The 144,179-nt window shown below is 38.0% G+C and overlaps 1 long non-coding RNA gene across 1 annotated transcript; it reads right to left on the bottom strand.

The window, feature by feature from the left end:
* Positions 1–86,346: 86,346 nt before the first annotated feature.
* LOC134509039 (uncharacterized) lies at positions 86,347–133,088 on the bottom strand. The gene is made up of 3 exons (XR_010069227.1): positions 132,856–133,088; positions 86,951–87,037; positions 86,347–86,538 (listed from the first exon to the last, which is right to left on the bottom strand). It is a non-coding gene; the product is annotated as an uncharacterized LOC134509039 (long non-coding RNA).
* Positions 133,089–144,179: the final 11,091 nt, after the last annotated feature.

Here is a 144,179-nt window from a genome sequence, read left to right as displayed (position 1 = left end):
AGCAAGCTGAAGAAAGACAACCATTTCAGCACAGAATGGAGACACGTTGTTCAGAAATCAGTATGAGAGTCAGTCAGTGCATTCTACTGCATATTATTGCACAGTAAATTAAGTCTGTTTCTATGCTGATGTTCTTGCCTTACGGAAAATCACATGCTTTCCATTTTTTTAAGTCCCTAACAGATGACAGCACCAGTAAGTACCAAAACCACTCAACTCAGCCCATGAAAAGGAACTTTTTTTTTTCTTAATAAGGAGGCATCACTTCACACCATCTGTTAAGGTACAATAATTTTTTGTAACACATTTTTTAAAACACGTAAAAAGACATCACAGGTGCCTCTCCTCTTTTATAAGGAAAAGCTTCACTGAAGTGTCCTGCTTGTTGTGAAATGGAAAATTGTGTAACTTATTCTCTACATCTCTTTAACGTTTAAAATATGGTTCCAATCTAGTTTTCAATAGATTCTTTTTGTATGTCAAAAGCTAGTAAAATAGTAAAACACGCAAAGAATTTACAAAAGACACAGTGAGAGACACATACATGTTACAGAAATGTCTGTAATGTCCCAACAATTAGTTGGTAAACAGTTAACAACTTACTACTGCAATCAAACATGTTTAGATACATGCTACCCTCAAGTCTCTTTTTATTCTAGTTATTACACTGTGAAAAAAGAAATTAACCTAATTAGAAGAAGAGAAATCACCAAATCCTTTTATTAAAAACGGATTGCCCATAAAGCCAAAATTTGCATCACAATTTAGCCAAGCCCTTTCATTCGGGACAGTCAAGGTCTTCCAATGCCATTCTGCAGCATCCTGATTTGACTTCTACATTCTTGTTTTAAATTAACATTACAGCACTGTTCAGCACCAGCAGGGTTTGAAGTTGCAACACCATCTGTGGCAGTTGCACTTTCTCATGGATGAAGTTAAAGTATCACAATATATTCTCAGCATTCACACTTGTTTCTCAGTCGCTTAAAAAGGTTGCAGCTGCACTGAAAATTAATTCTGCACAGCACACTAGGAGGGCAACTGAACTACTTGTAAAATTAGTCAAAGCATAGTGAAAACTTCCTGATATTAGTATGTGTGGGAGCCTTTACATGTGGCTACAGCTTTGTCTGACTTTTAATGAGACCACCTCATCGAGAGAGAAACTCGCCCTGCTAGTCTAGTATTTATTATACTAGACTTTAGTGATGAAAGAATGACACAAATAAGTTGTCCAAGACAAAAGAAGTGAACACTAATGAAAAACAGTAGCTCAGCTAAAATGAGATGGAACTAGAACTGTTGGTTCTGCCTAATCTCTTGATTACAAATCTAAGAGCTGGATCTTGTCAATGTGCCCACTGATTTCATGGCAGTAGAATCAGGCCTCACTTTCCCAAGATCTCGGATTTGCACACTAGCAGAATTTTACAGGGCATGTTGCCCTGTGGAGGTATTGTTCAAAAACCAGAAGAGAAGACTGTATGAGCTGAAGCTGATTGGATGCATACAATGCACTGGAATGAGGAAAATGGGATTTTCTTCACAGACAGCAGTCCCTATAGGCATCATCACCACTCAAAGAGAGTTACAGCATATAGAGTACTCTTGTAAAGGATTGGTTCCGTATTCTTTCCACGTACTCTGCTAGCCTCTCTTCCCATACCTCCAGAAATAAATGTGTAATCTCACGGTTTTCAGCGTACTTACAAGGGACACTTGTGAAGTATTATTTCAGTGTCAGAAGAGAACTGATTTTCACTGATGAGATACTGTCTTCTTAAGGCAGTGAAGTCTGGAAAAAATATACTAAATGTTTCTGTTGCCCACAGCTTGTGCAATGGCTTTTCTTCAGTGTTTTTCACCTAGCTTGGAAATCTCCGTCTGTGTTCACACAGGATCTTTGAACTTATCTCAGATTTTCAGAGTGAAAACTGGAAGTTCAAGCTGGCACTTGGTAAAGGCTACATGTAGGTACGTATTTATTTCCCTGTTCCAACAGATCTCAAATGGAGTGTTTACACAGAATGTTTAAAATGTGTACAACTGCCCAAAGCCTGCACAAAAAGACATTTAATGCTTTTGAAAGAAAATTTCATCCCAGCAGGTTTATAATGAGTGCAAACATACTGATCCTGTGAATAGGCCATCTCAGATGGCTCTTGCAACACTGGCTTCATTGTTACTGTAATTATGACTACAGAACAGGATTCAGGGAGATAAGCTGCATATTGATTTTTTACTAATGGCTTGATAACATTTTGGCCACTGTGTGATCTTGGAGAAAGTCAGAGGTGGAAAATTACAGCTTCTATTAAAAAATCACTGCTAGCGGTTGAGACCAAAGCATTTTGGAAAGAGACCAAGTCACAATGAACCAGGAGACCCAGTGCATTCAGTTTTTTTCTCACTATCTACATAGCTGTTGCCTGCATGACCGTGAACATTCATTCATAAGGGCTCCTTCATTAAACTCAGTGTAACGTTGTCCAGGTGTTAGAGAGGCAGTAGTAAATGGTATATAAAGCTGTAGTGGCCATAAGTTGTTTGAACCCCCCATTGTGAACCACAGTGCAGCGCAAGTATAACCACAAAACCACACTGTAGTTACAGCAACTGCTGTGATAATCTTCTGAGAGGTGGAATGAATGTGGTGCTATTTTGCTGTTCTCTCCAAGGTCTCCCTCAATGATAATGGTTTGATTTTGCTTGGTTTGGCTGGTGTGGCTGTTAGACTCATGCTGGCAAAGTCAGTTTGACTCTGTGAGACTTGCAATTCCTAAGTCTCTGCACTCCCTTGGTCCTAGTAACACTGCCATCATTCAGTATTCATTCACACTACATATTCACAGCTTAAAAACAACAAAAAAACAGAAACACCTTGATAATTTTTAACTCATTGTTTAATTAATGTGTTCTCCGAGATCAACAGTAAAATAATTAAAATACTTTTAGTAAAATTTGCTCCCCAAACAATATGAATAATAAGTTGTTAGCTTGTCTTAAATATAATTAATACATCATTTAGATTAAACTAGATATTGCACATTAATTAAGTTGAAGTTAATTATTCAAACAGATTTATGGAGCATTAGCAGATATCTACATATATCACATCTCTCAAAAACATTTTTATCTTTACTAAATACATTGTAAATATATCACTTAGAAGCACCTTCTAGCTTTTCTGTTCAACTGAATTCCCTTCCACCTAGGAAGAAGCAGCCAAAAATATCTTATTTTTATAGGTCATTTTATTTAATGTGGTCGAACAGACAAAATAACGGACTCTGTGTCTTCCCCTACTTGGTTTCCTTGATTTACTTGCCTTCACTTGCTTTTTACTTGCCCCTTGGTTTCCTCATCTGTGAAATGGAGGTCATAATTCTCTATGTAAAATACTCTGAGGCTAAAGATAACAAAATGTTAAATAAAAATTAAGCATTATTTTTACCATGCACACAGAAGAAGCGATATTATAGTACTATCAGTACCAACTGTCATCAGCACAATTGTGTTCAGTTTGCTGTACGTATACTACAGTACAGATCATATCATATGAGAGAAAGGAATAGGGTCATCCTCTTTTTACACCTGGGGCTAAAGTTTCAAGAAAATATTCAGAGCAAGGCCTATCTCATGCTTGGCCAAAAAAACCCAACAGCAGCCAGCTTTTTCTCCTAAAACATAGGGAGGGGTGATGGCACCATTTCTTTGATCATGGCTAGACCAGGCCTCATGATTAGACCAGTTGCCCCAGGGGCAGACAGTTGTCTCCTTTGATTCTCAGGGGACATTACCTTGTACTATCTGGAAAGCCACAGACTGTCTCAATGGTGGTGTTCATCCTACCAGTTGAAACTATCCCAATGTGTGCAAACTCCAGAGACACTTAGGCTGAGTTATCACCAAAGTCAACTGACTCTAGCATGGAGGAAGTGGCACATAGCTTGCAGAGGGGAAGCCTTGAGTTTCAGCATTTCCCTCAGGGTTCTTGCAAACACGTCAATTTTTTGGTCATTGTTAACTGGAAATCTTTCCCATGTAGTTCATCAGATGGTGTCATTACTAACCAGTGGCGTTTGAAATGAGAGAAGACAAAAATAGTCTGTGTGCTGTTACTGCTCTTTGAAGCCAGATTATGTCTAATCTTTCTGAAAGCAGTAGTAACTCTCTAAAATCCGTGTTCATAAGAAAATAATATTTAATTACTGCAAAATAGCTGTCCCTTCTGTTTTCACCTTTTTCTTTTCTGAATTGTAATACATTTACAGAATCAAAACAAAACTATTAATTTCAAACGTTAATATATTGGCTTTCTTAGGCAAAAACATAATAAGCAGAGGAGTCTCCTAGACCACCAATTAGAGTCCTGAAAATGGTACAAGTAAATCAATCAGTCACTTCCAAAAGCTATAATTTGAAATAAGTAAAAAATATCCTGCCAGGTTTTCTCATGATCCTTTCCAGTCATCAGAAAAGAGCGCTGCATGTTTGGTGGCTACTTCCTTCGTGCAGATAGAGGAAAGACAAATCTGCATTAAAACGTATCAAATCTTTTGCTGTCATTCTGTCAACTGCTCTCCATGCTTGACATCCTCATGAGACTACATCTATAGGCCTTACACCAATGTCATTTTAAAAAATACATTACTTTCCAGTATTGTCTGTTATTTCAGCTGTTTTCATAATGATCAGTTTAGTTTCTCATGTAATATTTCCTGTCAACTTTCTTTCCATCTCCAGAGAGGTGTAGGTGGTAAGATTTCTCTTGCCTTTTCTTAGGTTTTTCTCTCTTTTGCTGAAGCAGATTAATATTCATTACAAAAAATAAAGTACCTAAAATGAGCTGGCAGAAACTGTGGATTTGTGTATGGTAGGAACACTCAGAACTACAACAAGTGATTCCTTCAGAGAAATATTAAGAAAAGAACTCACAGAAATAAAACTATTTTGCTTTCAATTTCCCCAAATGCAGGGGAAGAGAGCACCCAGCCAGCTCCCTCTGATCCCCTGAGCTGCCCCATTCCCACAGCACCCAGTGAGTTTTGCCTGGGGAGCAAGGAAGTAGCATTTGGCAAGGCGCAAGAGAAATCCTTCCTTCCTCTACATGCTTTCTTCCCCTTTCATCATGGAACAGGCATCTTGCAGACTGGTTGCTTTTAGCTGCAGATGAAGTAGCCTACACACCGCCTTAGCAGTCCTGCAGGGCTCAGGTCTTCCAGGGCACCTTTGGGTTCTACAGCCTGAACGGCTTGAGAGCGTTGTCTTAGGGCTGTGGTAAAATAAGATGGGTAAAAAGTTGGCTGAAGGGTCAGGATCAAAGAGTTGTAGTAAATGGGGTAACATCTGGTAACACATTCATGGTGTTCCCCAGGGTTCCATTTTAGGGCCAGTTCTCTTCAATGTTTTTGTCACTGACTGGGACACAGGAGTGCACACAAAGTAAGTTTACTGACAATACTGAATTAGGAGCCGTTCATTCTAGAGAGGCCTTACAGAGAGATCTTGATAGATTAGAGTACTGGGCAGTCACCAACCATGTGAAATTTAACAAGGACAAATGCTGGATTCTGTACCTGGAACAGTGTAATCCTGGATGTTTGTATAGACTGGAGACAAGAGGCTGGAGTGCAGCCCCACATAAAAGGATCTAAGGGCTTTGGTTAATGGTAACCTCAATACTGCTGGTATCCTCTCTGTTGTTTGGTGATAGCGCACAGGGGAATGGCTTAAAGCTGCATCGGGGAAGTTCAGATTGGATACTAAGAACGGGCTTTTCACTGAGAGGGTCGTCAAGCCCTGGACCACTTCCCTGCGGAAGTGGTCATGGCCCCAAGCCTGTCGGTGTTCAAGAAGTGCTTGGATAACGCTCTTGGATACATGGTTTAACTCCCCTTAGCAGAGTCAGGAGTTGGACTTGATGATCCACGTGGGTCTCCTCCAACTCCGGGAATTGTATGGTTCTGTGACTTTGTGATACCAGCAGGAGAAATCCTGTCATTTGGCAGGATGTAAACTGAGGTTCCAGCAGGATCTTGTTCTGTTAGTGCAGTGAAATTGGAGAGATGTTCTCTTAAAATGTTTGATGCTGATAAAACCTCAAGTTAGTCATCACTGCAAGGCACTGGAATTTCCCCAGCAACATGACGAGATGCATCCACTTTCAGTCTTTCACTCCAGTGCCTGGTGTAAGTAGTTTTTGTACTAGCATCATCACAGGAAGATATGTATATACACATACATACATATATGTGTGTGTGTATGTATTCACTATATTAAATTAGATTTTTTATTCCTAGAACCAATATCAGCTTGTTCATTCACTCCCTTATATGGGAAAAGGTATGCAGGGATAAAACACCACCAAGCAGCAGTTATAGGTGGAGGGGCAGCATGGCTTTGTGCGTCACATTTTCCCCAAGAAAAAGAGAACTTAGATGCTGATACATTTGGGGTTTTTTCCCTTCTGATACTGCTGCTCTGCTTATCTGCACAATATGAAGCTTTCTCTTTACTTTTTTCTTTTTTCCTAGTCAAGTTTGTAGCCCTTGTCATTGAACTCCTTTATTGACTCTTACAGGTTTCAAGTTGTGTCTCTGAACTATATGAGTCCCAACTGTAAATAAAAACATAGTTCATTTGTTTTCTATGAGGCTCATTGAAGCTGATGGGACTCTTTACAGCGAGTTCAGTGGGAGCTGGAATAGGCCCCATTTGTACTGAGTTAGTTTTCCCTGTAGTCCAGTTTCTAAGTAACATTTGTGAAAAAATACTTCATGGAAAAAGTGATGGCATAATAATACAATTTGCCACACATTTATTATATCCAATAGAACAACCACGTAGTTGCAACATTATTACCGTGAAATGCTTTTATTTCATAGTAACTATAAAGTTACCTTATGTTCCCTGTACAACCCCTTTCTCTTTTATGCAGACTCATATGGTAGCATAACTGAAATCTTATTTTCAGACTTGTTCTTTCCCTCCTCCTTTGCAGACTGGAGTTGCAGAATGCCCAATAAAGAATATCTTTTTTTTTTTTTTTTTCATGTGAAAGAGGTCATATTTTACAAACACTTTCTTTCTCTGACCAAATTACCTGGACAGGACATTTTTGCCATCCCTTAGTCAGAGTTCCATTCAATCTCTTTTCTTTCTGTAGATATATTAAGGGCCCATTATTTCCTTTTACATGTCACTTCTGCAATTACAAAAGGATCAGAATTCTTAAGGAAAATTATGTCCTTCATCTCATAATTTCCTATGTTTCTTTCTGGTTTAAAAGACTATAGAAGGTAATAGCAGTAAGAGTCAAGTGGACTGAAAATGCTGTATTAGAGAATGATAACGTTTCTGTATAGCCTTCAACATTCTATAGAATTTTAAAAGGAATATCTTGCCTTTAGAAGTCTAGTTTAGGCAGGAAGGACTTTACCACTACTTACATCTATATGATTTTCTTAGAATAGCTATGGATCACAAGCAATCCCATCTGCATATTACATTTTGTATTGTAATAATGCTAAATTTCCCCATTTATGTTAGCTTCCTCTAGGAATATTATACATATTATAAACACATTTCTCATGTACATCAAAGTCTATGTTGAAACTTACTTCCTTGTCACCATTGTACATAATACTTTATGTATCATAATTATTCTTATTCTGTTCTTGGGAGCATGATTTTTTTTATTCATTTTTGCTACTTTGCAATAGAAACACACTCCACTAGGTAAGTATTTATACTCTTTACCTTTAAGACCTTGGATATTTATTTTTGAAACCTTTATATTGTCATTGTTCTATAGCATCCGCAACTTATGAGGAAAATAAAAATAAGACATTATTTTAGTATTTTACAATAACCCACTTATTTGGTATTTTATTTCCCTACGAGGGGAGGACTGGGGAGTGGAATATACCTCCGGTTCCAACCTCGGCCGTAGCTTTCTGGTTTGATCACTTTTCCAGGGTATGCAAATGTTGATTTGAGCCCCTGGAAAAGTGGAGGTGGGAGAGGCTCCGCATCAGTGTTATAATCGTTCATTAATTAATCAAAACATGTGAATCTACTCTAGTAATTCCTTCTTTTCCTTCAACAGACTCATTTTAAAGTAGCCACAACTACATATAGTGAAAGTATAGGAGAGCTGCGGCTCTGCTACTGAGGCTTATCTTGGAGCACGAGACAAGACAGCTGCAGAAGCAGGACTTCAGACACAGAAAGATCAGACAACGAGGCAGTGCTGCATTTAGGGTGTTCCAAAGTTAGGCCACCACAGAATGACAGTTTTTCACACAGCAGTTTTCAGCTTGAGTTACAGAATTTGGATTAAGCTGGCCTTCTGATTTACACATCTAGATAATATTTTTTGAGCTTGCCCAAATTCAGTTGTTAAAAAAGAGTCCTTAAAAATCATTTTTCAGACGATAAGCAAAACTTAAGAAAGAATACATATTGCTGAATCCCCTGACCAACAGCTCTAACTTCTTAGCATACATGAAAGTATATAAGCTTCTCAGGACATGCCATTGCCAAGGCACAATGTATTAAAATTTCCAAGGCCTCATTCAGACCCTTCCATGTCTGTGCCTTGACCTTTTTAATGCTATGTAACCATGACAACACCTGTCCACCTTTCAAAAAGCTGAAGGTTTGCTATTTCATTCTCCACTGTGGTGAACCTCTCCACATGTCTTGTGAAGATGAAGGAGATCTGTCAACAGCTCTCTGCATCAGCAGAACCCATAGAGGGACATAAACCAGAAGGGAAAGAGGAACACCAAAGGGGATAATGGGACAATAGTGTGGCTAGAGATACACAAGACCATTTTGACAGCATTTTTTCATAAAGACATGGACCCACAGGGACAGCTAAGGTGACAAGGGAGAGCTCAAGAAGATCAAAAAACCTGGAGAGAGAGCTGCAAACAGCAACACGCAGTGATTTGGAAAGTATTTGTCCGTTTTAGCACTGAAAAAATTATGCACATGGATCGATGTAATTGGGAGGCACTGGTGGAGTACAATGAAGTGTTCTAATATTTACCTTAAATCTACCTTTCAAAGTCAGTATGTATCTGTTGGCATTAACTACTAAGTAAACGACCCTTTATTCACAAGGCTGCAACTCCACTGAAGACTTGACTTTCAAAAACCGTCCTGGAAATCCAAATGCTAATTGACTTTTTAAAGGTGCACTGAAAAGGCAAAGAAAATTTAAGACACTGAAAAGACACGCTGAAAGCCGCGTTATTTAGTTTGCAGCTTGATAGAAAGAGCTCTGCAAGAGACAGGCACAAAAAACCAAAGCAGATGCTAACGGCAGTGCAGGGGCAAGGTGGGAACTAGGACTCAGCCCAGGTACTTTACAGGCAGCAGGTTAGCTGGTTTCTCACATCTACTATTTGATGCTAGAAGTTTTTCTGATTGCGTTGTTTTAAAGATGCTTTGGAAGGGCACACGCAGTAGATGGTAAAACAGCACTTTCAGAGGATGTTACACCAATGTAAACTCAAATGAGAGAAAGCCCAAATATCAGGTATAATGAAATACTATAAATTATATATTCAATAAGTTTTAACCTAAGAGGAAGCACAGCTCTTTGCTCCAGTCTTGATGAAATGCCTTTGCCTTCCTGAAGTGTGTGACTGTTAAATTAAAGGATTAAAACGAATGCATCCTAGTTTTGGTATTTACTTACAACTGAATAAACTAAATAAATAACATGCTTGTTATGTCTGCAAACAAAATGAATTAAGTGAAACAAGGCAGGCTGAATGGACATGCTGATGTTTCTGTTTTCAACTGAGCCTCATTCTGGGAATAGTAACATACTAAGATAAATAACAAAAGTTTCTTGTTATGTTTAGCTATTTATTTGATGAGCTATGACTTGTGATCCACGGGGTTGCATAACAAATGATGCCCAAATAGCTCTACTCTGATTAACATATTCTCTGTGCCGTACACACCGTCTGCATCCAATGCCCTAGATAAGAAAATGAAATTAAATCTATTAGAGGAGGGAGGAAGACTTAAACTAGTGACTTTATTTGTATTTTGCTCTCTAGTAATTGTTCGTTCTTCTTGTCTAAGTAAGCTTTTGCAGTTAGATCCTTTCTAAAAGGGTGCTTTCAACGAGCCATTATCACTACCCATAATTAAGCCAGGACCATATTGTTGCCTTTTTCTTCCTGAAGAGCTGTGAGCAGCAAGGCACTCAGACAGTTAAGCCACCCACAATCACACCACAAATATTTGTTTATTGAGAAGGAAAAGATGGTCAGACCTACAAAACTGGCATATGTATTATTAACATCAGCTTTGAAAGTGTTGTGGTGAAGCTATGGTAAATATCACTGGTAGCACAATATTGAAGAGTTTGGGAAGTTATCTACCAGTGCTTTAGATGTGAAACACATGACATAACCACAAGCTGCACTTTATGAAATCTGAAACTGTAACATGAGGAGTGACCTAATTTAATTCATGTGGTTCCATGTGTTTGAAGTTAATAGACCCTTTCTTACTGGGGGGAAATAAAGCCTTTAATAAAATACCAGCCCTACCCTGCCAAGTCGTTTATCCTTGGGGATTAATTCTTTTCATATTATGATTGATAATTCATGGATTCCACAGGGGTTTCCTGTACCTTTTACACATTCTATTTGAAGGGGTAATTAACTGCAAGTTTAAAATGCCTTCCTATCTGCAGGTGTAATGAGGGGGGTGGAGTCAGATTGCTCACATATGGTGTACCAGTTCCTCAGCCAGAGGCAAAAAGAGGATGCTGGAGATGGAGGCACAGCCTCACTTCCTAATGCTTACAGGCAACATTCATCTGACATTGTTCAAAGGCTTGTTCTTGTAAAAGTATTTTATAAACTCTCTTTAATTGGTTTGCTTTTTATGCAGATTTAATTTTTTTTTTCTGTTCTGTGTGTTTCCCCCCAGAGAATTAAATGCCTCAAAAGCACCACCAGATGATTGGATTACGACCATTAGTTTTTAAAACATTTCTTCAGGCTTCCCAACCTGGTATTATAGGCCTTTTAATGCAGCTAGCAACAAAAATTAGTACCAACTCCGTCTCCTAGTTCCTTCACAGTTGTGATTTGCTATCCATCAGCCCTTCCCTGGTGTCATGTAGTTTCTCTTGGTCTCAAGAAAACATTTGAATTTGTTTTAAATCATAATGAAAGTTCAAGCATTTCATTTCAAGGTTTGAGATCAAACCAGAATGTTTTGACATTCCAAACTCAGAATGTTTTATTGTAATAACTTTAACATGTTTCCAAACTGCTTTGGGGTGTCATGGGAGTTTTATTTCCAGTTTCTTGTGGCTTCTACTTCCCTGTGGGCTTGTCAGAACAGGTTACGTGTTGTACGTTTTGGGCAAAAAGAAATTCACCTTGATTTTCCCCATGAAAATTTTTTATTATTATTAAAATGCAATTTTTCCAGTAGACAATTTTCATTTGGGGAACACTTTTTTCCTACCTGTTTTAGTTGTTTCTGAGCTGTGATTTCACAGCGTCAAGGCCTTTTCTGCTTCTCAGACTGCCTGACAGTGAACAGGCTGAGGGTGCACAAGAAGCTGGGAGAGGACACAGCTGGGACAGCTGACCCCAACTGACCAAAGGGATATCCCATACCATATGACATCACACTTAGCAATAAAAGCTGGGGGAAGAGAAAGGAATGGATGATGGTTGGAGTTATGGTATTTGTCTTCCCAACTAAGCAATACATAGGATGGAGCCCTGCTTTCCTGGAGATGTCTGAACACCTGCCTGAATATGGGAAGCATCGAAGGAATTCCTTATTTTGCTTTGCTTGCGTGCGCAGCTTTTGCTTTACCTAGTAAAATGTCCTTACCCCAACCCATGAATTTTCTCACTTTTGCACTTCCAGTTCTCTTCCCCATCCCATGGGGGAGCGGTGAGCAAGGTGCTGTGGTGCTTAGTTGCCAGCTGGGGTTAAACCACAACAGTGTCTCAAAAGACTTGAATTACAGCCAAAACTTCTATCTTTAGGTTTTTCATCAAAAAGACAATTTTTTTAATCAGTTTTCTAGACCCTGATAGAAAATGCAATCAAGGATGGAGGAAAAACCCTGAGCTGGAATAGCCCTCCCCTAATTTCTTGTGGCCTCCTAGAACCATGAAAAAGTCAAAGTGGCAACTAGATATCTGACCAAAAAGTCTTTGCATTTTATGCCCACTTTAGGTCACTAGAAGGTATTTAAGTGTGGGTTAATTTTCTCCCTGAAGCATCTGAAAGACTCAGCAGTGAAAACAAAACTAGAAGCCAAAAAAAAAAACCAAAAACAAAAAAAGAGAGAAAATACAGAAGAGAAATGAAAGAAAACACAGAAGAGAAGAGGCAAAGAAATCACCTCTGAGGTAAGGTTGTCTCCTAGGACCTAGTAAAAGATATTATTAGAGTAAACATGAAGATATGACTGTGTAGCAATTCAAGGACGGTTTCTCTACGGGAGCTATATCATACTTTAGGCTGCACTGGCTTAGGGATGATGAGAAATCATAGAATCATAGAATTGTTAGGGTTGGAAGGGACCTTAAAGATCACCTAATTCCAACCTCCCTGCCATGGGCAGGGACATCTCCCACTAGACCAGGTTGCTCAAAGCCTCATCCAGCCTGGCCTTGAACACTTCCAGGGATGGGGCTTCCACCACCTATTCCAGGGCAACCTGTTCCAGTGTCTCACCACCCTCATGGTGAAGAACTTCTTCCTAACGTCCAGTCTGAATTGTCCCATCTCTAGTTTTAATCCATTCCCTCTAGTCCTACCATTACCCGACATCCTAAAAAGTCCCTCACCAGCTTCAATCAATTTCTGACCGTGTGAGGATGAGTCCAACATGCTGAGCATGATATGAAAGGATTGTCCAGGACATGGAGCCTCCAGCTGCTCCCAACAGGACACTTGGAGAACTCTTATCACCTCATCCTTCTCTCACCTGTTCTTGGAGCTTCCTTTTCCTTTGAGCTACATCTTCCAACTCTCAGGCATATGGAGATTGCAGTACATGCCCCACAGGATAAAGAACATTGACAGAGCCTTACAAAGTTTTTATAAATATTAACTTGCCAAACTACTTTTCTTTCCTTCCTCTCCAATAATCACCAGTCCAATGAAAATATTTGTATTTTACATAACGATGTAATGCCTAAGTAACTAGGCAAGCAGGACTTTCAAAAGCCAACTTGTTAGAATGAGAATAAGGAACATAACATACAAGAGGTTTGTTCCTGAAAAGGGCTTTAAAGGTAGGAGAAAATTATGTGAAAAATGATGTCACAGGAAATCAAAATAACTTAGTAATTTTTGAGAAAACTACAACCTTATGACACAAATCTTCGCAACATTGCAACATGGGTCAGCCTGGTCGGAACCATGCCACAGATCTCTCAGCAGTGGTTTTATAAAATTATTTTCTCATTATGCATAAAGAGAAGCTCAGTAGTTTTACATGTGCCATATATCACTCTTTGGAATGAAGTACATACAAATTACTTTTAATAATTTAAGACAAGATCAGTCTTCTAGTAAGGAGATATTACTCTTGCTAATCCAAGTTAACTATTTCCAACAAGCGACTGATACATTACAAACTGTAAACATAGCTTCTGCCAATTTCCTTTTACTTCCCAGGTTAATAAGATATTTTAACTGGCATTTTTCTTCCTCTTCAGCACAAAAAATTCAGCTTCTCACCCTAGGTCTTGCTATTCTTGAATAAGGTTTCAATTAGTACACACGAAGAAACATACAATCCTTTGCCAACATTTCCTGATACTTTACTGATTACACCTCATAGTTCAAAGCACACAGCAGAATACCTGGTACTCCCGGCACAGGTCACAGTGGATTTATGTGTGTGTGTGCATGCATGTGTGTATATATATATATTTACACACACTCATATACACATGTGTACATATACAGTCATATATATATATATGCCAATCAAGTGGAGATCCAGAATCCTTGCAATCACTAAGAGCCTTCCTCTGCACTGTTCAGGTGAGAACAGAGCATAGTTCACTGTGTCCTGCATGTAGGATCAAACATTTGCTGAAGGCCTAAATCCCCTCACAGAGTGGATATTCTTGGCATCCAACACAGAGGATACAGCAAAGGACTCCTATTAGAAGGTGAATGCTCCTCGGAAGAAATAATAGAAAATATTTTCCTTTGAACAGTAAATGAGTACTTTGTTTAGTATTATTCATAAGCTATGAAGACAGTATTTTCAGACCTCTCCAAAGTCCATTCAACAAGCACAGATTGATGTATGACAAAGCAGAGTATGCACATTCTACAATGATTACTCTGATCAAAAGCCTTGAGATAGCATCACTTCAGGGCAAAACACTATCACGTCCTTTCCACATAGTTCCTTAAAAAGCTATTATCTTAAATTCTAACTGGAAGATCCAAAGTTTAGTTTCTCCCACTCATGCTTTCTCTAAGCTATATAATTTTTTTCCTTTTGTGCATTATACAGGTAGTTGATACTAGCAAAAGATGACAGATTAGCAGTCTCTGAAAGACGAAAGACCTCTGTCTGGGCACATAATGGGCCACATCCTGATTTCTATTCCACAGTCCTGAATTCATGTTCATGTGCTTGAAGACCAAGCTGCAGGGGTAGTCAGTAACCTGAAAGACTAATTAACCTCTACAGCCATTTTTTTCAGCCTGTCTTCAGAGGCTATCAACAAGATTTTTATAAGCATTTCGAGTGGTCATGGTTTTATGATTTATCTGATAAAAATAAGAACCAGTCAAAACACCTTTGATGGAACAGTTTTACATCAGAAGATGAAGCTTCATCAAATTGATTTTTTTTTCTAGTGTAACATGCCAATTTCTATTAAGTTTTATATGGAGATATGTCAAAATGAATAATTTCAAGTTTGTTATTTGATTTTGATGAAGTAAAATGTTTTAGTTTGACTTTATTATTTTGGGGGAACCATAAAAGACAGGACTGGAAAGATCTAGTCCCTTAAACATGTTCAGCTACATCAGTGTCACTTTCTACAATGCCACAGTCAGAAAAATCCTTCCATTTGACTGTGAACAATGGCAAATTCTCTCTGAGTAACAGTTATTTCCCATCTTTGCACCATTTTATAATGCATCAACAGAACAGTACTTCCCAATTTAGCTTATCAGTTGATCACATGATTCTGTATCTAATTATTGTTAGCTTCATTTTTTGATATTATGGGATACCTTAGTATCCAACTATTATAACCTTTCCCATTTATAAGTACTGTTACCATCTTGCAGGAATGATTTGACTCCTGATTTGTTTGTTTGAATTTGTTTCTGATCAATATATCAAATGTCTGGGTCTCTAAGTCACCTCCAGGTTATTTTTCAGATGCTTATTAACAGTTTGATTATTTGTTCCAAGTTACACTGGTCTGGTTCTTGCCTAGAACTTCATTTTAAGAACATTCTTTCTTCAGTCTCCTTTGAAAGTCATATTCTTAAAAAGGGGAGGGGAAGGGAAGGGAAGGGGAGGGAAGGGAAGGGAAGGGTTGGGTTCTACTCTGGTTCTTTTAAATTTTTCTTTCTTATCCTCCAGTTCAGAGTTAAGAGTCAGGAGACTTCTTTTGAAGATGGGTAAGAATCAGCCAGCTCACCATGAATTCAATTATTTCTGTAGGATTAAGGTCAATTAATAATCAGAATGGAGAAAAGGAGCATAGACTAGTGAGAAGAAATTACAGCATTGCTTTCTTGTTTATTTTTAAAAAACACCTGAAAACAGAAATCAGAGCATCATTTATATTTTTTTTCATTCTGTTTTGCTATTGTTTTGTTTCCTTAACAATAAACCTCATTTGGTTTAGCTGCGCAGACTTCCAGACCTTTGTTCCAGATCAGGTTGCTGTCACATGAAATGGGGAACATTTTCTATTATTGTGTCCATAAAAGAACTATTTCTGGGTCTGCTATATAGACAGTTATTTTTAAACTTTCAGTACTATAAAGACATAACTGGAAAGCTACAGAAGAACAGCAAAATAAAAAATGTTGATATTGTTGGGAAAGAACCCAGTATTACTGTTTTGTTTTTTTTAATCCCAGGTACTCTGCTTAGAAATCTGCCCCAGGCATAAAAGGCCATTCCTCCTAACAAAGACATTGGGAAGCATCTCTGATGAAGTCCAAATTATAGAATAATAAGTGCAAGATCAACTCAATGTATAATACACTAATTTTGGCAATGCCATTTAAAAAAGAAAATAACAAGAGACACCCGTTAACAATGAGCTCAAAGGGTCTCATTTTCAAAGCACTGAAGCACAAGGCCACTTGCAAAAATATATGCCCAATTACATGCTTAATCTGCATGCACAATTACTGTGACTTCATGTGACGCTCAGGTATTGAAACTCAACTGACCATTTTCATGCACACAACCTGATTTGCATTTGCAATCACAGTAAATGTACATTCAGATTAAGTGTGTAATTATGCATGCATTTTTGCACATGGCCCTGAGCTTCTAATATTTGGAAAAATCAGACCCTGAAGGCTGCATTCCTCTCTTGAATGCACAGAACTCCCACTGAATACACAGGACTCCCACTGTCCCATTAAAAGGGTAACCAAGAGCGGAATGTGCTTCCATATGTTCTCACAGCACCCACCTTTTATAATTAATTTTTTCTTATATTGAAAATCCAGCCCAAACCCAGAAGTTTGTCTTTAAATAATGAAATCCTTTTACTGCATCACTTATACAACCTGCATTGAAATAGACAAGCTATTTATCAACTCCTTGAAGTGGAGTTTACAAATTGAAATGCCAAGACATACTTAACTAATGCTGAGAACTCAGCACCACAATACAATGAACGATAAAACACTCTTGTATTCCAAGGGTCCTTTCTTGGTCTGTGCTTCATATTCATCCATAGGAACAAACGGAGGAGGATAACAAGAATCTGAAAAAAAAAACCTAGAAGGTAAAGATAAAAACGAGAAAAAGCACAGGATCAATTAAGGGGTGAAGGGGAGTGATACTCAAATAATAGAGCAAATAACCTTTGATGGTCTAGTACGGAGCATAAAAGAAGACAGGAAATCGGAAGAAAAGTCTGCAGAGGAAGACTGGACTTTTATATTCAGGACACAGCTGAACAGATTAAGAAAGTCAAACCATGGAAGGTAAAAGATGGCTAAACTCAGTGGGGTTTAACTATATATGATAATAGTATTAATATAGGAGCCACTTATGGAGTGCTTTTCAGCCACAGGCCTCAGAATTCTTTACATAAATGGATATTATTGCTACCACTCTACAGAAAGAAGACACAAGGCACGGAGAGGTTATAGCACATGCTAAGCACCAATCATAAGTAGAGAAGTAGAATGTAGGTTGCTTACCTTTCTCTCCAGTTTTACTAAAAACCCTAAAAGAAGGAACTACAATGAGAGCCTAGTCCTTTGTGCACAAGATTTAGACTACAGCAAAATAGTGAGTTTCTCCACAGGGGAAATTTGTGTGATCACATGGGATACAAAAGGATTTTTTAAAACAGAAAATTCTAAGCTGTTATCTCAGACAAGTTGTCAAGGAGTTTCACAGACAGTGCTAATGTCCAACTGTTCAGCTGTTCTGTAAAGAAGTAGCTTCAAATTGTGGTGCCTTAAAATAATTAAAATTTTGTGTGTATAAATATATATCTGTTATCAGTATTTATGTAAACCCAGTATAGAATTTGTGCAATTTAAATGGTCATCTTTAACAACAAGCATATAAAGAGAATTGGTCCTTTCTTATTAAGAAATGTTTCTTAAATCCTAGTATTTGTGTAATAAAGAATTGCACTGTCTTGTTAAATTACTGTTTATATAAACCCGTAATAAATACCAATTTGTGCTTGTGCAAAGTATTTATTAATGGAAGTGCATTTTACTTATGTTTAAGTATAAAGAATCTCTTCCCCAGTTTTTAAATGCAAATCTCAAATGACTGTATTGCTGTGCATTTAAGTTGTTACCCTTGGTCAATAATTCCTATGAATGAGGAATTGCTATGAATTCCTAAGAATGGGGCGAAGTCCAGGTGACCACTTTGAAAAAGGGCATAATGTTGCCTTTGCATCCGCTCTACATGCCTTCTAGGACCAGTCCTTACCCAACGTGTAAAAAGGTCTGCAGGGAGGACATGGGCATGCCATGTGTAGAGAAGTAGTATTTGGGCATACGTATTCTTTCACGCTCTCTGATCCTTACAAGGGTACCATCATCTCTTCCCCAGCACCTTCACCTGCAAGAACCCTTGGCATGACAGCAATGCATTAAGATAACAAAAGGAACCTGTGGGTATTCAGAGCTGTGCTACCAAGGAAGATGAGAAACCAGAGATTGCCAGAGCAGGACACGTAAAAGATACAGCTGCCATTTCCTTCAGAGTCCAGTGAACAACTAGATTCATTCAGTGGTCTCAGTAATGTCTTCCTTTTTAGAGAAGCTCCAAGTCACAATCTTCAGTCAGTGATGTGCAGGGATGTTCTTAAACCCTCTGTCTCCTCCTGTAGAGTAACTGTGTCTTAAAACACATGAATCTTCACAAAGAGTAGCAACATCAGAATTTGCAATCAGGAGTGGCCCTGTAGTGATAGAGGCAAAAAGAAGCATTTTAGACCTCTTGCATCAGTGAGGGGAGTCCCATGGGCATAGGAATGCCACATCTTTTGCTCCAAGAATCCATATCCTAAGTCCTGAAACTCTTTGAGAATTCATTATGGGGATGGGGGAGAAGTGTACAGTATCACGTCAATTTTGATAATTGTCGGTTGCGTTAGATAGAACGGATGAAGAGGTTCTCTTCATTGACTCTTAATTTATATTTCTATTATTTATATTTATACTATTTATTTATATGTATATTAACAGTTCTGAAGATGAGAGTCACCTGTTGGTTCTGCATTTAAGCTGTATATAGTACCAATAGGAGTTTCTGCAATACAAATGGAATGCTGACAGTAACTGTCAGGTTTTCAGTAGTCAGCAATAGATATTTTTAGCAGCCTAAAAAGACGTCTTCTGGGGAGTGGGGGAATTTGCATTATTTCTGCAGTTTTGACCCTCCAGCAGAATGTGAAAACTGTCATAACTCTTGGATCAAAATTCTGCTGCTCTGTAAATGTCAACTCTTATTCACCAAAATTTGCATGTACTGCTTTTAGAGGCCTGACCTGGAGAACTGATAACAAACACCTGGTGCTGATCATGTCCACAGAAAAGTCAGAATCAGCTCTGCTTACTACTAATATACTTTATTTGGGTAGAAGTTGCCTCAACAACAGTGCAGGTGTGAGGTGATGTAATTGATTACATCTTTCCCTTTTCCTGCTTCTACTGGGTGTAGTCCTTCCTGAAGATGGCCTTAAAAAAAGCACTGGTATCACTCATGTCCATAGTCTTGTTGTTCTGCTCTGTGGTGGCACAATATGTTTCAGAATGGCAGCTGGTAAGGCAACATCGGCAACAGAGCTGTGATGTGATGAGCTCTTCTAAATGAAGTAGGTCCTTCCCATGTTGTGTTACACTGAACACAACACAGAAATAAATATAAAAAACAAATGAAAATGCGGTACTCATGTTTTACATTGGCTCATATTTGTTAGAGTGTTGAACAGAATTAGGATCTGAACAGCAAGGATATCAGGAAAGAAACTCCTTTACTAAAGGAACCTTCCACAGTCTCATCTATTGCATGGAAAAAAATAACTAGGAACCAAAAGGATTTTCACAGGAAAATAAGAAAAATCTACTGCATTTTTGAGGACCTTTTAACAAAGGCTCTTTTAGCTTCCAGTGTGAATTTTCTTAACCCTTGTTTTTATGGGAGCAAGTTAGACTGTGACTAGTATTTAAATACAATTTTTCACATAATATCGAAGCCTGCTTTCAAAACTTAAGTAGCAATTTAGTTACCTGGACTTTATTGTATATTTCTGCTTCAAATCTCACCTGTGATTTGAACATGTTTTGTCTTTCATTTCAATCCAGTTTCTATGACTCAAAACCCCATGCTAGACTAAAATATGGTAATAGAAGCAATTATGTCATTGAGTATGCAGCACTACTCTCAGGTTAAGGTTTCACACCTGGGTGTCATTATTCTCTCCCATATCAATTTATTATTTAAGGACTTATTATTTGAAAGCTCTTACAGTGCTCTGGCAATTAGAGTGGCAGAGATTCTGTCTGCACTAAGTGTATTTATTTTGCTCTCCTAGCTTTTTGTGACAGAATAATTAAAGCTGTTTATAATTCAGTAGTGGCAGACTCTTCTGAAACTGCCAATATTGCCCAGCCCCTCTTTAATCATCTGTAAGAAAAAAAATATTAGGTGGGGATCTGTATTGTACATATACACACAGAACTAGGAAACAGAAGCGTGATAAAACCCCATCTAAATATTTCAATTTTATTCATTTTTGTAGATCAAATTATTTTTGCACTGGAAATACAACAGTTAGGAACATTACATAGTAGCTTACCAAGGAAATAAAATTCCTCAGTTTAAAGGCAGGAACAAAATTCATGTTACTTCACTAATATTAAATATGTGGTATCTATGTTGTGGCATTGACATTATGTTCTTATTAAAGCTAGGCCTGCGCATCACAGCTCACTGGAAACCTAAAGTTTTGGAGGCAATCAGCTCTGGAAGCTTTTTCTTTCAATGCAATTAGCACAAGTAACATATTATTTGCCCTCTTAAAGCCACAAAAAGCAGAACAATGTTTCTGTTTTCTCAAGGTTTTACTTTTATTTGTTAGTGTAAACCAAGCTTCTCCTCTTTTGTTAATGGAATGGCTGCTTAACACAGCGAGCAAGAGAAAGAGAGAACAAACACATACACCTAGACGTACATACTTCCATGAAAATATGTGCACGTCTCTGCACATGCATATGCAGCAGTACACCTTTATGTGTATTTGCATCTTTATGCTCAAAATGTTGATAGAGCTTTGCTATTTAAGTGAACACAGGAGAGCCTCAGAGAAATGTGGCCAAGCTTACAGATCATCTGCAAAGTAATATAAATTAGTATTTGAAAAGGTGTTCAAATGTTCCTAGTTTATACATGGAATTGCAATGATTAGTGGACTGTAACAGGAAAAGGACCACAGACACTTTCTGTATCCTAACATTCGTTGTCTGATGGATCACTTGTTCCATCTCTTATGTGGTTACCTCACCATAACTTATATGCACTTATTCATGTATGATTTTCAGTACCTTATATATCTAGCCTTAGAAATAGAAGCTGAGTAAGTTTATTTCTATTGCTGTAAAGTTGCTTGGGTAGGTCCATATCTATATAATTACAAACATGCTTGTCTATCTCCTTTACTACTCCTTGGATTTTATGTGCTTGTTTTAAAAAAGCCAGTAAAAATAGTGTGTAAATATTAAAACAGGGAAAGAGGGATAAAGTCAAAGGCAGACTGGGTTTGCAGTAACATGTCAGCCTGTCTTCATCCAGGAAAATAAAAATAGAAATCTGAAAATTTGTGACATTTACCTTGGAGATACTCTCTTACCCTAGAATGCTCTCAAATCCCCTTTCACCTGACCTTGTACTCCAGAAGTAGTAGAGATGGAAGGAAAGAAGAGAAAGCCAAGCACATCGTTTGCACAATGAAGAATGTTTCCCTTGGATAGCAACACAAATCGCAAATATAAAAATGGCTCCTTGCAGAATATTTACAAAGGACAAGTGAACACTAGAGTGTATAATTCAAGTTCATTTGGGATAAATAATGCCTAGAATGGAAGGCGCTATTATGAAAATACGACACAGAGAAATATCAAGAAATACTAGGAGGCAGTTTTCTGTTGCCAAACAGTGAATTGATTTTGTGCAATGTCTAAACTTGGAAATGGCAAGTACAGCAACCTTCATATCATGTCTTAAAAAATGACAGTTTTAGTACACAAAGTCCTTTGTCTTACAGGTCACATCCACCACATGTTTAATTCACCTCCTCACAGGTGATGCTGGTCAAGGCCATGATAATTTACTACATGCATATTCTGTCATGCCTGAGTGACATCTATCTGGTTCAGTTTTAGGGCACCTGTCACTGTGGTATCTGAGCAGAAGCATGATATGCAGTAACAGGAACAGCTCAGTTACATGTTAATTTCCTTTAAGCATTTCAGTGATTTTTGAGTCTTTTTATACACTCTTCAGAAAGGGCAGCATTAAAACTAATAGTCTTAAATTTTCTTCTGGGAATTATGTGGCTAACTGACATTTAGAAATGGACTTTCAGCAGTTTTATTTGAGCAACCCACAAGACCACAACGGCGTAAAATGATTAACAGAAGTGAAAGAGGGCACTGGAATAAAGCAACATGTGACCCAAACCTTCAATAAAAACTCAAGAAAAATCTTAGTGAAGGTCAAAAAGATTTGAAAATTCCATTCCCCACCATTTCTCATGTATTAATCTGTGTGAAAAATAGATGTTAAAATTAAATATATCCATGGCATAAGTGAAGATTATCTAGGAGACTTTTGAAGATAAACAAATAGCAGTTCACCAAGCTTTCACAAGGACAAGAAGAGCTGGACATATTATTTTTATTTGACTCCTCTTTCATGAATAGTTCCATAACTATGAGGGCCACGTTAAAGTATCTACCTAGAAAAGAAAAGAGCAGACTGGATATTTGCTTGAGTCACTGGCATTCAGAGGACTTTTATATCTTGAATTTCCTAATTTTAGCCATTAAAGTGTTTTTGTAATCAGCAGAGAGAAAAAAGCAGACCAATTCATGATCCTGTTCACCAAAGCAAAATGTTAAATATGAAGGAGGAAGAACACAGTGCTTATCTACCCATTCCTCAAGTAATGCTGGGAATATAGGGAAAAGGACTGAATTCATGAGTGAAATAATACCCTTATATCACACTTTTGTCAAACCATTTAAAGATCAAATTAAAGTGGGGACACCCAATGAGCCTTCATATATTTCAGATTTTGCTTTGCTCTGGTTTTGATGCAATTCAAAAATAATTCTCTTCCCACAGTGGTGCTGACCAGACTTACATTGGGTGCAAATAACAACTAAAAGGTGAATGAAAAATTATTGCATTTCTGTACAAAATTAAAGAATCAGGGATTTATGGAAATGGAAACATAAGAGAAATATCTTGTCTCTAAGGTTATCCAGCCTGGGAGGCAAAGTCAGAATGAGACTTTTAGCATGGTAGGTCAAGATTCCCTAGAATAAAAATTTTAAATATACTATCCCCAAATTAAAAAGGGAAGCAATAATACTGAGCCACATTAATCCTTTCTAGATTTTGCTGCTTTATAAAATGACAATCTGAAAGATTATTGCTTGTCAAGCTGGCTGCTGCATATAATCATTCCTTGCACTGTCAGCCAGCATTGAGCAGAATATAGGAAATGAGATTCATAACTTCTGAACAGAAGTTCGTAAAAATTGTTCTCTAGCTTATACACCAATTGTGTAACCAAAAATCTGTAGAACTTACTTTCTCTGTTTACAGTTACGACTAAGTGATTACCAGTAAAAGGTATTTTTAAGCCTGGATTCCTGGAATAAATGTAGAGTTGAGGTTCCTCTTGGGTGGGGAGACTTCTGAGGCTGTATACCAGGAGGTAGTCAGCTCACGAGATAAAGACTAAAGTCAGATCAGACATTTGAAAAACCTTTTCTTTCAGAAAAAATAGTCTTTTGGCAGAATAAGACCAAGTAGTTTAATACAGTCTGAGGCAAGAACATATCTCTTCACAAAAAGACAGCTAGGAAATGATCCTTAGTTCTTGATAAAAGTGATAAAGATTTACTACCCTTATTCAGATTGCCTTGCATTTAATTATTTTTGAAGTGTTTATGTTATGGCAATTGCTCTTGAACACCTGGTTCATTTTTGCTATGTGTAAATACTTAGCCCACAATTTCTTAAACTTTGAATTAATTAATTTCCAAGAGAACTACTGATTTTATATCCAAAGCAATTAATAGAGCAGTCTAACTTGACAGCCACCCAAATGAGCTACTAAGTATAAAGGTTGTGCTCCTTTCCCCACTGCTGTTCCTGGGAGTGACTTCAGTGATTCCTGGATTTGCTATGGCATCTGTTCCAAGTGTCAAATTCTAAAGCTAAAATATACACTTAGATTAGGCAGGAATTGAGGAAATAAACCAGTAACTTCTTGGACTGTTACATGACAAAGCTATGAGTTACTCTGTGGCAATCATTTTATTCAGCCCAATCTTTTGGAATAATTACCTCACTTCATCTGACTGGCCAATAAGTAGACACTGGATACCAGGGTGGTAGAATGACAGTCTTCTTCCAAGCAACACTCTCTCCTGATGAAGGACAACATAATTTAAAAAATAGGAAGCTGGCATATTATCCCTGAAACAAAATGAGTAAGTAGAGAGTAGGTTTTTCTTTCGTTTCCATATTGTTTCAATCAAATGAAAATGGTGTGTGATGCCATCCCCATCAAGCTGGCAAGATGCAAGAAGAGTAGTTTGGAAGCACCAAGTTCCTAGACCTCTGCTACGCTTCAGCCATATCATTCCTGTTAAATTCAGAGATGAAGCAATCAACTGCAAAGGAACTACCACCATTTTTACTTAACTGTTGGATATCCAGGCACTTGTGAAAAGAAGCCAATATTGATAAATTCTCAAGAGCCAAAGACTCTTATTTAGTAAGAAAGCCATTTGCATTTACACTGTTGTTTTTAACATACAAGCCCTCAGAGTGTCCATGATGATCTGACAAAATGGTAATGTTATGGAAAGAGTAAGAGCCAGGATGGCAAGATTTTCAGTAGAATCACAGAATTGAAAAACTTCTGTTCCCACACACCTTGCATTTCATCTAATTCAATTTCTCTTTTAAGTCAGGCAGCTTTATATATGCTTCATAGTTCCATGTGTACTCCTGCTTCACTGTTGAAATGTAGTACCTAGAGAATTAAGTCAGTAACAAAAATAAGAAGCAATTAAATAAAACTGGAAAAATATTTTTCCTGCGTACCAAAATCCATAGAGTATATTAACAATCTGAATTTTTATTTTAGAGTAAATACATGCTAATAGCAAATAACAAGAATTTCGTGGTTTTTTATTCTCTAGGTACCTTCTACACTTTAAGTTTCTGTCTTATGCACACAAAGATTGAATTAGATACTCTGCTGTGTCATTCAGCTAAACAAGTTTCATGACCTTAAGTTTCCTGTAGTTCTCATCCATTTTCAACCTCAGAGTCAATTTTAATGTGCTTTAAATATGTTTTTTTTCCCAGTATTAGGTCTTTCAAAAATCCTACTCTGACGTTTAGAAAACATCATTGCCGATGAAAGCTATTAAAATCTAAAGAGATCAGATTAATATTTATTTAGAAGCTACACATTCTCCAGTGTAAATATGTTTCTCTTGGGGTTTTTTTTGTTTTTTTTTTTTTTCATCGTCACTGCCAGATTGTATACTTGGATGTGCCTGTAAGTCCTTTCTGTGTCTAAACTGCCTAAACCTTTGTCCTAAATGCCATATACAGCAAACAGTTCCACGAAGCTAAGTGTATGTTAAATAATTATCACATTTAAATTTGCTATTTTTTCCCCATTTCATTCTCGTGCTTTCCTGTCCCTGCATGATCCTGAACTTCCTCTCGCCAGTTCTTCATGTCCCTTTCCCAGGTCCTGCCTCCTCCATTACCGCCCTATTCTATTCTTTCTCATTTGTGTTTGCTTTTTCCCCCTCTTCCTTTCTCTCTCTCTCTCTCCCTGTTCATTTCATCTTTCTCTTCAACTCTCTCCCTGTTGCCAACACTATTTTCAAGTCATTGTCCTAAATGCCAAATGCAGCAAACAGTTCCACGAAGCTAAGCATATGTTAAATAATTATCACATTTAAATTTGCTATTTTTAACCCATTTCATTCTCATGCTTTAATGTTGGTTATCTAAAAGTCCTGATTTATCATTCATTATGCCTTTCCTCTTCCTATATTCAAACACTCCTGATGTTTCCTTCCTCTTTACAGGCTAAGTTTTTCTATGGCACTAATCAATTGACACTGACACTGGCTATTTCAAATCTCCTTAGTTCAAAAGGACAAGTACTATAATGACTGAAAATTGTTTTATGCAAAACAAGGAAAGTTTCAAAGTCGATGACAAGATTGGTATGTTCAAGAAAGAATCATTAAAACTCATTGCTAGAAATAGAACACAGCAGCAGGAGAGAAATAAGTATCGGTGGTCCAAAATTAAAATGACCTCTAAGCTCATAAATTTCCTCCCCGTGAAAATTTTCAGGAAAAATAATAGTGTCAGGAAAAAAATGTTTTTCCACCAGGAAGTGGGGGGAACGTGAGACACGGGCAGATAGACAGAGAAAGTACACATTTTTTAACCATATCTTTCTTCTGATTGCTCCAGCTCATACCTACCTTTTTAAGAGAACATTAGAAAGCAGACAATAGGGCTCAAAACTATTGAATATTGCATATTTTCATGGCAACATCATTATGGAATTATGGGCTTGTTCTTGGAAGTTTCAGGTTTCCTATTAGAAAATTATAACTTTATATATTTTAAATATATACTTTATATAGTTTATATTTAACTTTATAAAGGTATTTTACTGCCCCATTTTAGAAAAATACTCTGTATGGGTTACTTGAAATGAAAGTTACTGTACATGGAATGAAGCATTCTTTCCACACTGGAGTCCTGATCAGTAAGAGGCAGGAAAAAATGCTTTCATGACTAATTCCTTCGTGCAAGTAGAATATTAGTTCCTAAATTGCCAGTGTCTTAGAAAGGAAGAGTACCACTGCTCATTTGCTCTATTTACCTGAGAAGGGTCACTATGGATGCTCACTGATGGTCATTTGCAAATTGACAGTTATTCCTGTAGGAATATATAGTAGTGTTATTTTCATAGGAAAAGTCATACCATTAACTGTTCTGTTGTTACTGTCAGGAATAAAAGCAGGCATCAAAAAGTTGTGCAATTGGCTGTGATGGTCATCTCTTTTCAGTATGATGAGACAGTGACATTTAGAAGATGCCGGTGCGTTTCCCTGATCCTCCAACTTAACCAGGAAAAAGTAAATCCAAAGACAGGAACATCCTTTTCTAGCTCTCAGAAGGGCAACTACTCTGAAGCAACCAGAAGTCAAGTACAGTTTAGCTCCACATATTTTGCATTGACCTACAAAATACTGGCAAATCAGAGGGGTGTGGCTAGTGTCTGGACCATTATCACTATCGTCATAATTTATTCTTTTAGAGAGGTTTCCTATTAATTACCTTGTAATTTCTCAGCTGTGATTTTGAAGCAGGGATTCAGAATCTGTGTAGAAAGATTTCCCCTAGTTGAAAATCCAGCAAGTAAAACAAGCTCAGAAGACAATAGATAAAATTCACTGCAGCTACCTGGAAAGACCTAAACTATCAGACCCTGTAGCAGCATGGTCCTCCTGAGCTCCTCCCACTGGAACACAGGCCAGGTAATATCTCGTGCTCGCTGATGGTATTTTTTTTTGGCCCACAGCAGCTTTGTAAGGGCATAAAGATTCCAGAATGTTTTCCTGGGACATTGAGCACATCTCAAAAATAAAATGCTTTTTGATAGCCGTAGTCCAGAATGTCAATGAGCTTACTCGAAAATGTCCAATTTTTATACTGGGTCTATGGGAAGAGGGAGAAAAAGAAAGGAGTTGCAGGCTACCAATATTTGAAATCTAAGTACCTGTAGAAATGCCAGAGCCTGCCTCCCATGAACATATAAGACAGGTTCTGTTAACTTCAGTTACCAGTCGAAAACACAATGTACTTTCAGGTGAAATACCAATACCTCTTTAGTTATACGTCTCCATTTCATACTACTATGTTCTGAGTTCTCCCTGAAACCTACAGAAAAACCTAAGGGAGTTCCTTTGGGAGATACTTTTACTACATAAGATTTTTGTTGCTCTTGAGGCTTTCAGAAATCACTCCAAGTAAAATGAAACATATTTAAATGGTATGTGACTCAATAAATATTTACACTCAGACTGAGTACTAATTCTCATTTTTAAACACATATTTTATACAAATAGCAGTGTTTAGTTCAGGTTTTACAAGCAATGTTAAGGAAAGTGTTAGACTAGTGTAACATAATATAAATAAGTCCTCAGACCCTAGATAAACAAATAAGAAGGGTAACAGCAGATATTGCCACTCACAGGAAGCTAGGGCATTTTAATACGTAAACTCGAAGTTTAAGACAACATACAGCTTCTCAATGACTCCTATTCTCAAAGAAGGTCTTACATAATGAGAATAAATAAATAATCCTTCATGGAAAAAAACAATCCTTTTGAAAAGGAAACTGAATCTAAAACCAAAGTTTTTTAATTCCAGCTATTGGCCATTGTGTCATTTAGGTTGTTTTTTCCTAACAGTCTAGTGCCACTGTCAACCAGTTCATAGTCAGTGACATTATCCATGGTCACAATTTGGTTGATAATAAATAAATGGTTAAGGAAACAGCTTTTCAACAAAGAAGTCAATTTCTCCCGATTTTTGTATGGCCTTGCAACAGAGATGGAAACCCTTAGCTTGACATTGTACTTCAGGAAATAAATGCTGTAACTTACTGAAGCAGTTCTCATAGTGTATGTCCTCCTGTCCTTTCCTGTCCCTGCATGACCCTAAACTTCCTCTCGCCAGTTCTTCATGTCCCTTTCCTAGGTCCTGCCTCCTCCATTTCTGCCCTATTCTATTCTTCTTTCTCATTTGTGTTTGCTTTTTCACCCTCTTTCTTTCTCTCTTTCTCTCTCCCTATTAATTTCTTCTTTCTCTTCAACTCTCTCTCTGTTGCCAACACTATTTTCAAGCCATGGAAGAGACTTTCCTCTTTCTCTTTCACACTACCTGAACACCAGTATGGGAGCAATGAAGTACAAGAAAAATAGCCCTTCTAATCCATTTTTGTGCCTGGCAACAGAACACCCTGGAGCAGTAACTGCACAGAAGATCTCACTGAGTCTTCAAGTCCCATCAAGGAGACCATCACTGGTACATGCACCACCAGCCATCATGAAAGACCTCTGAGGAGGAAGAGCATACTCACTTTGTAGCCAGAGATTCTAGAGAATTTAGCTGGCAAATTTTGATATAACTCTATCAAGCACATGAAAACTAGAGACGTGTGTCTCATCTAAATTTCAGCAACATTCCATAAGAACAGCAAAAGGACATACCTGAAACAAAACATCTCCACAAAAATTCATGTACTACATGCATAGAGTACTAAGTGTAGACAGAGTGCTGTCACCAAAGTGCTTGCAAAAAATATTGAAACATGATATACTGTAATTTAACTTTAGCTGATTCTCAGAAATAACTGGAACATTTTAGCTGAAAGAGTCTCAAAACTTTTATATTTTGTTTAAATCTGTTTAGAAAGACACTTAGAATCAAAAATTTCAGTTGCAGCTGGCAAAACTGTCAAATTAACAAGTAACTGAAAGAAGACCCTACAATGAAAAATCAGTATGAAATCTCAGTTGCTGCCATCTCTGCTTGTATTGCCTGTAATCTTAATTACTTCTTAGAATCAGCATTTTGGTCTCACTCTGTCTCTGAGATTGCCCTCCCACCATTTAGCTCCAATGCTTCAGTTTATATGACCTACTTGTCGTAAGGAATACAAATGAATGATCAAACAAATAATTTAAAACATACCAAATAAAATTGTCACAAAAGTTTGGAGGTGTTATTTTGCTTTATCTTATGCAAATACTAGACTGTCTGACAAAACACCTATACCCTTACTAAGAGGTTATCTTATGTAAAGACCCATAGTTATTATGACTTTTAAAAGACTGGTCACATTTAAATTTCTTTACCTGAACGGGGATTCAGCCCATGGCATAATGAGGTCTCAGTAACAATACTCCAGGCTTTCATGACAAACACCACCAGTGGTAAGACAGCAGCAGTGTACGGCTTTAAAAACAGGCTTTCACCCTCCTCTCTCCAGGGAGCACTGGAAAATGTCACCACCAGAGAAGCAATCATACTTAGGAGGCATGGGGTGGGAGGGTGCAAGTGTGGTGCTAGTAAGTAAGTAAGAACAGCAAAAAAAAAGTGAATGTATACATCAGTTACAGAAAAAAAAACCCAAACAACCAAAGATAGTCCTGTCACATATGCCTGTTACTAAATATGATGAGTTTAATGAAGCTTTAGATGAAAATAAGAAAGAAAACCAGCCAATATCTTCAACACTTCAGTACCAGAGAATCCTCAGCAACAGAGTAAAGAAATAAGTGGAAAGTCTTTTATTTTCTATTTATTGTGATACCCACCCAAAATATTTTATATGAGAAAGGATTATGGGCAAAGAATACCTATCCAAACAGATCGTATGATTGGTTGTACTAGACGGACTCATTTATCTCCATTGAAGGAGGACAAGACCTTTATAATTCACTTGTGGCTTCATTGCTTGTGAATTATGAGTCTTGCCCCCTTACTAGTGGGCAACAATCTGTTATCCCAGCAGACTGCTGTTGCTGTTATGCAACTTTTTTTCTGCTTTATTGATATGTGCCAGAAGATCTCTGTTCTTTCTTATCTGTACCTCACAAACACAAGCAAATGTGCTTTCCTCTGACATAAAACAAGGGTAGATGGTAATATAAAGTATATCCAGCTGAAGTCCTTTGAGTATCCTCTGTAACTCTTTTTATCCTTTAGAATTCAAGTACTAAATCATTTCTTAGAGCTGCAAAACCTCTCAATCATAAGAAAAAAATATTTAATCTATGAAAAAGTACAAAATTTGCATTAGTGAGTATGCAATCAACAGACTTACTATATCTGCTCAAAAGTGTTAGTATATGTTCAGAAATAATCCCATAAAAATAAATATACAAATATTTATTGACAAAAAGGTACTAATGCAAGCACCAGAAAACTGTGAGGCATGCAGAAGCAGAGGGCTACTTTTTACTACCTTTATGCTATAGTTATCAGTATCACCTAGTGCATAAGATTATCACTCCCAACAGGAGACATGCACTCAGATGTGGGCTCTGTTGAAAGTCTGGAAGCCAGTTAAAGTTGCTTATGAAATACACATGGTTAATCCTAATTTGTCAAATTTGGTTTTAAAAATAGTAACTGGGCTACTATATTTAAACTTAAAAGTTTTCAGTTCCATTTTTGAATTTCATGGCTGTTTGGTGACATTTGATCTCCCGGTGGAATTGCTGTGGAAGTTTAAAAAGGTACAACAACCATAATCCAGTATTTGTAATGTTCAGTTCATAATACTATCTGGCCTTATACACTGGAAGAGGGCAGTGATAAGTCTAGTTCAAGAACCATAATTATTTATTTTATATTTGCAAACTAGTGCTCTTTTTCAATAAACCTTTATTAAGCCAGTCACTGCACAATCTGTTTAGAAGAAATATGTCTTGCCCATTTGAAGCTACAGGGGACATTTTGGTTAGGATAAATTTAGTTGCATGAACTAAAGCCTGGACTAGGCGTAGTCTGGGATACATAACATGTTCGTTACATTTCTCCTGTTGAGGTGAATATTGTATAACATCAGTTAATGTCTTCTCTAGCTTCTCTTCTCCCCTGTCTATCCAGATCCCCTTACCTAAAATATCATTTATTCTAGTTAGCTCTACCTGCCCACCTGCAAGAAATAATTGAACCCATGGGGCAGAAGACAATAAAAACTTGCCTGAAAACATGAAGTAAAAACAGAATGCAAAAAAGAATTATTTAAAAAAAAGAGAAACAACATATGAAAATCAGGGGTTTCTTTTTGCCTATTATTGTTGGAGGGGTTAAGTTCATGGCAGATACCTGGGCTATGCACCTTCATGCAACTTCATCCAACTAGAGTTTCAGACATATCATATTTTCTTGCAATTATAGGCGAGTTATTTAGAAGTATGGAGTTGTTCTCCTCAGAGGTAAATGAAAAAAAACATACCACTTAGTTTCCTTTCCATGACAGAATTGTTTCCTACTGCATTGTTTAGTATTTGAAAAGAAAAAAAATAATCTAAAGTAGATGTGATGTGTTAACAACTAAGATAAGGGAAAATACCTTTGAAACTAGTTAATCCTCTCTGGTTAATGAAGTCCTCTGGCATGTCAGAGGATATAGTTCAACACGGCTTGTTCAGTTCTTTTGCTAATCACTTAATAACAGCTCAGGGCAAACGCCTTGTAAATAATGTTACTTCTGTAAAATTGAGAAATTGAACACTAAGCTAGTAAAAGAGAGAGAGAAAGAAGGGAAAAGAGCAGACTCCCAGCTATTAATATGACATTGGACAGGGGCAGTAAATAATTGACAGTTGTCATCTAGCAGTTTCTTGGTTATTCATGGGCTTAGAGTTAGTCCTTTATATCAGTGCCATCTAATCTTGTTACATCACTTGCACTCCTCAACTCAAACATTAATATGTCTGCTAGTGACATGTGATACACACTGGCTTTTCAGAGATATCACAGACTGCTGATCTGCACCAGTCAAGAGCAATGTAATTGACATTGGCAGACAGAAATATTACTGCCAGACTGAACAGTGTAAATAATAAAAAAAATTTCCTCCAACACTGCACAGAGAAATCTCCATAATTAGAGATAGATCTCTTCAATCACACCCACTGAGCATCACTCCTGAATTAGAAAAGCAATAGACTAAATGGAAGGGTTCAATTCAATCATACTGAGCACCTGCACTCTTTTGATTATATATCATGTAGCTACAAAGCAGGTGTGTGGGTTACAGTGAAGAGAAAGGGAAGATTACAAGTAGTTCAGATTTTGCTTCTGTTTCTAGTAGGGGAGGCCCAGCAATTTAGCTGAAGATACAGATATTTAGTAATAAAGCAAGACGAAAACCACTTAAATTGTTGCTTCTAGTTGCATGACAATAATATGAAGATACAGTGAGTGGTCCGTGAAACTCATGTAGGAGGAGAGCTGGAAATAAGAGTGGGGTTAAAACAAAATGTCCACTTTGTGTGTCAGTGAAGTTTGCAGAAAACTTAGCTAACACATGGGAAATAATTACAAGTCAAAGTCAATTTAATGTCATACATCCTGCACACCTCCGTACCACTAGTACAAGTAGGTATGCATCAGCGTGTAGAGAGCCTTAACCTAAATTCTGACCAAGAAGGTGTGTCAGGTTTGCTCCTAACTTGAGACAGTGCTGCTTCACTTTACCATGAAAAAGGGGCAAGAGGGGAAAAATGAGAGAGACACTGATTTATTCATCACTGACGAGGAAAAGCAGATATCAAAATTATGTAAGAACCCATCATCAGCTCAGGGAGACACTCAGACCAATCCATCTCCCAGGTGAAGAAGGATCATAGTTGGAGAGAATGAGTTAAAGATAAGAAAGTGCAATGAATTGTGAGGGCACAGAAAAAAGTGGAGGAAAGGAAATGCAAGATGGGAGAGAATTAAAACATCTTTCTAGGAAAGGAAATAGCATACTATATCATTCCTGGATTGCTTAGGACTGAGGAAGTATTTCTGTTCCAATAATTTCCATCTCTACTACAGAAACCAAACCATGATTTCCCCTTAATTTTAGACAGTGAAATTTGCTCTTCTCTCTCTCAGCTGGGATAGACTGAGTACTACCCCTAGAATCCCTAACCTAAAAATGTTCTTTATACTTCAAGTTCAACGTTTGTTACAATATTCTACTACGCATTACTAAAACCCAAGGTCAGTAAATAGACAGATACAGTTTGGTGGGAGGCTGAGCAGGTACAGCTGTATAACGTGGTGAGAGAGCTCTATGCTTCTGATGCAACAGGGAAAATGAGGGAAAGAAACATACTATCCCCCAGATTTGTCTTGCTATAAATAAACTTGACACACTGCCAAATGTAGTACACAAATGCTTGTGTACAAAGATTAATTACATGTTTTATAATAATCAGTAACTCTTACATATCAGTTTTGAAGCCAGGACATGAAGATTTAACAAAGATAATAAGACTGAATCTCTATATAATTTTAGGTAAGTGTTCCTTTAATATCTTTATGTGTTTACTTGGCCTTTACCCTATTTCTTTTTTTCTTTGATTAAATAAGTTTGTATCTGCAAAAGTTTTTGTTGTTGTTGTTTGATTTTTTTTATTTCTTCTGAATTATCACAACTACTCACCCCATAAATCTAATTTTAAGGCTCTAGAGCTTCTTGTGTGATGATATGCTGTATTGATACAGTCCATGATAACACCACGTAGACAAGTGCCATGCTACCTATATTCTATGATCTGCAAAGATATCTAAAGTGTAAAGCAGTTATGCTAAAAGCAGTTCCCATATTAAAATAAACATTGGAATTTGTGTTTAATCCTAAAAAACCAGGAGATTCTGAATTCACGTTTCCCTATTATACATAAGCATTGCCCATATCACTAAAAGTTGACTGCTTTTCTCTTTTCCCCAAAAAAAACATTAATGGTTTGGCTTTTGCTGCCTCTATATTGCTACTGTTTGGTATGAAAATCATGAAAACTTTATAAGATCCACCGTTAGACAAAGTGACATAATAAACAAAGTATGATAGCCTTCAGTTTCCAATTATATCCTGAGGTAAATACAAATTTAGATTTGCACTATTCTAGGAAGATTGGGAGTACATAAACATGAAGTGCTTTTCTTTTGTCCCATAACCAGCAAAACCTGAACACAATAGAGCAGGGTGCATAAGACCAAATCCTTCAAATATCAACTAAATTCCATTAAATTCCTGCCAGTGACAGTTTTTTTTATATTTTAGGGCACAGAGTAACACATTGTAAGGTGTATCTTTGCTCGTTTGCACTAAGCATATTAGCAATCTGTGAACAACAATATCACTAAGCAGGGATGGCTCTGGCATCATACCTTTTTCCTTCAATCATGTGGTAGTTCTATGTCTCTTCCTCCAAGACTCGGCTTTTCTACAGGACACAGAGCGTTTCCTAACCATGGGTCTCTTCAAGAGGAAACTCTACAGAATAAATGGACAAAATATAAGCATGGCTTGCAACAGATACTATTAAATAGCTTGTGTTCTGTATGTTTATCTTTCTGAATTAATTCTGTAGGCCTTAAACAAAAATAATTATCTTCGTAGAAGACTTTCTTTGTATTAATATTCCTTTTGTTGACACCACCGACAGTGATAGGTGAATGCAATGTCTTTAAAAAAAACCACAAAAATAAAAACGAAGCATAAAAATGTGGTGTATCCTGTTTAAGTCTAAAGGAATTTACAATAATTGCCAGACAATTCAACTGCAGTCATCCTATCCCAATCCCTTCTTACTGTACTTTTACGTCTAACAGGCACCTCTCCTATGATATTAATTTTGAGGATTTGCCATGAGTTTTGCACATTGACATATAACCCTTACATTTAATTAATGTGTTTAAATAAATAAATAAATTCACACAAACCTGCAAATCTAAAAAAACAAAGCCCAAACATGACAATTCTTCATACAATTATTCCAGTCACATCCAATCAGAAATCGATTTGGATTTACATTTGTAGGGGCAGAAAGGGGCCTAGGGAGGCAGTAGCCCTTTCAGATCTGCACTCCAGTGTGGTGTCAGGTGAGGTGTCTATAGGTGACAGAGGTCCTTATGCCTCCCCAATGGGAGTCACATTCAACAGACACTTTTAAATTGTTCATTGCAATTCAAGGAGGGATTGCTGTTTCCTAGGTGTAACTTTGGGAATGCTTCAGGGACCAGCAAGTGGCCACTATGTTGTTAAAGTGAATCCTTTATATGTTTTACCATCATCTGCTTAAGAATATCACCACAAAGCTGAGACTTGCCCTTGCAATAAAGATGAATGCCACTCTTTAGTGCATGTTTCAAAATAAATGGATTATATTAACTGATGTACAATTCCCCTCTCTCTCTGATTACTTTTAATTTGTACATTCATAAAGCCATGGATTACTAATAACAGCTATCAATCATTTTCCCTGAAACAGTTTGACACTAAGTACTAGAGATCACAGAGACTTATAATGAAAATGCTGCTTGCAGAGAGCATACAAACACAATTGCATTTCCCCCTCAAGGATTTAATAAAGAATACTACCAGCTTACACACTATCTCGATTCCCCAAAATGGAGTGAAACAGCCTTTGAGCAGACAGACGAGCCCACTGGTGTTCCCCGATGAATTCCTGCAAGCTGTATGCACCACTGCCTCCCATCAGTCCACTTATGCCCGTATGCTTGCCTGACATCCCATGTCACACACAATGAAAGAAAATAATTCCAAGGACCAACATATACCGTGTTTCAATTCCAACAGAAAGGCCACTGATGTTTTTATATTACTAATTGCAATATATCTGAAAGAAAGGAAAGTTCGATACTATGACCATGCCAACAAACTCAGTCCAAAGGGTAGATTCCACCAAAAAGCAAAGCCTAAATGAAATGCCGTACAAGTCTGAAGTGCAAATTCATGGCCTAGACTTTCAGATGATGCAGCCAGTTCAGTTCCACTTCCCCAGGAACAAGTCTGGGATATCTGGATTTTCATAGCCCCATTTTCTTTCATAGACTGAAAGACAGACAGACAGGGCAGACTCTTCCCCTCCCCCTATATACTCCCTTCAGTGGCCTAGCACAGACTACATGAGAAACAGAATATCCTTTCTTAAGGAAAACACTGGAAAAGCAACAGCAAAGTAGGACGTCTCAGTCTCTTACTTCACTCAAAAAAAATAATAGTTCATTAGTTAGCAATTATGTATTCTCAGTGGTGGAGTAACGATGCGAGTGAGCTAACAGGCTACAGCACAGTTTAAAACTAATAACAGCTGGAATATTTATTGGGTTAATCAGGTCAAAGCAGCCTGCCACCCAGAACTTCATTAAATGTCATCTTTGCCATTAAAAACAAATCCTAACTTGACTGGAGGGAGTGAGGGGATGTCTCCAGCACGGGCAGAAGCAGCAACCTACTTTGTGTGTTGACTTTCTGTGTGTGAGATATATAGTCAGCATTTCTAATGAATCTGCTTGGAGCGGCTGGAATATTATGATTTATAGCACCTTCCCACTCTCTATCATAGCATTTTATTAGATGGATGGGAAGCCAGTAGTAATGAGGTTAGGAATGAGAAAACATCCATCAAGCTTGGCTACATCTTCTCAGGAAAGACAACACACTATCTCGTATGTCACAGGCAGTGATCTAGGTCACGATGGTATAAAATGCGTGATTAAAACCAAGCATTTGACACTAGATAATAGGCATCTAGTTAAAAAATAGCTCTAGTGTTCCTGACTTTTAATTAAACCCAACTCATAAATATGCACTGTGGTAAATATACTGCAGAACGGGTCTTGTTTATATTCAACCACATAACAATTACCTCCAGAACGAACCCTTTATTTCACTACATGCTGTTATTAGGCAAGAGACAGTCTAAAATACAAATGTTAAGCCAGCGATGTTAGGCAGGCACACAATGATCCCATCCACTTCAATTGCTCGCTCTCCTTCTCACGCTTGCTACTGCAGTTATCAATCTAAAATAAAGCACCCTTAATCATTTTTAGCAATCTTTCAAGGCACCTTTGATTGCCTCAGTAATAACAGAGCGGGGGGGGGCTCTTCAATATGGAATGGTAGTGCTCTGTAAATCTGTCCCTTTAACGGGTTTATTCTTTTCTGTGTGGCTCATTTATGGAAGATTTTTTTTACGTGGCTTTGAATAATGTAAGGCTGACAAATTTGTGTACAGAAGCCACAGACAGTATGTAGGCACTTGTTCAGCAAGATATTTAACTGTGTGCCTGACTTAAGCGCATGAGTCATCTCACGGAGGTTAACAGTCAATTACCCATTGATTGCTAACTCAACAATTGATCAATAAAGGAGTAATCCAGTTCCCTCATGGCTTCAAGAGGCAACATCCTCATGCTGAAGCTAAAGGCATTAGGGTCAAGTTCTGTGTGTCGGGGAATTCTTGCTGCAATGAAGGCAATGGGAGGTTTTCTGTGCCAAGGGAGACAGGGAAGAAGGATATGGAGCTAGCTGCAGCATTTCAGGGTTTCATCCAGTGAGCTGCCTGGTCAAGCAGGGCCCTCTCTTCTCTGTTTTATGTCCAAGTGGAGGTTAAAGATCCAAGGGCATTCATTTCTACTTACGAGGGGAAATAGCAAAAGGTAAGCGTTTCTGTCTTTAAGGAGATTATTCTCATCCAGTAAAAGAGGTACATCAATATCTGCTTAGTTGTGAGCAGGAAGCAATCGTGGGCCTGATAGATGTGCTGCAGTGGGTAAGTACTTTGACTTAATCTCTTCACTGTTTTCCATTGTAAATGAAATTATGTTTATCATATCAGATCCATAGAGTTATCAAAAATATTTACATGGATGTTGAGACAAAAGGGCATGCATAGGAGGGGGAAAAACTCACACAAAATATCACTTGAGCTTTTTTACAGCTCTTCAGGAACACACTCAATATTCTGTTTTTAAAACTTCACAGGCAGAAAAAATGACATTTTATAATGGTGACACATCTTGGTAAACATGGTGAGTTTTCTAGTGGGGCTGAATCATTGAATTTTATTATTTGCCCAGAAGACTTGCAAATTTGTGACTTCTGCAGTAAAATGTTATTTTTCCCCTCTAGGGAGACCTTTGAAACATTTGCTAGCGGCCTCCAGGGAGCTGAGTATTCGTGTGATGCTGCTTCTGTTTCCACCTGCTACACTGAAAGATGCCTATAAATACACAAGATATGTTTCAAAGGTAACTTTTGCATATAATCAATTACCACATTTGTTGGAGGGCTTTTTTATAGGCAGAGGGAGAGGACGTGGCCTTTCTTAATTTCAGTGTAAAGACAGCTGTATGTATAATAAAAGAATCTTTCAAAGAAAACCTGTTAGGTTGCTTCAGAATAGTAGGGATGATTTCTATAGAAGCTGTTGCACCAACACAAAGCACTAATTTTTCCTATGATGTAAAAAGAGTACATGCAGAGTTTCATCCTAAACAATAACCCTAAAACACACACTAAAATTCACTGACCTAATTCACTTCGTGATTAGTGTTCTGCCACTGCAGAACCCAAACATAAACCTTTCCACAATGGTCCATTGAAGTGCTTTGTCTTTTCTTTAATGACATTACTTCATATTTATTAAGAAAGTTAAAGTATTTTCAATAGTTTCTGCAAATTACTGAAGTCTTACTGGATGGAAATTATTAGTAATCAAGCTCTCTGTCACGTGTTGTGGTGAAATATATCTTTCACCATATTTAACAGCTTCCTATTTACAATGAATTTTAATAACAGGACTAATTTGCCTCAAAAAAAAGATAAACTTGAGTGGTAATAAAAGGTGGGCTGTGGTGCCACCCAAGTGCACCACTAAGGCTTTGGTACAAAACAAGAATAGTTTCTTGGATGAAACAAATACTGTGCAAACAGACCATGGTCTGCCTACTTGCAGGCATCATAATCCTTGCAGAAAGAGATTTATTATGCTGGATTTTATTATGCATCCATTTTTCAGAGGAATAAATTACACGCTTCTTTTGCTGTGTTAATATTGCAGGCGACCATGACTGCTGTTGTACACTCCCTAGGAAACACATTTTATACAGTGCCAATTAAGCAGGAGGTGGGAATGTTGGCAAGAGGACTTCAGTAACTCAGCTAAAGGTCAATATGGCTACCAACCAGCCGGCATTTATTTAGTAATGGATTGTATAGTCAGCCCTGGGTTGGAGTCCAGCTTCTGCTAAGGGAACCGAATATACAGCCCTCTGAATGAGAGCTGGTGCTATCAAAGGAACCGTCCTAGTATTTAGGAGACAGCTTAAAATAGTTATAGAGGATGTCCATGACCTCATCTGACCAAGCTAGTTTTTGTACCTTTTTTACTTTTTCTTCCTGAGTAGTGTTAATGTTTCAACATCAAACTAGTAGAATTTATATATTGACACTTTATCATTAACTCTGTACATAGACTTGGTTAGCAAAGTTAGCTTCTCCTCTCCCTCCCCTTTTTACAGATGGTGAGAAACTCAAACCCTGATCAAAAACCACAGCAGGTCAGGTAGCTCGGGTATCTTCTAGCATCCAAGGAAAAAAGCTTATCTTCTTTTTAAGGTGATTCGGAAAATAACTGCCAATTTAATTTTTGTCTGCTATATTTATTGCTTCTTAGTGTTGAAAAGAGATTTTCACTTAGCTTTCTTCACATACTGCCATGAAACAACTATTGAGACTTGATTGCTGACTTTATAAGTGCCAAGAAAGGGTCTGAATGAGCAAGGTGAGGTCTGGGATCATCTTTAATTTAAGGCTAAAAACTGACATTGAATGTAATGGAGAGACACTTTACCTTTTAGGAGAGAACAGGTAAGTAGATATTAACTTGTTTTCTTATATTTCAATAGAAATACTCATACCCTGCTCTCTGTAAACTTGGCCACCACTGAGAACAACAAACAATACCAAGACTTTTCTGCAAATGAATTTCAGTAGGCAGAAGGTCTCATCAATGTTGCGCACAATTAAATGCATGTCCCTTTGTAGGCTGAGGTGCAAAGTGTTCCCCTTCACCACCGTTGCTTTTTCCTTGCCTCTGCCCCCTTCTGGGCTCGGCACATTTAGACAGTCCTTGCTTCTTAGATAGATTCCCTTATTATCCAGCACTTGCAAAATTAATAGTAATCTCATCTTTCAAAATCATTTCCAAATTCTTCATGGTCTGCAAGAAGAAACTTCAAGAGTGTCATTTCTCAGCACATGCCAAAGTCATAGATGAGAGAATTCATTCTTTGACTTCATCTGTCTGGAAAGTCACCACCCCACATTAAAGTTTTTCAGTCCACACAAATTCATACATTCTTTTAAAGGAAACACATAATCTTTGCTATTTAATTTTACTATTAAATGGGCTGAAACCAAAACTCTCAATTTTTCGCATGAGCCAGGAAAGAGGAATAATTTCATATTTGCTTATATCCTTGTATCTGCTCAATGACAATGACATTTCTTCTCTTTTTATCATTGCTAATAGAAGAACATAATTTTTTTTCTCAGCAGCAGCTTACACTGTGAGGGCAGGTCTGTCATATGACTTGCCTGGCCAGAAGTTGCAGGTGCTGCTGTTTCACTAGACCACTTGGCTTCTCAGGATGCCACAAATTCTTTATTAGAAAATTTCCAAGTAACTCTGATGATGACCCTTATTTCTATCACACATATTACACAACGTGGCACTAATCCTAGCTTTTTGGAAATCACTTATTTAAAGAAAGAGATAGTTCTTGCCAAGCTTACTTGTGGCTTGGACCTAGCTCTTATCCAAGAAAATAACTTCATGGCTGCCTGTCTCCACCCACATGGTTCTCATTGATCTCATCAAGTTTTGAAGCACAAAGCATCCAAGCAGCGAAGAAAATGAAATTTTCTAGTTATTCGCAACTGGAAATTTTGTGCCTATCTGGAACGGGTCTACATCAGGGCAGCATGCAAAAGCAGCGCATGAGGGCACTTTAGTTTACACAAAGCATCATACATGCCGAGGGGTTCCCAGTACAGAAGCAGAAGGAGCTGTGCTTCTAAAGACCATTACGTATGTGTTCTTGATTGCTTATCTCTCTGACTGGGTGTCTCTTATCTCAGTCTTTTTGAGACAACAGATAAAAGCAGCAGCTAAGTACAATTACAAGGCTTTACTCAGTTTGTGACTGCCAGCAAAAAGAGGAGAGAGGACGAAGCAGTTCACTGCATATTAATATTATATTGAATACTAGCACCAAAGCACTGATTTTTAACTGATTCCTATATAACTGTCTTGGGCATTAAATGTGCAATTCTTTTACAGAACTCTACCTTTATGTTCCAGTATCTAAGTTTGTATCTACAGACAAAATATATTACTTAACACCTAGTGATACTTGGACAACTGCCTGCCTATAAAAGTGCTTTCCGAGGGAGAGCTGAGTAGCTCCTACAAGTGCACCAGCAAGCACAGTTCTGCAGAGTGTGATGCCCTTTGTTAGGTATGGAGACTGATCATCATTAGTATAATACAGATGTAAAAGGCACATTTGAAATTCTACAGTCTGTACTTGGTCTGATCATAACAAAGCCATCAACCAACCCCAGTCACGAGGAGCAGATATTTTGGCTTTTGAATTTGTAGAAGCCTAGTCTTTCTTACGCCACTAAGACGGAGTTAACTGACAGCTTTTCCACCCTGCAGACTGCAATCCAAGACTCTGGACATCTCCTATGAGCCCCCTAATACTGAGAGTGCAACCTTGCAATGTATAAACTTTGAGAGTCCTAAAGACCAGATTAAGCATCCTCAACTTCTGTGTCGTCCCCCCTCCCTCCCCCGGCACCACCCCCCAAAAAAAGCTGCTATCTTGATGGTGTACTAAGATCAATGTGAGGGGGAATCTGTATTTGTGCAGATAAGAGTATTAAAAAGAAAAGTATCCGAAGTAAGGGACATTTCTAGCTGCAAGCCCTATCTCAAGGAGAATGCCTCTGTAACAGAGAGTGACATCACCATCAGCAAACGATATTAAGATTTTTGTTTTCATGATAATCTTTTGGCAAGAGATGACAAGTAAGAGATAGAGCAGCATCTTCCTTGCAAGAAATCTAGGCTTCTCTAAGTGTCACTTTCCTAACAGGAGTTCCCACAGCGCCATTGTGTTTACTTTCTTTGCATAGAAAAGCTAAACAGTGAGAACACTGGTGCATAAGCCCTTCAACTATTGAGATATTGAATTCTGATCTTTAATAAACCAACACTGATTTACTCCACTGCTTCTGTTTGCTTAGTTAAGCTCCACCGGCATAGGAAAAGGCACATGTAATTTAATCAGATTGCTTTTTTCATTTGATTTTTATTAATGCAGCAAGCAGGCATTGAGCTCAGTGAATTCGCTCAGTTCTCACCAGTAGAATACCCCTTCCTCCCTCAGACTGGAAGTTTCAAACAACAGTGAAAAATCGCAAAAAAATAGAGGAGCTTATGCAGGGATGACACAAGGTCTGTTTCAATGGGACAGGCTCTCCTCTGTCAGTCTTGCATTAAAAACATGCTTTGTGGAATAGAGAACGGGATATTTAAAGAAAGCACTGAATTGTTCTCATTTCAGTGAAGCTGTGATAGACATGTCATTCTGTTTTCTCCCAGAAAAATCCCACCGCTGTGGGACTCCGGGATATCTACCTATCCAGCTGCCTTATGCCATTCAGCATCCAGCACAGCCTGCTGTTCTTAGCATTCTTCTCCCACCTAGACAAATATAGTACTGTTGAGCTGTCACAACTGGAGACCTACGGATTTTCTTACTTTTCATGTTTTTCAGTTCACAGCAGCATTTGCCAAGTCTTTCCCATTCATTTCAGGGTCAAACCTTCAAAAAGGCACTTGCACTCATTTCTCTGTACAGAACTGTCATGGTGATTTTAACAAACAACTTTAAAATAAGGCGGAGCATCATGTAAGGGCAATTCCACACTGTGCCTGTCATAAGCTCTGAAGACACTTGCACTTTCTGTAGGGAAGAGCTGATGAAAATCTTGGAGATTTCGCTGTTCAGTTTGCGTTTACTTGTTTTCCCACCAGCCAACGTTGTTTATCCTATTGTGTTACTCCACCTCTATCACATTTGATTGCATTTCGTTTTTTAATGTAAAGACTGAATTGACACACACATAAATGTTATGAATGTAGGTATAATATGATTTCAAAAGTCTTAACCTCTCAGGAGCATCTGCATGATTCTGTTTTCAATTACAATGTTATGGTGTTTGCCTTCATGAAGGGATAAACAGCCTCTCCACATTTTCCTTCATCCTCAAAAGAACACACAAAGCAGTGATGTTAATTGTCAAAATTATACTTCCTCCTTGATGGCAGATCTTCACCTTAATGAAAAATCTCACAGGACAAGATAGGGAGAGAAGAGGAAGTGACATCTCTTTTTTCGTGTAGATTGTTCTTTATCAGAAAAAAAATATTTGGAAAGTGGCATTATTATTATTTGGAGAACAGAAATTACTTTTCAAGCAAAACATGGACCTTTCTCCCAGGCTATTTGCTGTTTCAAATCTCCTAACTGTGTTCAGAAACAAATATAACTTAAGTATATTCTTTATCATATTTAAATCAATCAGAGTTAAAAGTGAGTTAGTTTGTGTTAGAATTGCAGGATGACACATTTCCACATGTCTCAAAGGTTTTTAACACTGGTCATGAACATATTTTGTTCTTAAGGCTATAGTGATACTTGTATTGCTAGCCTCTTCTTATGGCAGACCTCTGCTTACTTTTCAATTCATAATTATTCTGTCTAAAAGTCTCTGGGCACGCAGCATCCGTGTTCCTGGGGTTTGTAGTAACTCTGCTTGAGTAAGAGTAAGAGTAAAGAAACACTTTGCTTTGGTCTATCTCTATGATCATCTCCTAAGCACTGAGTGACAAGTAGACAAGATAAATAAAGGAAAAAATACATATTCATAACAGCATAAGCAGCCAAATATTTTTAGCCACAACTTTCAAACTTAGGGGCAAAAGAAAAATACACCTAATGAATAATATCGCACTACTTAGAAATTCCGAGCACCTAGAGGCCCACAAAATCCTTTACATTAAGCCGGTTTTATAAGATTTTTCTTAGAGTTTCAAATCAAAATTTCTGAAGCATGAAAACACCTTTAAGCCTTTGTAAGTTACTATATAACTTACCCAACCAAAAAAAAAATATTTTTTAATACATGAAGTTAATGATTCCTTAATATTATAGATCCATTATCAACACCAAGATTTCAGCATTTCAACATGCTAGAGATAATGTCTGGAGATTGTCCAATGGGTTTTTACCATAAATCATCCTGAAGGTGCTTTTGTGTTCTAAGTCAGTAATTTCAGAGACAAAGCTACCATACCCGCCCATTATTTTAAATGAACATTTAAAGAATCCACCTCCACTTTCTTAAAGTATGCTGAAAGAAAGACACAAAGCAGGGACGCAAGTATGTTCACAACAAGGACCAACATTAAACTTAATTCTCAGTTCCTTGATCTATAGCGCTTACCGAATGTGTGGTAGCATTCTCCCATGGAGCTTCTGAAATACCTAGACATGTGGAGAGAACTGTACTGAAAATATTTTATTAGGCTGATTTTCTTCTCAAAGCTTCAGTTTTTTGAGTTTTTACCCATGAAAGTCATAGCTGGGTTCTGTTAAATCTCTGGAGTTTATAGTTTAATTACACATCAACCCAGCAACAAAAGAGAGAGTTTCAAAAGCAACATTTGTGGAATGCTGTACTGTGAATAGAACTCCAGAAACATTCAGTGCCTGCTATAACATATAATCAAGTGAAAAAAAAATAATTTAAACATTCTAGATTTGCTTTTTTACTCCTTTGTTTTGTTTGGTTAGCCACAAAACCACATACAAAAAAGAAAATAGTTATCTTGAAACATTTGCAGGAACTTGTTCCTTTCATGAAATAAACCTGTCATGAAACTAAAATGTCATCTGTCATAGCAAACAAACTGTCACTCCCTTCTGGCAAATGGCTCAGTCTTCGGTCTGCTTGTCTGCCCACCTGATGGGATCGCAGAATATTGCTACAATGATGGGCCACTCATATTCAAAATATTGCCTCCAAGGGTGCCCCTCCAATTTACACTTAAAAAGTTTACTGCTCCCCCCATATGACAAACCAAACCTCTAATGATAAATATTTCAAATTAGTGTTTTCTGGATGTTCTGAACAACGTAATGTGAAGCCTATTGACATTCAGCTTCTGTGCGACGGAAGCTGGATACCTTAGCAGAATGCGTGTGTTACTGGAAGAATCTTGTCAGCCAAGTTTGGCCGTGAAACAAAGATGCAGAAAATACTTCTCGTGCAACTCCTTTGACACTTAATTCCCCAAAGAACTGACTGTCGCACTAGCTTACAGGCAGGCTTTCAAACAGACTTATTTGCCTAAAAATGTTTCAGGTTTTGCTTATGTATAACATTCAAGGGAGGGGAACATGACGTATAAACTATGTGTAGGAAGGTCTGGGATATAGCATTATTTGAAATAAAGTGCCCACAACATTTTCAAATAATTCAGTATTTCCCACTAAATCTTTTCAAACACGCATGCAGATATCCCCGTGAAGGATTCCACCCTGGGGGCCAAATTGGGTGTTAGAGCAAATACATGGCATCTCTGGTTTTTATGGCTATGTTCAAAGTAATTTTGATAAAACTGTTTATGGTTCTTTGTTTTTAAAAAAATACAGATCAAAAATGATCTGTTAAACTCAGTCTATTTTAATCATAAGAAACCATGCTACACATTTACATTCTCAGTCTTTAATCCTCCATTCCCTATGCAGCATCCATATGCAGTCTCTCAATCTGCAGTTCTGAGGCATAATCCCATACAAGTACGTATTAAATTCCATGGTAAACCTGCCAGAGGAGGGCAAAAAGGATTAGGCTGCTGCAGTTTAACAAAGATTCAGTGAATGTGTCACTTTAAAGTCTGCCAGGTTTTGACATGAATAGTTACTTGCAATCTAAATGTATTACTTATCTAAGTATTAATTACCTACTGAGGGGAAAAAAAAAAAAAAAAAAAAAAAAAGAGTTATCCCGCAGGAGTAGCCTGAATTTTACAGTATGGTCATTTGTAAGTAAATTTGCAAAGCTATGCTATGCACAGGGAGCTAAGGATAAACCCCATTAGTGAATAAATGGATTTGCACATTTTATACTTGCATACAGCTTGGAAAACGTACTTTTCATGTCTTAGCCTGAAGATCCAAGGGCTTCTTTAGAGCTGCTGTCTGCTAGTACCTGGAAAAGATGCTAAATATCCATACTGCCTGTACAATATGGTCCAACATCTACAGGAAAACTATGTATACGGTAAAAAATCCCAAAACCGAGAATGCACCAAATCTTTTTTAGCTAAAGACCATGTAGAAGATACAACTAAGGCACAAATAATGTTAGAAGAGCATGAAGCTAAAGGTGCCTGAAAATCCTAGTAGAAAACAGGCTACTGGAGGGAAAGAAATGAAGTTTCCCCGTTTTTCAGACATTTATATATCCCTGACAGACTTTCTTTTCCTCACCTATTTTCATCCCTTTCCATTGCTTTCACTTCTTGCATTTGTAATTTTAAGCTTATTATATGTTCCATTGTCTCAGCATCATTTCCTGTTTCTCTCCTTCATGAGTATGCATTTTTGCTTTCCTATAGTTTCTGTCTGCAGTGTCAGAACTATGTCTTAGGGTTTCACTGAAGAAGTTTTCACAACCGGTTGTTAATCTTTCTTTTATGAACTTTTTTTGCAGTATTCTTTTACAAAGCTTTTCTCTACCAAAATCTTCATTTCTCCTTCCTCCATGGGACAACTGTTAGTATTTTTAAACTACGTCATCATTCCTCTACCCAAGACCTAGCTCTCTACATATTGCAACTAAACCAATGCTATTCATTTGCACCATCTCTCTCTTTCTCAGGTTACCTTCATGATTTTTCTGCTTTGCCGAACAAGCCCATCTCCTGCCTTACCCTGTGCCATCCACTCGATGGATGCATTGTAATGTCCTTTTATGTCAGTGCTCCTGCTTTCAAATGAATCTAAGTTCTTTATTTTATTCCCTAATGTTGCTACTAGATCCCTCTTTCATCCTCAGCCTCTCTTTAGCACTATTGTCAGCACTCCAGCCCTTTCTCCCAATGATCTTCCCTCTGCCTCAAGCTCCTACCCTCTACCCCTCTTCAAAACAGTGATATTTTTTTAGCCTCTCTGTTTCTCCTTCTATCACTCTCCTTCAATCCTCTGCAAGCTAGTTTTTAGCTCTCCTCACCAGTGAAACGGCTCTCACTAATGACATTTTACAGAGCTAGAGTAAATAATTTAGGGGCAACGTTAATAATGCACAGGAAAGGAGGAGACGAATTAAGAGATACAGGAAAAGAGAACTTTTCAGCAGAGAACCACAACAAGATTGAGAGATACAAATACACTTTTCCTTATTATCTGCTCCCCAGAGAAAAAGACTCATATTCCAAGAGTGATGTATAAAGGGAAGCAAGATGAAGTCTGATGCTCAATAAATGAAGGACTGAGAAGTGGGAAAAGGTTCATAAAATGGATCACGATAAAGTTACAGAGGAAGATCCTAAACAAAACCAAGTGGACTTTTCTTTACTAGAGCTTGAAAAGAATGAAGAGTGACTAGCAGGCTCAAGAAGGGGTTATGGTTTCATAGTACTTAGGATAAGACAGGCAGCCAGAGATCATTATGCACTTTGAGTGCTTCCTATTTTTAAAGTCAATACTTCTCTCAGATACCACACACACTTGAATTGACAGCAAAAGTAGTCTGTTGTTTCATCAATACAAATCAAAGCAGCTTGATTTAAAATGCAATGTTTCCAGTAGTAATTCAAGTATTCAAAAGCTGTGTATGATTCTGCTCAGATTCTGCTTCTGAGAGCGGCTAATGACATACAAAATGGGTACAGACTGGTTTTGGTAGCACAGGGATCATAAAGCAGAACTGCCTATGTACTTGCCAGAAAGTTCGATCAAAACCATTATTTTCTATGGAAAAACAAACTTTTCTGGAAGGAAACTGAAGAGATTTTTCCATGAGAAAAAAATTGAAACCACAGCTCTGGAAGTGAAAGTGAAGTTTATAAGAGCCTCCCACAAAAACTGCTGGGCCTCAACCAAGTAGCCTGCTCCTGAAAAGATACAAGACAAAAAGGTTGAGTAAACTGATTCAGTCTTTCACCATCAACAAGGCTGGAAAATTACTGCCAATATCCATCTACCTACTAATTAGAGTTTTCCAGGTGACCAGCCAGAAAATCAAGCAGGTTGGTTCTCCCAGAATAGTAATTTTACTTAAAATCCCTTTCCACTAAAAATTTAGTAGTTCTAACTTTCTGGCCAAGGGCTGGTATTAATTCCTCTACGCCTCTTAAAAAAAAAGAGGTAATCTTTACAATTTTCGGCCTTCTAGAGATAGCAGCATTTATTTTTTTAGTACAGCAAGTGGGTTAAAAAAAAAAAAGCAGGATGTTTATCAAATGTTTGGTTTAAACTACCTCCAAACAAAATAGGAACAAGAATCATTCCCAGCCTCAGCAAATGAAAGCCAGTGATAATCTGTATCATTCTTGTTAGTTAAAAATAGAGTGTATGCAGCAATAACATGATTTGCCATACATCCTTATTAGAGATCTCTGTTTTTCTATGCACACATGAAGAAAACTAAAAATGCTAAATATCTTTAACAAGGGTTCTTTGTGTAGGAATTTTTGTTTCAAATTTAGGCCTTTTACCCTCTCTCCCTCATTACCCAAGGTATTGATCATACCGTGTCACATGTGAAGTCATGACACGACATGAAATTACTTACTTGATGTGCTAGCTGTCTAGCTTGGAAAATAAGCTTTGTCTCAGATAGTTCAACTTAACCAAGTTACATAAAAGCAAACATTTTATATAGTTTTGTGAGGCAGAGGGAATGGTAAGGAAGTGCTTGCTAGTATTTACAAGATTTTGAATGTTGTGTTTTCTGCTGAAGAGGAGGTTTAATTCTGAAGTTTTTAACGACTTGCAGTTTTAATGTTTCTCTATAACTATATAGGTGATACATATTTATCTCATATAAATATGTTGTATCAGGCTAATTACATTAAAGTAAAAAACAAATTGTTTAACTTTGTACGCTTAGGCACTCTTATTTTACTTTAAATCAAGATCACTTCAGTTAAGGATTGAATTGGCATTGCCTAAACCAAGCCTAGTTTAAACCAATCTGTAAACATCTATACAGACACACATGATGACCAGTTAGGAAATGAGTATTGATGAAAATAAGAAAGCAGGAAAACCCTAGCATATCTATAGCAAAAATTACCTAATGGGAGTCAAGAACACTCGTTCTTCTGTGAAGAAGCTATACTCTGAAGTGTAGTAAACTCATGCAACTAAATAAATACATGAAGTGATAAGGGCCCTGAAATCCTTCATCTATAGCTTTGTTCTATGAAGAGTCGGAACCACCACTACCTTTATTCTTCCATTACTTCTTGCTTCTGGGGTAGGGATCAGCCCAGGTCACACACACTGTTTTTCTTACTGTGGTCAGCTCTCATAGAATCATAGAACCATAGGGTTGGAAGGGACCTCTGGAGATCATCTAGTCCAACCCCCCTGCCAGAGCAGGGTCACCCAGAGCAGGTTGCACAGGAACGTGTCCAGGTGGGTTTTGAGTGTCTCCAGAGTTGGAGACATTCAGATTGCTTGGTACCGAGACTCTCCGATTGCTTGGTACTTACCTAGCTGCTGGGTAGCCTGTCTCCCATAGTTTATATTTGTGAGAGGACCCTCTACTAACTAAAAAGCTCTGGGAAGTCCTGTCCTCTCTTATCAACACAACTAGATGCCAAACTCACTAGCCTGCCTTGTAATTAAAGAAATCAGAGACATGTCTTAACTACAACTTATAGCCACTGATCGGGGAAACCAGACAGCAGTACTGTACATAGCCTTATTTTTCTGTTTATCTGGAAATTTAACATTTTGCTCTGCAAGCAAAGCTTCTTATCACCTGTGCTGTAGTTTTTGTTGAAGCTTGAGCACAAAGTCTTTTTCACCTAAATTTTCTCTGAGTGAGCGCATGCCTTCAACACAAGATGAGCTATGCTCCTTACCAGGGTTGTCTAACTGAAATTAGCTAAATCATGTCAGCCAGCAGTGCAGACAGCGTAACTCAGCTTATTCCATAATGTTAAACCTTATCACTGTGAAACAAAGAATGAATTTAAGCCTGGGCTACCAAGACAAGTTTGTATTTTCTTCACTCCTGTACTAACCTGATCCAAGTTAGGGGCATTTTTTTTTTCTTTTACTTTTGGTGAAGGCAGTCAGCAGTAATGCAGCCACACTGCCTGGGAGCTTCTGTGTCATAATACAGCATCCCTGTCTCCCACATCACGGTTACATGCTGCACTACAATAACAGAATCTACACTTCCCTTAACGGCTCCACAAACGCACCAAAAGAAATATAAAAACATGAGTTTTAATCCCATGAGAAATATTTTATTGTGATCTGTTCCCAGGTAGGGCTCTAAGCTATCACTGAGGAATAAAGCCTAATTAGCTTTGATTTTTTTCCAGACCATAGTATTAATGATGTGCTTACCTTACTCCTTTCTGACAAGATGTTTTGTGGAAGAGTTTTTTGAAGCAGTTATACAATAATCTTGATTATTTGAAAAGTTTCTATGCGTACAGTTTTTAAACATTCCATTTTAGGAAGTCAGTTATGAGAAGGGCAAATAATAAATAAGATTTGCTCGAGTTTGGAAACATTTTCAGCTTCTATTGTCATTTCATGCTATGGTGGAAACCATCATCTGCGTCTTTGCTTGTGCATGCATCAATCCCTATGACAGCGACAGAGAGGGATGGGATTTCTTAGACCCAGTTTGTCTGACACAGCTCCACTGGGTAGCTCTTTGAGCTGAGAAGTTTATCCTTTCAGGACTACAACGTAATTAGCGTATCCTTGTCTTGTGGCAAGTGTTGCTACGGCAGCTTTACAAATGGCGACTTTGCCTCTGAGAAACACTTCATGGAAACAAAATCTGAATTTTGAAAGGGCTGAATTTTACTTAGCTTCCAGAGAGAAGCACATACTAGAGAAAGTGGGAGAAAATTATTTTCTGAAATCTACTTTAGTTCCCTCACAGCATAGCAATTGAGTCAAATCTCGCCTCCAGCCATACTAACCTTCAGTGAAGAAGCTGTCTTCAGAAAATATTCGCAGACCCATGTTGTCTGATACATCTTTTGTTAGAAGTATAGTCAACTTGCCACCAAGTGAGTTCAGTAGAAGCAATCTAAATTCTCCTAAAGGAAACTACTACTTTATTCTAAACTTCATCCATTTGCCAAGCCAACACAAGTCCTTAATTACTGTGCGAACCTGTACAGCAAACCAAGAAAACTTCATTTAGAGCCAAATATTTCAGTCAAAACTTCTCTAGCACAGCCAGAGTGCACCAAACTGAACTGTTGTGGGATATCATGCTTTTTGTGGGGAGAATTAATGAGCAGAATCGTAGAGTCACGAAGGTCAGAAGGGACCTCTGCTGGATTAATAACCTAAAAGACAAAGATCACACTGCTCTGCAGCTAATGCTTCATCTGAAGACTAGCTATGAGCAGTCCTACCATTCCAGAAGCTGCAGACTCGAACACGCTAATGAGAGAAATAACATGTACAACAAAAGTTCAAAAACCCACCCCCTGGAGCAGAACAGGGACACAAAGGCAGGCTACGCCGCAGTCACTGGATTGTGAAGAGCATATCCAACACGACCCTCCAGAAAACAGAAAGCATGTTGCTTTCTTCTTCACCCTACCTGGCACTCAGGAGCAATGGGAGAATTCGAGGGGGTTGCTACCAGCAGCATGCGGCCTCCAGCCTGGGGTAGCCACTGAATCACACCTAGGCAAAAAATCCTCATATAAAGCACCGACATTCTCATGACCTCAGTAGTTTCCATATTAATACACTAAGCACTCAGGATTTTTTTTTTTTTGTTGATGTTCTAAGGTTTTGGTGTGAATTCATTAATTAACCCAGTAAATTTGCTAATGAATATTTTAATAGTTTTAATGTGTTGCATATGTAAATTGAGTCTACAGAGTGTCACCTGGAGAAGAGCTACTTCAACGTTTGATTGATTTGTGATGCAAGTTTTGTTTTGCCACTCTTCCCCTTCCTCTAGATCAGGCAGGCGGCTTTCCAGTAATAATCACATCCTTAGCCCGAGTCATCACAGAAGACAATTTCACACGGGCAGTGAAGGTTAAATATTTTTAAAATGCAAACAAAATGAATTTTTAAAAGCTTCAAAATAGCTTTGGATTCAGAAAGCTCTTTACAATCCATGGGCAGTTCTCTTTAAGGAAAGATGCTCTTAATTTATGCGGACTTCTCATTTGTCAGTTCAGAGATTTCTCTGTCTCCTCTGCCACATAGCCTGTATAATTTAAGGTGACTCACTGTACAGGGAAGTTCACCTTCCATTAAAATGTTTTCTTTAGTAAGCACTCTCCTGGAAGTGCTGTAGTGTAAACATGAGTGGCTACGAATACGAACATTTATTAAATAGTGCTGATGAATTTTTCAATACCTAAGGGAGAGCAATTCACAGCTCAATCATTCAGGCCATTTTAAGTGCTGCACAGGACAATTCCACTACATCTTCCATTAATATTTAATTGCCCATTTTATTCTGTTTACCTTTTTGGTTAATATATAATTTAAACGCCTTCTACTAAAAAGGAGGGGGAAAAAAAGAGAACAACTGTTAGCCTGCTTTTAACAAATCTCTGGTGAGAGCTTTTGCTTCATTTAAAATTCATTGCAAAGAATTTTTATTTAATATCAGTAACACAAACCCCAGGTATTAAAGCAAAACTTGGAAGCAACTGTTGCATAACAGTCCTGACATTGACTTAGATTTGACTGACACTAGTTTCTAACTGGCAGCCTTTGACAAAGCACCCCAGCAGCCTGGGATGATACCACAGAGCTTGGCCACTGGAAGGAAGAGAAAAAAAGCCCAGTTTGACAAAACCCACTCCTGTTGCACAAAGGTTTTTTCACGGGAAGTAATAATCTTCACAGTTTTGGTGGAGAGGGTAAAGGGATTGCAAAATGTAACAACATTTTCTTTGTTCACTTTTACAAAAATTGAGGATGTTTACAGCCGAATATATTACACCATGGTGTTTAGGAAAAAAAATGTTAGATTAATAGGCACAAAAATGTTTGGGTATCGTAAATTGGATGTGAAAGCAATGGTCATGTAAGAGTGTTACACTTGTTCTTCATTCCTATTCATTGGGATATCACAGCATATCACAATCAGGAATCTAGTAGAGAATGATTGATGTATTAATAGCAGTAACAGAGCTGCTTTTGAATTTGGAACAAAATTAATAGCAATGGTACTTAAGCTTCAGTTATTATTTTGGGAATCACACGCAAACTTAGAGGGGCTTAAATATTGGCATATGTGTTCCAAACCATTCAGAGGCCGTATGTTTGATCTTGCACTCTCTGTAGTCTTTAATATATATAAAACAGATTAGGAGTTAACAACCTAAGATACTCTATCACTTTTACCACCTCCTGCCCTAAGACAAGATCTGTGGTTTGTGGAACTCCAGACGCACTTTAATAGCTGCCTCTTGTGCTCCTTTGGCTTTGCACAAAGAACACTGAATGAGTACAGAACAGACAAATATGACTGGCTCTAAGAAATAAAGAAATTGTTATATTGCTTACCGGATTAACAGTCCTTTTGTAGTCTCTATACTCATTTAGCAACCACATTATTTTAAATTATCCTGTAAATGTATTATCCTTATATGTATAAGATGGATAGATAGAAGTAGATACAGACACAGATGAAGATGCATATGTATATACATAGAAAAGCGCATGTATATACACATATACATACATTTACGTATATATGTATATACACACTATTTCTTCAAAGCAGAGAGCTATTCTTCAAAGGAACTTACTGTCATGGTTTTACAGGAATAGTAAATCCTAGATATTGCTATGCATGCTCTGAGTTTCACTTAGCTTTGTCTTTCAAAACCTGGTTCCCAGGGAAAGGCCAGCAAGGCTACCATGTGTTCTGTCCTTGGAGAAAGTTATTTGTGTTCTTTTCAGCTAAGATATGTCAGGTCATCTCACAGACATTGCTTACCAAATGTCTGTTCAATATGAGAAAAGATAAAGACATTGGTCATGCCGCATTTTCTACTAATGCAATAAAAAGAAGATGGCTAATATTTTTTCAGGTACATAACTTCCACCTGTACTTAAGTGAAATTAGGGGCAGAAGATGAAAGCAATAAAAAATCAGAGGCAGAATCCTGACCTATTCAAATATTGAGAATTTTTTGGAAAATAGGAAAATAATTAATTAAAATAATCAAATTCCTTACCTTTTCTGGTTCACCCCCTTCTTTTCACTTTCTTTTCCAGTCACACAGGGTGCATTTACACAGTGTAATACCACGTCATGGAAGTAGATCTAGACGAGGTACTAGAAAGCTGGTGCATTAAGCAAGCATTTTGTCTAGGTAAAATATGCCTTGCTTTTCAGAATTAAGTATAACATAAAAGACTAGCATATGCTTATTCACAAGATCAGAGCCTAATTTATATAACACCCTGATGAAAGTGAGAAAATGTGAACATATTATACAAAGTTAACATGATTTCAACTACTATATTTTTTAAAAAATGAAAGGAGAGACAAAAAGCTTGAACAGAATAAAACAGTAGATCTGCAGTCTTCAAAGAGGAGACATTTCTACTACTGGAAAATATTTAGATTTGCTTCTAGTACATGTTCATCAACCTTGGGAATGGCCTAGGCATACTCAACAGCATTATCTGTGACCTTGCTTCTTAGAGTTAAAATCTCAAGGTAACAATGTAAGTCTGCCTCTTCACAAGAGAACTAGATGAGAATTAGCATTTCTGTCTGCAGTAATACGTGGGCAAGGACAACATTGGCAAGAAGTCTCTACGTTTAATCACCAGATCAGGAACAGGCAGTCAATACAATCACGGGGAAGGTCACTCTGTATTTGAATCCTCAGACTTTATCATAGTCTAGAAAACTAACCCAAGTTTGGCTGAAGTTCAAAGGAAAAATATTCCCATTAGAAGCAAAAGAAGATGCACTCACACCCACACACCCTTTCTCTGATCTTAACGAGATATTTTGAATCTTCAGTACTTCCATATAGCAAGGCTTCAAGCAGGTGCAAGGTCAGCAAACAGTAATTTCCTCATTAACAGCCCCAGCCATGAGGATGTGTTTCCTCCTCTGCATGATCAATGTGCTGTGACATGCTTGCTAAGGGCCTCTCTCTGCTTCTGCCATTTCCCATGACCTCCAGGAAAACAATATGTGGTGCCTGCTCCAGCTCTTTGGTCTGTTTAGAACTTGTTGCACTGAGTAAGTGCCAACCACTTATGGTCTCATTTCCCCTTCCAGCCAACCTAAAACACTGATGTTCTGCAACATGAAGGGCATGCAGTCTGAGATACAAATTTATCCCGTCTGAACTCACAAAAGTAATACTTAAGCTATAGACTCACCTGACGAAATAAAATATATTTTTATTAGTGGCTTTGTTATAGCCTGCAAATATACAAGACAATTTTTCGCTTTGGATGATGTTTTTTGTATGAAAGCTAGCTGCCTGACCTACCAGTAAATAACTAGATCTTATTACTTTATTTACATTTAACCAGACAGTAAAATGTAATTTACCAGTTACAGTCTACTCTCAGAGATCAGAGTAACCTATAACATTTGAGAAAGGCTAGTAGTCTTCATCCAATAATCAGAGATGGTGTTTGCATGCTAAAATCCATTTGCAGCCCAGAGCAAATGAATTCACAGAAACTACTCTACCTGGTCACCCAAGAAGCAGAGTCTTTCTAGTTTGATTTATGGATGTTTTTCTAAGTTTGCCTGATCAACAGACAGACACTGCTTGTTATTGGTCTTCCTGCTGTCTAGGACTATCTGCAAACTGAAGCAAGGAAGAGGGAAAAATTCATTCTTTTGGTTTGGTGTTTCTCCATTTGTGGTTTACTAAATGATCAAAGTATTTTTGGCTGTTGTTTTCTGATTTTTTGTTTGTTTGCTTTATTGCACTGTAAATTGCTAAACATAGAGATGTTTAGAAGCTGTTTCCAATCATTGTCTGAATTTCACATTCCTTTGTACTTCCTCTCTAGGCTTAGCATGTCACTAGTTAAATATAGTCTATTCATATCATTCTCCTTTAAAATGCCTTCAAATTCTACTCTCTTGCGCCATAAAGCTGACCCCAAATGGGACGCATCATTGCTTTTTTAATATCTGTAAAGTCAGCCACAAGTATTTTTTAATGTCCCTGATGTTTTCAGTTTGTTGACTCTAATTCCCCTGTCATTAGCAGACATGTGATTATCAAACCTCACGGTTTTACTGGTAGATGTTCGGTACCAGTAAAAGCTTTTACTTTCGGGATTGATACTATGCTTCATTCAGTACTCATGACATAAGCATAAGCTCTTAATTTTTATCACATGCTTGTAATTTTTTAGAATTTCTCTAGTCACTTCCATAGATTAGATGCAAACTGGTAGTAGAGATTTCAAGCACAGCACTAGAGGTTTAGTATACAAGAAGATAATTTGGGTCAGTTCTGCCATGTTGTGTAACCTCAGCTGTTGCTAAAATGCTTTCTGACAGTTGGTGCTGTGTTCCCAAGCAAACCACATCCATATTTTTTTTCTGACCAGTTTTGTCTCCCAAAAGGGCGGGTACATTTGCTGCATGCCATCCTTCAGAAAATCAACTCACTCTAATATGCTCAGGTGCCCTTGTTCTGCACTGCCTGAAGATGACAAGCAAAAGGGTGAAGAGTGACAGAGTTGGGCTCCTCTGAGGAAGGGGGTACCTTTTCATTTCCTTTTTGGGGTACACAATATACAGGGAATGCAGACAACACTGAAAGTTAGAAAATAATCGCACGACACCCCTTACCTCATCCTCAACAGTCATACAGTCTTACCAATGCTCATGGGAATCAATGCATTGGTCCTACAGCACGTAAAATCTGATTCCACCTTGTCAGACCCAGACAGCAATCCTGACACTGCCAGGCTGGGTGTTTGCAGAGCTCTGTCTGCTAACACTGCACCTTCTGCTTCGTTTCACCCAAAGAATAAGTAGGACGCTATATTCATTCCACACACATAATAATAATAACAGTATAATTCAGAAGACAATCAAACATTTGAAATGGATCAGTCACAAATGTCAGCATAAGCCTGGATCTGCAAACCTTTTGTAGCACATACTTCTGACAACGTTGATTAAATATAAAAGACAAACATTACTTTAAAATGTCCCTAGAAATGGGCCCTGTACTTCAAAGGTTAACTCATCTTATGCAAATACATTACCTCCCTGAAACACACTATATCCATGTTTATCCTGCTGCCTTTGTGACAGGATCACACCGGTAAGTTGAATGTAATCAGCAATTAGCAGTGAAGCTTTCAAAGTCACTTCATATGAGTAGAGAGCTCCACAACAGTCAGTAATTAAGATTCAGTTTATTTGTTCCTATATATGTGCCTGTGCACATCTTTATAGATGTTCCTACATGCAACCTGCATGATTTGAATGCATTTCTGGAAGAGGTTGATCAAGATCGTCTTTCCAGTAGATCTTTCTGGAGAGGCTACATGCATGCTGCCTACATACTTCATAAAGGAAAGGCAGCCAATAGATGGGGAAATACTCACAAAGAGGTTCCATGTGCAAATCTTACTGCCACTGAAGTACGCTCTAAAAACCATTACTGAATCAGAGGAAGTTCTATGGCACTCAACACTACGCACACGAAAATATTTTCTGTCTCTTACATATAGTCTAGTTTCTTCACACATAGACTTCACATAAACTCTGAAAAAGACAGAATTATACGGAAAGTTTCAGAAAAAGGACAGTTTGCCATGTCGCTTTTGAACCAGATTGGGACACAGTCATGCAAGAGCACTGAGATTTCAATAGAGAATAATTCAGAAAACTCTTGAATTCTTTTTTTCAAATGGTGCAAAAACAGTCTTTTCCATCAAAATAGAGTTGACAATTCTCAGGTAAAAAATGAATTTCCAAGACAGACTTGGAGGGAAATAAAAGGAAAAGAGTTAAAGGAAAATAAAAGGAAAAAGTATTTAAAGAGTTACAGGAAGAAAAATTCAAAAATAATCTGTTCACTAAGTAAATTAAAATAAAAAGTAGTTGATACCCTCAATAAAAATGGTGCTTGGCCTGGCTTCACTTTAGAGTACGTTTCTACTTAAAGCTGGAATTTTTCATTGCGAAAAATGTTTTCTGGCAAGGAGGATTCTACTTTATTTTTAAATGTCACTGAACAGCTTTGAAAGTTTTCTTTGCCACTGTAAAGGTTCAGCATTTATAGGCAAAAGCACAGAAGGGTGAGTTTTAGTTTTAAATTATGTTAAACTAAAATTTTGGATTTTTCAGACAGACACTCATCAGTACAGTTTTCTCCTTACCATAACCAAAACTACTGCTGAGAAGATCAACAGAGGAATTTTTGTATTTTCCCTTGGAGCTGGAGTGATATAAGGAAAAACTGTAAGACAGGTCCTATCTCTGCAATATCCAGAGTCTCGTCTTCATACAAAAACTGCACACACCTGTTAGATAGTTTTCATGCGAATGCTGTAATGACTCTGTATTAAAAATTAGGACTTTTTTCCTCATGTGAGTTTTGATATAGCCTTAAAAAAAGACTAGGATATAATGTATGCAAATATAGGATTATCTACCAGTTTGTGGTTTAATTTTAAAGTAAATTTTTTTACATATGTAAAGTATCTATCATACTCTTCTGTATCTATGACCAGTGATGCAAATACATTACAATTGTCTCACATACATTTCCAAAAACAGGGGAAAGAGTATTTAAAAATTCAGAGATTTTAACTTGATCATTTTCTCATCTGACTTAGATTTATGCAGTTATATCAGTCAGTTCATTCAACGCATCAATATACACATCCACTGATGATGCTATTTATTTCCAACAAATACAAAACCTGATTCTTTTCATAGTCTTGAAATGATTGTTGGAAAGAAAATAAGTGGCTCTGTACCGATTATTTTCTTTCACTGAATTGAAATTCCCTGATGAATCTTCTTTCACCAATGAGGAATAAAGATGCGTTTTTAAAGGTAATTCCAAACAGTCCACTTTGGCTCAGATATAAGTACTAAGCTACAAAAAGCAGTACACAGTGCTATTTGACATAAAATGTCTAGTAGCAACAGTAATTGAGCTAGTTTCTTTTATCCCACATATGGGGTAAAATAGAATTAGCACCATGGATACTCTTCCTCTGCATCAAAGAGCAGGTTACAGCAGTAAAATACACCACGTATATCTCACCTAAACTAAATTATAGAGAAAATGCGATACAAATAAACAGATATATACAATTTCCAAATGAGTTTATGAGAAAAAAAGTGGTCTTTCCTACTTTTAAATATATGTGTTCTTTTTCGTATAAATCTGCATGTTTGTCAGGGTATGTTCTTTCCTACTCTAAGGTTCATGTTTCACGGCTTATTTTTGGTAGTGAGCAGAAGCATTCTTCTGTACTTAAACAATAGGCACAATAGGCATGCCACCAAAACTTATCAGATAAAGAAATAATGCTTTCTTTTAGCTATCTGTCTCTTCACATCACTTTTTTAATTATAGTTACAATCCTGTTTCAGGGCTTCATAAGAAATAATATTAGGTAACATTAATAACTATTTAATTAGATGATCTAAGATCCAGTTTGGAGTTAGATTTCAATTAGCTTAAAACAAGTGGAAGTATGCATGTGTCAGAGAGAAGGGTGGGATCAAATGCAGAGAAGGTTATTTATTTTGCTTTGCTTGACTGATTACAAAGGGAGAGGAAGATGCACCTCCCCAGCTCTGTTATGTACAGCCTTTGCTTTTTCTCCTGATTTTCCCCCTCCCCTACACCCCGACAGATGGGAAAGTTACAGCCAATGCTAATTTAGATAACATCTAAAGCCTTGCCTGACAAGGTAAGTTCAAATTATGAAGCAATCCCTTCACACAGAAAGAGCTTGTTAGTTAGATTAGTGGTGGATTGGCTCTGTGTGACAGCTTGTTTGCTAAAGGTGAGCTATCTGCATTTCCAATGCAGGCAAGCCATATCATCATTTAAAGAAAAAATAAAGATGTCATTTCTCTTATTTGTCACAGAGTTCATGTAATATTCCTTCTCAGTTTTCTTCATTGTTGACTTCTTAGGAAAATAGCAGCAACTGTGTACCTTCGAGTGAGACACCTAATTTTGTTATGGATGAACATACTGTTGTGACAAAACAGTGGCACAGCTGTCATAACAGCTGTCACACATTAATCATGACAGTGACAAATAGCATAATTACTTTATCTGGAATGTCTAGCATGCACACTCAGTATGCACCACTGCAGCATAAGCATATCAAGCATGGTTTAATTAAAAGACATCAATACAGGTTAGTTAGACATGGTCTTGGAGACACTGATACAGAATGAAAATAAAATTATTTATCGGTTCCTTTTTAGGGACACTCAAAGACCAATTACTTAGTCAACAGGGTAATTTGAATCTCTTTTCCTAATCAGTCCCTTTGATGCCAATTCTGCACGGTGAATTGAGCTACTGGCATGCATGCGTTTCTGACCCAAAACCTCAGCTATGTAGCATATTCAACGGTTATCCTTTCTTCCAAGGTGGCTTAAATGTTCACATCTGTCCAACATCCTTTGATTGCACAAAATGTAGCAAAATAACAAGCTGCATTGTGTGCTGCTGGGTAAAACTTTTCTTTCCCACAGACTCTCTAATGGAGATAGAATAGTGAAGCTTGTGTCACAACGCGTGCTTTGGGTTCTGCAATTGCACCTGCCAAGGCTTAGGTATTATGTAGCAAAAGCCCATTATAAAGATAACTACCACTGAAAAATGCAAATCCAGCTCAGGCTCTAATTTCAAACAACCCAAAGCATTAAGAGGTAAGTTTTTGTTTCAGTACCCTATCCAGTTCAAAGTTTCTTTACTTTAGCGTCACTCTCTGGGTCCACATGTGTATGCAGGTTTGCAGCTGTTTTGTTTAGGCTTTTCTGAAGATAAAATACACCCACAAAATAGTGTTTCCAAGGCTCGCCTCACACAGCAAATTCCACTGGTAATTACCAACTCGTAGTATTTTTACTTTTTGCTCCAGATTTGTTAAGCTCTGCAACTCATTGAATTCACTTATTGAATTTCTAGGGGCAGTTCATGAATTGTACTGAAGCCGACTCAATGAAATATTAATGAATCAATTTCCATAGACATAGATTCATTATCTCACTGGATGGCATCAGAAAACACAGTCCTGCAGGCAGTATCCTTACACCTGCCTGCCAGAGGATTTCATTTTATTATTCGATTTTTAAAGCCCACACTCAGACTTCTTGATAAGTTTACACTGGTAGCTTTTCAATCTCTTGCTCCAAGACAAAATTAAGGGGGAAACATTGTAATATTATTTAGCTGAACCTCAGTAATCCATCAAATGCGATTTCCTATTAACCAGCAAAGCAAGAATGTCAGTGATGTGTTATGGATCACAGGACGCAAAGATTTTTCAAACACAAGGAATTCTTTCAAAATATGAAAGCTTTTTTTTTTTTTCATTAAGACCTATAACGGGAAAAATGAAAAAATATTTTAGTAATTGGTTTCTGGGGGTAGAAAATTTACTTTAATGAATCCAGGATTTAATGACTGGATTTAAGATTTTTACGCTTCTGCAGAGAAGCTATGTGGAGCTATAGTCTGCAGAAACGCACATGGCATCTTGAAACCATTTCAGCCATATATATTTTTAAGACACTCCATGGTTACCCTGTCATGGCTTGCATAATTACTCATTTATTCTTTAATAAGTACATATCTACCAAACGAACTGCTTGCACCTGATTCTTTTCTCACATGCTTCAGGTTTGTAATCAAAACCACTGCACTGACTTCCTCTAGGTTAACCATGGAGGACAGACAGATGGCTCATCTCCTTTGGCATCCTGGATTTGGTGGACCAGCACATGAGGTTCTGCCACAGTCATAAAGCAGAAACCTCACTGGCAGGATAAACTGCTTTCATTAAGTTTGGGTTCAGTGGAGTTAAATGTTGGACTCCTATCTAAATTAATTTTTAGGGTATTCTTTGGCATAACCAATTGTAAGCTAGAAGATGACATTCCAAAATCCTTCCTCGCTTGCCTAACATAAGAGACTTAATGTGGGAAGTCTTCATTCTTCCTCTATTTGTGTTCATCAGATACCTCGCAGAAGTACTCTTTTTCCCTAACAATAGGAACCAGCAGGCTTTTGGTGTGAAAATTAGCAGCTGCCGATTGTATTTATCTCTTTGACTAAGAGGTTTATTATTTATCTTCCCTGTTGCAGTGCCCATGTGGCAGCACTGATATTGAGCAGCTGGACAGATTGCACCCTGGAGCCACATCTGCAGCTCTATAGATCAACACCACTTTCATTGCCTCAATGCTGGAGAAGTTTATCTTCTGTCAGCTAGATTTACTACCTACTTCATGAATTGTTAAGGATTTTCCCTTCCCCTCCCCCAGTTTGATTTTCAAAGCGTGTTAGTGTAATCTGGTACTGATTGTTAACAGATGATTAGTTAAGCATTTGCTTACTTTTTTTTCTAATTAATAGGGATTTCCAGTTGGTTTTGCAAAGATGATTCTTGAATGGTGAAGAGTATAAAGAGCGGTAGCTCAGTGAAACTGGGAAATGGCAGTACAGGGCTGCAAGCTATAAAACAATGAGAAATACTCAACCACATGAGTGCATCAGGGATCATAGATGTTTCAGTCATTTCTTAGTATTCAAGTTGACCAGGCAGTAATTACTCACATTAGGCCTTCTTTCCTGAGAAAGTCGAATCCTAAATAATTTGCTTTCCATAACGAACAACAAAAAATGTATTTTGCTGCCCATAGTAATAATATTGTAGTGAAAATATGTATGTTTTTCTAATAGTTTATTTAAGGAACAACAACTTTATACAAACCCATGCACCTACAAAATATTATCAAGTTTCTATCCAGATAGCTGTCATACCAGCAAGGCAGAATCCAATAAACTGTTTGGGCTCGTTATCTTGGAACTTGGCTTCAGAACATAGTTTTCCCCACTTGTCTTGTTGGCATCAGTGGACTGCAAATATGTCAGAGCAGAAGGACTCTTCTTCCATTTTTTCATTTCAAAATGGAAAAAAATGGAAAATGGAAAAAAAAAAACAAAAAAAAAACTTCTTCATCTTAAAAGATGAAAGAAGTTATACTGCTTTTCCTCTTTCAGGAAGATTCTAAAATAAAATAACAGAAAACAAGGAATTCTCAAGTCATTTGAGGTCAGTTCAGCTTGGGAAGTAAGAGCGGTGTTTATACATATGCCAGTTGTGTTCAGTTTTCACCTCTGTTTGCAGACCAGAGAAGTTTGATGTAATTCCTATACTTCTGATGTAAATCTCCAAAATCGTCTGCTGTCATGCAGTATCCCACGAAATGTAAATTATGTTTGTACCTAGTTAACAGCACACAACTTTCATTCCTCCAGCCTCCTCCTTCCCTAGCTAATATCTTCGTGAACCTAAAACAGGAAGTCATGTGTCCCCATGCCCCACCGTTTAAGATAGCTATATAATGCCACAGTTCATCGTTAGCATGCTCTCTGCATTTCTATGAGATCAGATCTCCACTGCAACATGACATGTGTAAGCCCAAAGGAGAACTCCCAGCAAAACTTGACTGTCTGTACATAGTATAAAAGACTACTGTAATGGAATCAGAAACCAGAAGAATTTTTTAAAGGAATGGAAAGAATCAGAGTAGAATTTGATGTGTGGTGAATGTATCCAAAACTTTTTATCACTCAGTATAGGCTTATATGAAAAGCATTGGGCAGAATTCCACTGAGAACAGGGTTCTCAAAACAGCGCTCAGAAGAAAGAGTGGCAGAAAAGTCAAACACTCTGCATGCTTAAATAACCAAGTAGGTAACAATGTAGAAGGTCCCTTTTTCCTTCTCCATAGCTTCTAAATATTCAAATAACTCAGTTTGGTCTGTTCTTTGAAAAGGACACTCTTATTCTAAATGGCCATTTGTGGTGTGTTAAGTGTTGGGGTTTTGTTCTTCTGTTTGTAACTACAGCTCTGTCTGAATCTTTTCATCAAAGCCCACATCTGAGTCCTAAAGCAAAATTCAACAACCTTTTCTGACAACAAAAGAAACATAGGGAGTCCTTCTTTAAGTATTTTTGTGTTCAGTGATGGTATATTTTTTATCATGACTGGTTAGCATACTACATCTTTCCAATATTGAAATTGAGCATTATAGAATCCTAAATTAAAACAGCTCTCTGTTTTCATACTATAGCACCCAGCGAAGTCTAGCCTTGTGCATAAAAATACAGCATGAAATATCCAAATGTTTTTTTATTCATCTACATAAATACAGTACAGGGAATATTGCTAATGAAGTGGATATCAGGTTAGCTAGACACCTCAGGAAAAGGTTACCACTTCATTTTAAGTATCCTGTCAATCATTATGAATTACTGTTTTGTTCTGTGTAAAATTACTGATTTTAATTCATATGGTATTCATGAATACGTCAAATGTATACCCAGAGTAGTGTCTATGTAAGAAGAAAACCTTATGCCTGACCTACTCCCACTCCTTCCATGAAGGATGCTAGTTTTAATGCCGTGGGTGTACATGTATGCTTTTGTTACACTTCAAACTGCACAGAAGGATCGGTCAACAACAGACTTTTGAGACAGTCACCTTTTTAACAACCTCTAGTTAGCTTCATCAACCCTTACAGTTATCAGATTGTGGCCATATGGATCTGCAGACATGATTTCCTGCTCAGCCTTCATATCATCATGCACAATGTAGGGTGACATGACAGATCTATGCCATGGGCAGGCCTCCATATTCCTCACTGAGGTTTCTACCACCTGGGCTGGTCTGCAAGAGCTACGGTAAAAAAGTCTACATCTTTTCAGGACAACAGTACATTAAGACAGTCTTTGGACCATAATTTTTTCTCTTTTGAGAAGCAGAGCAGCTACTTCTAAGTACATGTTCTTCAGCAACTTGTCCTCATGTCTAGACGTCTACTTACATTTATTCTTTGATAATGTTGTATTGGCCACTCTAAGTGAACTTACAATCTTCTCTAAATATGCCAATGAAAGTAAGCATAAAGAGACTCATTTTTTGCTGTGTATGCACATCTAGTATAGAAACATCAACAATGCCCATACGCAGCAGTGGATAATTCTGATAGAATTAAGAATTATGTTTCGAAAGCAAGGGTGGAAGGAAGGGAAAGGAAAGCAACAGCACTCGTGTTACTGCGTTGTGGTAGTAAAGTTCCTCTAAAGACAATATTCATGTGGGTGGGCCCAAATAACCTCCATAGACTGTGCAGTTCATTATTGCGGAGCAAAAAGACTGAGAAGTCTTAAAAAGAGTGGACCTTTTAATTTTTCGCCACAGGAATATGGATAATAACTTGAATATTTCAGGGAAAAGGAAGATAAATTATTGACAGCTGTTTTTTGATCCATGCTTTCTTATCTTGTCATTAGAGCTATCAAATAGACGCCTGATTGACTCACTAGTTTTTAGACAAATTCTTCATAATTGTGTTAAAGATGCATTTATATTTTTTTAGATTAGTTCTACAAATAGTCTCCTGAAAGCACAAACTCAATTCTGGAAATGTTTACATGAGTTTAATGGATAACTCACAGACCATTAAATATGTACAGGCTAGAGACTTCTGTCATGGTTTCTTTTTGGGTGGATTCTTTTGTTGGTTTTTCATTTTTTGTGTTTTGTTTTTGTTTTGTTTTGTTTTGTTTTTCTTAGGCATAAGGCAACGTAAATACACCCACTTGGTTCCAAACCTAAGCAGGTGTGCGTTCCTCACCTATGTGGAACCCTTACTCCCTCACTTAGAGTTTTGCTAGCTCAGGGATTTTTTCTTTGGCGTTTTCTGGGTGCTGCAATCATGCTCTTAGCGTCATCAACAGAAGCAGCAACAAGCACTCCAAGTACGACGTTGCATTCAAAGTCTACAGGTCTGAGGCTTTTAGGTGCTTTGGAAATTTAGTCTGTTATCTTTTTTGTCACTTCAGCTTTGATGCACACATGAATGCATCACTAATGCACCAAGAATAATAAGCAAAGAATATGTTACTATTAGTTATTATTACAGTGGAAGAGGACAGATTTGGGAAAAATGTTTAAACTTCAAGCAGTTCTGACACAACCACTCGTATTTCCATATATTTCCATATATATTGGAAATTTCCAATACTTCCATACTATATATATTTCCATACTATACAAAACAAATCGCAAGTCTAATCTAATTATTGCACTAACTATCAAGGTGTCATGACCACATCCTGAATGTTGTCTTTGTTCCCTGATGAGTGACATAAGCATACTTAATATTTGAGGGTGACAATCAACCATTCCCCAGCCTAATGGACAGAGGTACATGGCCTAAATGGATACACTCCTACGACATTATAACAGATGTGCTTTCTCATCTTGCTACTTGATTGTTTTTGCAAACCAGATTTAATAATGATGCAATAATAATCCAATGATTCATTAACAATAGCGTCCTTAGCACAATAGCCATTTTACAGTTCAGTACTGAGCCTACTAGCAGAAGGACATAAAACTCTAGCAAAACAGAATAAGAACTTCTCAGCAGAACAGTTCGCTGATCTCCTAATTATCTCCCAACAGCAAAAAGAAATATTAAGTAACATTGACTTTATTTTAGAAAAGAAAAATGTTATTTGACTTTATAGAATAAGATCGTGCCAAGGAGTGAAGCTGTGACCGACCATCCCAGGAAGCAGTTTCTCTGAGCTTACTCTTTGTAAAGTTCAGAGCCATAGCAAAGACAGTTTTTTTCCAGAAAATCATTTGGCGTCCAAACATGTTAACTAGTCATAAATGATGTCAGAAAAGATCCGATCCCATCTGCACACATAATGTGTAGGTCTACACATACCTGTAGTATTACATTTTTTACAATTTATGCTGAAATTTTTGCTTTTTTTTCTCTTTAAAGCATCTGTAGTACTCTTATAATAATTACTCCAGTAAAAAGGTTCCCTTAAGGAACTTTAGTTAAAACTGTGTCAATGTTTACCTGATGCTCACATTGTGCTGAGAAGGGAATATGTGTTACAGAAGTAACAATTTTTTTCAACAGGACCTGAAGATTTAAACTGGAGAAACTGGGTTAAAATTTCTAAGCACCACACACGCCTAAATCAAATCCCTAACGTGTGGATGCTGTGAAAAAGCTAGTTTGATACCTATGCCCACAGGAGATAAAGAAGGACAGGGTGGACGAGGTACCAATGGAGAACACCTCCAGAAGACCTCCTAAATTGGGAGCATGCGGCTTGGCATTCTTGATATGCAACACCAGAAAGTCAGCCAAGGTCCAAATCCAACTGAGAAGCAAACATGCATTCTGTGTAGCATTACAAGGGAATTTTGGAAAGCCAAACACATAGAAAGGGAGGTTTGTTTATAGCTAAAATAACTATAACAGATGTCTGTAAAAGAGCTACTTGCATGAGCCATCACTGCTAGAATACAGCCTGCCTTGCTTGGAAAAACATCTAAGTGACATTCCCCATTGGTTAAGTAATTTAACACCTTCTCTGAAGATGGAACATAGTAAGACCTAATCCTGAGAAAGCTCTAGGCCCTACCAACTATGCTGATACTGTCCCAAAGACAAATCCCTCTCCTCAATGTTCAGGTCCAAGAAGGCAGTTCTCACCCCATCCATGTCTGAGTGGCTTGGGAGGTTAACCATTGCCCCAGATGAAAACACAGCTAGTACAGCACACTTTATGAATCTTCATGTTAACTACCACAACTTATTTTCTTTCATTCTCTCCACAACCCTGGGGCCATTAAACAGCAGCTTGTAAAAATACCAAGTTATTTCTAGAAATCAGTACTCATTCTTCATGAATCTGGTAATTTATGTTGAAAAATAAAGATTTTTAGCTTGCATGAAAAGTAAATGCAACCTTAAAAACAACCACATGGTGGTTGGACCAACACCTTTAAACCTGAGCCCCAGGGGTTTCACAAGTATCTAGGACAAAAAGTAACCTGTACAACAGTAAGAACAACCGAGGATCATAGAGAAATATCTTGTACTAACATTAGTCTTGCAAAGAAACACAAAAAGATGAAAGGAGTCCATTTTACTGGGGGTCTGCTATGGTCCATGTGTTAATAAAAAGTGCACAACTCCTACTCTAGGTACCTGAAAGGGTGCAGGAAGCCACACAGCCCTCTTTTGTATGCACTGCACAAGATAACTGAACAGAAGAAACAACCAGGACATCTATTACATATATTTTTAAATGTATGAATGAAAAGTTTGTGCTGGGCAGCACTTAATATCCATTAGTGATTATGCATAATTTTTCAGGAGTAATATCTAGTACATTAAAGGAAGAAATTGAAAAAGATATGATGAAACCATGAATTCAAAAAAGCCCTGCCAACCCGTTCCAAACCCTTTGAACAAAGAAACCTCTTATGAAAAAAAAAAATAATTGAAAAGAAAAAAGAACTGGGGAAAGAAATTGAAAAGGAAAGGAAATTACTACATGTTACTATAACTGGGACAGATTGTATCACAGGATTATTAGAATTTGGAGGAAAACATTATTATTTTCTAAATTGAATTGGATTATTTATTACGGTTCTAAAAAGTATTGAACACAAGGAAGATTCCAAGCAAATATTAGATTAGACCAGGAAATAATATATATGAGAGAAGTGGCTCTGAGATAAATCTCTATATAAACATTACAAATATTAAATTCTCCGTCATGTAGCTCTGATCTGATAAGAATATCTTTACATTTTCTAAATACCTAGTCCTGTAGTCCTAGTCACTACCTATGTAGAAAAACTGTTGGTCACATTCTGACTGCAGGAAATCCCAAGTTCAGCAGAGAGACGACAGGGAGGGGATGTTTTTCAGTCCTAATCAGACCCCATCTAACACTTCATTCAGGATTCACATCTCTTCCATGTGAACAGATTCTCTATATTCTTTAGATCCGAAAATGGTGTATAATGGCACCTCCTTTCTAACATTATTTATTTTCCCAGTGCAGACATTACCTTTCCAAAGCTGGATAATTTGACTTATTGAAATGTTGAGTTTCATTGTCTGCTGCAGAGGCCAAACAGGCTTTCTTTAGATCTTTTCTTCCCTTAATGCTTTCTAACAAGAACTTGGAAGAAATTTATAGTAAACACTAAACCTGTACACTCATGTTGATCATTAAACACGTCTGCATCTGAAAGATCATAAATACAGTCATGTGTCAATGGGATTTCAAAGACAGCAATCACATGTACAGCTGACTGTTCAGCTTCTACCTCTTGTTACCAGTCTTTGGCTCAAGAGCAGTCCAAGACGACCCTTCTTATGCTTGCTGGACACTTTTGCCATAAATGTAAGGAACAAAGGAATTTGAAAGCTGAATAAATCCTCTGAATTTTTGATAATAATTAGTAGGTGGATGCTTTATATTTTCAGGATTTTGCATCACATTTCAACTCTTCACGCAAGTAATTTATAAGCATTTAGATTTTCTAAGTATTACCTTACTCCTTGATGAGAGCATTTTTTCTCATATACTGCATATGTGATTTTGTTATTATTCTGACAGCACAAAAAATGATTTTTTATTCAACACAGGCCTTTAAATCAACAGTCAGCTTAAAATTATCATAACTGGAGGCAGCATCTTCACAGGAATGACACCATGTGCCAGTTAAAAATAAGGAGCCCGTGCTACATCTGTTCGTTTTGGGACACAAGGCCAAGAGTGTGGACTGTTGCCACAAGCAAAACAACAAAACCAGAACTGGACATAATGAAACCACAGTGAGCTGAGTTCAGTATTTTCTTGTTTAGGATTCTGCCCCAATCCCTCCTTGTCATGCTGATAAGAGAGAATTGGTCATTTGGAAGGAAGAGAGGGAATTTCATTTCAATCACAGTCAAACTACTTTGTACAAATCTTAATATTACAGTAAGCCAAGAGCTTCAGGATTTGGGGGTTGTAGGGTTGTGGGTTTTTTTGTTTTGTTTTGTAGAAATATAGTAAGTCTTTAAATCCCACATTGAAATTTTTCCCAGTTTTTTTTGACAGAAAAAACCCAATGGTGGAGCCACGCTGGTTTTGCCTTTTTTTAGAAAGTGCATTCTCCTCAAATTAAAATCCCTTCAAACAAGGCAATTAAAAAAACAAACCTCTTTTAACTCATAATATTTGTGTTAGATTTTGGATTGGTGAACAGCTGAAGCCAAGTCCTTCCTCCCCAGGAAGGGCCACTGAACTGTAAGGACAGGGCAGGCTAGCTTCTTCAGCCATCACCTTCAAGGGATGCACTCAAGGAGGGACAGCTCTAGGTAATCCACAAGCCCTGAGAGTTACGGAGCGAAGGAGCATGCACAGTGGCACTGCACAAGCCCCTCAGTGATGGTTGCTAAATACTGGCAATGTACGGCACAAGGCCCCTGCCAGCGCGCTCCACCAGCACACTGACAGCCTGCTCTGCTTTGTAACCTGCCTCCGTCCTCATCAGCACTGTCATAATCTGAGCACCTCATTAACATCTGTGAATTAATTTCATCTCTGGGCTAAAAAAAACACCTTCCCCATTGTGCAGATTGCAGCTTCCCAGGGCGTATGCAAGGATCAATTTCATAAGTACAACCACTGTTTTAGTCAATGCAGAGTCTAAATTTCTGAAGCTAAATGTTCCTACTAGACATGCTGAGCACTCACTGGGGCCTGTGTCCTCATTAACCTCCCTCAGGGGATACCTCTTTGTACACCAGCAAGGTTGAACAAAGCCTCAAGAACCATCCGTGTGCTACAGATTGACTGTACTCTTTGCTCCTGTCCTGATAACAGTTTTAAAGGTCATTAGTTCTCAGAGAGGATAGAAGTTGATTAACAAACATACAAGCATGTGGGATCCTCAGAAGGATGTAGGTAGTAGTATCCTGACAGTAGATCAAATTTTGTAGTTTTCTCCATCTGAGGATCCATCCTTTGATATACAAATCTGTGAGTAGTTGTTTGGCAAGTACCTGAAGTTGTACTGATGATCTGATGATTTTACTATGCGAGGTTCTTGTATGCAGATACAGACCTGGCTAACTCATATATGACCTGCATTACCAGTATCTTATCTGAGGAACCCTCTGGCAATTCACATGTGAATGAAGGTTAAAAAAAGCATCTCTACACAATGGATTAATGGGTGGAGAGCTATGACAGAGGAGATATTTATATATTGCATTTTTATTACTATTTACAAAGATGTGATGCTTATTTGCATTTTCATTTTACAATGAAAAGGGCTTACCTGGTTTGTGTGAGAAACCTACCAGCCCACTTAATGAACTTTTAATTGCTTAATACTTCATCCTCAGAGCTCCACCGTTTCCCTGTATGTATCACATTGTCCTTTATTGCGACATCTGAAACATAGACAGCAAGTGAAATTTCCGAGAACCTAAATGACATAAGTCATACAGAAACCCCAGAAAATTTTAGCTCCCAAGGACTTCTGAAAATTGTATCTAGGAAGCTCTGTGGCACAAATACAAATCTTTCCCCATCTTATGTAATTTTGCTGTTGTAATTGCAAATTGTAACTGTTTTTGAAAATGTAGCTGTTGCAGGCATATACAAAATCACAGAATCACAGAATCACAGAATGGTAGGGGTTGGAAGGGACCTCTGGAGATCGTCTAGTCCAATCCCCTGCCAGAGCAGGGTCACCCAGAGCAGGTTGCACAGGAACGCATCCAGGTGGGGTTTGAATGTCTCCAGAGCTGGAGACTCCACCACCTCTCTGGGGAGCTCTGCCACCCTCAGAGTAAAGAATTACCTTCTCGTGTTCAGGTGGAACTTCCTATGCTCAAGTTTGTGCCCATTACCTCTTGTCCTGTTGCTGGGCACCACTGAAAAGAGCCTGGCCCCATCCTCCTGACACCCACCCTTTAAGTATTTATAAGTGTTGATAAGGTCCCCCCTCAGCCGTCTTTTGTCCAGACTGAAGAGACCCAAATCCCTCAGCCTTTCTTCATAAGAGAGGTGCTCCAGTCCCCTAATCATCTTGGTAGCCCTTTGCTGCACCCTCTCCAGCAGTTCCCTGTCCTTCTTGAACCGGGGAGCCCAGAACTGGGCACAGCCCAGAACTGGACACGAGCTGGAGGAGGGTGTCTCTGCTTTCCCTCTTCGGCTGCTCTCAGGCGGGCGCAAGAAAACCCCAACACACAGAGCTGAGCTCTGGGTCTGGCCAAGGAGGAGAACGTCCCTTCCAAAGCTGCCACAGAATTACTGCCAGGAACACCTAAGCTGTTGTTCAGCACCAACCAGGATCTTGTCCATTAAGAAAATGGTGTTTTATTACATTATCACATTTTCCCTGCGATAAACACTAGACTAGAATGCCCTCATTGATCACAAGCCGGAATTCTGAAAGCTGACCTTTTAATTTATTGAGAAGAAACAAGGAAAACTGTTTCCTGCTTCGCCCAATTACTTCTATAGGCAGTTGTATCAGTCAAGCAAGTAACAACCGCCACCTAGGAGTGTTATTTCCAGTGGTAATTCCAGGTGCTTCTGACAGGCAGGAACTGACGTAAAAGTATATGAAGAAGATGGGGAGAAATTATGCTGATTGGGCCTTTTTTAATTCTGGGTAAGGTACATCTTGTTCCAGACTGCATGTGGGGCTGGACCACAGCATAGAAAACTCTCAAAGAGGCTGAAAGTGTCAAAATAAGCCTAGTGATGGTGAAAAGTGAGAAGCCTTGCTGTTCTTTAAAGGTGTGCAATATGTTTTTCCCTGGATCACATGGGAACTGACTCTTCCTCTAGAATCTCTTACCTCTGCAGAGGGACTTCTGGACTGTGTTTCACTACTTAGTTACACTTCAGGTTTGTTCTTATGTGGTCAGACAGCAGGGGAGTGCTTTCCTTACGTTTTCCAAAACATGCAAAAAGACTAGAGAAAATGCAGTTTGCAAATTGCTAAACCTGAAAAACAGCCACTCAGTTTGAAACCATTACCAAAAATGCATTTCTTAAACAAAAGATCTGTTTCATCCAAAGGCCTGCAGCGTAAGACTGTTACCGTGGGGATACAGTTTATACTGGTTAAGAAAAATAAAGAGAAACTCAAGGCACAGAAATAACCTAGCAGAGAGAGTGATAGATCTCTGCCAGGAGGGAGGACTCCAGAAGATGAAACACACTGGCTAGTTAAATCCTTCCCTCTTGAATAACACTTTGTTCAGACAGATATGGCTGCTTCTGCTTCAGTCTAAAGTTGACAATTTCTGGAAAGGCAAAAACCACAGACTTCTCTACCGGACCAGAAAAAGGGATGTGGTCAGTATTTTACTACCAGTAATCTAAGCCTTATGGGAAACGGCACCTTTCCAGTTTACTGTAGACTTCTGCAAAACTCTCGTGCCAGCCTTCAGAGATTACTAAACATCAATTTACTTAGATCAATGGCCTCGGTAAGAGTCAATAAGAATAATGGTAATAATGCCATTGTAAAAGTATACTGATTTACTCAAGCTGAGAATACAGCATGTCAAAAAAAAACAGCGTTGTGCATGGTCAGCTGTAAGTCAAGTCGCTTCTTAATATGAGAATGGGAAAAAAATTGGGTCCATAAAGTAGAAGGAAAATTGAAGTGCGTTGTGGTAACCTTCTACCGTTTGTTACTATGAAAACTCTAGGTTAATCTTGCCACAATTTCAGATCAAATGTTTTCAGATAAGCACTTGGGTATGTAAGATCTTATTGAAGTCATATGTGAAACATTATCTGGATTAAGAAGGCATTCCTTTGTGAATAGCCCTGAGACTACTTTTGAGACTAGTCCTTTTGAGAAACCTCTCCCTCATTCTATGAGCTATTGATACTTTAGGAAAATGTGGGCTTATTTTTATTCTAGCTCTATTTATAGTTGTATTCATATATTTATGACATATATTTATATTTAATTTTTTATGTGTATTTTTATATACTTAAATATATATTTATACTTATCTTCTACCTATTCAGCATTCTTATGTTATACATTTATTGTATATTCCAAGCAGCTGAAACAACATTACTGCCTGGAAAATGCCACTAAAAAGTCACTAAATAATAACTAAGATTTTATTCCTGTTCCACTCTCAAAACATCTTGTGTCTAGAGTAAAGAACTATACAGATTCCTCATCTAGTGTCAGAAATGGTCTCCTTTTACAAAAGTGAAATCCTGTGCCTAAAAATAATCAAAGAGACTAATAAAAACTTTTCTGGAGGCAAGGTAATGGAAACTATATCACAGCCCTATGGGGAAATAAAGTATGTATATACAACAACTTTATCATAAATAAATAAATGTAGGCAGATTAACACTATTTTTCTATATTACAGTTTCATGCACTGAACAACTGTGCTTTTAAGCAGTTGAGAGTATGAACAGGCCTTTTACTGGAGCTTGGGGTTGATCTCGGTAACTCCAAGGGTTTGAAGGCAAAGTCAGAAAACAGCAGAAAAATGACAGCGTGTCCAACCTTGCCATTCAACCAGCTAAGCCTTCTCCTCAATAAGCTTAATTTTTCTAGAACTGCATGACATTTGTAGACTAGATCAACAACACCCACTCTCTGCTATCACATAAAAAATGCCTAACAGGATGCAATATTTTCATGCGCTGCTCCTGCAGTAATTTTTTTGGGGGGTTCTGAATAAATTAAAGCACTTAACATCCTGGATCAAAACATATCCACATTTACTGTCCCATAATAACGTAATTGCAGATTAAAACTGTACAGGTGATCAGTACATGTTTTGCATCATTTTTGCAACATAAAATCTTGTATCCTCGTACAAATTACCGTACTGTTTGTATCAGCTAATATTTGGAATGGAATTCCAGCTCCATGCTGCACAGAAACGTAAGAGCTTACATCACAAGCACATTACATTGTATGTGTGACGTTAATGTAAGAGGAATGGTGTGTTCACCATTACTGTAAGGAAAAAGAACAACATATTCTTTGAGAAAGGCCAGAGAAGAAGATTTCTAAGGCATGCCAGGGTCAAATTAAAGAGGCCGGGAATCAGCAGCGTTGCTTATTTCTGCTCTAAAGCAGTTTTCAGAGTTGATGCAGCAAGGCATCAACTATCAACTTGTTTTGAGCACTTGTGCAATGATAAAAGTTATAAATATATTTACAGCTATAGATTATACAAAAACTGATCTTCTGTTCTCCTCAAGTGACCCGGAGATCTTTAGCATTACTTATAGGCCACTAATGCACATCTTAATGCTGAAGTAGGAGGGAATAATATGCTGCTTCTGCAACATAATCCCTATTAAGAATCTCAGTGTGCTTTACAAACATTAACTAATTAATCCTCCCCATTGTTCAGCAAGCAGTTACTATTAATGTAATCACAAGTAAACTGAGACACAGCAAGATGAAGGCCAAAATTTTGCAACAGGCTAAGAGAAAGGAGAGAAATTTCCATCGGTCCCTTTAAAAGATGAGTCAAAGAGCTTGCAAAAACTCTTCTAACCATGTGACATAGAACACTCACATGTTAAAAGAGGTGATGCTGCATGACACGTAATCCATCAAGCTAGCCTTGCCTGTTGGCAGAAGAAATATAAAAACGGTAACAAATTACTTACCACCCTCAAAATTTTGCATCATTTTGTGGGCATTTTGAAAGACTTTCCCAAACATGGTAATCTCTTGACTGCATAATATTGAACCCCACAAAAAGAACTTTGGCCCTTCTACAAATAAAATGTACTCACTTCTTTGTGCTTTTAGTTAAATTGAATATATTTCCCCGCAACATAATAAGTAAATGGAGTTATTCAGCAAAGAATGTGTATAATTTTTTATTGAAACAGGTGGCAATAGTGCAGAATTGAGCTGCAAAAATGATAGGATTTGGGGTTTGGTTAATTAGTCTTTTTTAAATCAGAAATGGTTTAATTTATCCATTTACTAGTACATTTTTCAGAACTTTGGCCACTTAGTGCTTTTATTCTGGTAGTTTCCACTAGAAAAACTCACACAGGTCACGTTCAGAAATCTTGGAAAGTTCACTGCCATTCCTCTGCTGGTCTCCAGACGAAAACCAAGACATAACGCTGCTGTGAAACATACTAGCCTCTGCCAGTCCATCTATTATCAGCATAGGAACTAACATATTGAATCTCTTCATCACCAAAGTGAGAAAACATATTATTTGGAGTGAGATCACTGTGTCACAATTCCTTTCTGCATATGATTTCCTTGGTGTGTTTACAGGAGACCAGAGTGCAGATTCAGCAACAGTTCTAATCCAAATTCCTTTCTAATAATGAAAATTTTACAAAATGTACCACTTCCTACTGTATCACCTCTTTTAGCTTTTTATGATAGAAAAAAAAATATTAACCTTAGGATCCCGTATTACGGAGTAAATGGACTACAAAAGACATTAGCACTTTATTCCATATCTCCTTCTCTCAATACCCCAATTTCACAACAGAATTATGGTTGTGGAATTTGAGGGAGAAGGAGAAGTTAAGAGTTGGGTAAGGAAGAGACAATAGAGCACAGATCTTTTGCTTTTAACTTAAGCTATTTAGAAGGAAGGAAAGAGTTGGCTTTTATCTTAACACAGATCGGTCAGCTTGAAAGAGCAGCCCTGTGATCTCACAACAAAAAGAAACCAACATGTTTAAGCACTTAATTTTTCCTGAACCAGAGCTATTTTCCATCATATCCCCCTGTTGATGTCTCTCTCAGTGTATGACCGCTTGTTCTCCCTCTGGAGCATTGCCAGATTCATCCTTGCCTTGATCCTGCCTACCACGACACATTATTCGTTCCTTAATAGTTTTAACTATTTCCTTCTTCCTACTATACCTCTACTCTCTGAAATGAACCATGAGGGAAAAATATTTTTTTCTTTTCAGAAAAACAAACAAACAAACAAACAGCTAAATGAGTAAGAGGGTGTTTGTTTCTGTTTTGTTTTGTTTTTCTCAAAATTCCCTTAACAGAGCTGCAGAGTGTCTGTGTAACCAAAAAAAGTAGCCATAGGTTCCCCATATTCATCCTTCTTTTCTTATTCTCTTTTCAAGTACCCAGCCTGGGCTGCTGCAGAATTAGCAACTTTCCAATTCCATTTTTCTACATGAAAATGAGGAACGTTAAGGGACTTCTCCATTGCCTGTCAAGTTAAGTGCAAACACCTACATTGTTATGCTTTTAAAGGCTTCCATGACTGATGATGAACAGATGGCAAGATTTGGTTAAGTCTTAGGGAACCAGAATGTTGATTAATAATAGAGTAAATCTGGCGCAGATCTAGCCTCCAATTTCTCTTTGCTTGTTTCCTCCACTGATCTATTTTATTTTAAATCTATCTTCTGAACCTCTTTTTAGCTTGCCCTTTTCTGATTCTGAGCAATCCATTCTGTTGATCATTTCCCTGTCTTGTGTTTTACTTGCTGTAATATAGCAAGAAAACCGGAAGAAAAAAGAAAACAGAAAACAAAACACATTCTCTCCCACCCCTCCCCAAAGAAACCCCAAACCAACAAAACAAAACCCAAACCCCTCTGTTAATAGCTTTCAAACCAAATTGGACATGTACACATATACCTGCTTGCAAACACCTTAGAAGATGAAACTCTGGTGATCTTCCTGTATCATGCGAATCTTGTATTAATGACACCAGCCGACAGCTACTGAAAGAACGCTCGGTTCCGTATGTGCTGCTTTCACATGTTGGGTATCCTCATTTACTTCCCTGCTCAACTCCTGCTGCCCCCCTCCTATTTAATCTACCTGTCTCTTTGGCATTGTCAAGTGTTGCATGAGACTGAGCACAAAAATGTGCTGTATGAAAATAATTAAAAAAAAAAAAAAGTAGTTTAAGAATGCTAATATTTAAGAGCAACAAATAGGAACTGATTTCCATACTTTTGTTCCTTGCATACCACTTTAATATTTCTGGTCTTTCAAAATCACAGGATAGAAACTGTAATTGCTAATTTTTACTGGTTGTGTTCTTTTTGGAAGAGGAAGGGGGTGGAGGGAAGTAAGAGGGAGGACTCGAAACATGTGCCAACTTCCTTTTAATTTAAAACACCTAACAGAATGGCACCCATTTAAGTTATCTTTCAGATTTCATAGCCCTGTCCTCCTTTCCCCATGTGCAAAGAATTCCCACAGTGATATACCAGGAAACATAAAGTGAATTGATAGATAAATAAATAAATGTTAGAATGAAAAATATTTGCGGATTCAATTTCTCACATACATTATTAAAAAGTAAATATGTATTAATTACAAAAAAAATTAATATTATGTATATGTATGGCCAAGTATGGTTATAAATCTGAGTGACATCAAATCTGAAATGCTTGCTTCCATCTGCTTCCCAGTAGTGGTGGTAGGTTAGCTACTCAAACACTGCAATTAACTGTACAAATCCACATCAAAATGGTTGGAGCCCGAAATAATTACCTGAACATGACTCACAGAAATTAGAACAAGTATTGTCTCTCTAACATTTACTACAGCTGCCAGAAAATAAAGTAGTAAATTAAGAAAACATCAGAAGGAAAGGAATTAAAAAGAAAGATGTGGGAAGGGGAAAGGTACTTAATGGTGTTACGTACTTTCTTCTTCATAATTGCCCTCTCTCCTACTCTCAGTCCTCTCCAAAATACGGGTATGAAGCAAGTTTTATAAACAGACCTGAAAAAATAGTACTGTTCAACATACCTACTTTTCAAGAAGCCACTCCATGGTACTTTGAATTACCTAGCTCTTTAGAAAAAAAACCCCATGTTTTCAGGAGAGGTTACAACTTCATAAAAATTTTTTTTAAAATAATAAAAAATGTGGTTTCATAACCGCTTTTTCATCACTATTCAGGTTTCACAATGCTCCTGGATATAAATTACAGAACGAAACGCATATTGAATGTACTATACATGTTCCCATCTTTCTAGATTTAGATGTAAAAGATTTAAAAGGCGGGCCTCCTGACTTTAAACCAGACATATATCATCAACCAGCTGAGACTGGTTTTGTTACCGACTTTGATTCAAATTATGATGCCAACCCAGAAGCCCAATATAGAGACTAGTTTCACTGATGCTTCCTGTCATGGAACAAAATTTTGCTACAGCTGGAATTTTTCCAATTTGTATTCAAGTTGTATTCCAACATGTATTCATATCTAATTCATAATACAGAGTGAACACAAACATCATTCTAAGAACTCACAAATTTTGCGTCCTTTTCCTATTTTTATGACTTTTGTCAGTGAAAGATGAAAAGCAGTGACAACTCAACCTGAAAAGTGTTGGCGGCATGAAGACTTTTTGAAAACTTTTGGTATGCTGGATCAGGTTACTGGAAAAGTCTCACTGAAAAGGTCTGGATAATTTAAAGAATTTTTTACTACTATTTCAACTTACTATAAAACAATGTCAGAGAGCTGTTAATCAAGATATTTCTACCAAAGCATTTAATGAGGGCTGTGATGTGTCTTTGCATAGGTGTCCTCCTCACCATGTAACCACGAACTTCACGGATAAATTTCTAAACTTGGGTAGACTTCCCAGAAACCTGTGTGCTTATCTCCACAGACTCAATCTGAGCTCTTGATTTTCCAGGTCTCTTTGCCAAACTGAACTTCTAAAATACCACAGAGGATTCTGTGCACGTATAATTCTCTCCTCTTTGATGTTACTTGTACTATTACACCTTTTTTTTTCCCCTCAGAATAAAATTATCATCATTATATTAAAAGCATATATGTTACAGATACTGTCTTTATCACATCTAAAAGTAACTCTACTTCAGGAATTATTGTATTCTATTTATTGCCATTATATCATGCTTGATTTGAGGGTAGAGGGGCTCCCAAGAAAAACAGGCTAATATGAGCAAAATGTATTAATTGGTGGCAACATATCTACGGAGTTATCAGATCCTCACTCCAGATTATTTTAATTTTTCTTGCTTTCTCCATTTGGTTACACACACAGACTCATTTTGATTCCCCATATTCTGTCTTTTTCCTCTTATTTATCTTATTTCAGTGTTAGCGTTTCCTTTTTCATTCCAGTTCATTCCAGATGGTTTCTTGTTCTCTACATTTGTACTCAGGTATTGGAACATGACTACCCACAGCTCCATGGAATAATTTTGTTTTCTCACATCACATCAAACTGGCTGAACAAAATGGTGGGACCCTTAGTGAGGACTAGCTGCTTGGTTGTCATTTTTCTTTCCTTTACTTTGGGCTCTAAACCAAGATTTGGTGGTTCTGTAGCCAGCGTGTGCCAGTGGAGCTGTCTGAGTGAGGCACTTAAAGAGAAACCTGAGTGTGACTTGGAAAACCTAGTAACCCCCATTATATTTACTGTACAATAGTGTTTGTAAAGAGAAGTATTTGAGATAGCACAGGATAGCCATTTAAGATAAGAATTACTGTAAACTGAGAGAGAATGGTTATCCACCGGCTCAACAAAATATGTCAAACATTAAACAGAATTACTGAGAGGAAGACAACTGGGTTTTTTTTCTTAATGAACAGACAATTTCATAAGGACCAGCAGAAATGATGGTCTTCCTTTAAAATAAAAAGTGTGAGGACCTGTCTCTGTCTCTGCTTGGTAAAGATACAATTTCAGAATTTATGTTGCAGATAGAGGTCCATGCAATAGCCCAAACCATCATCATTCATTGAGCCTGGGAAGACAAATTTTAGAAAAACAGCTCCATCAAGTCAAGATTTATAGCCTCTTTTCCACTTTATCCTTACAATGTTTTTTCTTGAATGATTTTTTTTTCTTTGTGGCTCTTTAGATGATAAACCCTGTTTACTGGACAGCATCTCATAAATTATTTCAGATAATTTCAATATAAACCTAGGCTGAATGCCAGTTTTCTTCTGCTATGGAAGCCTTCCACTTTTATTCAAACTCCATTTCCTACTCTTGCAGAATATCCTATCACCCTTTCATAAGCAAATGCCTCAAAGGCATCCCAAAACCCAAAGTCTGCAACTGAATCCAATGCAAATTCTGCACCACATGTCGAACCCTATGCATGTCAAGATGAGTTTTGAGTTAGACATTGTCCCAGTTTCCACCACAGAGATCTACTGGAACACAAGCAGTTAAATAAAATGTAAAAATATTCAGCATGACTATTAAATGGTTTTCTGATTATTATTTTTCTTCACGATTGTTGGCCTGGTTTTGAAATAGAGGTATAATTAAAAGCCATTTTATCATAGATGTGAAGAAAAATAAATTCTTCCCAGCTGTAAGCAACGACTCTAACCAGTGAAACACACCTGGCTAACAAGATACAATCTAGTAACATCCAAGAAGAGGACATACAGCCAGCCCCTTTTCTCCTCCCTTTCCCAGAAGCAGTTGTTCATTAGAATTATGTGCAAAACATTTGATTGACCTGAGGTTCCACCTTTCAACACAATTTCTAAACATGCAGTGTTCATTTCTGGAAAAAAATCAGAGCAGTTTAATTGCCCTTGATGTTCTTCTCTTGGCAGCCTGAATTCAATTCCATCTTTCTAATTTGAGACTTATGCAAAGGCATAGGATACTGAAGAGATCATCTTTGGCACAAGGAGTACTGAGAGACTTATTACATTACTAATGTTTATGCAGAGCAACTGAGTGGATAAACCTGTAACGCAATGCTTCCTAGAAGGTATAAAGAAGAATATGTTTTCACTCCTCTTCACATTGTCTTAGAAGTTCACAGACGATTCTAACAGTGTGTTTTTCTTAAGCATATGTACCATAGAATGTACAATGTGGAGAACCATTTTCCAAATTTTAGCCATGCTCTACATTACAAATGCTGGGCTACGCTGTTAGCAGAAACTCTTGAAGGGATTCCAGCACACTTTCCCAGAAATGTTTCTGCCAGTCTGAGTATCAACGTTGTCACTCTTTGACGTGGCAGAGAATGTACTTTTCCAAGAAGCCAGATATTTTGGCCAATGCAGAACTGTGAAGCAAAGGGCTTGGATTTTATTTCATCAGTCCCTCTGCAGAAGCTTTTCACAGGCTGATATTGTCAGCTGTGCTAGCCAAGAGTGCTCTCGGCATACTCAGGTGGACTGTTGCCAGGCCTCCAAAGAGGAAAACAAGGTAGGATTTCTCTTCAGTTCTCACACATCTCCACAAAATTAGAAATTTCTATCTCAGAGACCGGGCTTGATACTACTCCAGTTGGATACAAGAAAACTATGTGGTTTAGCTGAACTGTCCATCCAGCTTTAACCGACAAAGTTATTTAAATTACTAGTACAGTTGAAAATATGCATTAAACTTCAAATAAATTCAAAACAAAGATGGAGATGCAAAAGAAAAACACTGGGTTTTTTGTGGGTATTGGCTGTGACGGAGCAACTTTGAGGTTCATGCCCCCAAGTACTGCATATATAGGATTGTCTTACATGTGCATGCCAGGATAAAACTCTGGAAATGTTTCCATTTTGCATAAAGTAGTGTTTATGAGAATCCTTAGGGAATCCATGGGTGATTCTGTTCAAGAGAGAACTCTATACCAGAATTTTGACAGTGCAATAGTGAGCATTATAGTAGCTCACAGTGTTTCCTGTCATATAACAGAATCCTGAAATAGATTTTTCAGGTTCTTTCTGACGACACAGCATTCACAACAGTCACTAACCTGGCATGGAGCCACAGAAGCTAACCAGCTGTGTGGCAATGCCACAGTCCTTAATTTGTACAGAAGGACTAGGGACCAACTCCATTAAGTCTCAGCTGGAGGGAAGTAGCTGCCTTCCCTCCCACCCACCGGTCGTGGATCTTCTCTGTCATTCCCAACTTTGGGAAAAAATCAAGGTGGAGGTGGCAGCACAGTGGTTCTACATCCTCTAAAGCACTTTACTGAACGATTGAAAAAAACAACCCAGCTTCAAATCCCTCGCCTGCTGATTTAAGGATATGAACTGACATTGCACACATACCAGATAAACATGTACCATTTCACAGTAGGACACGCTCTGTAACAAGCCCTTGAATCAGGCCTTGCAGGCGTGTACCTGAGAATCCCCTTGAAATGCTGACAAGCACAAAGATCACCAGCAATGAAACTGAATGAGTTATTAGGCAGCTTTGACAGTTTTCAGGTCCTTTAGTGGCCAAATAGCTGAGACAGCTGAGGATCTCCATCATTCCTGGATGGTGGACTCAATGCTCAAGTTACCCTCCTGCAGTTTAGAGATGAAATTATTATCTGTATGAATTACAAAATATTAATAGTAAAGTCATAGCTTAGATGTGTAATGATCTTGTAATTATTTGGGGGAGACAGCAGTCTCAATGTTTTAAAAATTACCATATGATGTTAAACCAACATGTTAATCAATATGTTGTAGCTTTATGCAGTCATGTCAATTTACTTCAACCAGGATCTGGCCCAGAAATTTCTTACACTGGTAGTTTGGATTTCTCCAGCACACACTTCAGACTTGCTTTTAGATGTATAAATATATGTGTATAAAAGCAATATTTTGACAGAGAGTTGACTCGGATGTTTTCCAGGATTGTAATCTTCCAAGTCATCATTTATGAAAAGCGTATTTAGAGAACAGAAAACTTGTGTGAAATGTCTCAGAAAGTAGCTTTGGCTCCTTTCTGCCTGTGTACTTTTTCATTCAGTCATATGACCATTTGTTTAAAATATTGCTGATTATATTCAATTTCTTTTTTAAAAATTTAATCTCATGTTTTATTGAAGCAATAACTCCAGTCTGAAGTTAAACAGGGAGCCTAGATGAGCTCTGATAAAAATAATAAGATTGAACATCCTTCTCTGCCAAAAAAAAGGAGTTTCTGATCTTTTGCATTGAATGAATTTAGTCTCACAGAGCTGCAGTAAGAGAAGGCCACCCACCTTTTGTAAAATAATTCTGATTCAGATCTCTGTGCCCAATTAGAGATTGGATGCTCTTTATTTTACACCAGGTATTGACCAAATTGGGTTAACTTTCCCTTCTGAATCTACTGACTTTAAAAAAAATTGTAGAGCCGTAACACTTCTTGACCACTTTTGCCCTATCAGCTGTGGAGTGCACAACAAGCAGTAGCTGGGCAGTATTATTTTCTACCCATCACAGTGCAAAAAGCTCTGATAAATTGCAACAATAAAGGCTTCAAGCATTACAATCAATACTTAATGGAATAATGTAAATCCAGCTTGTGTATGACTTGGGGATTGTGTTCTCTGGCAAAGAGCAAAAGATTGATGCACCGCAGCAGAAGTGCATCTTTTTTTCCACACAGTCAGAGCTATAAGAGAGACACAATAATGTGCTAAAGTTGCTTTGCTTGTACTGTGCAGTTATTACTATTTTTTTTTTCAGCCTGCTTTAAAAGGAGCCAGAGAGACATTGTGTCTCCCAGGGCTCTGTAAAAACCAAGTTAATGGTATTCTCAGTCTTTAGACACATTTACACATCCTCCATCTGCTTGGGAACGAAAAAAAAAAACAGATTTCAATAACAAAAATTGTACAGATCTGCCTTCAGGCAACAGAAAATGCATGTGATAAGGGAATAGCCATGAAGTGCAAAGGACTATTTAGGTCTTAGCGCTTATTGACTGGAGACTGTAAAGGAGATGTGAAGGATGTGTGAAAAATCCTAAATAAAAGAGCTAGAATAACATATAATGTGGATAAGAAAATGTGCTTGAAAGGAATGCAACTGTCACTAAAGAACATGGTAAGAGGAGGAGGTGGGATGGAGAAATGAATGACAAGAATGAAGATAAGCAGTATTCTGCATCCAGAGTTTGGTTCAGGAAACATACTGTACTCCGCAATTCAGTCTCTTGGGTACATTACATCAATTCAAACAACACTCAAAATGCACAAATTCTACTTTCCCCTCTCCTTCTCTTTGTCTCTATTGAATTGTATTCTTAATTCAGATAAGGTCAGGCCCACAATCAATGTGAACAGATAAAGAGAAGGAACATTCAAATTCAAGGGGCAGTGGAAATGTCAGAAATAGCAAATAGAAATCATATTTTTAATATTCACTCCACTCATTGAAGGAACATTACTAATTAGAAAACCCATTTGACAAACATTGCATCTGCAGAGCGTATAGTATTTGTTTTCAAAGTTAAACAATATAGCAGGAAGGAGAAACACTTTAACAAAGATTCAGTTGTAGCCTGTACTTTTTTGGATGCACATAGATTTACTGGAAATATTATGTTCAGTCATGTATGTTCCAGTATCGGGCCCAAAGCCTCTTGGAAGTTTTGGGCAAAGTTGTTTCTTCTTTTTTCTTCTCCTTTTGCTGTTCAGATGATGAGAAATGTCATTTTCCCACCTGTTGGCATAGAAGACACGGATGGAGATTCCTATTTACAGTCTAGTTTCGTACTTCTACAGGAGAGAGAATAATATCTTTCTTCAACTTCTAAAGTATGTAGTGAAAATGGAGGGGGTTTTTCTGTTTTGTTTTGTCCTCACTATTGCCACTGCCAACATTATAGCATTAAAGTTAGCAGCCACCTAATTCCTAGCTTAAAATTTATTCATGGACTGCTTACACTAATTTGTTTTTATGCCAGTGTTGACCATTAGCTGACCTTTAGCTTGGTGGGAGTTGCCTCCTAGGTGTTTACCCTCAAAGTGTTTTTAAGGATAGTGATCATGCCCCTTTTAGGCTAAACAAGTCAGAGTATTCTAGTTTCCTCTCTAAGAGGCACTATCTTTATTCTAGAAGTTGTTCTACTTACCCATTTCTGTACTAGTCATCTCTCTGGAACAGAAGAAGCTAAAACTGTCACTCCCATATTCCAGACAATATGGTCAGAAATTCTGCACTGGGATATTAAAAGAGAAAAAAAAAAAAAAAGTCAGAACAGCCTGCAAACTTCTGTTCATTGCTGATTTATAGATCCAAATCTTAGCTGAGCATCAAAGACTAAATTAAATTTTGTAACTTAAACCCAAAAAGCCCTAAACTCTGAATTTGATTTTAGTTCAATTCTCAGTAGTGGGGAAAAAAGTAAATAAAATGTTAGGAATTATTTAAAAAGTGGTAAAGAAGTAACAAAACAAACAAAAAATACCCCCAGAAGATAATTAAACCACTGTATAAATCCATGGCACATCTGCCTCTTGAAAACCATGGGGTACTAAACTTACCATCTCACGAAGTGAATAGAAGAACTGGAAAAGGTTCGAAGGCAGCAAAAAAGCTAATCAAAGCCTGCAGCACTGAAGAACAATTAAGTAGGCTTATACTTGTCAGCCTGAATAAGACATAAATGAGAGTGGCTGTGGTGAAGTTTTATGAAATCGTGGGTGGCAGAAAGACAGTGGAAACGGAACCACTGGTAAAGTAACAGCAGTAAAATTTCCTTCTCTCTGGAAGGCTGGAGCAAGATCACGTCCTGCAGACGATATACCATACATATACCACTCCATGCTATGCTAACATTTCTCCCCTTCCCCTGTACGTGTGACTACGTGTAAAATGAAATAGGATAGAGTAAAGAAATCCAGAGCCAGCAGAGACATATTTGTGCAAAAGCATTGTTTTACTACCAACACTATAAGAAGTGAAGGCATTAGCTGCAAGGTCAGCCCCTTCTTCCTGATCATACATACACGCCACTTCAGGGGCTTCACAGAGATGAAGTTAATTCTGCCCACAGACATCTGTCTAGTATGCTTCTAATGTCTGAAAACATCAGTGTAGTTAACACAGTCATAGAAAATAAATTTTGAAATAATCTCATAAATATCTGATGAGAAGTATCTCAGAAACTTCTATGTCTGACTGAGATCTCTTGTCAGATTTCTCCTTTCTTCCCAGAAAAGGTTGAAGAAAATATCATTTTCAAGTGTTAACTCTGCCATATTATTCAGCAATGAAGCTGACACATGGCCTCCCCCTGTCGCTGACCTAATTTAACAAAGAGTCGTCTCACGGGACAGCCTTTTAGTGACTCTGAGGACAGAGCATAAGAAAGAGATGAGGGATGAAATTCTGCCATATGCTATAACATATGTACGATAACATTCAGTGCTTGCACTGCAATGAATTTATGTCAACATCCGGCTCTCCAATTTAAACATACTATGATAAATCCCAAACCAAGTTTTACTCAAAGAACAGACACATTTAAACAAAATAAAAACAGGAGAGTTTTCCGATACTATTATTCTTCATAAAGCCTAACACCACAGCTAAGTATCTTATTTTAAATTTAAACTCTGACTGTTTTCTGTTACAAATGACATTAACAATGTTACAGCATCTGATGGAATAAACTACACCAGCTAACATGCCCGGTATCTCTTTTGGACAGGATAAAGGGCCTAGATGATTATTATTTACCACTTCTACCCAAAAACTCCTTCTCGCCTGGAGATACATTGCTTTCTTTATGTTATAAATAGTAGGCAAATACTGTTCCTACCCAAAAGAATTTATAATCTTTGACAATTTCAGAGATTTTACATGTGCTTAAACTAAAGTTCAAGAGGTTCAACTGACTTCACTAAAACTGCAGATGTTCTCAGTGTTGAGTTTATAAAAAGATCTTTTTGGTAGAAGGGCCTAAGATCTCAGTCCTGCACAGATCTTCTGGGTTTGTAACTTTAGATGATTAATCACTCTACAAAACGATGCTACAAATGTGTACAGCATGAAGTGGGAATATATTTCAACCTATCTGGAAATGAAAAGGAATGACATCTTATATATGTTTTATGGAAATACTCTAAAAGGAAATTTCTGAAACTGCTCCTTGGAACTGAGTTTTTGTCAGGATTTTGAGAACTCCTAGAAGTTAACGTTCTTGCTTTGTAACAAAACAAAATAAAAGAAAAAGCCCAGTATATCCAACTTTTAAAAAACATTCTCAATTTGATGTGTTTGATGATCAGAGTAGAAAAAAGGTAAACACAGCAGCCAAGAGTTCAATGGAAAACAGTTCCAGAAGGCTGGGTTTTATTTATATAGCCATGACTATTAGTACCATATGAAGTCATACTGAAACCATAGTAGGCTAGCCATTTAGAATAGATTATATATCTGTAAGCAGGTGTTGCTCAGAGAGGATTTAAAATAATGTAACTGTCGAGATTAGGGAACTGGATTGAGGCATGTGTACAATCGCAATATTGGAGAGGAAGGTGTGGGATGCAGAGTGATAAGACAAGCAAGAAGCTGATTGCTTCTTTATGCCCCTGTTACTGATTATTTTTCCTGCCATGTGCTTCATTTCTTTCCTCAAATACAGAACCAGCGCAGTTATACCAATATAAATGTGATTTCACCAATGCTACCTCAGGTAGCAACCTGCAGAAATAAGAGCAAAAACTGTCCTTCAACATCTAACTTACAGCAACTCACACTTATTTACCCAGCTATAACATATGCTTTCTTGCCACTGAATTTGTACCGCTGTGAGTCGTATTTCATAATATAAAATACATATTTCTCTATATTTCTATGTATTTGAGAAACTGCCGACAGTTCTATTTCTTTGTCACTACAAATGTGCAGCAAAGATCATTTTGTGCATAATGTACAGAGATGCGTACACATTTCAAAGCCTGCTGCATATATAGCAAATTGAAAAGTAGTGGCATGTGTTCCAAAACAGAGAAAAGACCGGGGCCCCAATGTCTTAATTACCAAGACTAACATAGCTCTATGGTTATTCTGTGCCTCATTGTCCTTAGTTGTAGGCTGTATTTTCTTTATTAATATTTACAAAACTTCTCATTTGGTGAGGATTAGTTAATTCTTTTGCAGTGTTATGAAAGTGCTAAGTACTCTTACTAAGGGTTCAAGATAGGATACTGCAACACATTTGTCCATCAGGGTCCTCTCCTTTACATGGGTGTAATATAGTGTAAACTACCCATATGTTATAGCATATGGCAGAATTCCAGTATCTCTTTATATACCTTATACTTCATTCTCAGTGTAAACCACTGGCTCTTTCACAGGGGGATACTGAGTTAAATTGGGCCACAGACTGCGTCATTTTGGTTTTTGCTAGAGCAGATTAATGAGACAACTGAAAAACCAAGATGGACTGTAACTTCTTTTTAATCCCTAAAGGCAAAAATAGACAACAATTTAAAATACAGACATGCTATATAGGGCATAATGCATTTAGGCCTTTTGTAGTGGATTTTTAGAGATTTTCTCCATCCCCTTCCTACCAAACAAATAACCATAACTGAGCAGTAGACTGCAAATTCTTTCTTATTCTAGGTTTTTTTCCGAATCTTTTCAGGAACTGTGCTTTATGGCATATTCTAGAATGCTCAGTTCCAAAATTACCTTCAAAATTACCTTAGATTTACCAAATGAACCTCTGTGCCTAGCATTTGAAATGCAATCAAACTTTTCAGTTCAGTTTCATCCCATTTTAAAGGATAACCAGAAAAGCTTCATTCTTGGTAGCTTGTGCCTCTATATACTACTACACCATAAAATCACAGAAATATACCAAAAACTCTATTACTATTTCATAACGAGAAATACTGGAGACTGGAAAAACTATGAGAGCAAATGAAAGTTAAATCTTGATTTGTGGTAGGGAATTACCTGGCTGCTGTCACAATGGCATCTAATATTTTCATACTTGTCATAAAAAGTGGGCAGTAAAATCTTGATTGTATTTTTATATGAAGTGAAAATGGCACACAGGTCAGATAGAGAACTGATTTAAATAATTGCAAGCCTTGATTTATACACAGTGCATAGTTTTGAAAACCCAAAAATACAATCCTATGGAAACTACAAATTCAGTAGGCTGCTCTCCTGGACAGTGTTTGTTCTACAATCAACCGTGCATCTTTTACAGAAAATAATAGAGTTCTGGTTCAAGAAAAAATGTGGAGACAAATTCTTCAATGTGAGAAAAACCTGTACAGAGAGAAATCAAAAGCCCTGAAAAATGAGCTGGAAAAAAATGAGTTTATACTCCCCTGCTCATTTTGCTGACCTGCTTAGGTCAGCTCTCAGTGCTAAAGTTAGTGTAGTTAAAGAACAGCTAAAACATTTACACCAGGATGCAGGTCCTCCAGGGAGACAAAATTTAAAAAAAAATAAATGGAAATGTCATCACAGAAAAAGCATTTTTTTATAGTTTGCAATTTATTTTTGCTTCAGCTGTATACCAACAAATTTGGTGACACAACTCGGGTTGATGAAATCAAATTTCTGGATGTGATAGGACAGAGCAGGGCAAAAGCACTCCAGTTAACAAATAAAGATACTAGAAATTTCAAAAGAATAAATAGTTGAATTTACTCAAGTAAGCTTAATTGACATGCATATATATTTAAAAATATTTTTTAAGCCATGTGAGACCATTTTATAACCAGTAATACCTTCTTCAAGCCAAATAATTTGTGATTGAATTGTAATATTTCTTTCTGAAAGCTATGTTGTCTTAATTTCAGACCAGAAAGAATACACTTGAAGAACGCTGGTTTTCTATTCCAAAGATCATTTCATTTATGGAAAATTCACACCTCTGATCTGGTGTGGTTCTATTTAGTTTTTTCTTCAGTTTATTATACTCATTATGGCCACTTTCTGAAAGAAGGGAGGGAAGTTGCACTACCTTATACCGCTCCTCATGTAAGCAATTAGAAACTAATATTAAGTTACCTCTCAGTTGTCACTCTGATGAATTAAAACATAGAACTCTTTTTTTTTTTTTTATTAATTACTGTGGAGTATTTTTTCTCTTCCTTGAATCTCTCTTGTGACTCTGTGTTGAATCACCTCCAAAGCTTCCATACCCTTCCCTGAGTATGATAAAATGGATTAGAAAAATAAAATAAAATTCCAGTTTCTTCAGCCTCTGAAAAACACAGTACCAGACACCATGCGTATCACATTAGTTGTATATTCTTATAGAAAATAAGCTCATGATAACCTCACCATGTGCCTCCTCATTTTGCTGTAGATTTTACTTTATTGCATGCATATAGTAGGAGTGTAACCAATATACTGCTCATGGAATTGAGCCATTACCGAGTGCCTGGTACCAAGGTGTACCAAGAATCCATCATTCACATTTTGCTTCGTGTTACTCTGGACTAAATACTAGATGTATTTACTTTTTTAAAAGCAGACCTGTTATAACACCTTCAGATCTTCTTAAGCTGTCACTGATAAAGGTTTTCCACTGCTGAAAGCAAGCTAATCACAGTTCATATCCAGGTCTGAAGAAGGGTCCCAGAAATTAAGTATTTAATGAGTTTGAAGACCTAAAGCAATGCAAACCTAACTGATATACAAACATTTTCAACAGTGACTTGCTCTGATTGACAGGCACTGTCAAAAACAGCAGCATAATCATAGCCTAAATCTTCAGGAGTCATACTTGGAGAGCACTTCGATGGAATGAAAAACAGCGGCATGTTTGTAATAGGTTTATATATAGCTAGATGTGCCTGTGATTTACTCAGCCACTGACATATTTGATTTGAGTTAGGCAGATGAATTAGGATGAAACAAATAGAGGCTTTCCCCCATACTTCAGTCAGGTTGAAGCAAAGTTAAATCTTCCTCAAATGCAAAATAGTCCATTAACTCTTTTGTTCAGCTTGCATTACAGCTTCCCACATAAACTACTACTGAAATACGATGACAGCCAACAACAGGCTAATTCTTATTAGAATGAAAAGTTCTGCCCAAAACAATTAAGTTGGAAATCTTCACAAAACTTTACTCTTAGATTTCCACATCTACAGCCAAGCAGAAAAAAACCCACAGTACCAGCCACCACAGCGTATCACATTAGTTGTATATTCTTATAGAAAATAAGCTCATGATAACCTCGTCATGTGCCTCCTCATTTTGCTGTAGATTTTACTTTATTGTATGCATATAGTAGGAGTGTAACCAATATACTGCTCATGGAATTGAGATGTTACCAAGTGCAAGTACATTTTAAGTTGGAAATCTTGAGAAAAACTTTACTCGTAGATTCCCACATCTACAGACAAGCAGAAAAAAAAAAAAAAAAACCAAACCAAAAAAAACCAAACACCAAACAAAAAAAACAGCCAAAGCTGAAAGAAACCAACAGCTCAACAGTATTTTTCAAAGCTGATGGTTTTAGATTCATTGTGTGAAGATCTGTGCTCCTCTCACTACTAGTGGAGGGTACATTTGACACCAGTAGTTTTCCACATAAAATCCAAGTCAAAACGGTATACTTCATGCACAAACAAAGATGATACTTTGTGGCTTCACTTCACAGCAAGTGCAATTTTTCTGCACAGTTGATGTACAGCCCAGGTTCATGATGCAAGCCGCATGGAGTCTTATTAGCACGTCCACCTAACCTGAGGTTTTTGCACAAGCAACTTATGTTCTGTATCTACACAGCAAGCCCACCTTGATGGTTTTGGTACCTGTGCATCCCAGTGTCCTGAGGTGACCTTGTCTTTTAGACAGAACAGCACCAGTTTCAGAATCAAGATGCAAAGAAGGTCATAAACATCCCTTCCTAAAGCACCATTTTCTACTATCACATCTACATTTCTGTCTATGAATAATATAAAAGCTGCATCCAGGGAAGCTGCAAAGACTGCAGAGAAATTCAAAAGCTCTCATGGCATCACGAAAAATACATCCTAAGAAGAGTAGTGGGGACAAAAAAGTCATAAGGAAAATATAACTACATTCCAGAAGTAATATGATGAGCATATAAAAGACATTACATGAAGTGACTGCTCACAATAGCAGGAGATTAATATTCTAGAAGCTCCCTTTAGTCCCTATTTAAATGAATTTTACCTTAATTTAGTCAAGTAAGCGGAAGAAGTGCAAGTACAACTTCTGTTGGATGGCCTCTTCCTGAGTTTTAAGAGCACCAGTTTTTCTACCTGAGATGCATGCAGTGATCTAGTAGCAGATAACTGTCCTGTTTTGTGCTCCGTTTCACAGAGAGATCTCTGGAAGCAGAGCAACTGCTGTAGACTTTGACAAATGTGCTAAAACAAGCTTATCTTTCTCCCTGTTTGGGGCATGGTGGGTGAGAGTGTGGGTTTGTTTCAGGGGGAATCTTTTGGGTTCTTTTTTTCCAGTAAAAAGGAATAGACTTTAATTACATTATTGAATAGCGCGATATTTATTCTTTCGCAAATAATTTCTTCATATAAGTGAGAAACGGCAGGCAAACACTAAGACTTAAAGCCACCATAGGGAGTCTCTCTGTATATCTTTCTGATGTGATAGAAGCAGCAGGGAATATCCTCTCTGATTTAGTGTTTGACAGACTAGTGTCTCTGTCAGTAGTCTGAAGGCACTAAATGCCTGTTTGGAAAATGCACAATGACTTAAACATTCTATTTACCAATGAGCTGAAAGCTACTTCTGAGAAATATAACAGTTACCAAAAAAAGGCAACAGTGAGATAATAGTCACCAGTCTAATTCAACAACTTCAGAAAATAACACAGCAACTATCATGAAATTTTGATAATATAACAATAGGGCACTCTTTTTTTTGTGTACCAACAAATTAAATGTCATGAACCAAGATTCCTTCTGTGTAATCTGAAGCATAAGGAAAGCCTTCAGCTCTTTCATGAAATCATGCGGAAGCATCTTCTGCTCAGATTCAGTGGACAGCATTGCCAAGTAAGGAATCAAGTGAAATTTTTAATGTCCTTCTTTTACATGTTAATTTATGGAAAGGTCAGGTTTACCTTGCAACACAAAACTGGCTGGACCAGGTTTGACTGTAGATTGAGTTCTGGACTGTGCAACGGATGTGCAATATCAAGAAAAGTATTTAAGCAGAGGATCAAGGGTAGCTCAGGTTTCAGCAGTTACACATCTCAGTTTCAAGCTTCTGAACTGTTTGTCACCCACAAAATATTTTTATGACAGATCCATGGAGAAAGTGCCTGGAACTTATTATTAATCAGAATTACTTTGGTGATGTAATGACAGCAGGGCCTGCTTCTGCTCCTACTTCATGCCAGTGGTGGAGAATCAGACTTTTCATTTATACTTTTTAACAATAGCTTTTTTATGCTTTGTTACACTTTTCTAATTTTTTATTGTATTTGAAAGTCCTTTGGTGTTGCTGAATCTGCCCAAGAGAGACTACTGATAGGCATTCGGGCTGCTGTACTTCACTGCCTACAAACCCAAACCACCCTCTGTAACTTAATAGCTTAAATATTTTTCCTTAAATACCTCTGTCTCATCTACCACCAAGCACCTCCTTACTGGTTAAAATGTCAAGACCGGAAAATTCATTAGTCATTTCTAAAATGGGCTGCAAAATACAAACTGCAATTTATGACATTCAGTCTGCTAGTAGAGGCTTTATATTTTATTTTCTGCCTTTTTATCCCTGCAAATTCTGGATGTTCCCTGCCTCTGTACCGACTGAATCTTTTTCCTCTTCCATTCACACTGCCAGAATCTCTGTTTTGACCATTCATCATTTTATATGACTGACAAACCTTTACTGATCTACCACTAAGCAAAACTCTGGAAATTTTTATCAACTTTTGAGGAAAAAATTAGGCTGATTATGCCTATGTGTATGTAACTCAAGAAGAAAAGACTATGCCCCTTTTACAATGAATAAGCTTTTCATTTTTTAGTTTTAAACTAGCAATAAGCTTCTATGGCTAAAGGCTAGCTTAGTCGTTTGACGCTGGTTAGTGAGGATTCTTGGAACATAAATATATGCAATAAGCCAATAATTCTGACTGCCTTTCTGCTGCTCTTGAGGGTATCTCAGTTCTGGCAAACAGACGGGTAATGGGAATTAGAAGGAGGGGAAAAAAACAGCAATAAAAATATAAATCACAAAAGGAAGGAAATCCATTTGGTCCTTGGCAGCAAAGACACCGCTCAGCTAATCCATGTTGAGTGCAATCCAATACTCCTTTATATAATCCTGTTCTTGTGGAAGAAAATTAAAGTTTAATGCAATAACGGCTGACACAAATCACTTTTGTTGCCCAGAAGCAGATTAAAGAATAGTTAAAATCATACAAACCTAATTTCTTTTCTGTTGTTGTTGTTTTATTTTATCCAGTGACATCTTCATTCTTTAATCCACAGCATCAGTTTTTGATTATTAAGCATATATTCCCAATGTAAGAGAGATTTTGTGATAGAGAGAAGGGGAAAGACAATAGTGACAGCCAAGAAATGATTAGTTCTTAAATGGTACATGTTAAAGCTCTTTCAAAAATCCATAAATTTTTCATAAGTTCATATGGGCCCTTGCCTTTAATCAATCTGTGTCAAGGGGACTTTAAAATAAGCATAAAGGCAGTAGAATGCTATCAGTCATAATTGGAGCTGTACAGGTCACTCCCATTAGCTATCACTCTTGTGTACATATTCATTTGTTGTTCTGCAATACATTTGAGATCTGCCAGCAATGGAACAATCTGAGAATTTCTGCAAGAGAGACAACGATGTAAGAGAGAGGACAGTGATCCTAATCTTCCATTTTATTACTCCAGCCATCAGCCTCAATCTCCTCTTCATCAGCAAATTGGACCGAAAAAAACCAAAACAAAGTAAGATGAAAGCTGATCCTGGGCACATTATGATCCATACAGTAAGTTCCTTCATGACAGAAAAGGTTACAATTTATCTGAAATTTTGATCAGATTTATAACCATGTTGAAATAGGATCGGGTTTTTCATTTTCTTTACTTTTGTTCCCAACTCCAACATATCCTCTCACAAATTCAGTTGGGAAATTTCCCTGCTTACACTTAATACCGGTGATACAACATAACTGCAGACGTATGTGGAGAGAATACAGGAGTCAGTGTATGGTTATCATTTTTCCCAATAGAGCTATCAAAGAATTACCCAAGACACTGGAGAAGTTTGTGAAATACAATATGGAAGTGGAAAGGTTGCATAATTTCTCCAGTATTTCTGTTGTCCACGTGTATTTCTGCAGCAGTATCTATGCAGGTGTATGACCCATGCTTAGAGAAGGGAAGAGCTACTGCTCAAAAAGCATATCTTAAAAATATGAAAAGATCTCTCTCGTTTTTCTTACATTATACTCCCCTCTTTCAGACTGTAAGTATGGAGAAGCAAACATCTTGTGGGAGTTTAAGGCCTCTTTACATAAGGGATTCTCCAGAACAGTTTTCCAAGCAAGTTCTTTGTCCCAGAAATACCACTTTGCCAGGAACAACAGAAAGGAAATAAATCATGAAAAACTACAAAATCTAACCCCCTAGGAGGGTCTATGGGAAGAAAATAAAATTAGTAGGGTTTTGCTGTTCCTCAGTAACACACAGATAACTTCTTGGTGGAAGGTATTTCATATCATCTCAACATCTGTTCTTACCTACGGTAAGAGATTACCCCATGGTGAGTTGCACCAGCAAGGCCAAAGTGAAAAGGCAATTTAAGAACCATCTCCTTCCTGAATTTCAACATGCAGGCCTGTTTGAAACTGGGGGCTTCTCCCACTGCTTTATTAGTACTTGGGTTTTTTCACTCCTTTTTTGAAAGGACATCACTTGCAATTGGGCACGTAAAGCACTGATTCTCCTTACTAGCACATGAAAGCAAGTCTATGGAGAGTATATGGCAAGATTTGTATAGATTTATGAGGAAATGGTCCTAATAATCAAGTTCTAGTTAGAGAAAATGTATTTAAAAAGACCAGAATATTTCCAGTAGAGAAAATTTAAGGGTCTCATTTTCCCTCTTTACCACTTCTGTATTTATGTGAAGAACACCACAACAGCATATTTTCTTACCTCTCTATATTGAGATCTACTCTAATTATATGAGATCAGTCAGCAGTGGCAAAACCCAATCACTGGTCCCTGGAGTGCCGTCAGATCTGTAGGTCAAGTCCTACTTTGCCAGACCACTTTTGTTGGCTTGCTGTGCAGGCTGGAAAATGTATTAAAGGCAGTGCAGAAGCGGGGGATACGTGTGTGGGGGTGTGTGAGTGTGTGCACGCGCGTGTGTGTGCTTTCTAATCCCTTTGCAGCCTGCCAGGCTTAAACTGCAAATGTCATCACCGTAAAGGCAGTAGTTGAATCCAACAGGTGGGGTAATAAACCATGACATTTCTAGCAGGTTTAATTGTACTGGGTGTGCTGGGATACCTTTCAGTACAAACATGGTTTCACTTGGTATCAGCAACAAGACCACAGACCTGGTTTTTACTCCGTGTCCACATGAACTAGGGTGTAAAGTTCCCGCCTCCAATACACTTTATGACCTTTCAGGTGGGGAAACCTCTGACCTATATCATTCCCATCTTTGCTGGTTCAGCTGCTGGGTGGTGACAACCTGCTAGACTCTGTGTCTGGTCTAACGGTGATTTACTGCATAACAGAATTAAAGCATTAGCATGGTATTCCTGTCCACCCAACCCTAAAGGGCTTTTTGGTGGTTGTAGGAGAGGCTCTCTGGAGGAAATTGCAACATACAGGGATTTGTTGTGAGCCTATTGCCAAGACAGTTCATAAATTTAAGTGAAACATGACATGTATGCTCCAGGTTTGTTTTTTTTTTTCATTACAGCTTATGACAATTTAGCAGCTGCATTCCTGAATAAAAAGCTAGCCTGCTACCACAAGAGCAAGACATAGCCTTCATTCTACTTACAGTTTTTCATGATTTTAAACTGTAAATATTATAGTTGGGAAAACAGATCTAATTAAAAGACAAAGTATATTTTTAAAGCTCCAAATTAGCATCTCATTTACATCACAATTACTCTATTGATGTCAATTAATCTATTTTCCATCCACACCAAATTAAGAAAAAAGAGATTAAAATGTGCCTGATTTTTTCAAATTAATAATAATAGTAGTAATAAATCTTTATCCTATAAAATAGAAAGTTTATAAAAGCTTATTCTGATAAATAATCAAGTACTAAGGGTTAGCTTCTTTGAAAACAACCTTACCTCATTCTAAGATATGATCATTAATATTGCTTTAATATAGGATGACTATTATAATGACATTAGTATTTGCACATAAGGCAGCAAAAGACAAACTGATAAGCTCTATTTCAAGATAGCTTTTTCTCAACACTGCAAATGTCAAAATGGTGCTTTTGGAGAAACAAGGAAGTAAAAAAGGGGGTTAAACAGATTCAGAAAGAAGAATAAAATTAACATGCAAATCTGTCAGAATAAATTTCTAGTGACTTACATTGGGTGAAATATTTTTCTCTTCTAATTAGATATGAACAGCAGTAATTTCAGTGTATGCTAAGTATTCTAACTTCTTTTCTTTTTGCTGCTACAAACATGTTTTTTTCCTGGAATCTTACTTGGAATGTCTCTTTCAATACATATGCTATTTAAAACAAAGCTTTACAAATGTGTTTGCTATGAAGCTAGAAGCCAGTTCTTAATTATGAAATTAGTTAATTTCCTTTCAACTTATTGCATTTTGCAAGCCTCCTAGCATAGAAAAGCATCCTTTTAAGTAAATCAGGTATCCTCACCTGGCAAAATTAATGCCTTTTTTCCTTTGTCCCAGTTATTTCTGTCTTTAGATCTTCTGTCCTGCCAAGATATTACAGTGGGTTCCTCTGGAACAAATGAAACACTACCTTGCCAAAAATCATATTAAATTAAAAATAAAACCCATGTTCAGGCAAGTTTAACTATCATTTCCACTGATGTCAGTGGCAAAGTTTTTGCTGAAATTGAAAAAAAAAAAATTAAAAGGACATGCCCACAGAGTGAAAACACTCTCAGTACTGCCAATCTTTCCCTTTGGTAAGGAAAAATCCTTACAAAATCAGAATCGGCAGAAAAATAACAGAAAATTCCCCATGAAACTTAATAAATCAGCTCAAGCACTTACTTTATGGCAGGATACCTGCAGAACCCTCGCTCACTTTCAGTTAATCAGCTTCAAAATAGGCCTAAGTTTCTGTCTATGTGGTATTTGACTGCAAGGGCACATTTACTTCAATGGTATCAGTGTTGTTTAACTGTGCTTGGCATAGAAAAACTCTGGAAATTATATGTCAAACTTAAACGGCAGGGGGTGTCTTGTCCAGGCTGCAGGCAGCAGGCAGCCTGGGAGATGGTTATAAGTGACGTGAAAGGTTTCAGATGTGAGAACCAAAAGGCATTTACTACTCCAGCCATTATGGTCTTGAATTCACTTCCTCAGTCTTTTGCATGATTCAAGCACAAAGTCCTAACCAAGTATCTGGCTTCCTGCTGACAAACCTAAAATGGATTTGCGTGCTACAGGTCTTCTGCAGGTCAACGAAAAGCTGAAAATGTAGGGACGTTACAAATATAGTGAATGTTTTGTAAAATTCAATAATAACTAATACAGTAACAATATTAATTTATTTAATTCCATGCATTTTTTAAATAACGGAGGACAGGCTGGCAGGAGGTCACTAAGAATACGTGTCCAGAGTACTGGATCCTAGTCTTGGTTCTGAGTGACTATGCAACCTTCTTCTTATCTCTCTGTGCCTCTGGTCTCATCATATACCTCAGCCCTGAGCAGCTCATCTCACACCAGATCAGAGCTGTCCCAAATTCAGTGCTCCTTTGGTAGTGAGTGTGCAGGGTCATCCACTCATCCACGTGATGAACCCACTAGAATGTGGCTCATGCAGTAGTGACTTCCCCTCTCCTGAGTATTTTAAGGGAGCTGTCTCTTACACCCACACATTCATAATCCATACCAGCAGAAACCCTGTATAATAAAGCTAAATTTTAAGATTTACCCAGTGACAGCTTAAAATTCCATCCACGCTCTCACAGGACCTTACAGTACTCAGAAATAAAAGCTCCAAACAGCCCCTCCAATCTCAGACACACAGTGGAGCATGGCTTGTCGATAGAGGCCTTGGGAGCATGGCAGCACCTGCTGTTTAGGTCTACTCAAGCGTGTTACAAAATTGGATGTTTCTCACAGCCAGTTTTGCCGACTAATCTCATGCCAAAAATGTATTTTAACTAAGAGGTAAAATACCAACGGTAAGGGACACGGGGGAGAAAGCAGAGAAAGAACATTGTTTTATGTCTGTTGTACTGCGTGATTTCTACTCTAGTTGCACTGTGTCCCTATTTTACAGCATGAACATCTATTATACACTCACCGAATTCTGTTCAGTCATTTCTTGGGGATATCCTGAAATCTGTATTGTTTTTAATAGTTCAGCCCCCACTAAGTAGAATGGAGTTGGTACATTTATGGTATAAATCTAAACCAAAAACCATAGCAGGCCTTTTCATTTTTAATTAAGACATCACACAGTCCTTTTCCCTTGGCTATTTTAACTATGCCACTAGCACCAGTTCAGGTATATCGTTACAGTCAGGTAATAATGATACCTCCCTATATTGCAGAAACAAAACCAGAGAAAAATAATCTCTGAGTGTTTTCTTTGAAATGATAGAGACATCATCAACTGTAATGTAAGGAGTGGACTCCACCAGTTCCACTAGGTGAACAAGAGGCATTTTTAAGGTAAAGATTAGCTGCCATTGCTTTGTCTTCAAATCTTAGTTTTTCCCAAAATCCCGTAGGTTTTCTGGTCTGCTTTTCTGAAAACTTGTTTGTTCAGTTACAATACAGTTATATAGATGTACAACAGACGCAATTCTCCATCAGTCACACTATATTCCTTAACCACAGCCTTACACTAAAGAAACAGTCTCTGAAAACTTGAGCGTTAATAGGAACAATCTTTGTTTGGCTGCTTAGCTACAGTGATATGAGCAAGTTCTCAGGTGGATGAAACTAACATGAGCAACACTGCACACTTTGTTGGTGGCCCCAGAAAACAGCACTGGTCACTGATACTGCTAATATAATTTTATTTTCTGGGCTTTTGTTTGTACAGCAGCTCTAGTTATAAATAGCACCTAGTTGCACCCCTGATCAACATAGCTATATTGACACAGTTTATGGTATAGAAATAGACCGTAGTTCCTGGTCCATATCAGCAGCTCTTTGCTCTCCTGAGACCACCAACTTGACTCCCAAACAAGATGAAGCAGATTAGCCAGTTTCCAGGAGCACACCAGAAATAAACCAAGAGAAAACCTTTAGAAGATTAATCCAATCTACCCGCAAAATGTGGTTTGTATAATTCCAGCGGTGTTGGAGACCTGAAATGCTTTTAAAATTTGTACTGTGATATTTGTTAGTTTTCTTTACTGCGTGTTTACCTTGACCCAATGTTGATAAACAGACTCTTGTGTGGTAAAAAAAGTGAAAATAAAACAAAAAGATTTTTTAACAACTAAATTGCTTTAATATGCATTTGAGAAAGCAACAGCACATAATATACCGAGTTATGAATATCTAGCCTGATTCAAACAGGCTATTAACCAAATAAATTACCAAGGAAGAAAAGAGAGGGAAAAAAACCCCAACTCTCAAACAAAAAATGTTCTGCAATTGAAAAAATTAGATGATACATGGACTGCCAGGTATAAGGGTGCTATGAGCCATTTTAAACAAAGACCTTAATTTCAGCTCCCAGTGGAACTCCTCAGGAATTTCTTATTGGGCTCCAAGTTATTGTGATAATAAACATTCTTGTCCATTGGTTTCTGTGTGCACAATGCACATTGCTTTGAACAGCTCTTTTAAAGTGAGATTGATAGGTTAGGACATGTCTCCCTTGTTATTACATAAATGGGCCAAAAGGCCACTTCAAACAATCTCTTTTTAAAGTCTGTGTAGCAGGGAACTCTTTAGCACAGTTCAGCCGAGCGAACCCCTGTTCACAGAAGGGAGGACAAGACAATAGGCATTACAAATCCATATAACACAAGCAAAAGCTGTCATTGGCCCAACTTGTAGATAGGATTTGTCCAGGAAACAATTAAGCATAAGAGGGCAATCTTTTTAACAGCATAGTATGCAGCAAGCAGGAAAACAGTAGCTTAGTGTGCTCAGATTACTTAAAATGCATTATTATACAGTTATCATGTGAGCTGCTCTGCCTCTGGACTACAGAACTTCGGGAAATGGCTTTTCTACTCCATGGGCACAAATACAAGCATATTCTTTGGGTCAAATATATTCAGACTACATCTGTAGAAAGACATATACTTTATTAGGTACTGAACACTCTTTCTCATGGCAGAATTTCAGCCAAGAGCCTCACTCGTTACCTGACATGATAAGGCAAAGGAACAATAAAATTACGGACAACAGCTAAGACAATTTTGTAAAGTGCTCGTGAAACCCTACGGTAAACAAATGAACATATTACAGCAAAAGGGGACAATGATAATATGCTGCTGATTCATTACAGCAAGCTTTGCTACATTTCTAAGAATGTGTCACCTGTGACATGTCATTGTTGAATTTTAATTTGCAATGATAATCTAAACTGTAATAACAATCCTTGTTCATTTTAGTCCATAAAGTGTTCTACAAAACCACCCTATTCCAGTGAACTGCATAAATATAATTAATCCCTAATTTATAAACAGAGGTGTGTAAATAGGAAAGTTAAGAAATCTGATGAAGCCTGTAGAAAAATCTGCTGCCAGAGCTAGTGTTAAGAATGTAACCACTTGGCATGGGTTTAACTCTGTGGCTGCTGCTCAAGCCAGTGGAAAAGCTAATTTTTAAAAATCCCACCCCAGAGTTCATGGCTCACAAGCCCTTATAGTCAGCCTTCTATAAAACACTTCAGAAATTAAACAAATATCCAAAGTTAAAACAAAAAAGCGGGGGAGGGAAGGAGAAGAAAATCGTGTGCCAGATAACACTAAAACACTATAGGGCTCTGGAACTGTACACTTCTTCCAAGCCAACAGTATATGATCAAACTACAAGGTATTAAGGACTCTGTTAGCTTATCTGCTCGACCATCTTTCTAGCACAGGAATAGCTATGAATAACAGCTATATGCAAACAGGTATCCAGGGCCTCCTTTTAAATGACTGAACCTTTACACTCCTAATTCAGAGTCCAATAAACATCTGTCACAGGAAAATTTACTCAAAGTAATCTAGAATGAGGAGGCAAGCCAGATTGCAACGAGCAAATACATTTCAGGCACAAGGAACCCGCACTTCCCTTCTTAGCCTTGTTAAAACATTGAAGTCATAAAGCTAGGAAGGAAGGCTGTTCTGTTTTTCTAGGCTATGAAATTTCCACGTGTTAGTTCTTTCAAAGGGTAACGATTTCTGATTGTGACACAAGCTTAACCTGCCATCTATTGTGCAATGGTGTATGAAGCATGAACCTGGATTTCAGATTCTGTAAATGCTAACACATGTTATGCCAACAAATCCGTACTAACTCTGGGGCAAATTTTGTAGTTCTCACCCAGACAAAACACAATCAAATCTGAAGTGAACAACACCTAAGTAAAGCCTACAGGATTTGGCAATTTTAGCCTTACTTTCTTTTCCCCTCAAACAGCCAAAGCAAACAGGCTTTATTTCATTTTCTGCATGCCATGGGGAGGTGTGGAGCAAAAGGGAGTGGGACAAGGAAAGAACTGGGAAGGAAGTTTTAGAGAAGAATTATTCTTATCTTTCCTCCATAGGCCCGGGGGATCAGTGGTGAGGGTGTGGGTGCAGATCCTGGGAGACTTCAGGAGACTCAAGGGGTCAGAATGTTTCTTATGAAATTCATTCCTTACCCACTACAGTGATGAAACTGGAGTGCCACAGGTCTGTGCTCAACAGCACAGTAAGGCACAAACCCTCGGTGCACACTTCCCAAGGCACAGCCAAGCTTCCCTGCACCCGTTGGGCAGAAGTATGAGCTTAAGACTACACGTTATTGCTAAACAAAGTAAAAGTCTGCCACTGCCACTCTATTGATCTTCAATATTAAAATAAAATTAAGGTCTTTCCTTCAAATGAGTTTCAAGGAAGAGGATTTTATTGTAGGTTTTCTGGAAATAGCTAATCAAGCAGAAAATGGTTGTAGTAGTTTATAAAATCGCAAGTTTCACTGTAAGACATATAAGAGCAGTGATTTATTAAGTAATATTATTCTCATGATTGTACTGCTATATTATTCTTACATTGTCAGGCAATCTGTAGAAATTTGTTCTGCTTCAGGCAATCCTTACCCTTGCTATACAACTGTTGTTACGTACGTTTTTCTCATTATCATAAGTACTTTGATCTCTCAGCAAATGTTCAGCATTTTATAAACTGTAACATAAAACATACATATAGCAAAGTGATGACTAAAAAGATCATAAGAATCACAACTGTGGTTCTCAGATAACCCTAAAATACACAATGGAAAAATAGGGGGGGAGGGGGAAACAAGTGCTTTCATTGCCAGTAGACATTTAAACTCTTTTAAGCATCAGATTATTTTCTCTTTCAGTCATGTCCCTTGGAGATCTGATTTTTACAGTCATCAGAAGCCAGGTTCAAGTTAAATACCTCCCCTGTGATAAAAAGCAGCCTTTACAATTCAGGACTCCTCTTCCAAAGAGCACTAACCACAGCCCACATTACTGAGAATATACGCAGCCAAGCACAGGTATGAATGCATAAAGCCTTTACTTCAGTGCCTTTAATGTTACATTCTGCAGACAGTTATCAATTTGAAATGCATAGTTTAGTGAGATTTATTGTTAGCTGTAGGTCAGCCTTTTCTATTAATACAGTTTAATACAGTAGATGTGTCTTGTCATAGAGAAGAGGCTCACAGTGTGGACAAGACGTGGATGTGTGAGGTCCTTTAAATAATTAGAAAGCAGCCCAGTAATTCAGTCGTTCTTCCATTATTTCATTCATTCATTTTCTTTCTGAGAAAAGAAAAAAAGCATTATTCCCCATGGCAACGTATGAAAATTAGATTGGCCCAGTTTGAGCAGGAATCTCAGAATTAAAGTAGTTTTCAAAAAAAGTAAAACTCGTAGTAAGGTGGCAATCAGCTCCATAGTCATGCAAAAATCTTTGACTATGGAAAAGACAGGATTTCTCCGGGCTAGTAGACAAGCACAGTATGGGCTTGCCTATTGTCTTCTTTTTCCGTTGGAGGGATATTCCTTTCCTTCCCCTCCTCCAGCTTCCTGACTTTTCCTTCCCTTTTTATGTCTCTCATCATTTCACCCTCAGCAGGTAAATCAGAGACCTGTACTTCACACAAAGCCTTTCTATGCAAAGATGCTCAAGGAAGGCCTATAAGCATTGTTAAAAGAAACTTAACAAACACAGTGAAGGAGAAACCGCTGAAAGATAAAGAGGGAGCTAGCAAAAATCTGTATCTTAAAAGGGAAGGATAAATAACCATTCAAAAGAGAAGAGTGCATGAGTTTTATCATTTCACCTATAATGCTCTGCAGCTGGAGACAGACTGCTGACAGAGAGTGGCAAAGGCAGAAAATAATCCAAACACTGGCACAGGTTGCCCAGAGAGGTGGTGGAGGCCCCATCCCTGGAGATATTCAAGGCCAGGCCGGATGAGGCTCTAAGCAACCTGATCTAGTTGAAGATGTCCCTGCTTACTGCAGGGGGTTGGGCTAGATGGCCTTTAAAGGTCCCTTCCAACCCAACACATTCTATGATTCCATGATTGATTCTATGATTCTATGAGCATAAAAACAAGAAAGAAAATAACTTTCATTAGAAGTCATAATGCTCAAGAGCAACCCCTCTAGCTTTATAAATTGCTGTTTGCAGGAGCATTATGGTGAATCACTTTTGTTTCTAGCAATAGTTGCTACTGTCACTGCCTCTCTCAAAGGCACCCATGAAAACAAACTGCAAATCCAACATTTACCACCAAGTGGCCCACGCTGAACAACTCAGGCCTGAACTATCACTTCCGAGGTGTTTGGGAATGCCATTTTGGCTGAGCACCAGCTCTTTGACTGTGTTTGGAAGCTCAGTGGCTTTAAATATTTTTTTATGCTTTTGCTGGCATAATTACAGAGGATAAAACAGTGCTCATCACACCAGACTTGACCGCTAAATACCGGACACTTAAAACAAGATTGGCAAGTTACTTGGGCTAGCACAGAAACCTACGTTGATGACAAACACATTTGGGTTGTTGTTCTACACTGACTGCAGCACAATATTCAGCATCTGTATCTGAAAACAAACTACAGCTATTTAATTCTTTTGGACAAAAATAAAATTTGACTTATGAAAGTGCTGTATTAGCCTGCTGTATTCTTAACTGTGCTGATTTTCTTATAGAAAGGCCAAGAGTTTGTCAGTTCAGTATTTTTGTTTTGAAATTAGTGGATTTATGGACCATGCTAGGAATAAGGCTATTACTGAGGATCTTATACATTTAACTAAGGATGAACAGACTAGTTTCAAGGGCAAGCACTGAGCAAAAGAAGATATGTCAACATTTGCAGAATATTACCCAGGCACCTATTCTTCAATGCGACTGGAAAATGCTCAATATTTAATGGCATTGTAACATATTCACTTATTAAATATTTTGTTTTTCAAATCAGAATCAGTGTAATTCCATTCCATAAATGGAATGCAAATCTATTCTTTCATAAGCTGGAGGACAACATATAGGGAGAGGCATGAAAAGAATTTTTAGCAGGTTGTCAAATGGCTTTGCATACAGCGGTGCATATACTTACTGCAAGGTCTTCCCTAAGTCCAGAATCTATTTCATTACCATAATCCTCTTAATGTATATGTCATTAGTGTTATCTTTATTCTCTAATCTCTCAGAAGAACTGCAGTGACCCTCTGTGATCTCTGGGTTTGGGTTGCTTTGTTTGCTAAACTGCGCCAAAAATACTGCTAGTTACTACTATTAAAAGTCAACTTTTTCCAGCAGACACGGCAACCTCCACATTTCTAAGAACAGGAAAAGACAAAAATAATTCAAATAACTACTATCTGGCTGTAAACTAGTGAGCTCATATTGACAACCACTCCCAAATACCTCACAGGGGAAAAGGGATACTTTTCTTTAATATTTGGGGAATGCTTTGAAGGCCTTAATAATGGGCATTACACACACACGCAGAGTAGTTATGAAGGATTTTCATCTATTATAACTACTTTGTCATATAGATCTGTATTCGGTTACATTTAATTTCTAGCCTTCATGTAAAAAAACTGATTAAAGAAGGAAGAGCTGAACCCAATTCTGGAAACTTTGGGGGTTTTTTTGAAAATGGAATTATAAGCTTCCTGCAGGCATAGCAAGTGGATGTAAAGAACATTTTATAGAATTAAATTTAACACAAAAAGAGAAAAGAAACACGCTTCATGCAGCAAAAGAAAGAAAACTTTCTACTTATCCAGTGGACCAAGGCAAAAAACAATTGACAGTACAAGTTCCTCACCCAGCCTATACATCTCCATTAGGGACATATCTATGCAGCAATTTACAGGAAGACAAGAACTTGCTCTGCCTATATCCCAGTGAGCTCAAAGCTGCAAGACACCCTACCGCAGAACCCAACCTAAAATATCAACTTCACCAGAGTGCTTACTAGGTCCAGCCTGGGCCTATACTAACATGGTTTCTAGCTGGTTTGGAGCACAAGCAAAACGAGCTCCTGTCTGCCTGAGAATGACCAGCTGAGCGTAACCCAAGATTCAGAAAAGGTACCTCTCCTGCTGGAGAACTGCTTATGCCTCTTTGACATGGCACAGTAAACTAAGATGGTGAATTGTCAATGAACTGACCATCTTATTTGAAAAAGGCAATCAAGGAGCTGAAAGCAGCAGTCTGCATCACAATGATTATCACATTATTTGTATTAAAGTAAGGGAGCTACACATCCTTCAACAAATTAAACCACCCCCGTTTCCTCAGATGTCATTCTGCCCCATCAGCATGCTCGAGTGCAGGATTATAGTTAATCACAGAGAGATCATCTATCCCTGCCATCACCTTGCTGAACCTCTCAGCTCTTGGAGGAGAAACTATAGACCATAAAGGTGATATTAGTCAGGGTTCTTGCCAGTAAACACTAGATTTGGGAATATATATGTGATGTGCTTGAAAAAAAGGACAAAATGCACCTTAGGAATGTTTTTCCTTAGAAATAAAAATTGTATGAAACACAAAGCATAAGTTCTAATAATAATAAATGTGACTGCTGCCACCTACACACAAACGTGTACATGATACTTGGTACCGTCTGAATTAACCAGACCTTATCCCTGATCCCCTGTCCATCTGTGTCACCCAGATGGCAGAAAGCCAGTCCAGTCATCTCTATGTCACCCCTTCCCAGCACACCTGGTGAGCACAGAGGACATGCTGCAGACAGAGCTGAAGTGGCGGGCTCGCCAGGTCTTGTGAACTGCAGACCTTGATCAACAAGTCCACCACTGGGACTTGCAGTGGGGGCTGCCTATTTAGCTGAGAGCCCTACTGTTTCCACAGTGCGCTACCGTGTTAAAAGCAATTTGATCTGGCCAGTTGATTTGATCTGTGATTTTTAAGCCCCTTTGTGATGCTCTGGAATGACCTCTGGGCTAGGAAGAGTTAACCTGTAAAATAGCACTTCGTGAATTAAACCTGGCATAAGTTCACCGTGCTTTCCTTCTAGGGGATTAGATCTTTACTATGCAAATTCTGACTGTAGACAGGCAAATGGATATATTGGTATAAATCACACTTCAGCACTTACATTGCTAAGAACAGTAAGAGAATATAATACACCAAGCAGATTTATATTCTGTTGGGTAATCCTCTAGGCTTGCCCTTGCTGAAAACTCAGACCCAGTTTATGTCAGAAGCAGTCAATAATACAGAAAACTAATACATGGAATTGACTGAGTGTCAACTGCTTAATTCATGCAGGGAGAAGGTCACTTTTCTTTAGTAACCCCTCCTTCCTGAGAAGGTGCAATATTTTTGCAACAGGGGAGTAATAGAAATTTTGTGGTTTAGAGATACACATTATCTAGCTAAGCAAGCATTATAAAAGCAAAACAAAAACAATGGCAACAATTATCTGACAAGGCTGGCTTGCGTATGAAACAAGGTGAGGTGCCTCTCTGAACCTTGAATAGAAACATTATTTTTTCCTCCACACGAAGCCATCATCACTCCTTCACCAAAAGGAAGGTCACACCATCTTTCACAAAAGATTTGCCTGCTCGTAATTACTGCCTGCAGTGTACAGACAAATGCAATCTTTTAAAATGCTAACTGTGTTATACTTGTACCCGAGGGATCCAATGGTACAAATGTAATGTGGCCTAACCAGTTTGTCTTAGCAAGACCTTAGAGTGCTGATTTGAAACAGCTGAACTAAATCAACAGTTACCTTGAGCCAGAGGCCTTTGGAGAGCAATTAGAGTCAAAGCTTGGGTTTTGAACCCAATATGCCCTGTCAGTCTCAATGATTTGTGTTTGTTGTACTCAGCCTCATTTCCTGCGTGAAATACGAGGCTGTATAAAGAGGAAAAATTCCCAAGATTAAAAAATATTTGACCTCAGTGCATTTGTGAGCATGAAAGTACACATGTCTAAATGACCATTTTGGTTTGTAGTACAAAGTTCTATTGATGTTGGCAGGCTGAGCTTCCCTGTCTCAAAGCCACATGAATGGTTTCAAGTTTCAGCCAAAAAATGTTTTCCACATGCTTTAGTGTGGGCCAATTTACACAGCAGATTTTGCGGAGACTGTGGCCAAGTGCTTCATAAAGGGCTGCCTTCTTTGGGATCAGGGAAACCACAACAGACACATTGCTAATGCAATCTAATTATCTGCTCGAATATTTTTCCAGATGTATCCAATGTCTAAAAATACTGCAATAAAAAAGGTATTATTTGGCTCCTTGGACTGAAACAGTGGCATAAAGAACCTGCTTGTCTACAGGGAAAGTTATAACAATGTAATTCTGCAACTGCCTTTAAATCAGTCAGACAAAACCAAACACCCCAAAGGTAGGGTATTTGATGCCTCATGTTTGGAATTAGCCTCCCAAAGGAAAACATGAATAAAGGGGTGCTTTTTTGTCAAAAAGTGCATCTGGTTCTTACAAGCTAATTTCCTTCATTTGCAGATCACATTTTGATATTGGGTAGGTTGATCTAATACATAACAAAGCTTCTTTTCACTGAAATGAAATGAAAGACCAAGACTCCGGGCAGTGGTATGAGGATAGTTGTGTCATGAGTTATTTTTTGTTTTATTATTAAAGTTCACTACTTTAGTAGATCACTCAGTTCGAGACAAACGTAAAAAAAACAAAGGTGATTTGTCCCCCACCAGGTCTTCCTAGGTTGCCTACTTGCTGCCAGTGAGGACTGGTTTCTTTTCTCCCTGCTAGTGTGCCTAAAAATCACAAATTGGCATAGGTTATTCAAACAGGAACTGACAATTCAATAGATTTTTCTGTAATTCTATGTCTTGACCAAGGAATATAAATAAAAATACAGATGTCAGATTTTCTATAAGTATTAATAGCAGCTTGCATAACCTGCAATTCCAGAAGCACAGACCTATTTGTTCAAATGCTTTTACTTTTGTATTTCACAAAGGATTTAAATTAATGACTTTCATAAATGAGATCTGCCAATAACAAGATTTCTTAATCCCTAAAAGAGTATTTTATTTTAGGATATAATGAAAAGCCATGTTTAATTTTTTGTTTTAATATTTAACTTTTCCTCAATCTACCACCTATTGGGATGATGGCAAAGATGAAGCAGCAACTTGACATTTCCTTTCTGAATATTCTCAATCACAACCGCAAAAAAACCATAAGAACTACACCCCTAATTTCCACCAAGAACCGCTAGGATGAGCACTGGTGCCAAGGTAATGTGGCCTGTAACAGGCTGGAGCTAAAGCTGTGGCTGCTGAATCTGAACATAATATGAGAAGAATGCTGAAAACCACATGGGAGATAATGACCAAGCAGAATCTGCTTTGGTATTTTTGGCATTTCAATGCGGGTCTTGAATTATCTGAGCTATTTCCATGCAATGATCTTTGTCAGATGTGATTTACACGAGGCTGCGGTTATGTGTGTACCCTTAAATACATGCATCAGAGACAGCATTTGCCAGTCTTATGACTTGGCTTATCGGATAAGGAGTGGCAACTGTGGGATAGAGAGATCAGTCCAAAAACGTAGCTGCCTAGAGACGTTCCTAGTGGTTTAAATCACTGTTTGTATATTTAAAAAGGAAAACAAACTTCATCCCGCTGCCTGCCTTCTCTCACCACATTGACTTGCCACAGCTCAGCATGCTTACTTTTATTTTTATAGAGCAAATTTATGGCTTTGCAAAATAATTCCAAGAAGCTGAGAAACAAAGAATACAGAACCTACACTTCGCACAAATATTTGCAGTACAATGGCATATTAAATAATATAGAAGAAATTTTACTGGTTGTGTATAAGCACATTTGAATCCATCACCCCAACCCAAAGCAATTCAGCATTGTCACGTTATTAGTCAGTATTCAAAATATGAATGTTTTAAACAGATTACATGGGTTGCAAACATCTTCAGTCAGAAGTGATGATGAAGAATAACTGATTGAGAAAAAAAAAATATCTCTAACCCCCCCTAACTAAAATGAGGTTTCAAAAGTTCTGCTATGGATGCACTGCCTGGACAGCATATTTTAGAATTAAGTCAGCCATATTGTACACCCTAGCACTTTTTTTGTCCTGTTTTTCCCACACTAGGACCAACCTACCAAGGCAAACAGACAGTTCTGCAAGTAATATATATATTTCTATAACAAAGCTATACATGAGGCTTAAATCACACAGATTCAAGTGCCATGTGCATAAAAAGTTGAGAAAGATTCGTGTATTTCTTGTTTTTTTCTCTCCTGTGTATGAATATTATACCCATGTAAGAGTGTTACCATCTAAGAAACTTCTTAGGGGGCATCTCACCATGATATGTTTACGTAGTAAGGACAGACTACAAGATGTATTAAAGTGATGAGTATTCCTCGGTAGATAAGAAAACAGGAGCAATGCACAGGTTTTTGTGAAAAGACGTAACTATCAAGAAAGTAGCAACTATGATATAAGGTGTCCCAGTGTCCCAGGCCACTGAGGTCAGTTGAGTCTTCAAAAACATCAGAAAGCCTTGATTATAGACAGTATGAGATGAGCTCCCATCCTTCCAACATTTAGCAGACTATCCAAAAAGAACAAGTGACCTTGACATAGGCCCACTAAAGAATGTCATCTTACTATCACTTTCTAAAGTGATAAATCAACAAGGAGCTCAATATTGATACCTGCATTTTAAGTAACACGACATTATGCTGTATGTACCACATTGGTCTAAAGCGCTAGTTTTCAGCAATTTTCAAAAGTATGCAGGAGTACATTTTGCAATTATTCTACACTAGGCTTGCAACTTTCCAGCAAAATACTAAAAATGCTGAAAGCTAAGCTATCTAAAAAATGTTGTTTTCATTGCAGCTAAGCTTGGTTAGAGGTCACTGACCATAACCACATGTGAAGGGTGCTGTTTCCTGAGATCTGTTGAATAACCACGGACAAAAATTTCTCTCTAGACTGCCCCTGTCAAAATGACCCAGATTTTAAAAACACAATTATTTTAAGTGTTTAAACTAACCTAGACCATACTGATACAATAAGGAGGAGGAGTGACCTCACAGATAGTTATGCCGGCGGGTCCAGTAGTAAGGTTCATGGGGAGTAACCTCTTAACCTTTCAGTCTGCATCTTCTTCTTCTTTGTTACATGGCCTCATATCCTTTTCTTTTTCTTTCATGACTTGTTCTCCTCTTTGCAAAAAACATACCTGCCAGCCTTTCAAAGACAATACAGCTTTGCTGCTGCAAGCCATGGGTGAAATGAGAAATTCTCTCCGACGGTTTCATGAGAGAAGAAAGGGATGGAAAGAGGAAAGGACAATTGGGAGGTCTGAGGAGGCAACAAGGGCAAGTGGGATATCAGTCTGCTGAAACAATGGGGTAGCATCTCTATGGAAATTGCATGGCACAACCGAGACCTCTGACTATTGCCATAATGTAAACATTACCCTCTTGTTAATACTGTTGGCAATGATGAAATATCAGCTGTTTTTTAGTATCCTCTTTTTTACTCTCATCTTTTTATTGATATTTCTTTCTTGCTTGGTTTTTTTTTTGTTTTTGTTTTTGGTTGGTTTTTTGTTTTGTTGGGGGTTTTTTGGTTGGTTTTTTTTTTTTTTTTTTTTTAGGGGAGGAAGTTATCTCTCAGCTTCTCGTTATCTTTTCCTCCTTTGACCTTTCCCTTTACCATCTCCTTTCTCTCCGACTCTCTCTGCTCTTTTGCTTTCTCCCATTTCCAGAAGTTACACTCTTACTAAAGGCCAGTGAATTTTTACACAACCACAAGGAGCCAGCAAGCAAGAGCCACAAGGAAGGGTGCAGAATGCACAGTTCTGCCCTTATGTGCTATTACCAGATGAGGAAATAGATTTTCCATGCAATTGATGAAAAATCACTATTGCTTCTTTTGGAGAAAGGAAGATAGGCTGTTAAATGGTTTTTGGGGAGTTAGGTTTTGCTTTTCTCTCTAGACAAATAATATTTCTGCAAATCAAGATACAAGCTCTGGGCTGTCTGGTTAATTGCAAATTTTAATGAAACTGAGAAGTTCCGATATAGCACAATACCAGGAAGTTATGTCAGTACCACTGGGCATTAGCTAGTGCTGTGGGAAACCATTCACCTTTGTTCCTTTCTACAGAGAGTAACCCGTAAACAACAACTACCATACTCAAGTATGAGTTTGGTTTTTAAAATGAAAAGAAAAAAGAACAAAATTTGCTTTGGGAGATCAAGAAAAATAGAGAATAATTCTGAACAAAGTTGCAAAAAATTACATAGGATATAAAGTCAGTGAGTCTGTTAAATTTTCACACTAATTTTCCTGGAACTGCAAATGTTTCACCTTATGCTGCTATTTTTGTAGGTGCCACTGAACATAATATCTCAACCCACAAAAGTGCTTGCAAACAAATGGAGAAAATCTAAGAGCAAACATCATGTTAAATATCCCCATGCTGGTATCTTGTAGAATTTCCTCTCAGACAACAGGCTGACAGCCTCTTATTAGAAGAAGATTTGACATGATTCACACAGTTCTGGAAAACCTGTCAAAGAGGAAATGAACACTTTAAAGCACAACAGAGAACGGCAGAAAGATCTTCAGACTCTTCAAACTCTTTCTGAGGTAGCTCTTGCTGACACAGGCACTCATTTTCCATCTATACACAGACACTCACAACAAGCATCATAGAGGGGTTTGACCTTTGTCAGGCTGGGTTTTTTCTCCCCTCCCCCCATTTGAAGAAACCTAATCAAAGACAGTAATATATTTTGTGTCACAAGTAATTCATAGTAATAGTACATAACGATATTTGGAGAATATCTCTTACTCTGGAGAAAGTTACCAAGTTCACAGCATTTACTTGCATCTTAGCAGAGTACATTTGTCATTTCATTCAAGAGCAGGCCTATGGGTAATCATTTAATCAAAACCACTGCTGTGATTGCTACTAGTACAGAAAATTACAAAGCAGCAGCAGCTTCAAAGCCAGGATTACAAAGATTAAATAGGAGCTGCTTTTTGCTAAGTGTTGGGTAAGAATAAATTACAGTGTCCTTAAATTTGAAGGAAATTAGAGAGGGAGAATTATTCATTTGGCTTTACCAGTATTTCCTAATTTTCATTTCCTCTCTTCATACTTACAGTAAATTACAAAATTGAGAATTCATGAAGGACTACTTAGTAAGAAAGAGAGAGAGAGAGAAAGTCTGATTTTGATACATTGTCATACAAGAAGACACTTTGGCCTAACTTTACAACTTTTGTTTAAGTAATGAAGATGTTTTATTTTAGTGCTGATTTTTTTTCTTAATACTAAAAAGACGCTCCCCCATCATCCTTACAGTGCACTATAAGGACTGAAGTTGGAAAAAGTACAACTTTATGTATGTTCTTTTTAAAAGATACAGCACTGTACATAGTACATATATACATATTGGCAGCTCCAGGTGTAGCGGGGCAGGAGGATAAGAAACTGGGCAGGCTGTACTCCTGGCTCATAAACATGCTTACAGGGAAGTAAAGAAAACCTCAAAATAACTGCAAACAGTCTGTTTCATTTCAACAGACTAAGAACTTGATCTAATATCACATTCTTTTTGAAACAGAACACTTCAATACAATTAATACAACTATTTACCAAAATAACAGGCCTCATATTGATAAAGACACTTTAATTTACATTATCTCTTGGCATCATGTGTATTACCAAGTGATCTTAATACAGTCATCTCATTTCAGTGACCTTCCAATTACAGTGCCCAAAGTTTAGGAATGTAAAGGCAGGGACGTGATGGGACACTGAGGCAACAGGAAAGCGTCATACTTGAGGGCAGCAACACAAGGATGGAAGAGGAGGGTACTGCTGCACTACAGACATATTTTTTCAGCCATACTTTTCATGTTTAGGCTCCTTCTCCCAAAAGTCTGCTATCTGGCTACACGTAGCTCCTATGCTAGGGCTGGCTGAAACAGCTGTGATTGCAAAATATGTCTTATTACTCTTAGGTTTTTATATTAAAGCTAACACAAGTATGTAGCAGAACATCCAGGCTGGGTCTAAACATATGTTGAAATTTTACCTTTTATGATCACTGCTTCCTTTCCCTACACCTCATTTTTATCATCTTATTGAAATGTTTAGAGAGACAGATTTAAGAAAAGGAAAAAGCTATCTAGAAGCAGTGCTAAAGACAAAATGTGCAACGGAGAATCTTCCTAAGGCTTATTTTACACAAGAGACATACCTAGGTGTACTTTGTTACTAAACCCACCATAATGTAAATAAGCAGTAAAGAGCCTATGGCAGTTTTGGGAACTAGAAAAAACTAAACTAGTAACAGCACTTTCAGGCCTCAATAAGTATTTCAATACTTGAACTTCTATTGATAGTAAAATATTGAGAAAAAAACCCGACCAAACAACAGCTCTGTAGTCTTAATTCCCCGTAGTCTATCATCTACAATTCCTTAAGGGCAAAACAGTTACTGTGTCGAAAAAAAATCTTGAACCTTGTTTCATATAAAGACTATAAAGCCAGACTGCTCTATGCATTTCAGTAAATCCCAGTTTTCTTACAGCTTGTCCTACGTACCTAATTCTCAGGAACGAATTTCTGGTCTAAGTGGAATGTGACTTGCCTGACGACAATGAAATATTCATTCAGTGTACTTTACTTCAATACCCGCTAATTTCAGAGTAAGGCTCTTGCTTTAAATTCATTATTACATTTTCTTGTAACACACAAGTTCAAGTATGACTAGCTCAGGATTACACTAAAGAAGGAAGCCAGTGAATTTGCCTTTATCCTAAAACCCCATAAGGAGGCTTCAACATCAAAAGAAATGCCTAAGTTGATTTGATGCTTGTCATCAACATTTCTCCACAGGATCAAACTAATTTTAAGTGGGTTAAATAATACTGACCTCTAATACTCCTTAATCTTTTTGATTTTCCTCCTACACATTAAGGAGTTTACATATAAAGTAACATAAAATATGCCTGTATATAAGTCCATTTGTATTCTTAATTTTTAATAGCCAAGGGGAAAAGAAAATGCCATACAATAAGCCACTGGCGATAGGGTTTTTTTACTGTGGCTGTTTTCAGCACACAAATAATGGAGTTAAAAATAATTTACATCTAGAATTCTCATTTTAAAATGCTTATGAATTTACAGCTACAAAATCTCCACAAACTTGCTTAATATTCAGGTTGTAAGCAATGCTGCTTTATTGTTCCCTTACCCTAGCATAAAAGCATCAATTTAGATGATGCTATGTTGACACAATATGAAAAAATGCAATGGTGACCATGGTGCAACACATTTATCAATAGTAAGTATCCAATCAAGTATATCAAGAGGTGTTCTTTCTATATACGTTACCTATTTTGTGTGCTTAACATATTTTGTAATATGTTAAGTATACAAAGATATGCCAAGGTACTATTTACATATCAATTTGATTAACCTTTAATAGCTGTGGCATTCAACATTTCCCTTATTTAAAACAGCATGTCTGGCCTAGCTGGCTAGGGAAGACTTGAAAGCTTTGGGCATGTGAAATACTAGCCCCACTTTTAAACATTTGGAAATAGGTCCACTAACAACAGTGCTTCAAGAGTTGTAAACAGGTTCCTTTGCACTCTCTAAACCTTGCAGGAGCAATCTACTCAACTCAGTGCTGCAATATCAACAGCCTCTTAATTTCCAAAATCCCTGAATGGACAACCATCAGTGCAGCCTGAAAGCTGCCATCCTCCCTTCAATCAAATGGGTTTCTACCATTACGTGAGCCACCAAAGGTCGTGCCATAATTTAAGTAGACACTCTCTATTTGTCCCTCCTCCTAACAGCAACAGTTCTGCCCTGGGCTAAAGCCGCTGCTGTGAAAAGATGACAGGAAGTGCCACCACTCACTACCTCTTAGCACTGACTAAACACCTGGGAGGAGGCAGAAAGTTATATCGCACAATATAGATCCTCTCCATTCACTACAACATGCCCCCAAGAGTTTTATCTTCTCTAATATCTGACTTGTAAGGATACTGCATTTCCAGAAGGCTGAAGATTCACAAAAGTAGGTGCTGTTGGCTACAGTTTAGGTAACACTCATGAAGGGTTTTTTTCAGTTTCTGTATATATAGAAAGGAGAAAACTTTCTTGCTTCTCCAAAGAGTGATTTACCCTGTACCAATGAGAAAAAATCTTTAGAGAAGCAGAGTCCTGATCCAAAGTTCAGATGCTCAATTCTTGGTGCAAAAATTAAGTTGCCAACACACCATGAATAAATCAGATGGAGACCATCCTTCTGCAAGCTCACTAACAAATTCAGCTGTACCACTCTTTCACCTTTCCTTGGCAGATACCATGACTTCACTGTCCAGAAGAGTAACTTGTTGTTTACACCTAGGGATAACAATGGACTGCAAAAGCATTTTTGGGGCCAAGCTCCAAAGCTAGTCCATGTCTTTGTCCTGTTTTACTGTTCATACTGCCAAAAAGATAGGGAAAATATTAGTAAGTTTGAAGAAGAGTTAAAGGAAGACAAGTGTTATGATGGGAGGCTAAGAAGATCTCTCAGAATACGGACTGAGAAGTGTCTTGATCGCTGTGTGTAGGAGCTCACAAAAGGGGAAAATAATTGATGCTGGGAAGATTTTTAACCTTGCTGTCTATGGTGTAATAAGAATCAATGGCTGGATAGTGAAGTTAGATAAATCCAATTTTGAAATAATGCATAATTTTCTGACTGTGAGGCGAATTGAACAGAGAAACAGCTAACTATGAAAAGTCAACATCACTTGTAATGTTTTGAGATAAAATTAAATAACTTACCTAAAATGCCTTAATTTAGTTCTGGAAGAATTTTTACATTTAGAAAGTATAAATGAGACGACATGTAACTGTTGAATTCTTTGGCTATCCAACTGCTTTCCTAACCCAGGAACCACTGAGTCAAAGAATAAATCCTTCACACTCTTGTGAAAAACAGTTTTTCTTACACTTTCCTAATCATATCATCATCTTTTTCAATTGTTTAAAGTCTTGGATCTCTAATATTTTCCCAGGGAAAGAGCAAACCACATTGGTAGGTTGTTGCACACCATATATGACTTAGAAGAATTTTCCTCACCCTATTCAGTGTCTTTAGGAATAATCCACAGTGAAAGACACTGCCACAACACTCACTTATCAATACTAAACAATACTAAACAATCATTATTATCAAACTTTAAGTGGTCATCTGCAGCACCACAGGCTTACAATATTCCGGGTTGGGGTGGTTTTCTCTTCATTTTCCTCAGTCAGGGTAAAGGGAGCAAGCAGCATCTGCGAGACGGTACAAAAGATCCTTTTCAGAGATACTTGAATATCAGTGCTGCTTGTACCACAGAGTCAGCTTTGGGGTCAAAGGGGAATGTGTCCCATGTTACAAGAAACTTGTATGTCTCTCCCTTCCTTCGCAGCTGGGAGGATGGTCTGTCTCCTGGTATCTTCTGCGCCTACCTCACTTCCTTTTGCAGGGATCTCAGGCACTGACAACACGAAGGTGTCTCCCGCTCACTGTCAGTGACATGCAGGAAATGTGAGAAAAAACATGCACAGTGGCCCTTCCACTATTATGTAACCTGACAGAGATGGTGAGTCCGAAGCTGGGGCATTGCCTTCTGGAAGGGTTTTTTGTGTACAGGCACTGACTGACACCTTACTTCAGAAAAAAACCCAACATTGTGCTCTTTCGTAGTCTTTTGTGACCCTACAAGCTACTTCAGAAAGTCACAGATCAAGCCAGCAAAATGGATCTAGTATAAAGCAGAACCTGCCACAGAAATGCCACCATACATGTTGTATGAAGATGCTCAGCCCCAGTGTCGAGCTGAAGAGAGAAAGCAAAGGCTGAGCTATAAAGAAACACGAAGCCATGGAGGACTCCTGCACCTGATAAGCTCTGTATCATAACTATTTGTTTTGGCAAATGCCACGGCTATCACCAATATAATTTCATTTCCAAAGCAGTTAGACAAAAACTGTTAGGTCTACTTGCTGATGTAGCTTTTACATAATTACTATTAGTTAAGTTTAAAAATACCATAACTGAAATCTGGTCTCCATGGAAACAAAAGTTCAAATCCCAAATCCACTTGATGCTTCTGGCCAAAAAGAACTTAATCTCACTGAGTTTCCATTCTGCTTATTGTCTTTTGAGAAAGAAATTACAACATGAGGTCTCTCTACAGAGGAATTAAATACCCAAAGCAGCTTTCCCAAATGCAAATGCTTATGCCCATGTCCTCATTAAACTACTACTAAATTAATTACTCTTCCATTGAGCAGAACTGGTCTCTAGTCAGACTTTGAAAAGAGTTTACAATGAGCTGTAAAATGCTGCTTGTTTCTTCTAATCATTGATAAATTGATATCGATAAATACCACTTGTGCTCCTGTTGCATTTCAGTGACAGAAGGGTAATGGTTATATTAGTTTTCAAGGTTGTAATGAAGAACAAATACAAATATTAACTTGTGGTAAAGTCAGCATGACTAATTTCAAGAAGTAAACCATTCCATTGCATATTATGTTTTCTAATACAGGAATGAATTTATGGCCATTTTGGTACCAGCATGAAGAATCCATTCTGGTCCTTCATGTAACTCTTCTCCATTAAATAACTCATGTCTTTCATGTCTTTCATGGGCAATCATTTTTTGCACAAAGCTCTGACAGGCTCAGGAAATTTCTTCACAAATGGCCAAACTGGTTTGGTGCCTTTGTGAGCAACCTGTAAGACTGTAAACCCTTACGGCAATCCATCTATCTGATACTTCAATGCTCAAATACTCCAATAAAGTTGCATTGTTACTATCTTATATTCACAGGAGAGAAGGAAAATACAAACAAGCTTTCTGGGCTAAACTAAGTGCATTACATTCGCTTTGTGAAATTTCTGTTTCCTTAATATGACCTGAACAAGAAACACCGAGTTCAGAACACTCCAGCCGTGATGTCCTAGTTTGCCCAGTGGTAGTATCTATATATAATGGAAAATTAAAATAGTTTATAACCAAGTCTGGACCATTCCCCACTTCCTTTCAACCTGAGGACTTCACAGCAGCATCAAAAGAAAAAGCCCAGGCCTTCTCCCTCCAAGGCCGCTAATTGTAACTTCCACTAAAACATATCACTAAAGTGCAATGACCCATCTTGGCCCATACCAACATTGCTGTTATGCAAAAGCATTTACAAGAACAAATATAGAGTGAACGAACTTACAATGTGAACAAAAAATACTGCATAATTTTTTTCTTCAGACTCTGCATTAAGCCCATTGCAATGCACTGTCTAATTTGTTCAGCTTTGAATGCAATCTTATTCTACCAAACTGAATACTGTCACCAGATAGTTTATTCAAAACAGTGAAAGTGCATATGTTCAGAGAAGGAACTGATTCACTTTGCATTCTTCCGAAGGAAATTTTCTGTGTAACAGATAAAAACTTTCAAAATAATTGGAATACAATACGTAAGGTAGATATCCGCTGATGTTATTATTTACTTTGTGAAAGGACGTAATCATCATGATGTATCCCGTATGTGTCAGGTAACACCCTCCAGCTTTTGGTGACTGTAAAAAGGGAAGAGTTTTATTCAGCAATGCTGGTTTAAAAAATTACATAGGCACAAATTCTACATTCATTTGGCACCCAACCAAATGTGGAATAAGCAGTTTACTGCAGGAAACACAGATCTTCACTACTGCTGATCAACCCACAAGTAATTATGTGATGCCTGCCGCAACACTCTTTTGCTCCAAACCACACTGACAGCTCTCCTCATGACAAAGCAATAAACCTACAATGCTTAACAGGAACATGAGGTGTAGGAAGGCTGTCATGTCTGTTTACTATTTCAACACGACGCTTAGTTACAGACGCTTTTCTGAACCAGGTTGCATATCACATTCCCTGTCCTTAAACTTCTTTCCAATTCTGTCAGATGTTTGAGTAGTTTCAGAAAAACAGACTACATTTCTGCCTGTTCTTGCAGTGGGCATTGCTGGCTGGACTCTGAAAAAAAAAAAAAAAAAGAAAGAAAAGTAGATACAGGGAGTATTTTACCTTCTTCCCTCATTCCTCAAGCTCAGAGGTGTAGAAGCCTAGACACAAACCCATAACAGCTTTCCCTTGATTATTAACCACCACAAGGTGCAGGATAAGAGCAGGAATATTAGCAATTATGACCAAAAAGAGCAAAAAAAGGTACTCAAAAATGTCCTTGTGGTCAAGCAGAGACCTGAAACAGAGCTATTCAACAGGCTTCACAACGAGGCAAAGTCATTGATGTGAATAACCGCATTAAGAAGGCTTCCAGTACCTGAGCTAGGTCCAGTATCGCAGGGCACGGTACTGCTCAACCACACAGGCTCTCCTGTTCATAACTTGCAGACAAGTGTGTTCATTGTTACACTCTGAATTCTCAGAGCTGCACAACACTTCCTTTCACAGCTCCTTCTGACTTCACAGCAAACATGTGGCTAAAGACATAACAACTTTTTGAAACTGAAGCAGTTAGCCAAACAAACAGGAAAAGAATCAGGAGATTTAGGTCTCACTGTGACAAGCTATAAACATGAAGTTCCTTTCAAAAGCACCTCCAATCAGTGCTATTCGGCATAAAGGATTTCCTATTAAGTAATCTGCCAAGTTTTTGTTTACGGCATGTTGATGCCAGCTGCCAATCATTACTGGACATATGCCTCCCTGCATCACCAGCAAGCACATAAGTCAAAAAAAAAAAAAAAAAAAAGTGAACAAGTAAACAATTAGTTTATATAAACAGCATATTTGCAATTTTTTTTTCTGGAGAAGGGAAAGCCCATGCCATGTTTGTATATTCTCCAAAACCCCACATCAACCTCTTAAAGGGGCACATAACCATATCTTGAATCACAGGTTTCCAGTTTGAGATACGCAACTATAGCGGAAAGCAGGAAAGTATCATAGAACATCAAGGATTTCTTATAAATTCTATTGCTATATTTTCTTGTCATCTCTGGAGTAACAGAAAAAGAAATAGTTACCATTATGCCTCTTGCAAATTTCCAGTAGTCATTTTTATATGGTACAACTATGGTCATTACTGTTACCCATCCATCTTATAATTTCAACTAAATCGAGCAATGAAAATTTTATAGTGCATCCCTAATTGTGCACCAGACTGGAACTGTTCATACAAATTCCAAGCAATTATAAGGCTTTCTGGGAAACATTGGCAGCAAACACAGGATTAAATGCCTGTAACAGCAAGCCAGATGGGAAACACAGATAAAGAAAATCTCATGGAACTTGATTCTTTTTCCAAAACTCTGGTATTATTTAAATTAACCTGGGACTCAAACACACTCACAACAGATTCAAAACTAGGTCAGTTAGGTGTAATAACTAGATTGTAAGTATTCCAAATATTCCCTAAACACACACGCACCCCTCGAATTGGTGTTACGTGCTTTTTAAGAATGAACACAGATATAACAAGACAACCATGTATGCTATCTGTAAAGGTAAAAGATCATAATTCCATGTCTTAATGTCATAACACCAAAATATAATATTGTGTTTTTAAATGGATGATACTTTCTGCCTTCAGCATCACTAACGAAATGTAGTAGGAAGGGTTTTAATCCTTTGAACATAACAGAAAAAGACCTTGCAACACTTTCTGACTTCCTACAACACAGTATTGCTTCATCCTCAAATCACCGCATTCTGCAGCCTGCCAGACAGGGGAAGTCCTCTGGGTGGTGGTAGGGGGAGCCACAACTTGAACCTGGACTCAGGGAGGCAACTACCTGGCACAGGGGCTTCCATCATGTCATCTCTTCAGCCTATAGTGTTGGTGAGAAGAAAGGCTAGGGGTGAGTTGTCTGGGAAAGAGCCATTTTTTAAAGGCCTGAATGTAGCAAAACAGTTAATGTCACAGACTGTCACATCATGGTGAATGATTGTTTTTTAGTAATAAACTTTCAAAAGTATTTGAAGGCAAATACATGTTAGTGTACAGTTAAGAACAGATACCTCCCAGCATGTTAATCAGCCATCATTAATTTCCTGAACTAATTATGTGATACTCCTTATCATCCAGTTCTGGAATTAAACTAATCCCAAACCCCAGCATTACATAAATCTAAAAATAGAGGTAGATTTGGTGCCCTTCTACACTCACAGGCCTCCCTGGGAGCACAAAATGGCCACTAGGAGTGGGCTATTCCAGGCTGAATTCAGAAATAGCAATATGAATGTAATTTCACCTAATACTGCTTTTAGTATTAGAGTTCCTTTGCCCCTTTCTTTTATATTGACACAGGACTGTGACAAAGGGCTACGAACAGCATGGTCTTGATAGTGTCTTGCAGCAGCGGGATTTCAATTACAGAAATCACCAGCCAAAGAGATTCTCATGAATATGTTTTTTAAACTACTACCCATAGCAAATATCAGTAGGTTACCCACTATAAAATTGTCCAAATACCCTTAATTATTTGTAAGCACAGCTCTTCTTCAACTTTCCCATAGTTATTATAGGGGAGGACCTTGATTGGTTTACTTGTGAAGAGAAACAGAAAGTTGACATTTCCTCCAATGATCTTCTTCATACTGAGTCTGGAGTAAGCAGAGAATGGCTATCATTTCAAAAGATATTATATTCACAGAATCACAGAATGACTGAGATTGGAAGAGACTTTTTGAGATCATACTCCAACCCTCTTGCTCAAGCAGCATCACTTAGGGCAGGATGATGTCCATTCAGGTTTTGAATATCTCCATGGAAAGAAACTCCACAACATCTCTGGCAACCCGTGCCAACTTTTGATCACCCTCAAAGTAAAACGGTGTTTTCTTGTGTTCAGATGGAACTTTGTGTGTTTCAGTTTCTGCCTGGTGCCTCTTGTTTTGTCCGTGGACACTACTGAGAAAAGTCTGGCTCCCTCTTCTTCATTTTCTACCATCATTTATGCACACTGAGAAGATCCTCCTGAGCCTTCTGTTCTCCAGGCTGAATAGTCCCAGTTCTTTCTTAGCCTATTCCCATATTAGAGATGCTCCAGCCCTTTAATCAACTTTGCTGAGTCCAGTCCTGCACCGGACTCACTCCAGTAAATCCATATGTTGTAATGGGGAGCCCAGAACTAGACCCAGTATTCCACATGTGGCCTAACTATTACTGAGTAGAGGGGAAGGATCACCTTCTTTGACCTGTTGGCAATGCTCTGCCTAATGCAGCCCAGGAGGCTGCTGGCCCTTTTTGTTGAGATGGTGCATTGCCAGCTCATGGTCAGCTTGTTGTTCACTAGGACCCCCAAGTCCTTCTCTACAGAACTGCTCTCCACAGCCCACCCCTCAGTGTGTACAGGTGCCTGGGTTGTTAATCCTCTGGGGCAGGACTTTATATTTTCTTTTGTTGAACCATATGAGATTCCTCTCTGCCCAGTTCTCAAGCCCATCAAAGTCCTTCTGGATGGCAGCACATGCCCCTGGCATATCAGCCACTCCTCCCAGTTTTGTATTGTCTGCAAACTTGCTGAGCATGCACTCTGTCTCAGTGCAGAGTTCATTAATGAAGATGTTAAACAGTAATGGCTTTGGTATCATCCTCTGAGGCAAACCACTAATGACTGGCCTCCAACTGGACTTTGTGCCTCTGATCACAACCCTCTTGGACCACCAGCTTTCAATCTCGTTTGAAACGTTTTCAATCTACCTGCTTGTCCATTTATCTAACCTGTACCTTGTTAGCTTGTCCTCGAGAGTGCTATAGAAAACAGTGTCAAAGGCCTTACTAAAGTCAAGGGAAACAACAGCAACTTTTCTCTCCTCATCCACCAAGCTAGTCACCTCATTATAGAAGCCTATCAGATTAGTTAAGTGCAACTTTGCCTTCATAAGTACATGCTGACTTCTCCCGATCACATTTTTGTCCTTCATATGTTTGCAAATGTTTTCCAACAGTACAGTCTCTACCACCTTCCTAGGTACTGAGGTGATGCCCAGTGGCCTGCGGTTTCCCAGATCTTCCTTTTTTTAAGATGGGAGTGACATTTTTTTCTCTTCCAGATTTCAGAAACCTCTCCCAATTGCCGTAACCTTTCAAAGATAATCAAGAATGTCCTTGCAATGGCGTCAGCCAGCTACGTCAGTATTCACAGCTGCAACTCATCGAGTCCCACAGACTTATGTATGGTGATCTTGTTCAAGTGCTCTGTGCTGGTCCTCCTCCACTGATGGTAAGTCTGCCTTGCTCCAGACCTTCCCTTTGGTCTCAGGGGCCTGGGCTTCCTGAAGGCCTGTCTTAGCGGTGAGAAATGAGGTTAAAAAGGCATTGAATACCTCAGCAGCCTTTTCTGTGTCACTCTTCATCAGATTCCTTACACCATTCAGCAGTGGGCTTATGTTTTTCCCTAGTCTTCCTTTGGGAAGCTTGCTGTGAAAGCTACAGACACATCAACAACAACTGCAAAGAATTAGAATTTTGATTAAGGTCAGAGTTCCGCATACACAATTAAGAAAGTTAAAGTCATCCAAAAGTTAAAGACAAGATTACACAAAGCTTGGTACAAAGAGCTACAATGCTAATTGAAGGCTGTGTAAGAAATACAAATAGTGACTATTCAGAAACTTTTGAAAGAAATACACAGATTTGCATCTTTAGCAATTGTCTTCAAGGCATAATCTGGAAAAATAACTGTCCATTCATATAATACTAGTATTGTGGCTGTATTCTCCACTATTCTTAAAAAGAGAGCTAAATTCTGTCCCAGTTAGCACCAAACTGTTCTGGAATTCAATGAGGTTGCATCTGCTAGTTGAGATATGGGAAAATCTCATTACAATACACGTTTTATTTGGAGAAATTTCACCTATTTTCATAAAACTCAACAAACAACTTCTCTTCTTCCACTTAAGACTTGTGATTTTCCAGCTCTCAATTTCACATCCACCTTTTTTCCTCAGAACAGGCCATGTTTATGCTGCAGAGTGAGATCATTTCCTCAGTTCAATAATATCTTTACAAATCCAATTACGTGATCCAAAAGAACTGAAGTGACATCAGTTTTGTACTTAAAAAGTTCCCCTTTCATATTGTCCCAAACTAGTAGACTATTTATTTCATCTTGACAGTATCACAAGTTTTTTCAATACTGAGCAAAACAAGAAAACTAAGAACACTTGCAGTCTACTCTATCTGTTATCTTTTAATTCTTTGTGGTCCCAGTTAACAAACACCTCACCTTGACAGAATATTGCTGTAGCTTTCCTGAATTATCATCAGGGTGTGGAAAGGCATCCTTCAGACAGAGGACCCATTTCATTATCGTGTGCAGCTTGCTCATGTTAATAAGACAAATGAATCTGGCACTGCAAGATAAACACAGGTAAAAATCATAGAATCATTGAATGGTTTGGGTTGGAAGCGACATCCTCACCGAGGAGACCAGCTCCAGTGCAGATAAGTCTGTACTGGGGAAGGGAATCACGTCAAAAAAGGCCGGCAAAGGGGCTCGTTTTTTGAGCATGTTTCATATGAAAATTCCTGCATTAAGTGATCCAAAGAAGATAAGAGCATAAGCAGTAGCTTAAGTCCTACCCAGGGAATCATGTTTCTGCCAACATTGCATAACCCTTAATTATAATTTCAAGAGATTTTTCTCCCTGAATTAGATTAGAGTCTATTCAACCATATCCATCATCGACAGGGTGTTGCATCCAACCCCAAAATGTCACAAGGATTCAAGGTTAAGCTTCTTCTCCAAACGGGTTTCCTTTCCTGCAGATCCTGGAGAATATTTTCAATTGCTGAAGTGCTTTTCTGTTGGCAAGCCTGTCCTGAACATCTTTTTCTGCTATTACTGCTTCTGCCGGCTTTGAAATATAAGATGTTCTATATAACAGCCTGCAGCTATGCCAGAGACTGCTTCTCACTCTCTGATTTGCCATATGATTAGTACTCATTAGCAATGCTTAACTGTTCCAAAGGTGATGCTGTTCCCAACTTCATCTTTGAGATTTACTGCCATCCAGAATCATTCTGAGCTACATCCTGCACACATATAAGAGCTGATATAAAACGTCCCACTAATGTGAACACTGAGTCCCAAAGCTCCTAACGTTCAGAAAACTGAGACGGGGTGTTTTCCTTATCTGCGCCCTGTAAATTTGTTGAACAACAGAATTAAGGGGAGCAGGGTGTGTCATCCGTGTGGAGTCTTGTTTGTAAACTAAAGAAAGCAAAGTAGAAACAGATCATAGAGTGATAAGCTCTGGATATATATCCTCAATAAATTAAAAGTGTGGGACTAATATGGAAAATTTAAATTGATGCAGAAACATTGCATATCTCTTTAAAAGGATTAAAACACTAATAAAATGGTCTTTAACATTTTAGAGCTTTTACTGTGCCATGAACATGTCACTGATACAGTACTTTTCTAAAGGACACAGGGCAAAGGGCCACTTCATTTTAAGCTGCAAAATTACTTTCAAACAAGCTACAGATAAAGTTGCTGACTTACAAAAGCTTTTATCAGACTTATGATGGGTTTTACAGAAGTGGAACTCTATATGACCCATGTGATTTGTTTTCATTTACAAAGGTGGAGAGGCTTTGAATTTAAAAATGGAACTTTTTCTTCTTGTGCCAAATGTAAACAATTTAACATCCATTTCCCATCCAGAGATTTTAACAGTTCAAAAGACTTTATATGAATCTTATCTGTATTATATTTCCTGCTGATTGGCAGTGCCTCACGCTTCAAACTGAAAGCCAAAAATGTGTTGGCTCTGAACAGAGACAGGAAACAAATAACAAAGAAAACTGGGAAATAAACATAATGAGTAGTTATGAAGTGCTGAAAACTATACTTAGTGTTTGAGTTCTTGTTAGTTCTTGAGATTCAAATGCTGCCATATTGATTTATGTCTGGGAAGCCTTGTTTAGAAAAAAAGCATAAACAAAAGCCTTTGAGTATTTTGTCAACAAGAAAACATAGTTTATATTATCTTCAAAGCTCACATCTATTCCTGACTTGACTGATTCCGTGCTCCTTACTGTGGAGCACTTTGTTATTTCTGGGAGAGGTGCACATTGCACACAGTAATTACTGTTCCCAGGGGAAGTGCATGGATCTATTAGTCACAGTCAGTCAAACAATTCAACAAGACCAATACTCAGCTCAGTTGAAGAAACCTGTCCTAGGTGTCATCGTGTCTGGAAACAGAGCTGATGTTCTCTCCTACAGCAGACAATGCAGGTGTTGGAAAAAACTCAAAATTCATTGCCCCTAAAGAAATTTCTCTGGATTCTTCTTTGAAAGTCATACAATGCCAGGTAACTAAAAGAGGCAATTTCTCAACAACAACAAGAATTAAAAAAAAAAAAGGGATCTAGCAACTAGCCGTACATTGCAATTGAGCTTTGTATAATTTGTATAACCTAATAATAACTATCATGACTCAAATATGAAACAACGAAGACAACACAGTACAGCAATACTTCAAGGAAAATCCACATCTTGCTTCTTTTTAACCAGGGAGTTAACCAACCATAAAGAATGATTAGACTTAAAAAGGAGCAAGCCCTGCCCTGACAAGCCAACATTGCAAAGTCCTAAACAGGTGGGCAGATACAAAATCCTTACCAGTCTTGTACCCGGTATGTTCTATAGTACAGTGAAAGTCAATTCATTCCAATGCCTTTTCTGTATTACTGAGAGGTGTCTTTTCTTTCCTTCCAGTTATTTTTAAGATGTATGATCCAGGATTCTTACGTATCCTCTTTCAAAATTCCAGACATTGGTATTTTCCCATCTTCTTATTCTTCATATGCGAATGAACTGGATCAGATCCATATTATATTACTGATACCTTTTCCTCCGTCACACAACAGAGATTCCAAACTTCCAAATAGTCTTTTTTAAGTATACAGTGAAAAAGTAACAAAAAAGCGCTATGAAGTACCACATTCTCTCAGTCTGAAGGGTCACTATACAAGCACAGTCCCGACCTCACCCATCTTTTGTAGAACGTCAACTAACACTGGCCATGGACTCACAAAAATTTCTTTCACTACTCATGAATATTACTGCTTCCCGCAACACAGAGGAAATAGACTTTTCTGTCCTCATGACATCCTCATTAGCTTCACTACAGCCAAAAATGGTGTGATTACAAGCCATGAGATGTTTCAGAAGCTACAGTAATTCTTTTTCTATTTTTTCAGTACTCTTTTGCCCCTATCAGTTCAAAAAGCTTCACTTTGCTTTTACAGTACCTGCACTTTTTCTCTCCCAGTCCTGTCAATCTAATCCAATAATTGCCTTCACAATTTCAAATTATCAGCCAACCTGAGTTTGCATCTGGCTAAGTAGAAGTCCAGTTGTCCCTTTTTGAAATAAATCTATCAGGCTTTGTACAAGGTGGAAAGGAGGAAGAGTTCTTCTTCAGCTGTAAAAAGTCCCATACCATTGATCAATGTTTTACTTTCACCAAATACTGTTGTTTCCTGGACTTGGTCTTTAACTGGAGCAAGGCTGAGGCTGGTAGAGCTTTCATTCTCCAGGCAGCTAGACAGACTATTTCTTTGAGAAATTATAAAAATCCATTTGCAAACACAAACAGCACGTAAAATGTTAAGGCATCAGTACAAACAGGGTCAAGGACTGTCATTGCCCCAGCACAAAAACTGCAGAACTAGCACAAAGACAGCAACAATACTCTACACCCAGAAGGAGGTGATAAGCAGAAAGCCCATGGACGGGAAGGCATGTAGCAGAAGACAGGTCTCTCCCTTCAAATGGCCTCCTTTCTGCCATGTGCTTTGATGCAGGAAAATGTGGGAAGGTATTGGGTGTTTTCTGGTGGACAATGGTGCCAGTCCTTAATACAGTTGCTCTCCCAGTCACACAGAGTACCACTAAGGATCAGGAAGGATTAGAGTACCACCAAGGATTCAGTCATCCTTCCCAAAGCAAGCTTTCTCTTTGTAATGTCCTTCAGCCTTCAGCAAGAAAGGAAAAATATACCAGCCCAAATGCTTACTGGCTGTTAAGTATTTACCATGTAAAGGTCTTGTCATAATGGTTACATTTAATTCTTTGCTGAACAGGTCTCAAGCAGCTTTCATATGTAAATTATAGTTAAATCCTACAATTCTAGCTATATCAATGGATATCTCGTGACATAATAGAAAAGGATATGATTGGCAAGAACAGGGAGAGACATGCAGATAAGCATCTTCTGTAAGGGTCCTTTCCTTTTTTTCAGACGTACTTCTCAACTTGAATTTAGAGTGGTTTGTGTGCTTAAATATTTGTACAAGTTATATCACTGTACTTGTACCAGGGAACTTGAAATGGTCTCCCACCACAACCACTACCATCATACTCCTACCTCCAGCAGGGACACTGGTTTTATCACTAGAATAGGAATTCTACAAAGGCAGAACTGCACAGGTGTCACCCACTTTCATGCCTATAGAATTGCTTCTACTGTAGGAATTTTTCACTTATAAATACACATATCTATTTATTCATTTCACGTTGAACCAAAACAGTTGTACTCATCTTAGCTTTAGACATATGGGGATACGGCACTCATTGAAGAGACAGAGTGTTTAATTACATTAGGGGATGCATAAGTTTAGAAATATACATTAAAAATATATTCAAGGTATCAGTAACTAATCAACAATATTTGCTGGAAAACAAAAAATCCAGTTCAGTCAATACAGAACTGTTCAACTCATTACAAATTTCCGCACTGTAACAGTTCATGAGGTTTTATATAGTGTCCTGTGCACCGAGAACAGTGTCCACGTAAATATCAGGCCTATTCACTACTTAAAATCAGCAACACGTTTTCCATAGAAACGCGCGCTGAATAAGCTCTGGAATTTCTGTTTGGTCTCAAGGTTTTCAACATTTTGTTAGATTACACCTGTTAAATTTCTCAATCACCACTTTCATCTCCAGGTTCTGCTGGAGAATTGTGAACCACAATTCACAACTGACATCTTCACAGACCAGTGCAGTCCTTAGCTCTCTAAGAGAAGAAAAAAGCTGTGTTTCTGCAACACAACACCGAAGGTCTACACATCTCTTACCTTGTCTCCTAGGATTCTCAGGCCAGGGTGAACTTTTTCCAAACAACACCGACTGCTACTTAAATTCAGGAGAGCTTGAACTCAGTTTAAAGATACAATAAACAGCAAATAACTGTTTTGTTCCACGTGTTCCTCTTGCAGAGGCCTTTTACTGTGGAATATGACACTGTCTGTAATTACATTATGTACTGGTAGTTGTTTGTTTTAGCTTAAGAAAACTCTCTCCTTTTTACTGCACACATTTCATTTCAGAAAGTCATGTCATTTTCAATTTTCCTATATTAGAAATTTTTACACTTTGGGGGGAAAAGTCATACCCTCAGTCTCTGCTTTATTTCAGAGAGAATCAGAAGTTTTCAACTCAATAAGCAGAAACCCAAAGGTAAAAAACAGTTGCCGTAATAATGTTTTTGAACAGACTAGCATGTTCATAGTAAGAAAGCTCTGAGTGACCTAACCTCTATCACTGAACTTTAGACAATTATGTACTCTCCTGATCTGTCCAGTAAACAGAGATTCAGCCAGATAAACTGTTGTAGTTACAAAGCAAAAACACTCATGCAATGATTCCGAAGAATTACTCGACTAGAGACCAGCAAATAATTTCTCATTTTGACCCCATAATTTGAAATGTGAATTTTAAAATGTCAGTGTTCAGTTCCCATATTTCTAACAGAAATACGATCTTTGACATTTTAAAATCCTGCAATAAACAATAGAGTATATCTGATTCTCATAGTTAAAGTGCTTAGTTTAAAAACGTGCTATTAGCTTACAACAAATAACAGGTTCACAACCCAAATAAACTAGCAGAGTTTCAAACAAACACTACACTTCACAACAGAGCTTCTCCTCCTCTTATGAGTCCAACTTCATCAAATGAAAAATGTCAAGTCACTGTGATCTTTTACATTGACAACATGTGTACACTGATTATAAAACTTCAACATGTGGTTCTTACAATCATTCCACAATTCTGAATTGTTTACAAGTTCTATTAAAAATCTAAGTTGGAATCATCTTAGAAACAAGATTCAGATTATTTTTCTCTGAATTTCTCCACTCTAATTCTTTTATTGGCAAGATACCCACTTTAACCATCTTCAATGACAGGCAAGACTTAACTATCCACATTCATTCCAGTAGTTAAACTACTTCCTTTTGCTGTGTCCCAAAATTATGGGGGCAAGCATACGCCTCAGCACTGTGCTGCACACTGCCCATATCATATAAATGAAAATACATAAATTCTGCTTCAATATCACACCTCAACTTCATCACTGGAGAATACAAACTTAGCACATCACTCTACTTGCATTCTTTATTAGGATATAAGAAGAGCAAATACACTAAAAAAGAATGACCATCTTTCTGCAGTCAAATCTCTAATAAATGGGCTCTTCCTGGATTTTTCACTTTTTTGTGCCTAAGTATAATCCAGGCCGTTATATTAAAGAAATGCAAAGATCTTCTATGAAGAAACTAAATACTTTTTCTGACATTAATGTTCTCAGGTAGATCTGTCCATCTTTTTTAAGGCTACACTGGAAGAGATCTTGTTATGGTTAAAAGCTCAAGACAGCTCATGTGCCTCTTTTGTTCTTCATAGAACAGAATGTCAAGAGGATCTTGTTGCTTGTTAATTTAATATTCTGGGGACCGTCTTCTAGGAGGACATGGTAGTTCTCATGGGACTCAGTAACTTGAATACACTCATGGATTTTTATTTAGATATAATTTCTGTGATTATGACACATGCAACCTTTTGTTTTACTGAGCTATGCCCAGCAGAGAAACAACACAAAATCCTTCTCATTCTCTTGTTGCGACACAGGAGTTGTTGCGGACAGACCCTGTAATCCTTTGCATTCTGAAGACAACATGCATAAGTTTTAAGAGTCAATTTCCTGGCTACAAACAAGGGGTCATATAGGCCCATATTCTCTCTTGAACAGCATGCAAAATAGACACTCAGAGAAGAGTAAGAACAAAGCAAACATATGTAATATTTATCCCCTAGTGTCCAAGTACTGTCAGGTTGGGGGGAGTTCCTGAACTTGAGGTGAGCCATATGTTTTGTAAACCCCAACTTTTGTTCAAGTCCTTGCCCACTCTCCCTTAGAACGTATATAAACTCCTTCACTTGTATCTAAATGTTAGCTTAGATATTCCAAAAAGATGAAATTTTAACCTCCACACAGAAGTAGGGAAAAGTTAGCAATACTAATAGAAGCCTGATATATGTCTTTAACCTATTTTCGTACAGTAATTTGCTATAGTTAAAAACAAACAAACAAAGAAAACCCTCATTGAGGTAAATTATCTTATTTCAAGACCAGGAACTTACAGCCAAGACTGGCCAGAATTTTCTCAAAACATCGCATCTCTTCCATCCCCTGTCACGTTACCTCTGGGGTGACGTAACTGATAAATGAAACACTCAGCCAGTCATTTAGAAAAAGATATCCTTCAGCTAAAAAAACAAAAACAAATATTGAGTGCTTATGATTTTGCTGTTGTACAAAAGGAGCAAAAAATGAAAAAATTCCCCAATAGTAAAAGCTCAGAAACTTTAGGAGGCTTTTCAGTATTTGCTTTGTTTCTCTCCCTCAGAGAAATGAATAAACCAGACATTCAGAAAAGCCATTACTTCTGACCCCTGTTTAATTTTCTTCCATAGCTCAGGACTGTTTAGATTTGTGCTGAGTGGTACTATCAGATACAGCTCCAATTGAATACAAAACTGTCAATTACACCTCACCCCATTATACATTCCATTCTTCACAGGATTTTATTTCTAGAAAGTACATTACGGAGGAAAGAGTGCCTTTAGGGTACAGTACATTTCAAAACACAATTAAAATAAACTCTTCAAGTGGAAATGTGAAATGTATTTGTATTCTATTAAAGCCTTTGGCCTTATCAGCCACAGTGCACTATATAACAAGGTCATTAGTAACAAGCCACATACAATGGAGAACATACATCAGCAGCAGAAAAACAAACATGAGTCCAAAACATCACAATAACTTCCTGTACCTGTTCTTGTTTGCTTGCTGAGCTCTCAAACATTCTGAGTCTCTGAAATACATAAAAGCGTAACAGCTTGAGTCAATATTTGCCAACCAAAGTGAACGATTTTATTTAGCATGATGACTGGACCCCTTGAGCAAACACATCTTGTAGGCAGCACAACAACCGTAGGCCAGCCTGCAAAACGACCAGAAGTGTCCAACCATTCAGAACATACACTGCATCTGGGGAAAGATCAGCGGCTGCTCCAAGCTTCTCCTCACAAATAAAAGATAAGATGATACATTTAGTTTTCCATCAAAATCCATTACGGAATACAAACCAGAATGATTTTATAATAAACTTGTGGTTTCCTCATTCTTGCTTTGAGATGGTTTATTCTAGTTTTAATTTCAGGGAATGAAACATTTCTGATTCCTGCTCATATAAAACCTTTCCAAGAGTTTAGGTATCCTTTGGACTACAGGGTCTGCCTATTTAAACAAGTTCATCTGGGATGTGGGCTGAGAGGTACATAAAAAAATATTGATTTCATACCAATTACTACAGGAACCAAATTGTGGTGAACGGGGAACTGCATCTGAAAATCAATACAAGGAAATGTCCCTTTTGCCCATGGAAGTGCTGCCAATGAAGTAATGTCTTAATCCAATCTTTCTTTTGTTTCAATAAATACATTCTATAATTATGATATGGACCAGGTGATGATTAGTCCTTCTTTTTGTTCTGTGCTGACATTATATAGGATTATAAAAAAATAGGGTTTTTTTCTGTATTGAGAAAATTCTGCTTCCTTTCCTTCTTTAAAGAAAAATACCTGGGTCAAAAAACCTCAAACCATATCATAGAATCATAGAACCATAGGGTTGGAAGGGACCTCTGGAGATCATCTAGTCCAACCCCCCTGCCAGAGCAGGGTCACACAGAGCAGGTTGCACAGAAGCGCATCCAGGTGGGTTTTGAATGCCTCCAGAGCTGGAGACTCCACCACCTCTCTGGGCAGTCTGTTCCAGTGCTCTGCCACCCTCAAAGGAAGGAAGTTCCTCCTCATGTTCACGTGGAACTTCCTATGCTCAAGTTTGTGCCCATTACCTCTTGTCCTGTCCCTGGGCACCACTGAAAAGAGCCTGGCCCCATCCTCCTGACACCCACCCTTTAAGTATTTATAAGTGTTGATAAGGTCCCCCCTCAGTCTTCTTTCTTCCAGACTGAAGAGACCCAAAGACTTCAGCCGTTTTTCATAAGAGAGGTGCTCCAGTCCCCTAATCATCTTGGTAGCCCTTTGCTGCACCCTCTCCAGCAGTTCCCTGTCCTTCTTGAACCGGAGAGCCCAGAACTGGACACAGTACTCCAGGTGCAGCCTCACCAAGGCAGAGTAGAGGGGGAGGATGACCTCCCTCCACCTGCTGGCCACACTCTTCTTGATGCACCCCAGGATGCCACTGGCCTTCTTGGCCGCAAGGGCACACTGCTGGCTCATGGTCATCCTGTTGTCCACCAGGACTCCCAGGTCTTTTTCCATTGAACTGCTCTCGAGCAGGTCAGCCCCCAACCTGTACTGGTGCATGGGGTTATTCCTCCCCAGGTGCAGCACCCTACACTTCCCCTTGTTGAATTTCATAAGGTTCCTCTCCGCCCAGCTCTCCAGCCTGTCCAGGTCTCTCTGTATGGTGGCACAGCCTTCCCGTGTGTCAGCCACCCCCCCAGCTTTGCGTCATCAGCAAACTTGCTGAGGGTGCGCTCTATCCCCTCATCCAGGTCATTGACGAATATATTGAAGAGGACTGGACCCAGTACTGACCCCTGGGGAACACCACTCATCACTGACCTCCAACTAGACTCTGTGCCCCTAATCGTGACCCTCTGAGCTCTGTCTTTCAACCAGTGTTCTATCCACCTTACTGTCCATTCATCTAACCCACTCTTCCTAAGCTTCCCTATGAGGATGCTGTGGGAGACCGTGTCGAACGCCTTGCTTAAGTCAAGGTAGACCACATCTACCGCCCTCCCCTCATCTATCCATCCAGTCATGCCATCATAGAAGACTATCAGATTAGTCAGACATGATTTCCCCTTCGTGAATCCATGTTGAGTACTTCTGATAGCTTTCTTTTCCTCCACATGCCTTGAGATGATGCCCAGAACGAGCTGTTCCATCATCTTTCCAGGGATGGAGGTGAGGCTGACCGGCCTGTAGTTCCCCAGCTCCTCCTTCTTGCCCTTTTTGAAGACTGGAGTGACATTGGCTTTCCTCCACTCCTCAGGCACCTCGCCTGTTCTCCAGGACCATATGAAAGTGCTGAGTACACAAAAATGCCTCAGTCTGGAGAAAGGTATTTTCCTCCTCCATCAACATATGTCACAGATGTGCAGCTTCCCAAATGCAGCAAAATCTAGAAAGATAACTTGTTGTTTGTGTGGGAGCAAGGTTTGAGGACCAAGCTTTTGTTTGGCTGCCGCACAAAGAGCTGTGTGCTGGGACTACTAAATTAACAGTTCATTCTCCCTTGCCTGCAGGAGGACAAGGTTTCTACTTCATCCATTAACCTGTGTCTGAGGCCACTCTTCACGCATGCAGACTAAAGGCCAGAATAAGAACATTCCCCTCCCAGCCCCCTTGAAAATCCAAATGTTCTTGTTCAGGACCAAACATGAACAAGGAATTTGAGGTCATATTTACTACCGATCTGGATTTTAATAAAAAGGGGGAGCTTCTAGCATTATGTGCCTATTACATATGCCACAAGGTATCTTTAAAACTGAGCAAGAACAGAGCCAAAGCCAATCTAAGAGTGCAGGTGGTTATCTTAAGGATAATGTGTTATTAGTAGACTTAGAACAAAAACCTTAAGTTTGTCAGAACTGATGCTTTTTATGGTGCCTAATGTATAGCACAGAAAAGAAAATGTTTTTAAAATTGTATGATATTATCAACATATTTCACATATCAGCTGGATTGAAAAATCCAGGGTTTCGACTCCCCAGTTAGTACAGAACTACTACCTCAAAGTATTGTGTACAAATTCCAGCTTTCAGGCTTAATATATGGCTTCATGCCTCTCAAAGGAAGGTTGATCCTATACTAATATAAACAGTCATTCCCTGCATTTTCACTGAGGACAGATAACGTGAATACCATGTTTCTTCTGATAAATAGTGGGTTGGTTCACTCAAACATTCCAGCGGCAAATTAAATAGACTATTCTTGTTTCAGAGCAATCTGTGACAGAAACCATAGCTTCATGTATTATACAAAATATGAGGAGGCTTTTGGTGTCTGATGACACAAGCACACTGCTGTGAAAAAAGAGGCCCACATGCTTTGTTGTCAAGTCAGACATCGTACCCAGGCTATAGCTTGCCCCAGCTGAAGAGTTAGCCTCAATTTCTTCATCTGTACAGGTGTATTTCCACCAGGTTTTTTACTGATTTGCAACTGTTTTATCCAATTAAATTAGTACTTTTAAATGAAAGAAATTAGGAGTCGAGAACTACTATTTTATAATGACTCGACCACATACAGTTAGTTAAGTGTGAGAAACCAAGTAATGGAAAGGGTTAAATAAAGATGCCTAAGCCATTTCTACAAGTCCATGCATTCAAATGAGATAAAAACACAGATCAAGAGTGCTCATTAGTTAATTCCTAGATGGTAGATGTAATATGGGTGTTTCTATAAGGATAGTTGAAAGCTCCTCATGATCATATAATCATAGAATACCAGGTTGGAAGGAACCTCAAGGGTCATCTGGTCCAACCTTTCTTGGCAAAAGCATGATCTAGACAAGATGACCCAGCACCCTCTCCAGCCAAATCTTAAAAGTGTCCAGTGACGGGAAATCTACCACTTCCCTGGGGAGATTATTCCAATGGCTGATTGTTTTCATTGTGAAATATTTTCCTCTGTGTCCAACCAGAATGTCTCTAGGAGTAACTTGTACCCACTACTCCTTACCTTTTCCATGTGACTCCTTGTAAAAAGGGAGTCTCCATCTGCTTTGTAGCCACTCTTCAAATACTGGAACATGGTGATAAGGTCTCCTGTAAGGCTTCTTTTCTCAAGGCTGAACAAACTCAGTTCTTTCAGCCTTTCCTCATGTGGAAAGCTTCCCAGTCTTCTTCCCTTCTGTGGACACTCTCCAGCCTGTCCACATCTTTTTTGTATAGCGGGGACCAAAACTGGGCACAGTATTCCAGGTGTGGCCTGGCAAGCACTGAGTAGAGTGGGATAATGACTTCTTTATCTCTGTTGGTGAAGACCTTGTAGATGCAACCCAGCATCCTGTTGGCTTTCTAGGCTGCAGCACACTGTTCACTCATCTTGAGCTTGTTGTTCACCAGGACCCCCAGGTCCCTTTCCGCTGAGATGCTCCCTTTAGTGCTTGTTAACACATATACAGTAAAGAGGCTAGGATTAAGCAAAAGTATCCTAACTCCCCACAGTAGCGGAAGTGAGAGGATTCATAAGAAAAGCATGGCATAAGCCCTATGCATTTACTCATAGCTCCACTTCCTCAAAGAGCAACAGCCAAATCCTTCTGCTTAGCAGTTGACCACTGATTTATCAACAGCCAGACCAACACAGACAGCAACTGAAACACAAATAATTCATAAGATCAGTTTATGCTTCTGCATATAGATACAACAAACTTTCAAAAAAGAGTTTTCTTAAGCACAAGCATCCAACCACAAAAGTGAAATTATTCTCCTTAAAAATTGTGACATGGCTACTTGTTCATAGGACTTACTGTAATCTGAGAAGCTGATGGTATTTTAAAAGTGCTGTACACGTTCCAATAATAAACCTGCAAATCACCGTATTGAAGGCTCCCTGTTTGATGGAATAAGCTATTTATTTTTCTTTGAAAAACTTCTGATTACAGTCAAATTCTTATTTTACAGTTATCTTTTACATTTTTCTTTTACATTTTAAAATTATGTGTGTATCCGTTATCAGAACAGACACTGAGAAAAAGTTTCAGCGTAGCAAAGTATTTATGATCACTTTTTAAGCAGCAGTTGACATATTAAAGATAAACACAAGCGAAATACTTCAAAGTCTTGAGGTTTCAGTTAGGAAATATCACTGTCATGCTGAGAACGCAAGTCATTATTATCGTGCTATGTACTGGTCAAGCATTGTTCTTCTACTATATCTGTCTCTAAAGCTATCAGCCTAGGTCAAATAACTTCACACGAATACTTATACATACAAGCTGTGTATATTTACATCATAGGAGACATAAATATTCCTCCTTTGACTATGTTAAAGTAAAATTGCATTTATTTCACTGGTGCAATAATGTCAACTCGTCAAAAGTTTTACTCTCTTCAAAATCCATTACTCCCCTACTTCCCAAGAGCTCTTAATTTTTCGTGCCTGTCATCTCAAGCCATTCTAGTCCTGAAGAGTGGCATGCGGAAAAGAATACATACATTATATATTACATCTGATGAGTGAGCTGTGTTACAGCATTTATCTTCATATGTGAAGAGAAATGGAATAACTCAGGAGTGGTATAGCAGCCAATGCTGTTCATGAGTTATCCACTCTTGTCCTGGTATGTGAAGACAAAGGGCATAAAAGAGATGAGCCATAACACAATATATTGTTTATATAAAATATTAAGGTTTTGGCTTTGGAAATGTGCAGGATCTAATTAGGTTAGTCTGTATAATACAGTAAAATAATGATTTGGCAAACAAGCTCTTCAGAGAAAAGACAAGATAGGTACCTACATAAAACAGAATGTGAAATGATCAAAATTTGAATCAGGTCCAAATATACAGAAAAAAAAAATTGTCTTTTGCATATGACACTGTGTTGTTTCAGCAAAATCTTCTTTCTAGGATTGAACAGAATTGTTTATTCTTTTGTCCTTTAAAAAATGTAGAAAAAACATTCAATAAGAGGAAAAGGTCTCTAATGCAGTAGAACTATAGAAATATTCATGGACTGAGACATAAAGTGAAAGAAGGCAGGAGTAATTAAACAGTGAAGTAACCATCATACACATTTAAGGATCCTAAAATCAATTCCATGTTTCTTGTAAATTTATTATTAATTTCCTAAGAAGATTCTGACACTAGCAGGTATTTACGTCTACTGTGTGATGGATTATGAAACCCTCAGCATTTTTAATATGAAGATGTATTAGCTAAAAATTCATCTATATTAGATTTAGACATGAACACATGTGGTTAATCAAAGAGAAAAATATCTATTTTTTTTTTTAAATTCTTAATTTGATTCCAATAGATCAACTGTCTGTTTATTACTATGGCTTATGACCTCCTGCATATTTTCGTACTGATGTCCCTATGCAAAATGTCCCTTTGCCTGAAATACAACTTCATATCTACCAGAACCTCACTACCCAGTGAAAGGAAAGATAAGCACCTGAACTTCCTCTTGCTAGTCTTGTCAGCGTACCTGCAAGTGCTGACCTCAGGCACTCAGAAGGAGCCCCTATGGGGAGGCCAGTCCCACAAAAGGAGTCAGATGCCTGCGACAGCACCACCAGCAAGAGGAGGCAGAAGGGCAGGAGAAGCCCAAGCGCCAGCTCCCCCAGCATGGCGTAGCTCAGCAGCTGTGCCAGGTGGCACCAGGTGGAGGAAGAACAGGAGGAGGCACGCCAGCTGGCAGGGCTGCACAGTGGGCAGGAGGGGAGGCAGGCAGAGGAGGAGCAGCAGAGTCAGACAAGACGAGCCATTTCTAGCATGCCACTTCAGCGCACACCAGGCTGAAAGACAGAAGAATAATGTGAGGGAGGCAGGCTGTGAATTTTCAGGCCTGCTGGGGTGATTCAGCTGGGCTTGTTTGGCAGTATCGTCTAAAGAGACAGCTTTATCTATTTGCTTCACACATACCATTATCGCAAGCGTAAGCACATGAATTCCCTATTCTTAGAGCTCACACGCGTCATTCTGTCTATCTTCGGCCTCTCTCTACCTCCCACCTACTTTTTTTTTTTCTCTCTTCTTGATTTGCACTACAGGGAAATACTCATCAGTTGAAGTTCAATGTTTTGATTGCCTCAAACTGAAGGTTCAATTCCCTACAGGCCAGTACTGTATTTTGTCCTCACTGTGCGGATTAGCTCCCTGCCATTTACTGAGCAAGATCTTCTCACAAAAGCCTTAAAAAAAAATAATGAATTACAAACATATTTGTTATGCAGAAATCCTAAAGACTTGGGAGAGTGGGCCTGGGGAGAGTGGGAAGTAAAAGTAGATTTTCTTCAGTCTCCAATAGTCTGTATAATAGTCCAGGCTAGTATATATGTAGCCTTCATGATGCAGCTTAGGCAATACTCTCACTGAAATGGAGTGAGGTGCCTCCAAACTGCACATCCCCACACACTCCCAGTCTGGTAATCGAAACCATGGAAGCTTAATACCACAACTTCTTTGTATCAGACTCAAACTAATCACAACGCAAAAAAAAAATATTCTAAAATATGTCAAGTATTTATACTATACCAAGTAGCTAAGTTTGTGAAGAATATTCCATTAATTCCCATGTGCCTTTCAACATTATTTGGATTCACAAGTTTTCCATGAGGTAGCAGCACTGCTGCTGCCATATGAAGTCATAATGCCTCTCCTTTTGGCAGGGCATTAGCTCTTATCCTGTTACTGCCAGAAACACCCTCAGGCAAAGATTGCCTGGATGCCTACTGACATGTGCTGCCTCCCACCCAGGACCTGTGGAAACAATGCCTTCTTCTCCCCAGTATGCCTCCCTCGGGAACAGGTTTATGACAGTACTGGACAGTCACTTGTGGCATCACTAATATGCATTGTCAGTCACTTCCACCACATTGTTTTCTCTGTATGTATGAATTTCTGGTTTATGAGTCCTCTCTAATACTTACATATATGTGCACATGACTAATTTTATTCAGTTAGTTTTAAACTAGAGGTTTATGTACTAGGCTGTGCTCAAGTTGTCAGCTTGATGTATACGCGCACATCAAGTGTGAAGGATTTTTAGCTATAGGCTAGCAAGTCTTTCTACCCAGATCCTCTCCACCACTTTTGCACAAATAAAAGCATCATCTACCAAAATGATGTTCCAATACTAACATCAGTTACTCCAATACTAGTAAAATTATTAGTCCTAAGGCTTAAAAAAGCCAAACAAAAACCAAGCCCCACAGTGCATTCCTAATGAGGTGGTAAAAGTGATCACTCATTTATTCACTTTGTTAATGGATCTCCTTAATCACAGCAATATAGTCACCATAGAAATGTATTTGGCATTAACAACAACTTCCAGAATAAGAGCA

Source organism: Chroicocephalus ridibundus, chromosome Z, assembly GCF_963924245.1.
Source record: "Chroicocephalus ridibundus chromosome Z, bChrRid1.1, whole genome shotgun sequence".
NCBI lineage: Eukaryota > Metazoa > Chordata > Aves > Charadriiformes > Laridae > Chroicocephalus > Chroicocephalus ridibundus.
This window is presented reverse-complemented; position numbering and strand designations above follow the sequence as displayed.